The following is a 144,179-nucleotide window of genomic DNA, read 5'->3' on the forward strand; positions in this document are numbered from 1 at the left end:
CTGATTGTGCTTTACTTTCTTCAGCCAAGAACAAAAAAATAGAGTTCATTTCCCTTTCATTGCCAAAGGTTTAAAATAAAAATGAATGTTAATTGCCCTGCACGTTTGCAGCGGAAAAATAATATACTACCTCTGTTCCAATTTGTTTGTTCGGTTCAAAAAGTCAAACTTTTTAAGAGAATGTCATTTATTGTCTTGTTTGCCTTATAAAAATGTATAAGTTTTCAAAAATACCTTTAAATAAATTTATCAAAAAATAGTTTTGAAAATAAAATAGTGGTATATAGGAACATTAGTAAATTAATGATTTTTATTTTTAGAAACAGGACAATATTTTGGAACATCTCAAAATGGAATGAGGACAAATAAACTGGGATGGAGGGAGTATATATTTATGAAGCAGCTATACTCTCTCATATGAATTTCATAAGATCTCAGTGCCAAAATAATGGTGTTTGGTAGGGGTGTTTAAATAATAGTTTTCAGTATTTAATATTTTCACAACACTTTTTAACTCACACGTATTTTCACAATACTTAAAACAACGATACTAAAAATCTCTAATATTTGTACATCATCTATTTACTTTCTCAGGATTCTAAATTTCATGTTATTTGAACATGCTTAATTTTTAATTTCAAAGCAATAGATAATCCAAACCCTTGTTGTCTTTGGTGATATAGTAACATACTTGATACATTATTTTTATTAAGTTTTATTCATGCAAGATAAACATTAAAAAGTGCCCAACCATATAATAAGAAATAGTTGACATAGTATCTGATTTTATTTCGATTGACTCAATTAAAATCATTAAGGTAATTTTTTTTTTTTTTTTTTGAGGTGGATTATTTAATCTAAACTATAACTTTGTTTCTCTCATTGTTTAATATAAATGTCATGGACCAATCCCATATATGCTTTTTCTTAGGGTTCATTTCGATTAAGGGAGAATGGAGAGGAGTAAAGTAGAATTGACAAGAAATTAACTTAGTTTTTAGTCAATTCTACTCTACTTCCTTCCATTTTCTCTCCCTACTCCCTTAATTCAAACAGGTCCTTAGGGAAGATATGAGAATTGTGATTTGGAAGGATAAAAGGGCATTTATGTTACCTTACTCGGGCTGAATGAGTAACCTTGCATATATGATTGGAATGCTTGCAAGCCCATGAGATTTACGTAGTGCACAAGTTGAGTTGAGATACATGGAAAATCTTACTAACATGTTGAATAAAATGGTATTTTCTCATATATCTCATGTCCTTAGAAAATCTTTGAAATGGACTTGGAGAACTTCAAAAGACCATGAATAACTCACTATATAGTAGCCATAACAAAACCAAAAAAATTACTTGTAGTTTTTGGGCATAAGACTGCTTTCACTCCCTAAAAGATATCAACCTGATTTGAACTATTGCTTACTTTCGTGATCTCTCAAATTTAGCAAGTCCAAAAGACATCATTCCTTTTGGAGAAACAAACCAAATCAAGTTAGTTCAACCAAACTACCTTTTTTTGGTGCAAGAATAGATTTGATGAATCTTTCAAAAAACCACTGCCACTTGCAAATTTTACTACACAAAGTCCAACCCAGTTGTCACCTGCGAAAGAACCTTAAATCAGTGGGAACTTGACTCTAACAAGTTGAAAAGATTTTTAGACCCAATTGTATTATGCAATTTTTTTTATAAATTAGGTCTAATCATGCCAAAAGTTTGATTGGGGAAGTTTTTCCCCTTTCCCCTTAGTGGTTTTTCTCTTAAATAGATTTTCTTGAGTTTTTCACTTCATCATCGTATCACGTCTCTTTTTTACTTTACCAAGTAGATGGACTTGCTATAGAAATCTTTTACAACTTCTTAACCTCTGATTTCTTCAATGATCTGGATGCTTAACAGATGACACGCTCTTGCTTCATGACCAGAACATTTGACCGACGCCAAGAACCTCTTGAAGATTGAAACTCCACAAAAATGCTAGGATGGTGGTTATATAGGCTTCAACCTTTTGATCTCACCAAAGAGAAATTAAGTGAAAAATATTCTTTTGAACTCACAATCCACAGGATGGAGGCTAAAATTTTTTCTCTAAATACTTCACGGTTTCTGCCTCTACTAGCTATTTTAAAGTCATGCATATAAGAGTCTTTAATTATATAGTAGACTTCGTAGGGATTCTGAACTCACGACATTGACTTAATTAAAACACATAAGATTTCTAATTTCCTACTTCTCGATCAATTGAGAGTTGTGTCAAACTTGTCTCGATTGATCACAAAGGGTGTTATGTTTACAAAACTATTCATTCCTAGAGCTGAACTTAAGTTTTCACCTTAAACTTGAATAAGCACACTACATATCAACAAGACTCATAATTTGTCATGGTTTTGCCAATACTAACCTAACACAAGTTAACCCATCATCATAAGTTATCTCCTTTGACTTCAGGACATAAAAGAGGATGGGGGTTAAAGGACAGAGTGCAAAGAAAACATGTTCTACTAGGAGAATATGCTCAACACAAAACATTATGTATCAATAGCAAAAAACCAAAGCTGGTGAACTAAAAAAACTCAACATCCACTTCACTTAGAGAAATCCAAACACAAGTTTTCTCTAATTCAGTAGATTAGTAACTCAAAAATGATTCTCCTTCATTTAGTAGCACTCTCCAAGTGCCCTTTCTCTCCCAATCTCACCAATTTCCTATTATCTCTCTTATTTACTTAATATATCACAGGAGCAGCTTGGTGTTTATTATTTTCATTTCCTATTATCTCTCTTATTTACTTAATATATCACAAGGAGCAGCTTGGTGTTTATTATTTTCATTGTATTTTTCCTTTAGTACATCACTAATGTGACATAAGGCCAACATCCATGTGTAGCTGCTGCCAATTTACACTTGCAAGCATGAATCCTTGGGGCTTGACTTATTGCACGTCTCATGATTGTTTCGGCCAAAAGAAAAATATGGGTTGCTTGCAACTAAAATAAGTTTTTATATATCTACTCTATTTATATATTCCTACACATTTTCATATATTGTTGCTTAGTTCATTTATTGGCATGAGTTTAATGTTGAATCCTAAATATATTAACTTGGAAATTGATGAATATATATTCATTTAATCTCGCTAAATATATTTGTTTAGTTTTGCTAAACATATTTCTTTACCTCAATTTCTTATACTTCATAGCCTTTGTGAGAGATCGCGCCTCTGGCCTGTTTTAAAATTGATTGGTTTGGGCCATACCCACGTGAATGGGTGGAGGCATGTTATTGCCTCTCAAAATGGAGATTCGATTGATTACATTTTTCCTTTAAATTAAGGGTTTTACAATGGAGTCGTCACTTATTTAATTATTAAAATAAACAAGAAAACCATAATTGAAAAATTCATCATTTTATTGATTTGAGAATAAATGCACATTGATTATAGGAAATTATATGGTTTTGGTCCTAGATACAATCTAAGATAAAATACATGGCTTTGTTTCCTAGTTACAATCTAGAGATTAAAAATTACATGGATAGCATTTGATCTCCTAATCCTTAATCTAAACTCGGAGGCTATGTTATAAGATAGGAAGGTGTTAAGTATCCACCTTGCTCAGTGAAACCAGTTTTCTAGACTATAATGACCAACATTTATGTCATATCATCCAACATATTATCAATCAATTGCATGCTTATTACTTTGCTTGAATTTAATGTGTATGCATGTGATAAACCATAATTCCATTTCATCATTACATTTGAATTGAAAAATAAATTCTAGTGAATGGTGATATCCTAAATTCAAAGATTTGAGAGAATTATGAAATCAACACGTTTTTCATATTTTGGATATAGATTTAAGATCAAAGCTAGTATCATGTATGAACATGTGATAAATAACCAGTAAGGGTCATCAAATAGCCCACGGCCCACAGCCTGACCCAGAAACCCGATGGCCCACCGAGCTAATGGGCGGCTCGGCCCGTTGTTATTGAGGCCCATTGGTAGCCCACTAGCCCAATGGGTCAGGCCGTGAGCTAGTTTTTACGCCCATGGGTACCCGATGGGCTAGCCCAGTAGCCTAACCCATTGCCCAGCCAATTGGCCTAACCCGTTGGCCTAGCCCAATAACTCATAATTCATAACAAAAATATATAGGAAGTGTATGAAGGATTGATCCTAAGATATTATAATGGAATTTCTTAAAATAACTCCCTCAACCACTAAGATACTCAAAGTAATTGTGCTAAACTTAGTTTACTAAATATATATTTTTCTAGTAGTCTAGCAAATTTGAATTAACCATTTGACATTTTTTTTATTAAAGATAAAAATAAAAAACTATTTAAAGCCTTAATAAAAAATTAAATAGGTTTCCATCAACAAAACAAAAAATTAAATAGATTTAACTGTAAAAAAATTTGTAATTAAGTATTAAATTCTTTAATTCTTTCCTTTTAAAAAATAGATTGATTATTCCCTTTTAAAAATTGATTCTTTCCTTATAAAAATAATATGCTAAGACAAGCCCATGGGTAGCCCATTAGGCTTAACCCGATAGCCCACCTTTCTAAAGACCAAATGGGCATTGCCTATGGGTAGGGTCATGGGCTGAGATTTTCTCTTTCAGCCCAGCTCGACCTAGTCCGTTAACTAGTTAATAGCCCATTATACCTAGCCCATTGTGCCCATGGGCCAAGTAAAAATGGGCCGGACTGGCCCGACCCGGCTCATTGACGACCCTTAATAACCAGGAACATGCGAAGAACACATATGAACAACATTCAACAATATTAAGAACATTTAAGCATATTCAAGGAATTTAAATAATCAACTAGCATGATTTAACCTTAAATTAACAATATAGGAAAATGAAAAACAATTTAGGAAAAGCGATTATACTTGCATACAAGATCCACACGATGGAGGAGGAGGCTTTTGGTGGAAGTCCTAAGGGTGGAGTAGAGAAGAAGAACTAGGAGATGGAGAGTGAATCTCACTTAATATCTTGAGTCTCAGAAAGACCAAGATATTGATAAGACCAACTCTACTTCACTAGAACTCAAGAGAGGAGAGGAGATGATGTTTCTGTGTCCTTTGGAATGAAGGAGAGAAGGGTTTATATAGTAGTGATGGAGAAAATATGAATGGAAAAACATTCAATAAGGGTTATCAAAGGATCAAAGAAAATCATGAACGTAGACCCAATTTTAGTGTTTAGGGTAGGCTGGTGCATTAAATTTAGAGGTTGGCAAGAGTGATGAGCAAGCAAAATGACTAAAACTTCGGTTTTTCTCGTAGCTTCTATAACAGTTCTCAAAGCAAACTTCAAAAAATCATAGCTTTCTCAATTCTGATCGGAATTGTCTCATTTTTGTGCTTAAATTGAAGCCCCAGATGTCTAGTTTCTAGCAAATTAACCTTACTCACAAATTCAAAAATATTCCGAGAGATATAAATGAAATGGTGAGCAGAGGTCATTTGTTAGAAAATAATTTCAGCATAATTAACATTAATAGGCATCAAATTAGTTTCCGATTAACATTAATAGGCCCCAATTACTTCCATTTCATAACTAATCAACCCTAAATCATGACCAAATTATACCAATTAAAAAAATAATTACATCAATTGCCCATTGAATAATTAATATTTGACCATCTAATTAATCAAGTGTGCGCAACATTCCCATAAATTGTATTTCTAACCAATTGAATTATGACAAGTCATAATTTAAAATTGATTATAATTATAACCAATCAGAATTAATTATTCATAATCACATATAGTCGGACTTAATTTGTGAGAGTGCATCTCGACCATTAAAATTTGATTTGATGATAACTTTCAATCTGATAGTTCGATTAAGGTTTATGACTAGTCAATTTGATCATTATAATATCAAGATTACTTTGATGAAATGAAATTAAGGATCTAATAGCCACAATTAAGATGTTTATCTCCAAGGTGAAACTAATTTTTTACCCTCCATGTGAGGTTAAATGTAGGTTGCAAAATGGGGTGTCAATAGCCTCAATTAGGGCTGTCCAAAGGTCGGTTAGGGCCCCCAAGATTTGGACTTGCCGTTGACCTGTAAGAGAAGTTTGTTCGGGTGATTGGACCACCTCGAGTAGCAATCGGAGTTAGGCTAGCTGAAACTCGCCAAATCTAGGCGAAACTTCGAAAGATCTTGCTGAAATTCATCGAATCTCGACAGATCTGACAAAAAAGGCTAGAGAACCACTCATATTAGCGAAGAACGTTGACATTTTGGTGTATAGACGGTTGGGTTGGTTGAAAATCAAGTGTCCATGGGCAGTCCTGCGAACCAACCTGTCGATCTTGGTTTTTGGGGACGGAGACCTGTTGCCAACCGTCACTAATGTCGAGTCGGCCCAGACAGGTTGGGTGGGTGGGTCAAGTTGTAGGTCTAGTTGGACACCCCTAGCCTCAATTTCTCTAATATGAGAATTTTTTTTTTCCTTTAATTTGTTATTCCAATCACTCATTATACTATTTTTTTGGTCTAGGAGAAAACAAACGGTAGAGGCCAACAGGAAACCCATTGGCATGAATACCGAGCTTGACTACCCCAAAAGGTAAGTGAATTTGCATGTCTAACAAAAATGCATTACCAAATTTAGATGCATAGCCAAGATACAATTTTTAATGTGTCTTTATTATTTTTTAAACTTCAATTAAGAAGGATAATTTTAAAATATAAGTTGCAAAAGATTTTTATAAGAAGTTGAAACTAGTCTATCAAAAGCCTTGTAACTTAACTCATTTTTTTGGTTTTTCTAACAAAGAGTTTTATGATTCAAATCCCCCCTCCACAATTATACCTATCAAATTATTATATATATTGGAACTTTCTTGCACTAGTTTTGGATTCACAACTAGTTATTTTTCATAAAGAACATATTTTAGGTGGATTTAGAATCTTGCTTAAATTCATTAAGAGTTTAATAGCTTAGCTATTATCTTTTGGTGTTTCTAAATGAGACATCTAGAGTTCAAATCTCTTCTCCCAATTATTTATTTGCGCAATTAATATATTTGAAATTATAGTCACAAATTGACTTTAGTCACAATGTATTAAGAGAGTGTGTTATGTAGTATAATTTATCTTATGTTCTCTTAAAAGTATACTATTTGCCTGTCAGTATCTTATCTTACCCCCTCACGTGTGTATGTTTGTTTCAACCCAAAAAAAAAAAAAAGTACCATGCAAAAAAAAAAAAATTTAATGTAGAAAAAAACAGAAAGAGTAGAAACAAACAAGCTGTGCGTTACAAAAAGGGACCCGCGAAGTGATAGCGACTGTAACTTACACTCTTATTAGTTTCTTCTTCTTAATGCAAAAAGACAAACTCACTCATGAGATACAAACCCTTTTTAACAACGTACGTGTCTTCTTTCGAGAGACCTTTTTTCACGTGGCGTTTTCAAAGCTCATATCAACCTTATTAATTCAATGCCTTAGCTAGCTACCTTCCTAGCTCTCTACATATATTTCAATCTCCTTCCACCATTTCCTCCCCCTCAAACACAATTTCCTCTGCTAATTCTTCAATTTCTCAATCTTCTTTTAGTTTCAGGTACGTACATATAATGTTTCACTCTCAAACACCAATTATTCTCTCTTTTCTTTGAAATTATGTCAGCTTCTTATAGTGCTTTCTTCTTTGTTTTTTTTTTCTATGGATGATTTTTGCTTGAATATTTCTTGTTAAAACCTTTATATGTATAGCTTAAAAGAGAGAACAAACATAAAAATGAAAAGGGTTTGAAACAATAACGTTAGGGTGCAAAGGCTGTTGATTTATTTATTTCTTTCCTATTAACATATGTATGACATTAATGGCTGAAACTAAAGTGCTTGAAACGTTGTGCATGTAATTAAAATGCCTCTAGAAAACATGGAAGATCTCAAAGGAAAGAAGATTGTCACTTGGGGAAAATCAAACAAAGATGATCGTTGTGAGGTTTCTCCTCCACCGGGTTTCCCTCCATGTACAAAGCCTCGTTCATGCGATCGCGAAGTTTCTCCTCCGCCGGGTTTCCCTCGTTGTGCAAAGACCGATCAGAAGACTGATAAAGGGAAAGAGAAAGAGGTGAAGAAAGCTCCGGAAAGTAAAGCTATACCTCAATCCGCTACAAGAGAGAAAAGCAGCGAGTGTAAGGACTACTACTGTCATTACCTGCATGCATGCCTTAAATTTATTTCCTTACTATGTTAGTGTGTGCAAGCTATATTTTGTTTGCTTTGATCTTATTGCCATATTTTCATATAATGACAAACTTTTGGTTTAGTTCAATCTCCAATTTGCCCTTCCTAGGATACTTGTATTTTCCCTCAATGTTTATCTCTCTCATTAATAAATTTTTTTTTTTTTTTTTAGGTTTAAGGCTAAAGCCACAACAAGTTATACCAATTTGTAGCTCTTTAGTTGTGTGTTTAGTTGTCAATTCCAATTATCTTAACTCGTAAAAATTTTTGTCGTTAAATAAGAGATTTAAAGTTCGATCTCTGTCTGTACCAAAAAACCAATTAATATTTTAGTCTGATAATAAAAACAATTATCAAGAGCGGATATCATAAGAAAAAATTTGTGTTTTTAGACCCTAATTATTAATTTTAAGCTAATTACACTATTAAGCTAATTAGCCAATTGATTAATTGCATAGATAAACACAGCGACGTGTTTAAAAGTGAAAAACCCACAACAAATAAATTAAAAAACACTCTGGGACTTATAACACCAAATCAATCCACAAGTAAAGATAGTTGTGATATATTAAATTTACAAACCCTCCAAGTTCTAATTAAGAGTAGATGTATTTGAGCTTCGTGCTCCTGTTAGCAACCAATTGCACCAATTATTTCTTCTTACTAGCTTTCAATTCCGCAAGTTGAGATGCCAACTGCAAGTCCAAGTGCTTGGACACTTTAAGGCCATTTGAAGATTTGTAGGGATTGCTCCTGTGATTCCCAGCATTAAGCTTCAATCCAAGATCACTGAAGGTATCAAGGCATAAGGCTTAGGTCTCCTCTCATATAACAATTTGGAGAGGGAGAATGTATGGGGGCTACTATGAGTTTTTGCTCTAAGGTAATGTGTAGCTCTCTCACTCTTCACTTTGATAATTAGGGTGTAATTTCATGAGTATTGTGAGATATATAAGACGGGTAATTGGATAAGAATTGTAGGGAATGAAAGTAACAACTTTCTCTCAAGTTACAAATTTTGCCTGACTAAAATTCTCACGAGTTTTCTAGAAACTCTCTGTCCAACTGATTTTAAAAATTGTCCTTTTCCCTTGAAATTTTGCTTAACATAGAGTTTTTGCCCTACCAAAATTCTCATGAGTTTCTTGCGAAACTCTACGTCTAACTAATTTTTGAAAGCTGTCCTTTTCTCTTGAAATTTTGCCTAACATGGAGTTTTTGCTCGACCAAAATGCAGCTCAAATTTTCAGCATATGATCCTCTAATTTGGCATGAAATATGTCAACACTAGCAATTATTAACCCACTAAGTTAATTAAAAGACTTTGTTAGTGGACAAGATTCACAAACAAAATATATGAAATTAGGCATTTTCAAATGCACAAACTTTCCTACTATGTTTGTTTTAACAAAAAAATATGTTTTAGGAAACAAACATTTTCTGGTGTTTGGTAGAATGAAAAACATAAGTAATAAAAAACAATTCCCTAGTCACCAAAAAATAAACCCGATGGAGTAGAAAATGTTTTTTACTTTTGAAAAGCGGAAAACATTTTCTAATATGACACATATTCAACAAACCATTAGAGTATTTCCATTTGAAAATGTTATCTTATCCTATTTTATCACCCAAAAAATTACTTTATGAATTATACAATACCATTTTACAATATACCAGCATCCTAACTTTTATTTTCACCTACAATATATTAAAATAATATAAATTACAAAATAAAATAATATAAAAATTCTCTCTCTCTCTTCTCTCTTCATCACTGTTCTCCGTCTCTCTATTTTTCTCTCTTTCTCATCCACCCACCACCAACCCAAACCCAGAACAACCACCCAACAATACATGCCAGACCCATGAATCATGCCAGAAAAATTTTGCCACCATCACAATAAAATCTCATCAATAAACCCTAAACAAAAAACTAGCAATAAAATCTTAGCAATAAACCCCCCCCCCCCCCCCAAAAAAAAACCAGCAACCATAAAAATTCAAAGATAAAAAAAACCCAACCACCACAAATTCAGCCACCCATATATGGCCTTTGCATGCCCAAAACAAACCCAAACATTCTGTGGATCTCGAAGATCTGGCCATGGAGGCCGCAAAGCTCGAAGTTTTGGCCATGGAGCTTCGCCTCAATGAGTTGGGCGAGACCAGAAGAGAGAGGAGAGAGTTGGGTTTGGGTTCAGAGGGAGGGATCACCGTGATGAAGTTGAGAAAATTGACCCAGCTGACCCATGGGGTGAGAAAGAGTGCTTGGCAGAGGTATGGGAGACCCACAACGCCGAACCTAGAAACCCACCACTGCCAATCTCGCCGATCTAGAAACCCACCACGCCGATCTCCATCGGTGGAATTGGAGAACAAATCTGGGTTCTATGTGGCAAAGACGGTGGCGCTAATCTTTGCAATTCTTGTGGGTATTAGCGACTGTTGAGACTAGGTTGATGATCACGGTGGAGCTCCGTTGATTGTAGAGTGAATCTGGAGTTTGGACTATGGCAGTGGTATGAGGGAGAAACAAAGAGATGATAGAGAAGAGGGAGAAAGAGAGGAAAGTGAGTGAGAGACGGAGAGAGATGAGAGAGAAAAGCCTAATATTTAGGATGTTTTAGCCTTCCGGATGTTGAGACAAATTGGGCCTTAATGCTTACAAGTCAATTTTATACACGAATGTTTTCTAACTCATTTTCAAGATCATAACTAAACATAAAAAAAATAAATCCATTTTCCAAAAAATGCTTTTTAAAGAACATTTTCTATCGAAACAAATGGAGAGCTAGTGCTTCTATACTCTGACATTTTGAGATAATCAATCCTAAATCGACCAGAACAAACTAACAAAAAAAGTGATTATATTGGGAATTTATGAAAGCCAAAAAATAAATCTAGATTTGACAATTTCGGCATAAGAAAATAAATAATCACTTTTAGGCCTCTATGAAATGCGGATCCAACAGAAAATCGACAAAAGTGTTTATTAAGGTATTGGTTACTTCAATTTTGCATTCACGACTCCAAGTACTTACCTGAAGATTTGGTTCCAACAATTTGTGAAATCTGGATGTAGCAACTTTAGGATCACCAAGTCTTCAGTTCGCTCAATCTTTATTTCTGGATGATGCTTTCAAAGAGCTTGGTAAACACAACTCTAAATGCAAATGCAAGGCTCTCCAAAAGTCTTTAAGACCATGTCCTCTTAAGTTTTTTTTTTTATGGACAAAACTTAGGTACAGTACCTTAAGGGCCGTTTGGATCATTAATTCTCATCACTCAATTCTCAGTTTCCATAACTCAATTCTCAAAAATGGTGGGACCCATCTCAATTCTAAAAAAAAAAGTTTGTTTGGCAAGCCATAACTCAGTTTTCAATTTTTTGTTTCCATCACTCAATTCTCTGATTTTTGAGTTATGAGTTATGGAAACTGAAAACAGTGTTTTCAATTTTCATAACTCATAACTCAATGATATTTTTGTAATTAAACACACATGAGGGACTCACTTAACGCACCTTTTGACCAACTGACTTTTTTTTTTTTTTCTTCTTCTTTCTCATTGGTTCGGTCTTCACTGGGTTTTTTTTTTTTCTTCTTCTTCTTTCACTGGTTCAGTCTTTACTGGGTTTTTTTTTTTCCTTTCTTCTTCACTGGGTTCGGTCTTCTTCACTGGATTTTTTTTTTTCTTTTCTTCTTCACTGGGTTCGGTCTTCTTCACTGGGTTTCTTTTTTTTTCTTTTTTCTTTTTTTTCACTGGGTTCGGTTTCTGGGTACTTAAAAAAAAAAAAAAAAAAAAAAAAAAAAAAAAAAAAAAGCTGCACCGTGACAGGAGTGGGCCCCCCAAATAGTGAGTGATGAAGGCAAACGGATGTGAAAAATTGAGTGATGAGTGATAGAAATTGAGTGTCAGAAATTGAGTGATCAAATTTTGTTGGCCAAATAGGCTCTTAGGTACTGTTACTTAAGTTTCCTCTCTTAAAATTCCACCATATATTTACTTAACTAAAATATATACTTCCATTCTATGAAAAAAAAAATCCACATGGCAATCTTAAAAGGGAAATTTAAGGAACAACGCCTAAGTACTGTACTAAGTCTTGTTCTTCTTTTATAATATTCTTTTGATGGCACAAAACTCTAGTAACTTGTTGGTTGAATGGGCTTGAAAACACTAAAATATTTCTTAATCGATCGAACTTAATTAAGTCTCGAAGGTGTCGAGATTACAGAAACTTTAGTATTTCTAGAGCAGTCTTAGGCATCAGTCTTAACCTCGAAATTGACTTGAAACACACTTACAAGACTAACATTTTACTGCGTTTGTTTACGGTTTGCCAGCCTCTAACTACAGGCAAAACACTTCCCCTGCCTGAATCGGATCTAACAGCAAATCGACAAAAAGTTTATTAAGGTTTTGGTTTACCTTTCACATACGCATTAGAAAAGAACTTCCCTTGTCTGAATCGAATCCAACAAAAATCGACAAAAAGTTTATTAAGCTTTCGGTTACTTCAATTGCTCTACCTATTTTTCTCATTCTGTTTTGTTGTCTAGTTTTAAAACCAACATATATATATATATATATATATATATATATATATGTGTGTGCGCGCGCCATTTACCTTTTTATTATTGCCAAATATGTCTTGTTCCATTGATTTTATACAATTATCCAGCATTTCTTATAGTCATTTTCATTAGTTACCTTTCTTTATTATATTCTCTTATTTTGAATTCCATTAATTAAAGAAAAGTTCTATAATAGCTGATGGCTGTCAACTAGCCCAACATATTGTCTTGAATGTTGCTGGAAATTGTTTGTTTAAATTACACTCTCATGTATATTTTTGTATGTCAGAGACATGTTACAACAATAGATCAACTCTAAGTTATTCTCAACCTTATTTTGGATCTCATTAATTTCTCATCCAAGAAAGCTGAAGAATTTTAAACTTGCTAAGCTAATGTAGTCAGTACTCATTAGTGTTGCTAGTACCCTAAATCACCTAATGACTCCATGGAATGGGTTTAGTTAAGAACTGAATTGAGATTATTCATTTAAATTCTGAGCGAAGCTCAAATCTGCTTTGGATCTTGTTAATTTTCAAATTATAACAGCCTAGACTTGACTCAACCTTGATCAATAGGCTTGCCAATAGCTCCAACTAATGGTAACATTGATATGTGATAGTTGCTCACTGCTTTTGTCCATCTTCCACTATTTCCTTATAACTTTCACAATAATTTCTTCCTTTTATGGGGAGAAAAACATAGGTTAATTTCTAGATAGAATGAGAGCCAATATCTGCATCTCTAATAACTGTAGTTAATTATGATTTGTAGCTTATAAAAATCCATGTGTCACTATCTCCTTTTTTCATACCAAAAAAGATATATGATTATATGAAGATCAGTAATAACAGGGAGAATTGTTATTATTTCTTGCTAGGAATATTATTCCTTTTTTAATTTGGGATAATTTGATTAAATTTCCTTTGTTCTCTTAATTCTAAAACTGAAAATTACGTGCACCGTTTGGCTCAACTTGCAGATATATTTACTGTGCTTTTCTTCTTCTTTTTTTCATTTACTATATATGCTCTTTGTCATCTATGTTAGTGATAAATTCGGATGTGGGTATTTCATTCTTTTCAATACTATGCTCTAGGTTATATTTTATGTTAGTTCTAAATTTCTACTTGGGTATATTTCATTCTTTTCATCATTCATTTTTTATCTAAATTTTGCTAATATATGATACCATTGCATGCCTTAAATTTTAAACTCTACCTTCACAACAGGTCCACTCCCTTTAGCACCAAAGCCTGGTGTTAAGACTACAGCAAAAACACAAATACTTACAAACAATAAAAAAGAAGGAGCTCCAAATATGATCCTTTCAAAAGGAAAAGAAAAGTTAGCCCCACTCCAAGCCATTAAACATCTTACTCAGACGTATGCAAAACAAACAGTTGATCTTGATCTAAACATACCTATTCCTCTTTATACCGTATCCGACAAGGTGATTGCTAATGCAACTTCAGGCCCTTCAGCTGAATCTAACGTGGTGGAATTCGATAAAATTGTGAATTCCATAGCAAAAGTTTATCATGAGCCAAAGGCAACTTCAATTGCACTGCATGCACTATTACTTTCCAGCGAGTTTTGTTCTTCCAATCCAAGCCTTGATATGATAATCGTACGTCAAAAGCTTTCATCACTCCTACCCTTGAATTTCCATGTGCTGGTTGATCCTTCCAAGTTAAACCAACTTGTAACACTTTCTAAAATGTTACAAAATGACACTACCTTGAGTGCTAATCAACTTGCCATGCTGAAGTTGATCGGGGACATTCCTTCGCTAAGTAAGGACATCATTGAAATAAAGGAGTTAGCTGAGCAAGTGCAAAAGTTCTTCGTTGATATAAGATCTAAATGCTTAAAGGCCAGATCTTTGTTGGAAGAACACAAAAAATCCATGGACAAACTCAAAACTCTCCAAGCTGAGGTGAATGAAAATGCTTTTTCTCTACAAGGACTTGGTGAAAAAATCATAAACCATAATGCCCGCCACTCTATCTTGCTTTGCTCATTGGAGATGAAGAAAACTATCATAGTGGAGCTGGAGTCCTCTCTCCAAGAAATCGGAAACCAAATTCGTAAGGTTTTGGATGATATAAAACTTACCAGCACAAGGAAAAGAGACTGGGAGGTGAAGAAAAAATTACTGACCGAACGTTGCAACAAAGTTCTAGCCAAGTTTACTCCCCTGAAGGGTTTCACAATTTAAGTCGTAACAGTTTTAGACTGTGATGTTGCTCTTTTCATACAGAACTTCTAGTTCTTTTATCGTTCAGTTTAGACTGTATCTTTCTGTAGACTTTGTCTGAGCAAGGTGTTGGAGTTTTCTAATTCTCGTAATAATGTATAAGATAATACTTCTTATTATCATTATTGTTACTTTTTTAGGGTATGTTTGGAATGGAAAGAGAGGAGGGTAGAAGAAAAAGTAGCTAGAAATTACTTTCTTCAGTTTTGTGACTGAAAATAAGCCTCAATTTATGGTAGAACACAATTTGAACTGGCTGAGAATACTTGGCTAATTTATGGCTAGACATAAGGTAGGAACTAGAAAGAACATCCTGTACAATTGCATGTCTAAGAAAAAGTTGCGGTTATCTAAGTAGAATGTGTATCTCATATATAGACAATGGTGTTTTTTTTTTCACCCCTCATAGTGCAAAGCCACAAATTAAATGAATTCTGGTGCTAGCTAGTCAGATTTCATCTTGGGGTATTGAATTTAATTAGGGTGGAGCTTGATTTGGAAATAAGAAACTTGAAATTTGAGAGTGGCTTTTGGGTGGAAAAGATAATATGTGTTCTTGTTACTGTGAGGGTTTAGAAGACGTTGATTTTGAAGGATGAGCAATCAGCAGCTGCCATTTGATACTCAGTTATGAGTTTCAACATATGATCACCATTATGGAATATTGGAATTCACACTTTTGGATTTCATATGGGTGGCAGTATTACTATTAGCAGCTAGTTCTATGGGAAAGTTAATGTGCAATAAAATGAAGAAATTTGAGAATAATATTTAACTACTACTATTAGCAATTAAAAGAAGCTCGCACTGCAAAAAAATCCAGCTTTTTTACGTTTTTAAAACACGGTCGAAAACCGTAAAAACATCGCTATATAGACACAAATGATTAGGGGTATGTAGCCAACCCACCAAAACCGATCCAACCCAACCCGTCGGATTGGGTTGGTTTTTAGGGGTACGTGGGTTGGGTTGGGTTATATAATTTTTTTTAATAATGGGTTGGATTGGGTTGGGTTTGGATCATAATAATCACAACCCACCTAACCGGACCTAATTCACCTATATATTTAAATTTTAAATTAATAAATTTAATATATATTTAAAACTATATTATATAATAATAATTTTTTATTTAATTTTTTCCCCTTATTCAACTCTTTCTATATAAAACTCAATTACCTCGTAAACCCAAATAATCTTATTTCTCTCTCTGCCGTCTCTCACTCCCACTTTCTCACTCCACTCTTATTTGTTTATAACTAAGTTGAGATATTAATTCATGTATATTTTGTTTATCAATTAAAGTAACAAGTGAGATGTATTGTTTTGCTTAATTTAATAATAATAATAAAAATTGCCCAACCCATGGGTTCAACTCGACTGAACCCAATCCATGTGAGAAGTTTCTTTCGCTTTCATCCGCAGTGAGACAACATCCTGGCCCTTCTCTATCGGAAAGAGTTAGTTTCCTCCAAGATTGTGCAAGGTCGTCCATCTCTACTTACTGTTTTCCAAAACCCCTGAACAAAAACCCCACTAGCCAAGGAATACACTTGATATTCCAAGGAAACTTACAACTCCTTCAAAACGAAGGGACAACCAATTCTACAGTGCAAGAGAAGTTAGAGCCTGAGCACTAGCTTTCTAGCAGCAGAGAAACTAGTACCGAACTGTTATTGATAAGTAAAAAAGTTATTCAATATTTTTTTTATTGATCATGAGTGATTTTTTTTTTTTTTTATTGATCAATATAATATGAAAGTCAAATTTTGTCTTTAAAATATATATATATATATATTAATATTAATTATATTGAAAGTCAAATTTTGTCCTTAAAAAAAACAAATATTAAAGAAAGTCAAATTTAAGATAATGGTTGAAACTTGAAAGTAGTTTGACTTGACATAATGGTTATAACGGTTTGAATTAAAAATAAATAAATAACCATCAGGTCACCTGGTAGACTTTAGTTGGAAAATCTGCCAAGTCATGGTAGCTAATAAAAAGTTTTATGTTAAATTGTTAATTGGCAATCAGTTGCACTTACCAGAAAAAAAAAAGTGCAAATATTTAAGAATTTAGATTTATTATTGTTATTTTGAGACCTCAGTATTAATTATTTAATTTTTTGGTTTTAACTACAAAGATATTTTAGAATATGTAAAGTGTGGATACAAAAAGAAAATGTAATTTAATGATAAATTTGTTCAAATTCACATTTAATAAAAAGATATTAAATGGAGTTGTAACCAACTAGTCATATAGTTACAACAAGTTTATAGCCAAACTTTATCATAAATAATATAGATGCCACAATAAATATATATATATATATATATATATATATATATATATGTAGCCTTTGTAGAATGTTAAGGTAATCCTTTGGCAAAAAAAAAAAAAAATCTTCCTTAAGACACATTTATTTCTATTGTAGATAGTGATGCTATGTATTAATAATAATAAAGTGCGTATATCAGTGATGAATGACGATGGTTGCTTTCTAACAATCCCCATTTGGTGACAAGCTTGTGTTACCAAACATAGCCTAAGTTACATAGTATGACTAGCTTTCTTCATCTTAAATTCTTTTTGATGTTTAGGTTAAACCCTGAACCACATGTAATATGCCTTTTAGACTTTAGTGCTTACAGTAATTCCTTTTGAAAAGAGCAATATTAGAGAAGAAAATTAATAGAATGGTAGATTTATTTAGTTTTATCATTTTTTACATATTACCCTAAACCTCAAAATCTCCTTGTCAAACAAGTTTTTCAATGACAAAACACACAACATGGATGCGTAAAATTCAAAAACTTTCAATGTTCAAAAGAAGCATGTATAAGAAGTCCAAATGTACGTGCCTCGTGGTTCCCCGTTGAAGGCGCAGTGATCATATCTTCTATCTTAATGGTCTTAAAAAATCTCCTTCAATTAGTTTGGAGTCACTTGGTCATGTCAAATCTACCTCAAATCATAATCAAATCCAACTATCTAATTTATGAACCAATCATATATGAAAAACCTGAAATGGGTCCAACCCCAATATGCTTTAGTTGGAAATTTTGTCAAAGAGAGAGAGAGAGAATTAAAGAGTAACCACTAATTAATAATGCTAATTATTGTTGCACACGCTGAGTTACACACTACCATACACATTTTAGTTAAAATCATACGTTCAAAACATCATTTCTATTATAATTATAAAATGGTCAAAACAAGATTTCAGTTATGTATCTCATATATACAATATGTAACTATCACTACTCATCCATTAATAAATATTAAACCCTAATCAAGTTGATTCTCAGTGCACCTTTTAACTCACAAAAACAAAGAATTCAAAGATTAAAAGTTTGTGGACTTGGTCCACTTGGATTTTGGATTGACAACTTGCCAACTCTCAGTAGTACTATTATAATAGTTCTGCTTAGCCAGTAGGCAGAGACGATGTTGTTCTTTTGCTAAGCAACATCTAATTGCAATTAGTTTATTTCTACTTGTCATATGGTAGACAATATATACCTTAATATTAAATCATTGTTTCCACGTTTTGAAAGCAATCACTCTTTGGATTGAATATCTCCACTAACCCATATTTTTACTTTCATAAACATGAGGATTCCTATTTTTAGGATTGAAGATCGCGTATGGTTTACACGCTCTTATGAGGCAATCATTTAGACCTTAAGCCCCTTAATTTTTTTTTTTTTTTTTTAAATGGTATATACAATCATATGACTCTTGAAAAATTCTTTTAACTCACTACATGACAATCGATAAAATTATCAAGATGTACTTCTTGTTATATAATCTATTTAATACTTCATATGACTTTGTTAAATAACATACATGAATAATTTTATGAATCAGTCATCATATAATAAGTTAGAGGAAATTCCTCTAAGCCGATTTGAAAGAAGACTTTCCCTTTTTTTTCCTTTGACAAAACTTATTTCTACTACTCATTAAGAGACAAATACTTTTTATCACCTAATATTTTAATATACCCTTCATCAATAATGTATTTTCTAAATAAATGACGTAAAATTTTTTTTTTAATAATTTATATAAACATATTAGCACATATACCTCCTCACTTTTCAAAACACTTCATTTCCCTACTTTCTTCATAATCCTAAATTGTTTCTCTTCATCTTTATTGACCACTCAATACTGCAAAAGTCTAATACATGTCGGGCACAAAAAAGACTTACATTTCAGGCTCATGAAATACCGTCTCTTCAATACCATATTGAACCTCAAAGATGCTTTAATCTTTGATAATTATTGCCGACTTGTCATGCCACCCATTACGAAAATGACACAAAAAAGAGAGGGCCACAAGGATAAGGATATAAGTCATAGGCATAATATATAAATGGTCTTTCAATTTGCTTGATTAATATCCAGACCAATACTGATTTGGTCAGCTTAACCCTTTTTTTTTTAATAACAAATATACAAGTGGGTGTTTTATGGGTTGGGCCAAACTCCCTCGCAATTGCAAAAGTGAAATTTTGTGGATAAGCCTTTACCAAATTCCAAGGCAAGCCTGGTCAATGAGCCAATGTTAAGTATGAGAGTTCAGAATTTTTGTTTTCTTTTTTGTTTTCTATTGCTTTGGCTATATATATATATATATATATATATATATATATATATATATATATAAAGAGCACTACGTTCAAGAGCTTTTGGGCTCAACTCCTCTATAAAACAAATCTTCAAATGAGAAAGTGTTTTTTTTTTTTAACTGATAATTCAATAGTTGGAGAGTGGTGATTTGAACTTTAGATATTTTTATTAAAAATACTTGAAGTGCTAACTAATTGAGTTATAAAACTTTTGACCAGAAGTTTGTTTTGATTATTAACAATTGAATATAAACAAATTATCAAAAGTTTTATAATTCAATTGACACTTACTAATGTTTCCAATGATATGAAAATCAGCTAAAATCCCCTCTAACCTATTGTATCTATCAAATTAAGAAGGAAAAAACTTTTTATGAACTACACCTAAGTTTGGAAATTTTAATTCATTTACAGCCTTACTGACATGCATGGGACATCATAATTGCAATTTTACTCTCACTTATAAAGTTCGGTGAAATGTCAATAGTCTACAAAATATAGATTTCATCATTTTAATATGTCAACTTTGATAACATTGTCATTTCATTTTTTTTTTTTTTTTCAATTTAGCCATTTTGTCCTTTTTCATTTTAAACTTAATGAAGTTTACAGAGCAATTCATGAAACTTAAAAATTTTAAACAAGCTCCAGTTAGCTCAACTAATAAAATTTGGGATAAATTACAATTTACCTCTATATGATTTGACCGAAATTTAAGTTGTCTACTTGTAGTTTAAAATTTAACACTTTACCCACTTAAGGTTAGCTCAATTAAAATTCTGTAACCCATTTCTATTAAAAACAATGCTAAATAAGTAATTTTCCTTTACTTTTATGTCTCTTTCCTCCAAAAACACAAAGAACATAAAAATATAATATCAAATAAGATTAAAAAAATAACTAAACTGAACACTTGTATCATGGGATTTCAAATTATAAGTAGGCAACTTAAATTTTAGTTAAACCCCATGTGGGTAAAGTATCAAATTTCAAACTACAAATATATAACTTAAATTTCAGTCAAACGTCATATATGTAAATTGTAATTTGCCTTCTTCTTTTTTTTAAAGAGATTTTCAACCTATAATATTCGATCCTAATAACGCTTTTTATCATCAGACTAAGGCACCAATATTTTTTAATTAACCTTAAAATTTGTTGTCATAGTATAAAATATCTAGAATTGGAGCCCACCGATATCACTAAGCAATAGGTGTCACTGTGTCTTACATAATAATGATAAAAAATTAAAATTAAATTGAAATTCTAACTATTTAAAAAAAAAAAAAAAATTTAAAGGAGAGAGGTGGTCCACACAGACTAGTAAGAGCGCGTGGGAATATGAGTATACAACAACATAATAACTGCTAACCGTACTAAAGGAGTGATGTGTATATATATATTTTGTGAAAGAACAGGCGTGCGAGTGGGAAGTGGGAAGGGACACATTTGATTGATGTGAGGAAATGTCAGCTCAGCTGGGTTTATCACCGACACGTAGCTTTTACAACTTGCCAAATGGGCTAACGTTTGGACCCCCCAACCCACAAAATCAATAGAGGATCCGCCACGTGCTCTTCTATTGACTGTTTTTTACACGTGTCAACCGTTTCTTAAATTTCATTTTCTTTTCTTTTTTTGGTCTTTTGGGGTTTCGTTTCGGTGCGAATATGATACGTTTTTTTTTTTTTTTTTTTTATACACGTAGCTTTCACTGTCTCTCTCTCTCTCACAACTGGGTCCCACACTCTTGGCCTCACACGTCACATCAAATCAAAGAGGCTGACTGGCTGACTGACAGACTGCCACGTGGCGATTTTTTGGGTAAACTCTCGCCGCACTTTTGAAACTTCTAGGTGCATGTTGGCCACTTGGGGATGTTACGTTCTGTCAATGTAACAATAATAATAATACATTTTTGGAAGCTTTCTACTTTCTAGTGTGCTCAGTCGTCAATATGGATCCAACTAATAACCAAATGTTCAAAGCCTACAAATTTTTCATTCAAACTTTGATTCATAGTTGGATCTAATATTGAATTTCAAACTTCTCGAATATTTCTTTCTTTTCTTTTTTGTGAATTTTAAAAATCTAATTATTGAATTTTCTGTTTTTTATGTTCTTATAATACATATCAAATTCCATTCAAATTAGATATTATTTATTATTCGATCAATAAACTTATTTTTTATATATAATTTTAGATTATAAAAATTTGAAATTTTAATATTTGTTTGATAAAATAACAATTGATCTTTGATCCTATTGAAATTTTACATGCATAATCCTATTGAAATTTTACATGCATAAAGAATATAATAAAAACATGCAATTTAACGATTAGATTTTCAAAATTTACACTCAATATAGAGATATACAAGGAGTTTGTAGAGTTTTTTCCCAAATTAGTTTGAAGAAAAACTTTGTTCGTTCAAAGTCTACTATAACCTATTGCTTCCCCAAAGAGTTGAAAGTTTAATGAAATTGATTTATATATATATAAATATATATATTAAGTGTGGGGCCCGAAGTCTAAGGTCCCAGCCCACTTTGTATTAAGGGCCCAAAGCCCAGGCCGAGGAGCTCTACTGCCGAGAACGCGCGATGAAAGCTCCTTGAAGGCCGAAGGATGTGGCTGAGGACAATCTCACGCTCAACACCTCATAAAAACGCCTGAAGAAAAGGATAAACTCAGTACAAGAGCAGTACAAGCTAGAAAGCTGCCAACACCATAACGTGGAGCCCAGCACCTGACAAGCCCATATCCCATACCATGCTATCCAGTTTTTCCCAACCATTCTGACGTGAAAATTGATAGGACGAGTAACTGCCCCAAACAAGGAGAAACTGACACGTAGATGAAGAAGGGAAATCGAATATTAGTATAAAAGGGAAAAAATGAGGAAAAAGGAGGGGGGGGAGAGGCCCCGGAAAAAGAAGAAAGAAGGAGGAGGAATGGTGAGAATGTGATGCTCCTCGAACTAATTCCGAGGAGTCAAACCTTCTAAACTACATTGATGCAAGGTTCAGCTATGCAGTCCAAACTCATTTTTGTATGATCGCTCATGAAACCGGGACCAGACCGAAACTCAACGCCCAAAGGCAGGCCTTTCCAAACCCACTCTCTACAAATCATATTGTTCGGACCCTTTACACACGAGTCCAACGTTAACCTTGGGTCGTTAAAAATCGTGTCCCTACAATTGGCGCCGTCTGTGGCAAGGCTTGTGCGTCGGCGCAAATGGCGTTTGAGTCAACTCTCTAGCAAGCAGAGGTTCGCGGGGTTTCCTCCATCTCCGGCGACATGCAGTTGTTGCTCCGACATAAACTTCTGCTAGGGGTTACGCCCTGCAGTGCCAACGGTGCGGGCAGCTCTAGGGGCTTCCGGCCTCAAGCCAACTCTCCCCGCCATGGTCTAGGGGTTGACCTTCGAAAAAAAAATAAATACAAAGAAAAATCATAAGTTTTGGATAGAACCAAGGTCTTGCATGGTCCTCGGACTCAAGCCTGTGGGGAAACCAAGTACTCAAAAGAAAAATCACAAGTTTTGGACAGAACCAAGGCCTTGCATGGTCCTCGGACTCAAGCCTATGGGGAAACCAAGTACTCAAAAGAAAAATCATAAGGTTTGGACAGAACCAAGGTCTTGCATGGTCCTCGGACTCAAGCCTATGGGGAAACCAAGTACTCAAAAGAAAAATCATAAGGTTTGGACAGAACCAAGGTCTTGCATGGTCCTCGGACTCAAGCCTATGGGGAAACCAAGTACTCAAAAGAAAAATCATAAGGTTTGGACGGAACCAAGGCCTTGCATGGTCCTCGGACTCAAGCCTATGGGGAAACCAAGTACTCAAAAGAGAAATCATAAGTTTTGGACAGAACCAAGGCCTTGCATGGTCCTCGGACTCAAGCCTATGGGGAAACCAAGTACTCAAAAGAAAAATCATAGGTTTTGGACAGAACCAAGGCCTTGCATGGTCCTCGGACTCAAGCCTATGGGGAAACTCTATCCAAGAGAACTATCCGAAGAGTACTCTCCATTAACGATTGGGTAATCCCTAAACTGCAGGGATTCCCAAGTCTGCTCTCGGATCCTCTGTACTAAAGGGATTGATGCAATATAGAGCAATATGTTACCAAAAACACAATCGGAGTCCCTTACTGTTCGGTTACCCCCTCGGATGAATTATTCAGAGTTTATTGTTCTCGGACGGTCTCCTTGCACGTATTACGGAACATTCAGCTGTTATCTCGGTTAGTTTCCTAAGTTTAATTTACTGTGAATTATCGTTATTATGCCTGGTAATGTCGGTAAATTAGAGTTAGTCGGATTATGTTTCAAGGTTTCCTGCTCTAAGTATCATTGAAGAAAAACACACATGGAGCACACACATTCACAAAGTAGTTGTTGCAAAAAAGAAAAATATTCAAAACAAGTAAATAAATTCCTCTTTTATTAAGACAAATAAATAGTACAGCGTACAATGAAAAGCTGGAATAAGTTTATATTAAAGCTAATTACATAAGCGAAAAGAAAGATACAAGAGAATAAAGATAAAGCCGAGGAAGTAGTACAGAGGAGAGGTTGGCTGCTGTTTCAAGACGTTGTTCAAGGAAAACCATTTCTCAACACTTTTACATGCCTATAACTCAGGCAGTCAAAGAACCCAACGTGGGGCCTGCACCATTGAAGAAGAGGTGCAGAGAGCCCGTCTTCGGGCTAGAGCAGCTGAAGAAAAGGTGTAGAGAACCCAACTTGAGGCCCGCACCGTTGAAGAAAAGGTGCCGGGAACCGGAAGTTGAGAAGCCTACACAAAAATTTGCCTGCGACAAGGCAGACGGCGCTGATGGCGGAAATTCTTTCTTCTGACGCATCAAAAATCTGGTGTGACCAGAACCTGCTTCGGATTTTAACTGAAAGAGGGGAGGGTACCGTTCCCCCCATATCCAAGCGGGAGGACACCTTAAACCTGTGCCTCCCCTGCCCAGACCACATCACCTTAAGTCTTGGAAGGGTCCGGTGCCTCTGCAGCGGGTGAAGTTCCTCCACCTCCACCCCAGCCTCAGACATGTTGCACTGAGGGGAGACGACACTGGAGATGAGAACTAGCTATGGATAAAGGGTTTGTGACTCTGAAGAAAGCCAAAGGGTTTGTATGCAAGGAGAATAACCTCCTATCCTACTTATATAAAGGATAGGGAGGTGGCATTTAATTCGTGCAGCTTTCCTAAGAGCGCTACGGACAAGGCAGGTCTGGGCTCAATTTCCCACGCCATCTGCAACCGTAGGATCTAAAGATCCTCGGGAAGGTGCGCTTCGATTGTTGAAACGTCAGAGGACTCCACGTGAGTGGAAAAATGAAGGAAAGACTCCTGACTGGGCACGTCTCCCATGTAAATGTAAAAATATAAGTATTAGTGGAGTACATAAATTTGAACGAGCCATGATGTGGGCCCAACGTCACCAAAACCCTACTCCCCAACTAAAAAGTCGGGCAGCAGGATTTTGAGGGGCTATTGTGGGGCCCGAAGTCTGAGGTCCCAGCCCACTTTGTATTAAGGGCCCAAAGCCTAGGCCGAGGAGCTCTACTGCCGAGGACGCGCGATGAAAGCTCCTTGAAGGCCGAAGGATGTGGCTGAGGACAATCTCACGCTCAACACCTCATAAAAACGCCTGAAGAAAAGGACAAACTCAGTACAAGAGCAGTACAAGCTAGAAAGCTGCCAACACCATAACGTGGAGCCCAGCACCTGACAAGCCCATACCCCATACCATGCTATTCAGCTTTTCCCAACCATTCTGACGTGAAAATTGATAGGACGAGTAACTGCCCCAAACAAGGAGAAACTGACACGTAGATGAAGAAGGGAAATCGAATATTAGTATAAAAGGGAAAAAAGGAGGAAAAAGGAGGGGGGGAGAGGCCCCGGAAAAAGAAGAAAGAAGGAGGAGGAATGGTGAGAATGTGATGCTCCTCGGACTAATTCCGAGGAGTCAAACCTTCCAAACTACATTGATGCAAGGTTCAGCTATGCAGTCCAAACTCATCTTTGTATGATCGCTCATGAAACCAAGACCAGACCGAAACCCAGTGCCCAAAGGCAGGCCTTTCCAAACCCACTCTCTACAAATCATATTGTTCGGGCCCTTTACACACGAGCCCAACGTCAACCTTGGGTCGTTAAAAATCGTGTCCCTACATTAAGCATTAGTTTAGTAAATAGTTTTAGAAATATTTTTATGGAAAAATGATAAAATAATTAATTTTTTGACAGTTTTTATTATATATTTTTTTATAAAATTAATGTCAAAATATTCCTAATATAATTTATTAACAATTTCCTAAAGCACCCGTTAGCATGATCCTTTAATATAGTGCCACCAATCGAGTCCAAATCTTCTATCTCACTCTTTCTGCTCCACTATATACTCCACAAATAAAAACATGCCAAATGTCCATCTAATTTATTAAATGCTAAATTTATGCCTTCAATTATTTCAATTACCTAAATATGATGAGTTATTTATTTATTTATTTATTTTAGGAAATTGAAATAATAGAAGGCATAAATTTAGCATTTAATAAATTAGATGGACATGTGGCATGTTTTTATTTGTGGAGTATATAGTGGAGTAGAAGGAGTGGGATAGAAGATGTGGGATAGAAGATTTGGACTCCCACCAATCTTTATGAGAAGTCATCCTATCATAAAAATTTCCCCCTGTTCTCAAAATCTAACATATCTCCCCCTTCATCTCTCATTATCTTTAGGAACTTATCTTGCATTTACACGCACAATCTTGCAAATACCTTAATTGAAGTAAGATTAAATGTTAAAAATTTCAAATGATAATACAATAATAATGACATCTTTTCTGATAGTTAATACATGTGGTTCAAACATGATCTTCTCTTTTACTACTATATATTTTTTCTATATATCTTTGAAAAAAGAAAAACCAAAATGTTAGAGATATATTGACCAATTAACGTAGGCTTAAACCTAATTCTATTTTGTGTACAAAATAAGTCTCCTAATTGTACTAAAGTTTTATTAGTCTAAGGTTTAGTCTACTATCTATACTTATCTTATGGTTCATTGTAACATAGGTTTTATATTACACTTTTATATAATAAAAATATAGTCTTTAAGAATTTTCCCGTGAACATAGGTTGTAAGACTGAACCACATAATCATATAACTTTCATATTCTTATGTTCTTATTTTATACTTATCTCTCCTGCATCTATTCGATCAAGCATATTTAACATGAAATATATTGTAACTAATATTTAACACAAAAAATAAAAATAAAAATGCTATGAGATAATGAACATTGGAATTCCAACAAGCCTACCAAAATTTGAGGTAATGAAATTAGAAGTCTCTCTTCGAAGGCTTTTTTTTTTTTTTTTTTTCCCTCGGTTTTAGGGCTGTCATGCATGGCACATACGAACGTAATAAAACTAAAAAACCGTCGCACCGTAGTGAAGCAAAAAACACACACGTCTTAGGGAGTTGACGTTACTAGACTATCATGCAATGGACACGTGTCCCCCCGCAAATCCAAACATACCCAACACACAAAATCTGAATCTCACACACTTCTCCAAACGTAGTAACCAACCACTGTTTTCGGCGACGCCGCTTCTGTCACTCTCCAAAAGCACTTTTGTTTTGTTCTTTTTCAACTTGCAATTTTAAAACGCCCAAACTTTATATCACCACCAAACCCTTCCACTCCCTACTTAGTTTATGTTTTTTGGGCAAGTTGTACTACCATTTTCTTTTACCAAATTGCCCTCAATAAATTTGTGAAAAATTTCATACTTGAAAACATATTGAATTTCACAACATATTGATGTGGTTGATCATGATGAACATTTTCTGTTCTCTCTTACTTACATAAATTTGCCACCTTTTATCTACTACTTAGTCAACCATTTTATCAAATTGGAAAAAAATTAATCTATAGACATGTACGACATATTGAAGTGGTCAATTATGAGTGATTAACATTTTTTGTTCACTACTACTTACATGAACCCGCCACCTTTTGTCTACTACTTAGCCAACCATTTTATCAAATTTGAAAGGAATAAATCTAGGGACATGTACATATAATCACACATTTAATTTCGCAATTTACTGATTTGTGTGATTGTAATTGTGCATATTAAGTACTTTTTCGTCAACCACTCACAACTGCACAAATTAATAAATTATGTAATTGAGTGTGAAATTAGTTGTGTTTTGATAGTTTTATTGTATTGGGTGTGAAATTGATCGTGTATTTAGATTCATTAAAGGAGATTGCAACTTCCACAACAAATTCACACAAAAATCATAAGGTGACAATCTCTTACTCGTTCTCATTTAAGTCACTACTGATATTATTTTTTACTTATTATATATGGATAGTTTGCTACATAAAATATGTTGCGGAATTGTTGTATAAATATTGTATTTCTACTATTACTCTTTATTAAATTTGAAACAATGAATGAGAGAGCCAGAGTGAGAGGAGACACAGACTAGTTGTTACATTACAGGTGGTGGGTGTGGTTCTTTGCAGCCTGCAACTTGCAAAGGACACTGAGTTAGAGCTGGAGGTGTAATCGTAATTCGTACAGGGTGTGACTGAAATGTTAATATCTCTGACTGAAATGTTAATATGTCTCTCTTTATCTTTATCTCTCTCTCTCTCTCTCTCTCTCTCTCTCTCTCTAGTATCTTTTCCACTGTTCATCACGTGGACTATATGCAAGTGCGTTTTCAATTTGCCATCTGTGAAACCAAGAGCAGAAGAAAGAAACTGTTTTTGTTTTCCTCTATTTATTATTTCCATTCAACTCATTCCCCCCCTTTTTTTTTCTCACTTTCCCTCTCTGCCAAACGAAAATGACAACTTTGGGTTACTAGTTCAAGTTCTGGACCCTTTTGCTTCCCACAATCAACCTCAAAACCATGTAAGCTCTTCTGGGTTTAGCACTCTTTCATCAACTTTTTTTTCTTCTTCTTTGACTTTGTCAAGCTGATTATTTTGTTACACTGAGTTTTAGCTTATCTGGGTTTGCATGATGTTCTTAATTTCTCTCATTAATTTAATTTCTTTGCCAAAAAAAGGAAACTTTATCATTTGGGCATGGTGTTATAGTGCTTGATTTGAGTGTTCTATGTCAAATTTATGCTTGTAACCTTTTCTGATTTTATTTTTTGGGATAACAGAAGGACAAGGAAGAATTTAGCTATTCTTCACTCCCTTTTTTGTGTGTCCAAATGGGTGAGGCAAACCATGGAATGAGCTTCCAAACAAAACTTTCCAAGCAGCAAAACAATGAAAACCCAAGAAACCTTTTACTGAGATTCTCATCTGAGCAAGAGTCTAACCAAACCCAATTATCCAATTGTGAACCACAACTAGACCTTAGTCTTAGACTCTCTCTGGGTGGAGTTTACACTGAAAACTTCAAAGAAAAGCCTATAACCCGGTCAGCCTCTTCTGTCACTGGAGTGATAGCCAAGAAAATTAGTGCTGGTGAATCCAACTCGTCGTTACCAGGGATCTTTCTTTCCTTGACAAGATCTTGCTCATTGCCAGTGGACAATGAGCAAGGGCAGGTTAAGTTCAATGAGTATCAGGCAAAGAAGAGAATGGAGGCCCAGAAGAGGTTGCTGGAGAAGCAGAGGAGAAGCAGGGTAAGCCCTGAGGAAGAGAAGACTCCAGCTGTGGCGCCCGTGCCACAGTCACCGGCGACTGAAATGACGTCTTGGGCGGTGGCTTCTGCTGCAAAAAGCCCCGCACTTTGTCGTGCCATTGTCAAGATCAAAACGGAGGGATATGTATCCGGGAAGCGAAAACTTGAGGGTATACTTCTTTCAATTTTTTCTCTCTTGTGCTAATTTTGAAGTTGAAATGAATTTTGATTGCTTTAATTATATAACTTACGTTTAGTCGCTTTGTTAGCAGAATTAGTTGACATTCCTGTGATATTTGTCGGCAGAATTATTTTTCATGATGCATTAGATTGAATATGTTTGCACTGTTTGGATTCTACTCTTGAAATTCTATGATTCTCTGGATTTTAATTGACTTTATCTATACTAGTAGATTTTTTTAGGGGTATTTTTTTGGTACTGTTTGGATTGAAAATTGAAATAGTGTCATAGGAAAACACATCCAAAGAGAATTAGAATAGAGAACAGTTATCTTACTGATGATATATGGCAGGAAAATGCAACTGATGCCAGAAGGGCATTTTTTTAACTTTTAGAATTGGTCGGTCTACTTTGAAATGAAAGGGAAATGAAGAACACATAATTTAGAATGGAATTTGCATTCAAATTGTTAGTTTGATAAGATTTCTTCCACAGAAAGAATTGGAAACAAGTAGAGAAGAAATGGATGGTGGAAACGACAATAACGTGGCATCCATGCACAAACAAGTCCAAAATGATAATAATTGGTAATTAATTGCCTGCGAATGCTAAATCTGAAACCAACAAATCGACAATGTATATAGAATATAGGAAGAATATCCAGCAATGTATCAATAAACAGAAAACGACAATACGTAAGCCTAGAGTAGATTTGAGGAGATTTGAACCTGACAACTTATCGACAAAAATAAGTCTCTTATCCTCGTAGTCAATCTATAAAAAAATATTGATCTTGACCATGCACCAACAAACTTAAGTAGTTTATTTTTGTAGGCCAAGGACAGCCCTCAATACTGAACTTTCCCCAGAATAGGAAATTGCACAATTTTTATGTGTTATTCCCATAATTTGGTGTCTAATTTTCATTCCAACAATGAGTCATATAAATATTACACAGAAATTGAGACAAAGATGTATTGGAGTAATTATCATTTCAATGCAACTGTTTTTGCTCTAAATTAGATGTCATAAATCTCTTCAAGCTTTAAAATGATGATGATGATGATGATGATAATAAATAAAAAAAGAGTGTGTGTGTGTGTGTGTAATACTCTATCAAGTTTTAAAAAGGGTCATTATCCAGTGTTGTTCCCACTTAAGTGAAGTCCGTGTGACCGCTCTCAAGATTCAAATCCATGCACATGTGCTTAACAACCTAAGACTTTATCATTGCAGTAGACACTGGTAAACAAAACAACCAACTAACAACACATAAGAATCCAAAGAAAGCAATACGTAAGCTTAGGCAAAGTATATATAATATGGGAAAGAATCTATGTCTGATGATGTAGCAATGAACAAAGAAAACGATAACACATAAGTCTAGAATAGATTTGAACCTGCCCCATGTATCGACAAAAACAAGTGTCTTTTATTCTCGTAATCCAGTCCAGAATAGCATATCCGATAATTTGTCGACAAACAAAGAAAGCGCCAATTACAAAAATTAATTCTGACTGCATATCAACAAAATAAGTAGTTTATCTTTGTTGTTTGATGGGAGCCCCCGATACTGCACTTTCTCCCAAATAGGACACAGTTTTTATGTATCCACATAATGTGGCATGAATATAAATATTGAACCCCTCCATTGGGCCCTCATGGACACTCTTGAGACTAGAACTCGCACAATTGCAGTTAAGCACCTGAAACTTTACTATTGCACTAGAAAATAGCCCCTATACTCTACCAAGTACAATGAAAATCATTTTGATATCCATATCTTTGTTTTGGCATGATTTCTGATACTCAAACAATGTTCTGTGTTAGATATAGATTTCCTATAATACACAAAAATGATAAATTCTTTACTAATATGACTGATTTAAGCTAACATAAGAAATAGTTCTTGTAAATTGAGAAGCTTGATCACTTCTCCTGCTTCCTTCTTGCATCAAGCATGCATTCTTCACCTCCAACACCTGCTTCTTTGCAAATGAAACCCTTGTGAATTTGATTTTCAATGTAAATTCTCCTTTAGTAGAGTTTCTTTTCTCATAATGATCCCTTCCCTATATCTTCTTCTTCCTTTAAATATATATATATATATATATATATATATTAACTATGTTGTATTGTTGTCATATCCTATCTTAGATTTCTAAGAAAATGGAATCATGAGGTTATTACTATATTTTGTAAGAAAATGAATGTATCATTTAAAAATCAAATGAATATCCACAGAGAAAGGTTACCTTTCTCTTTAGCTAAGATGTTAATATCTTTCCTTTAGAGTTCATTGGTGTAAGTATTTGGGGTTCAAAAGTGTAATATATTAAGTATTAGTAACAAAATAAGGCACAGAGAGAAGCAAGAACATAGGGAAATCATTTTATGTTCCTTGCACTAAAAGGGAAAGCTTTCACTAGGGTGGCATTAAAGTATATAGTTATACTCCTCAAGTCCAATATAATCTCATTTTGTAAAGAGGAAGAAATGAAAACCAATGTTCTTAGCCTGACATACAAAGCCTGCAACAGTCTTGTGTTTATAACATTCATTCAGGTGCCTAGTATTGTTGGTACTCTTTGTTAGTTTTAACTCTTATTATTATTAAAATCCTTTTGCCTTACTTTCTGATTGTTTATATTTAGAAAATGTTTCTTTCTCCTTTTGAATTTTTTTATTTTTAAAATTTAATGATACATTCCATTAAGTTGAAATGATTAATATCATTAAAAGGAAATCATTTTTTTAACACAGTGAGTCATAGGCAACTCGTTCTTTTTTTTTTTTAATTATATTTATAAGATGCTTTCCATTCTTGATGGGCAGAGGTTATGTGTGAAAGCATGAGGAATATAATGATTTCTATAGAAAGACTCAAGAGAATCATATCTCACTAACATTTTTGATATCTGGATGACTATCTTACTAGGGAAAAGATAGTAATAGTATATCTTTTTTCTTTTTCTTCTGTAAGTGTGACTGCAGGATCAAAGCAGGTACCCCCAACCAGTTATATTAAGACTAAAAAGAAGCAATTAAAAATACAGTAAATTATTTGGCACCCTTGAAGGCAAAATAATGTTGAAACAAATTATTGGGCTTATAGCAAAGGAGAGCTTTTGTCAAACCATTTCTTAATAACTTCCCAAAAAATGACTTCAAGTATTGGTACATTAAATATAATAAGGTACTCATATTTTGCTATGAGTAACACACAAGTAAAGTAGAGTAAGTACCAAATTCTAAAGTCTTAGTACACAAAGGTTTTAGTACTAAGATGAAGTTTAACCATAAGCAGTTCATGATATATCTCATGGTTAACTTCTACAATACTACTTTTGCCTGTCTATTACTCTATTGTGTGTAAAACGCCAACTTTTATAACTTTATGAAACAACTAGCTTACTTTAGAATGAGTAATTGCAGCAAGTACTACTTCCTTCCAATTTTGCTATGGGAAAAAAGTGGAAAATTTTGAGGCTGTTTGCTATTTTTTGTGGTAAACACTTTAAGCAAGAAATTTCAGCATAAAATTATCTTAAGATCCCTGCAATGGAAGCCTTGATGAAATTTTTGTTAGCACTGACTTGTATCTTTTTCTTTCAATTTCTCTTTTTGCTGATTTATTCCTCAAATATTTTTTATTTGAATGGCATTAGCCCATGAAGGACTGGAAGGTGCAGCTGCAGAGAAGGGTGCTACCAGTTCTCAGTCATTGCCTAATCCAAAGGACAATGAGCCTGCGGACATCCCTGGAGCAATAACAGACGGAAAATCAATCAGACTTGGTGAGACTAAGCTGGAGAATCAGCCCAAGAAGGTTAAAGTTTCTAATGGCCGCTTTCAAGACAATGGGATGGATGTGATGAAACAAATGCCTAGTGTGACTACTACCGGCGATGGCCCCAATGGGAAGAGAATTGAAGGGTTTTTATACAGGTACACAAAAGGTCAAGTGAGTATAGTATGTGTTTGCCATGGCAGCTTTCTTTCTCCGGCGGAATTTGTCAAGCATGCTGGTGGGAAGGATGTTGAAAATCCAATGAAGCACATTAATGTGTGCACTACCTTTTAGTCCTTGAGGAAAATGGTGGTGGCTAATGTCACCCATTTTGAAATGTTAGGAAATGAACAACCTGAATCAGGGTAAGAAACCTGAAATGAGTAAACTTTTTGAAGTTACCATAATAGAAATCCTTTTCCTTTCTTTTGATAACCCCTTTATTATGGGTATAGGATAAAAAGGAAAAAATAGCTTATCTCTATGTTTTACTGTTTTAGTCAAGCTGAGATGAATTGCTCTTTTAGCTTTTGTATTAATTTGTGAACAACTCTGATAAAGCTATCTTGACCAAAAAATGAAAATGAAAGATTTCTTTTTCGCTCATAAAAAGGAAAATGAAAGATGTGCATAAGGTGATGTGAACATTTACTGGTCCAGGACCTCTTGGTCCCGAAAAGATTGGTCTAATCAATCTTTGTTGTCCTTGCCAGCTTAGATTCTCTCATGCCTAATTATAAAGTTAGTTTCTTTTGCTGCATATTAACCACCCAAAAAAAAAAAAAAGATAAATTTTACAACTTTCTTAATAATTTATTGAGATGGTAAATTATGATTTCTCATCAGTTTGTATGGAATCAATTATAAATTACTAATTTATTGTGTACTTAGACTTGTTCTAAGTTCTAACATCAGTGTTTTGGAATTAGAACTTAGTGTGGCTGGACCAAAGGCCCCATTGAGCTCATAGACATGTCTCAGGATAAGATCAGGTTGGAAGAGGTCAAAAAAGTGGAGGAGGTTTGTTGTGCTTGTGGGCTTGGTGATTAATGATAGACCAATCCATGTTTAAAAACTTCTCCTTATTGCTTATGAACATCAAATTAGTAGCACCCTAAACAGAATAAAATAAATAAATAAATATGTCTCAAAAGCCTAATCTCTTTTTCTTTTTTTTGATGGTTCAAAAGCAAAAGCCTAATCCCTACCATGACTGTTAGGTCCATGTTATGTAGGTTGACAAAACGTGAACATAAAGTTTTAAATTATATATTAAAGTGGCCTGGTTCGGGTGGCTTTGGTCAGGGGGAGTCTTGGATATTTTCAGTAGCTCGACACCTAGCAAATGATTGAAACAAGGTTCACACTTATCTTGAGTCTTGACACTAATCAATTAATCGAGAATTGTGTATCTTGATTCTCAATCATACCCATTAAAGTTGTTCAAACTTTAGAATTTTGAGCTTTACTTGCAAGAGTATAAAAAGGACTAATTAGGGACGACTAAAAGAAGTTTTGAAAACTACGTTTTTGTATGCCTATGGTTTTGTGACCGAGTCCTCATTCACCATCAAACTAAAGAAGATCTGAAACCGGTTATCAAGCTGAAGTTGTTGTATTTACCATAGATGTGCTGCTAAGAGAAGCTTCAAGGCAGTCCTTGAAGTCATGTACGAGTTGTTCGTGTGAATGAAATTCATAATAGAAGAGTCCAACAAAGATGGAGCTGCATGTGGTCACGTTAAATATCTACTAAAAGTAGCATTAGAATCAGGATTAATAATTTAAAAAATAAATAAATTCTACTAGTGGGTTTGTTACCTTGAGAGTAGGCGGTAAACTCTCAAAAGTGTTTTTTCAGTTAGGATTTTCACTTCATAACCATATTGTTTATTTTTATTTTTTATTTTTTTAACACTTATTAACCAAAACTAAATGTGAATATCATAATTGGTTAATTAATCAGCATGACAAAAAATTGGTTAAAAACTAACAATTGGGGTCTAAAACAATGATTTTATAGCTTTGGTTGGCTGATTGGAAATGAGGAATTTTTTCAAGGGAGGGTGTATTAGACAAACCAACATGACCAGTATTTTAGTGTTCCTGTACTTGGATTGGTACAAAAATGTGGTTGTTTCGTGCCGCTCCAAATACTAGAGTACTAGCAAATTTCGGCTATTTTGGTGGGTTTTGAATGTTTCAAGTCGAAAAAAAAAAAAAAAAATCCATTCATTTTAGGAAAGTTTTTATTGAAAATTGAAAAAACTGTTAAAGCAGTTAATTATTTTTTCGTTTTTCCATTTTAGGACATACATTAGTAAAACTCAAAAAAAAAAAAAAAAAAAAATTGTTTCTTACCACTTTTTCAAGCTAAATCATGGACTCAATGATCTTTAGTAGGATCTCAACTTGCAGATAGACACCAAAGCAACTAGAGATTTGAGTTATTGTGCAAAAAAGGTGGCAAATTGACCAAGGGTTGTTACTAACAACTTATTACGCTGGTCGTCTCACTTCCAAATTGACACAGTATAAAGTATTATAAACGTTAGAGAAAAAAAAAATTGTTATTTTATAATTTTACCCAAGTTTCTATTATGTCTATTGAATTATTATTATCAACATATTAAAAGGGATATAAGATTGTTAGATCATAGGCATAATTGTATAAAACTTTTTTTTTTATCTTTTTTTATTCCCATTATTTTTCTTAGAAGATTAAAATGGTAGATCCACATAGAAAATAATAACTGTGTACACCAAAGACAAGGTTACTGGGCCAACCCCCACTTGGGCTCACAACTTATTTATATGGTAGGTTTGGGTATCCTACTTTGGGTTGTTCTAGGTTTAGAGACTCAATGAAATCACTTTTCTTTATTTCTTTGTATTTTTTCCTCTCAAGCTTCTCTTTTTCTTTCTCTTTTCTCTCCACAAAATTGCATCCCCCATTCATTCTTTAGTTTCTCCTATTTATAGCCAATTATTAGTGGATGGATTATCATTACCTTTAAACTAGTGCAATGAGAGGTCCAGTGTCATTAATTTTAAGTGAATGTTTAGGTGGAAGTGGCTTTAGAAATGGTTCCTACTACAGCAAGTGTGCTTGGCGACGAAGTTTCCTAAGGCACTACCGAACACTCACAGGATGATGTAACCGAACATTTGCATATTGTCCAGGGATGTCTTGCCAAGCAATATGTGAGCTGGAATCCGCTGTCCGGTTATTAGGCATTTGAACAACACCCAACTTAGGCTCGTAGTTATTGTGAGCTCGGGCCGAGATCTCGAGCGGAACGGAAGTTGGACCCCTGGGCCATACTATTGATCCATGGCCCAAGGCCCAAATGGACTTGGATGTTAGGGGCCATACAATAACCTTTACAAAAATTTATAAAAATATTTCTTAAATCAATGCTCTTAAGTCTTAAGGCATTTCTTTCTCAAAAATAAAAGTCTTAAGGCATTTATTAACTCTTCTCTTTATTTAATTAGAGTATAAACTTAGATGAATTTGTGGATATAATAATATAAGAATTATTATTTTTTTTTTTGGAGAAAGAATAATATAAGAATTTATGGCAAATATTAAAACACTTCCAACTTCCAAGTCAACCAAAGGAACCCTTTTAGTCTTCACCTTCGCCAGCTCACATTTGATTAATTATTTGATCCTATCACCATCACCAATCAATTTATTTTATTTAGTTTAGTTTCCTTTTCCCAGTCTCCACGCCTCTTTTTTGTTATCCAATCACCACTCTACGTGTCACCAATTACCAATCGTCAACGGTCTTTTTCGTCTGCAATATAAAACGCGTTTTAATTAAAGAATAGAAATTTTCAAAGTCCAAGCTAATTTAGGCCCCCTTAGTACGTATGCTTAAATATATATTTTTTAATTTTTAAACAATATTATATATATTTTCACACTTTTTTATTCATACATATTTAAAAAAAAAAAAACTGAAAATTGTTATTTAAGTATATGTGCTAAACGGGCCTGTAAGGACTCAATTTATATCGACCCAAAATGATATTGGGTTCGCACGTAAAAAAGCCCAAACAATATCATTTGTAGAGCGTGGGTTTAAAAAGCTAGACCTTGGTCACCAGACGGTGGTTAGTCGTGGTGTTCATACAGAATTAAATCGTGTTCGCTCGAAGAGTCTTTCTCCTTGAGGCAGTCTGGAAGGCTCTGGTTCTTGGCCATTTTTTTTTCCAACTCTCTTCTCGGATTGCTTGCTTCCCCTTTTATATTAGCTTGTATCCCTTATCTAACGTCTATGTGTAGGTTCGACTTTCCAGGACTGATACTTGTTTCATCAGCCCATACCCCAAAGTGGTTGGGGGTAGTTGTAAAAGCTGAAGAGCATGGTTCTGTCAGGTGCAGAGTATTCAATGGCAGTAATGGCAGCTTTCCTTTTGTCATTGGTCGTCATACTGTCCAGCGGTCCTTTCTCTATCAACATAGATATTTTAGGTTTTTCCCAAAACTGTTTCTATACCGCTCTTGCCCTTTCTTTCAGGAGTACCTTGAGAATGCCGAGGACAGAATCATCCTTGACTATATCTCAAGATTACTTGGACTTTTATTATACGTCCTCGGCTATATCCTTCCTCGGCTCGGGCCTTGGGCCCCAATATAAAAATAGGCCAGGGCCACAAATTATTGGGCCCCACAGGGCCCTTAATGATTTTTTATTTTTTTTTAGTTTCTCAACAACAAAAAAATTATTGTGTTTTTATGTCTTTTTAAAAAAAAAAAAAAATCAAATCAAATTATACACAAATATTAAAATAAAAGATGCTCTTTTTATACTAAAATTTTTATTAAATAACCAGTCTCACTAATCACAAAAAATAAATCCATCAATCATCATCATATTATTCATTGTTAATGACATTATCAATTTGTAAAAATTTATCTAATATAAAATTTATAATATCTTTAATATTTACTTAAAAATGAAATTCACATAAATTTAATAAATTTAAAATAATTTTTTTTCTAAAATAATTTAGAGAACCCTCATAAAATCATCGACTTATATTATTTAAATAAATATATATATATATATATATATATATATATTATTATATTATTATTATTATTAGATAAATAATGTGACTAAAACTACACCTTAATGATTTTATTGATGAGTTGGAGAAAATTTTCCCCAATGAAAAAATATATATTTGAAATGTATTATTAATTTGTTATTGATAATTGAATAATCTATATATATATAAAACCGAAACTTTTGAAACTCCCACAATTTTCCACATCATCATTTTAATTTATAAAAAAAATTTAATTTTTTAAACTAAATAGTGGGGGTGTCCTGACAAGAGTCTTTCTTTTTTTTTTTTCCCTTAATCTTAAAGTTAAAAAAAAAATTTTAACTGATTTAAAAATATAAAGTTTCATCCAACTGAAACTGTCTGGCCACAAAACCTAGCTACTCCTCTCACGCTTTTATATGCTTTTATTGAGAATTACAGTTGGAAACATAAAACCCAACAAAAACTTGGTACTCTCTCTTCTCTGTTTTCCATCTCTACTACTTTTTGTTTTTATTTTTTATTCTTAACTTTTGCATTGCAACAAGTGTTGTAGAGGATCCAAAAGAAGTATATGTGAAGCCCTAGAAAGCCATTACGATGTGATTCAAATCTTAGTGCTAAAGACCAGCAACGAAGCCTATTGATTGTCTGTGCATGGTTTGTATCAGTTTTATATAATTATTATTTGCAGTTGTGATATAGGAATTTGAGTTAGAGAACATGCAACCCTTTAATTTGAAGTTAGGAACTTGCTTTTGATAATCAAGTGTGCTATTCATAAATCACCGTTGAATTTCCAATAAATCTCTACAAATTCTGAAGCACAATTATTTCTTATGATATTCCCCCTTTGGTTCTTAAATCTTTTGGTATGTGGCTATAAATTTTCCACAAATTAAATTCATATACAACCTAAGGCACATTTATTTCTTATGATAATCCCCTTTTGGTTCTTAAAATTTTTGGTATGTGGTTATATATCTTGACAAGTTCTAAAATTACCTTGAGCTTCTTCAGTTTATGAATCTTTGTTTTCATGGTTGATTGATTTTTTTTCCCCTTCACATGAAGGATTTTGCCTTGAATGTTGTTGGTTTAATACTAGATGAACTACTTTGAATTTCTTCTTCAATAGGTATGATTTTATGTTTTACGGTTACAATGACGATAGACATGGGATGAGTACCAGTAGTAAAGATGAGATTACTTTAGATTTATCTCAAGATAACAATTGAGTTAAAGCAAAATTTTACATAGAAGTTAAAAGTAGTAACTAATATGCAAAAGAGAATGAAGATCAAAATTGACATGATATCTTTCTGGTAAATTACATATAGGATCTTAGTAATAACCAAATTCCACCTTGATGAGTTGTTGGACATGAAATTTTTCTTTATATCATTTTGATGGTAATTTTATTCTCAAATAACATTTTGCGATGAATATTGTATATTTTATGTTTATCTTGATAAGTTATGATGTTTTTTCATTTTAAATTTTATTTGAAGTAAAGTGAAATATATTCCGTGCATCGCACGGGTTAGCGACTAGTATATATATATATATATAAAAGAGACGGTATCTTATATATCAATTATATGATCATTGTATTGAACACTTGCCTTAATCAACTTACGGGTAAAGTAGATTGTGATTGAGTTTCAAATTCACACAGCCGAAACAAATCAAGATATTTCAATGGCCAAATTGGTCTTAATCAACTTGCTTGCAGGTAGTAAAGATTGTGATGAAAATTACTAAAGCCATATTAGCAGTTTGTAAAAATATTGTAAAATAATTTGTGTCTGTAGTATTGCTCTTGCTTCATTAGCTATTGATTTGTCGCTGCCTCTTTTACAGAGATTCGAGTCCCCACATTTATCTAGTCCCGACTTTACTAAAACATTCACATTTCTTTCATGTAGCTTGACAATAACAGGTGGTGAATGGCGATCGATCAACAAGAACAATGGAATAGCATGAAGACAATTTCTTCAAAAATCAAAGCAAGATTTTATAAATAAAGAGAGTGGCTGTCAATATTTTAAACCACAAGCCTTATCCATACAAGAAACGGAGACCATACAAAAGTTTTGAATTATCATCTTACAACAATAGAATGAAACCTGTTCTTATCTCAAAATTATAATAATATGGCTTGGTTTGTTATTATGTGCGGCTATCTCCATCATAGAAAGAATAACAAAAAAAATATGTTAAAAATCTTATAAGTCAACTTATATCTAAGCTAGACATTTAGGATATAAATTTTTGTACCCCAATTATCAAATTATAAAAAGCAAAAAAAAAAAAAAAAAAAAAAAAAAAAAAAATTCACTTCCGTAATAGTTGAGAACTTGAAAATAATTTTAAATAATGTGACTAAAACTACACCTTAATGATTTTATTGATGAGTTGGAGAAAATTTTCCCCAATGAAAAAATATATATTTGAAATGTATTATTAATTTGTTATTGATAATTGAATAATTATTATTATAGTGGTCTAGACTAATTAACAAGAAAAAGGCAAATATATTTAAAGAATATTATTCATTATTATGTTGTCAAATTGTAGAAAGTTATCTAATATATAATGTATTTAATATTTACTTAAAACGAATTACACATAAATATAATAAATTTAAAATAAATGTTTTTCTAAACCAATTTAGAGAAAACTCATTGAAGACCTTCCACTTATTTTATTACTTGCCTCATTACATGTGCTTGCTTGTTTGGTGAAGCTCTTTTTTATTTCATTCTAAAATAAAAAAAACAAATAAAAAAACTCTTTTTTATTTATTTTGGGTTTAGTGTCATAATGTTTAAAAATGAGATTGAGATAGTATACTAATTCTCAAATCTTTTTTTATGTGATTTTTTTCTTTCTAATTAGTTATTTGTAAATGAAAAAGAAAAAAAGTCTAAAACTTAGAAATGTTTAAAAAAATAGTAAATTACTATTTCAACTGGTTTGTGTTTTTAAATTTAAAATTATTTAACTAAAGATATAAATATTTTAGAGAGTTTAAGAATTTGTGTGAGAATATTTTAGTACATAAAATGATCAAACCCAAACAGGGGATCAATGCATGATGAGTTGGGGAAAGTTTTCTCCATCGAAAAAATAAATAAACAAAATTTAAAATGCATTATTAATTTATTATTGATAATGAAATATCTATTATTATAGTGGTTTAGACTAATTAACGGGAAAATTGGCGAATATATTTAAAGAATATTCTTGGATTATATATAGTAGTAGGTCCATTCTAATTCTCCCAGACAAAGAACCTAAGATAAGATCATATCATCATAATATAAAGCCTCTCTGCCACACGTGAAGCTTATTGCAACGTTGTTTTTTTTTTTTTTTTTTGGTTGAACACCCACCTTCTTTGACATAGGCATTGGCACAAGCCCATAACTATTTTTCAAAGTCCATATGAACTGAGAAACACAACAACAACAACAACAACAAAAAAGTTTTAGTCAAGCAACACAGCACAGAGAGAGATAAGAGAGAAGCAGGGACAGTGCCATGGCTCTCTCACCCTGTAAGTTTCATATATATGAACATTTTTGTGTATGATTAATTGCTGGGTTTTACAGATTTTTATCTTCTTTTATGTGATTTTGATGTTTTTGGGTGGTTGGATATGGTTCTAATATTGGTTTTCTTGTTCTTGTTTAATGGTTGCATTTTTTTTCTTCTTCTTGTTTGGTTTTAATAACTTCTTTGGTATAGACGTTTGACTTTCTGTTTGAACTATTTTTGGACAAATGTTATTGTATATGATTGGATTTTTTTTTTTTTTTTTTTTTTTTGCGCCAATGAAAGTGTGCAAATTCATTGTGCTTGGTAGATATTGGTTCTGGGTTTCTCTGGAATGATATTTATGGACTCCCAGAGTTTAGTATAACATGGCATACTATGATTGTTATATGATCACAAAAGATGATTGCAGAGAATGTGTGCCTTTTTCTTCTTTAGGAGATGAGGTCTGAGTTGGAAGACTTCTGCAGTTCTTTTTCTATATAGGCAAATGATGACTGATCCAAATGAAAAAAATAAAAATAAAAATTTGATGACCAGGGTCTAATTTTAGATGCCTATTTTAAAGCTAGTTTGAACGGGACAACTGGTTTTCTGATGCTCATGTATGGGAAATAATTCAACACATTGTTTTGGCATAGATATGCATTTGTGTTGCTATAAGTAGTCCTCCATGCTTAAATGTTCTGTTTGTTACAGCTATCAAGTAATTTGGGTCCTTGATGATGTCCTTTACTAAGACTAGATTAGGCCCAAGTTAGAGCAGATTGGGAGAAAAGCTTCATATGCCCAACCGATTCACCTTTCTTTTTGTTTTCGACTTTCGTTCAAAAATCTTGGTTAAGGTTAAGAATTATACCTTTAGACTCACCTCTATTATCAAGCCCCTTTTTTTATTATTCTAGGATATCTTTTCAAGACTGAATTCTGATGTAAAAGAATACCAAAGAATTTTTATAGATTACATACAGGCACACACGCACACAACTAAGAGTACCCAAGGATTTGGAGTTAAGACACGCCTGAGTTTAGCATTTTTTTTTCTTTTTTTTCAAATCAATATTATTTGTCTAAATGTCATAGATCTCAGTAGGAATGATGATTTATCCCTACCTTAAAGATTATTGCTGTAAATGAACAATCATTTTATTAATTTCTAGTATGTGTATGTGTTTTAGCCTTTTAGGCTGTAAATTGCCATCAAGATATGCTATTTATGCGGTAATAGTGCTGCCTCATTTATTTCATTGATGAAATTTTGAGGCATGGCCCATTTCAAATCCTGGCTGACAATAGAAAGCTGACCATATGCAGACTATGTGTGGCTCAATGCTTATTTCTAGAATTTATTAACTATTTTGAAATAATGTATTGCTATTTGATGGTGACTTTATCAGATCAATTTTTTTTTATACAATATAGATATTTAAATCTGATAATTGTTTATGTTCTTTATTTTTTTCTAATGTGTGGAAATATGAAACAGTTAGTGCCAGCTGCTTCATAGTTTCTATCTGATTCTGAGGTAACATATTTGATACTTAAATTTTGCTATTCTCCACCTGGCAGGCTTTTCCCCTTTGGTATTTCTCTTTCTCATTGTTGGGTGTGTTGCACGGCCTTTCTATCCACTCCCTAGTAAAGTAGCTGAGGGCACTAGAAAGCCCCTACAAACTTCTCGTCCATATAACATAGCACATCGAGGTTCAAATGGAGAGATTCCTGAAGAAACTGCTCCTGCATACCAGGTAAGTGGCCATGCCCATCAAAGAAATTTGTATATTCTTTCAACCATTTTATTCATATGTCTCATCTTGAGATTGTGTAGTTCATGATGAATGGCAGATTAAAATCACTGAGCTCAAAAATTCCAATTTCACATTTCTTTTAATGATCTTATTCATATTGGTTGGTTGCACAGTATTTCAATCCACACCAATTAGAGTTGAGCATATATCTAAAAATGTGAGATTTTTGGGGGGCATGGCTGATAATAGAGGTTTTGGCTCCATGTCTGTGTTTGTCATTTCTGTGTGTGTGTGTGTGTGTAAATATCATGTATATTTTTACCCAAATAAAAATGTATACTTTGCTGAATTGGTGTAGTAAACATGCTCAATTTCAATGTTTTCTCCAAATATGTAAATTTAATATGAGGTGCCACCGCTGGATGTGAAAGTATGGCCATTGGAAGTATTTTCCTCAATTAACTTGATGAGCCTATTCCCTGCTCTCAAATTACATGTACACCATAAAAATTACTGTTTATTGCAGAGAGCTATTGAAGAGGGTGCAGACTTCATTGAAACCGATATCCTTTCTTCCAAAGATGGCGTTCTTATATCCTTCCATGATGTAACACTTGATGTTACCACTGATATTCTTCAACACAAGGAGTTTGCCAATCGTAAAAGGACCTATGAAGTCCAAGGAAACTATACCACTGGATTTTTTACTGGTATGGAAGTCATTCAGCTTTTAACTTTGTTTTGTCATAGTTTCCAAATATTGATCATATAGTAATGATGGGGACAAGGTTCAAGCTTAATGCATGAGTATCCAACCAACTTGAAGCTTGCATTCTGTGTTAGTGCTTATAAGTATCATTAATGTCTTTATTGCATTTTTCTCCTCCTGTTATTTTGTCCTGTTACAAGATTTGATCAAGTGTGAAAATACTGAAAATTATTTGAATTATGTGCAGTTGATTTCACCATAAAAGAACTAAAGTCATTGCGGGTGAAGCAGAGGTACCCATTTCGAGATCAACAATATAATGGTTAGTTCCTGTTTGTTGTAAATATTTTGAATCAATTCAAATTCCCATTTTTTACTTCACTTGATTATGTGAAGATTATTTACTGCTCTATGTCATTTTTGTTCATGATTTGCTAAATATCATGCAAATTTTGGAAGAGGTTAACAATTGCTACAACCAGTAATTACTATGTTTTCGGTCTGTAGTTATAATTGGATTATGTGCCTGGTAAGAGTCATACTGTAAATCCATAATTTATTGGCTTTTGCTCAGCTATGGTTAGCAGGATTAGAGTAGATTTCTTAGAGTAACTCAATCATGCATTCCTAAAATCATATCCATCCATTTTAAAATGAGTGGATTGGACTTTGTGACATCATTGATAATTTAAATAAAATACTAGAATGGTGATAGCACTTGTTTAAATGTTGATGGAGTGGTAAAATATCATCCACCTATTTTAAAATAATTAATAGGATTTTTGGAACTCTACGGTGGAGTTACCCTAAGAACTCTAGAGGATCCTAATACTTGGTTGCCTTTGCCTTGGTCAAGCTGAAATGACAGCTAATTCTAGAGCTTAGTAAGCTGAAAAGGCAAGTTGGAGATGTGAATTGCCCAAATGAATTAATATCCCATATTATGCTCTCACCCCACTATGCTAATCTCCGTGAAAAAGTAGATATGGTTTCATTTTTTTTAATTGATTAGGTTTGAACATAGATTTTTTGGATTTTTTCTTTTTTCCTGAACAACTACTCGTTGATGCACATTGTTTACTTTGCACAAAGTACTATTAACTAACCATTTTACATCTAAATTCTTTGCATTACTTATTTTAACTGTGTATTCATAGCAACATTTGTTATAAATTTTATTTGATTTAATTTCCTATTTCTTTCCTCGCCAAAACCAAATGTTGCACTACTAGGAGTATATGATTTGTGTTGGCAGTATACGAGAAAAGGAGGCCAAAGTTGTGTGTCTCAAGGAAGTGGGAAAGACATGTTAATCATTATTTAAAAGGAAAAAAGAAAAAGAAAAAAGGAATTTCCCTAAAAGGATGTACAGAAAAGGGGCACCCCGATTTACTGTGATTATGTTTTTGTGTTCAGTATATTAATGCATTGAAAGTTTCCCATTTGGGTTGCTTCTTTAGCAATAAAAAATTAATCTGCACTAGTAAATAATTCAGTTATCTGGGAGTTTGGCGTATTAACTATCACAAATGTATTGAAGCAGATGAATTCCCCATCAAAACATAGTTTTGAGTCATTTAGTGTTAAATTGAGTCCACTTGCTCATTCAATGAAACTTGATTTATTGCACTCACTATTGATCACTTGTCCCTTCTCTTATTTTCAATTTTTTTGTTTTTCTCTGCCTGCCATGGTGAAACTAAAATCTTTGTGTTCATGGCCTCCACAAAGACAAATTCGTTGTTTAAGATTTAAGTGAATATCTAGTACCTTGGCCATACTGGTCTAGATCATTATATAGAACTTGTATACAATATGCTATACATGTTAGGAATTTCTAGTTTTTAATTTCTGTACTTATTTTTTGTTGTAAAGGAAAAATTTTATCTTTTGGTCTGGTTAGATATTAATATACTTAACTATATTCTCTTTGTGGTGTATTCATCAGGAAAGTTTACTATTATTACCTTTGAGGAGTACATTTTAATTGCATTGGATGCACCCAGAGTTGTTGGAATATACCCAGAGATTAAAAATCCAGTCTTTATCAATGAGCATGTGAGTGATTTCTCACTAAAATCTGCAACAAAGAATGTTTGTGCAGGAAATTATTGGTTGCTTTAGAACTTACTGACATTAGATCCATGACTCAGACCAACACCCCCCCCCCCCCCACCCCCCACAAAAAAAAAAAAAAAAAAAAAAAAAAAAGACTGAAAGAAAATGGTTAAGCCTGAATAGAGTGACTTTGTTTTTCTTTCTTTCTTAAAATATTGGTCCAAGATTACAGGCCACCCTTTAGGTTTCATACTGAATGCTGATACACCTTGGGGGCAGTTGCGTGGTTGCACTAGAATAACTTAGGATAAACACAAAAACATTCCCCACTGATTTAGACAATGCGTATGACTTTAACTTAAGAGAGCAGCAACTGTAAAATTGTTGGAAACTTTAAACGATGAGGCTAGTATTATCTGCTAATGGAAAACAAGCACAACACTTAGGGGCTGTTTGGTTTTTTTTTTTTTTTTTGTTATCACTTCTCACTCAATTTTTGTCACTCATCACTTAAAATACCCCAATTTCCCCAACCCTACCCATTTGGCACTCATCACTCAGTGACTTTGTTTCCAAAAAAAAAAAAAAACTAAAAAGTCAAGATATGCGGCTGGTTGCGTTGTTTCAAAAAAAAAAAACCTAAAAAGTCAAACATTGCGGCTGAAATTTCAAAAGTTGTGGGTTTAATTACGAAAATGCCATTGAAAACTGAGTTTTGGAAACTGAAAACACCTAAAATGTGTTTTCAGTTTCCATAACTCATCACTCAAAAATCAAAAAATTGACTGATGGAAACAATGCCATACAGACTTCTCAGCCGTGGGACCCACATATTTTGAGTTATGGGTGATGAAAACACAAAAACCAAACAACCCCTTATTATTTCTATGTTTTCCGTAAGAAAGACATGAGGTGTGGTTTGCGAGAGCATCTTGATAACAGATGATCATGGTTAAGAAATTGGTTTTTTATTGCTAATTCATTATTTTAGACAGCAATTCTATTTCCCCTAACATATCAGTTGATACCTTCAACAGGTGAAGTGGCCGGGTGGTAAGAGATTTGAGGATAAGTTTGTGGAGACACTTAAGAAGTATGGATACAAGGGTTCATATTTGTCAAAAGAGTGGTTGGCACAACCTGCCTTTATCCAGTCGTTTGCTCCGACCTCACTAATATATGTTTCAAATCAGACAGACTTGCCCAAGATCTTCTTAATTGATGAGGTTACCATGGCAACTCAAGACACTAATCAGGTTTGTGTTCTCCAATTCCCTTCAATTTTTATTTAGATGCAAAACATGTGGCATTTAAAAATCAAATAAATGTCACATGTCTCACATCTAGCTAATAATGTTTTAGACTGCATAAATGTGAAGATCATGACAATGTTAGAAACAGGCAACAACATGCAACCTCAGTGCAGTTGTGATGCTTTGAGGCTTCATATCACATATACAAAAGGAGCAGATAATGTTTTCCAAATCACCAAAGAAACTGCTTGTTTTGAACGGAATCCACCAACCCCCTGATTTCTGAAACCTCCAACTGTTCCTAATTAATTAAACTTTTTTTCCCCTTAAAAAGACTGTTTATTAAAACCATTTTCTTATTAGTTTAAAAATTCAATAACAAATTGCAAAAAGGGGTACAATCCTAGTACACAGGAAGTATACAAAGGAAAAGCCCAAACAAAAACTAGCAGAAAATATAAAAACAAATACAAAGATGACTAACAAAAGTTTAAGGGATCCAAGAACTCTAGAAAGTCCATAGTAGAAAAGGGTGGAGGTCGATGTCCCGTCATAAAGGGTCTTCAAAAATAAGAACTTCAATTTAATCAAGTTTTGTTCTTTCCCTCCAAAGACTCCACATTAAGCACAAAGGTGCCGCTTTCCAAATTACCTCTCTTACCAAAGTGCCCTTTCCAACATGATAGAAGCTCCATCATCGAGTAAAGCATTACCCAAGAAACAATATATCTCCTATAGCATAACTTAATTATTTACTTGGTTGAAAATTGACCATTAACTCCCTAAAATAGATAATTTTGTAATGAGCCAATAGTTGAAAGACATTTGACTGTTTGCATAACTCATTGTTTGGTCATAAACTATGGTCTTCTAGTACCAAAATTTACATGGTGTTTCTTGTTCACGTTTACCCTCACCAGTTACTGGTTTATGCAGTATGGTTTTTATTGCCTTTTTGAATGTTCAATGCCTAGATTTCTAATGGATTAAGATGACTTTGATGACATGCAGTCGTATTGGGAAATTACTTCGGATAGTTACTTTCAGTACATTAAGCAATATGTGGAGGGCATTGGACCTTGGAAGGATACAGTGGTTCCTGTAAAAGATAATTATGTGCTAACACCTACTGATCTTGTTGCCAGAGCACACGCCCATAACCTACAGGTACACACTTCTTCTGTCCAAAGTTTATCTGGGTGACGGTGGTAATATAGTTATAAATGATTCAGGGTTGTCATTGTTACCTTTTTCTTCTATGTCACATTGTCATTTTGTACATGTCTATTCAACTTTGTTTTTTGTTTAAAAGTTTCCTCATCTTTGATGAGAGCAAATGGTGTAGCACAAAAGACAAAGCCCGTATTTTAACTTACTGCCCAAATGTTGAATAAAGTTTTTATGGGGGTGAATAGAATATGCCTTTTCTTTGCACTGATCTGTGGCACTCAGTGGTCACTGCGATAGTTTCATGCTAATCACTGTGCTAAGGGCTCTACCGCCTTGTAGCACCACAGTGCAAGTATCATACTGGGAGAGAAGAATGAGTCTAGGGATCCAATTTTTGTCATGGGCGCAATCAAAGGGAATAACAAAATTGAGAGAGTTGTATGAGTTGGGCTAAGGAATGGCTATATGGGTTGTACATATAAATCCTTTTTAAGGAAATAAATCTTGCAATAATTATGCGTCATCAAACTATTTATAAAGAAGTTCTTACATAACTTTAGGAATGGACATAAAACTACTATTAACTTTATTTCTCAAATGACAAGTTGAGAAGATAAATGGTATCCTTTGTGATGCTCTATGTTTGTGGTTTGAATCTCACCTCTCCCTTCCTCCTCTATTTACCTATCTCCAAAAAAAAAGAAAAGAAATTGAGACGGTAAATAAGGTTGACGATTATAATTTGCACTGTTTGGATTCATAAATTGGCTGGATAGCTTAATTTATAATTTTTTCCAAAAAGCCAGTGATATTTTGTGACATTAGCAAATTAACAAGAAGCATTTCATATCAAATTCTCTTAATTATTTTCTTCAGAAACACGGCATACTCATATTGCATAGCTTTACTTGTATGGATCAGATCACTGTCCAAATGTGTTAATTGATTTCATTTTCTTCTTTCAGATTTGTTTGGCTGGAAATTCTTGACTTTCTTTAATTGCATAATTAATAATTTATTACGGATGTCTTGAGCTGAATGGCAATTTGTCATGTTGATTTAAATGCAGGTTCACCCATACACTTTCCGTAATGAGAATAAGTTCTTATACTTCAACTTTCATCAAGATCCATATCAGGAATATGCTTACTGGATTCACGAGATAGGAGTTGATGGAATCTTTACAGACTTCACAGGAAGCCTCAATAATTATCAGGAATGGACTTCTCAATCTTCAAATGATAGTGATAGCAGTGCATCTAAACTTTTGCATAAAATTGCATTGTTGGTCAATTCCTATGAAAGGGTATGAGGGAACAAATTGTATGTATAATGTATCACTATATTTTTATCATAATTTTTCATAGCAATTACTTTGTACGATAACATTATTGAATCTGTTCAATAAAGGAAATTTATGAGTGGTGATTTTCCTTGCTAAGAAAAATTAGTGTTAGCTGCTGGGGTAATCAATGCACAGTTTTGTAATATGCTAGTGCTCTAGTGTTTTTCCAGTTAGGATTTTCACTTCATAACCATATTGTTTATGTTTTTTTATTTTTATTTTTACACTTATTAACCAAAGAGAAGTGCTATATCTACAACATTTTTACAATATTTTCACAACAAATCAAAGGTGGTTAGTTGTTATTGGTTCAAAATTGAATTTAGTATTGAGATTACTTTTTTAACCCAATAATAACAACCAGTAACAACCTACCATTTAAGATTTGTTGTAAAAATGTTATAAAAATGTTGTGGACATATCATTTCTCTTAACGAAAACTAAATGTGAATATCATAATTGTAAAACAACGATTTTATAGCTTTGGTTGGCTGATTGGAAATGAGGAATTTTTTCAGGGGAGGGTACTCAGGGGCGGAGGCAGGGTGGGTCAAAGGGGGGCAGTTGCCCCCTTTGGCCTCCCAAAAATAAATCCTATATAGTATTGCAATTTACAGTACTTGCCATTTTGACCTCAAACATTCCATACTCAGAGAACAAATAACACTATTTTGTCTTTTTCCATATATAGGTTCCATAAGAAATAACACAAATGATGATGCCAAAAATTTTCAATGAGCCACACGGTCCTCACATGCTCTAGACAAAACCTGCGAAACAGAAACAACAAAGACCTTGCAGAGAGTACCAGTGTGGTACCGGCCAAATACCCTCCGAAGGTTAAGTTAGAGAATTTTCACAACTCTAGAATGTCAGAGCTGAGATAAATCATGCGTACCTTGATTTGTGAGGGTTTTGGAGTTTTTATAGTAGCGTAGAGTTGACATCCATTCCTTGGCGGAGAGGGTTTTTCCTTGTAGGGAAGATCCTCATTAATACACGTATTTTGTGGAAACCTTTCCTTGTAAGAATCCTCTTGATTAGGGTTACCCGTGGGGTGCAAGATGTTTCCTTATATACACATTCGTGAAGGCCAAGTAAGGCTATGCTGGACTCGTCACACATTTCTCTCTCCCCGTCAGCTTCCTTTTGTCAGCTTCCTATCCTACATAGGTGTTCTGGTCGTCTCACATAGATGTCGTCAGGTGTAGAGGTGGAGTTTGTCTTTCTCGAATTCATTGAATGCGTAAGGAAAGACTGACGGGTTTATTGGGACCATCAACTTCATCGTATGTGAACGAGTTTAAATTGACTTAGAATTACCCTTATCAGCTTCCCCTTACCCCATGGCTCCGTTGGCTTTAACTGACGGGTTATGGAGTTTAATCTATAGCTTTTCTGTTATTTTTATTTATTCAGGAAAAGGGGTGCTCATTAATGATTTCTTGAGCTACTATCATTAAATGCTAGGACACATGGCACAAGCTAGTTGGCCTCATTTCTGAACAAGAGCGTCGCTTCGTTTCCCGTGTATTTTTGTCCTATAAATAGTTCACCTCTTCTTTTCATTTTTTTTTTCCTTATTTCATCTTTTGCAAACCTTGAGAGAGAGAACTGTCATCTCGTCATTTTTTCTGCCATCTACTTACTGATCCCCTCACCTTTACAGACTCGTCTATTAACCTTGTAAGTCCTCTTCTCTTTCTCATTCCTTTTCTGTTTCCTTTTTTTGGTTGGTCGTTACTTCTATAAAGAGACCTGTCAACTTAGGTTCTTAGAATACCTCCATCATTTGTAGGTGAATAGATGTCAGGAGATAGTGAAGCGACGAGTGAGCAGTCATCAGCCCATGAGGGAGCAGGCTACGAAGAAGTCTTCCTGTCAGGTCATGGGCCCGAGAAGGCTTGTCCTAGTCGTTAGAAAAGGAACCGTCTGCTCATTCTCTTGTCGACGAGGAATAAAACTATGACGGAGAGGAAGTAAAGGAAAGAGAGGGAGATGAGGATGAGTACAATGAGGGTGAAGGAGAGAACGAGGGGGAGTTAGAGGGAGAAGATGACAAGGATGAGAATGAAAGCGACAAGGGGGCTTCTGTGGAAGGAAGTTCAGGAAGCCCACGGGATGGTCATACCCGTCCCTTCATTCTTCCCGTGATATGGACTGTTAATAATTTTAAGCCGACGATGACGATCAAAATTTTTAAAAACTTAAGGGACCGTTTCCAAATCCCTAATAACATCCCAATCCGTCTGCCTAGAAAGTATGAAAAGTGTTATTCTGGGAATACCACGAACGTCGGCATGTATAATGCCATGTTCGCAGCAGGATTGAGATTGCCTCTGACAGCGCTACACCATCAATTGGCCATTTTCCTTGGTCTGTCTATCAACCAAATCGCCCCAAATGCTTAAAGTATATTCATAGGGGCTGAAATCCTTTGGGGTCGTCTTAGTGGGGGGGAATCGTTAGCTTACACTAGACGAGTTCTTTTGGTGCTACAGACCCCAACATATCTCCTCATCTAAGGGGATATATCATTTTGCAGCGAGGAAGAAGACACTTAAGTTGGTGTCTAACATGCTTGACTCCAATAGAAATTGGAATGATAGATACTTTTTTGTTCAAGGGACGGACTAAGTATGCCGTCGGGAAGAGTGGGTGATGATGCCCCGTGGTTTTGACAATACTTGGGGTATTGTCAAGGATTCAAGTCTAGTACCGTCTACATTTTCACTTTTTCTTTATTTATTTGTTCAAGTGTTTAATGTCGTCTGTTTTTTTCTTCTTCAGCTAGCATTCGTTCGTGCATAATCGACGAGCAGGAGGCTTTCATCCATCAGATGCTTAAGATCCCTTTCGACAAGTGGAAGTGCAGGGACCTGATCACCCTTGACACGCTGCACGCCTACTGCGGTGGTCTTGTGTTAACGCGTGCAACTTGCAAATTAAACACTTATTCCCGATGGCTTAAGCTCTTATTTTTATTTTTATTTTTATTATTTTTTTCTTCCATCTGCTTCTTTTCGTCTGCTTATTTAACGTCCGTCTCTTAAACTTTGAAGAGATGGAGGTAGCAAGCCCTGATAAGGGCGTCAGCTGCAGCTTGCAAGCAGAAAGAAAAAGAGGGGACCTCCTTGTCAGCTCCCAAGGGCATCACCAAAGGGTCTTCCAAATGAAAGAGCGAGGGGAAGGACAACTGTCCACTCAAAAAAGGACCGGCCCTCCCTACAAGTGACAAACCAATGAAGTCGTCGCCTCCCAAGCCTAACCACGGAGCAAGCAAGAGTTTAATGACGATGACTAGTCCCGTCACTCAGGGAACCATCCGTCGACTTCTCACGCATAAGGAACACGCTGTTGAGATGGTTAAGTCAATCATCAAGGACACAAACTTGGATCCTTGTGCCGAGCAGACAACAGAAGAGTTGGGAGCATCGGATCTTTTTGACCTTTCTAGGGTACGTTTTTTTTTTTTTTAACTTCCTTTTACTTTTTTTCATTCATTTGTTGACGGTTGTCTTGTTTTTAGGCGTTGGTGCGTGTGAAGGCGCTTCAAGATAGGAGCGTCGCTCAGGAAAGGGTGATCAGCCTTTTACCCAAGCGTAATAAGAACCTGACCAATGAGTAAGAGCAATACAAGGGGGCCCTCCATACACTTAACAAGGAGGTGACGGCTTTAAATGAGAAGCTAAAGGAGGAAGCCCATCTCTGAGAGAAGGCGCAAGAGGAAAAAACAAATCTAGAGGTGGAGTTGATGGCCATTTGTGGGCAGGTAGAGATGGCTAGGGCAGACGCGATAGTAGAGTTCAAGGCTTCCCAGCCTTTTATCGATGCCTGTGTCGTCTATTATGGTGACGGGTTTGAGGACTGTCTGAAGCAGGTTAGGTCTGTCTACCCAAACCTAGATCTATCCAAAGTCACCATGGATGACCCACTGTCGACGACCCCTGCACGGGGCGACACTGTCAGTGAGGAGACCGACGACTCCACTAAGTCAGAGTGGTATCCGAAAGATGACGGTGTGGTTATTGGTCAGCCTGCTGTTGAATGGCCCGACGTTCCTTTGGCTCCATCTGCTAATGATCCTCATGCTCATAATGCCCCAAACTTCGCTGCCTAGGACGTCCCGAACTCCTCTGCTCAAGACGCCCAGAACCCAACTGCCTAGGATGCCCCGAACGTTTAGCTTTAATCCTTAGTTTTTTTTTTTTTTTTTTTTTAAATGTATCCACTCTTATTTCCAAACAGTAGTAAATGCCATTGTTTTTGGGCTTTTTTTGTAATTACCTTTTATTTATGGCGTCTATTTAACATTTTACATCCGTCACTTTTATTATTTTTTGCTATGTGTTGATCTTTACTTTGATATATGCGTATGTCCGTCCATCTTTGTGCATATATGTTAGGATGTAATTGTCCCCTAAAAGACTTGGTAAATAACTAGGATGAACCCGTCTACTTTGGTGTACTTGTCCCCCTATAGACTTAATAATGAACTCGTCCATTTGGACTAAATAATGAACTCGTTCATTTGTGGACTTGATAATTTCAAGGCATCCCCATGGGATGATCTCATCCACTTATAGACTTGGTAATTTCAAGGCATCCCTGTAGGATGAACTTGTCCACTTGTGGTCCTAATAATGAACTTGTCCACTTGTGAACTTGGTGATTTCAAAGCATCCCCATGGGATGAACTCGTCTACTTATGGACCTAATAATGAACCCGTCCACTTGTGGACTTGGTAATTTCAAGGCATCTCCATGGGATGAACTCATCCACTTGTGGGCTTAATAATGAACCCGTCCACTTATGGACTTGGTAATTTCAAGGCATGCCCATGGGATGAACTCGCCCACTTGTGGACCTAATAATGAACCTGTCCACTTGTGGACTGGACAATTTTAATGCATCCCCATGGGATGAACTCGTCCACTTGTGGACTTGGTTACAAATGTAGTTTTGTAGAGACACATATATACACAGGTCATATCTAAATAACTCCTCTTATTATGATAAATGTGTGCTTAAGTAAAAAAAAAAATTGTCTTTGAAAGAATAAAAAGCTGCCTTTATGGCTTAAAAAGTACTGTAGATAGAAAAAATTAACTAAAAGGAAGTAAACTAGAAATGAGGAGTTGTTCTTCGTGCCATTGTCTACTAGTAGTGTTTCTTCAAGTGCTTCGTGTTCCACGGGTGGTGCAACTTTTGTTCGTCTAGTGTCTCCAAGTGGTAGGTGTCTTACCTCTGCCATGAAGCGATTAGGGTCCTTCCCAATTAGGTCTAGGCTTTTCCTGGGAGGGATCTCCTGTAGTGCCCATCACTTTTCTCAATATGAGATCTCCAACCTGGAAGTCTCTGTGCCTGACTCTTGAGTTGTAGTGCTTAGCCATGAGGTTCTGGTACCGCACTAATCTTTGTTCAGCCGTTGCTCTAATTTCATCCACCAAGTCAAGCTGCAGGCGCATAACTTCATCGTTCCTGCTCTCATCATGGTTTCCCACTCTATAGCTTGTGAGTCCAACCTCAGCTGAGATAACTACCTCGCTTCCGTATGCCAGTCGAAACAGCATCTCTCCTATAGGCGTTCTGGCTGTTGTTCTGTTTGCCCATAGTACGCTTGGCAATTATTCTGGCCACATACCCTTTACCCCCTCGAGCCGAGCCTTTATGATTTTGAGTAAAGATTAGTTCGTGACCTCAACTTGTCCGTTGGTCTAAGGGTGGGCGGCCGAGGAGTAGTGGTTCCTAATTCTCAGTTGGGAGCAAAAATCTCTGAACGAGTTATTGTTGAACTGTTTCCCGTTGTCTAAGACCAAGACTCTAGGGATCTCGTATCTGCAGATGATATTCCTCTAGATGAAGTTTCATACATTCTTCTCTGTGATAGTGGTCAGGGCTTCAGCTTCTACCCATTTTGTGAAGTAATCTATGCCGACTACTAGGAATTTTAGTTGTCTTATAGCTATTGGGAATGGGCCTATGATGTCCAACCCCCATTGAGCAAAAGGCCATGGGGCCATCATTGGAGTGAGCTCTTCTGTTGGCTGTCTGAAGACGTGGCCAAACCTCTGACATTTGTCGTAGGCTTTGACATAATCTTGGGCATCCTTCTGCATGATGGGCCAATAGTATCCAGCCCGAATTAGTTTGTGTACCAACGACCGCGACCCTGAGTGGTTCTCGTAGATCCATTCATAGACTTCTCTCATAACATAGTCCACTTCTTTGGGGCTTAAGCACCTTAGGTACGAGCAAGAGAAACCTTTCTTGTACAAGACGTCCTTTATCAAAACGAACCATGCGGCTTTGACCTTCAGCTTTCTTGTGGCTTCCTTACCGTCAGATAGTGTACCGTTTTTCAAATAAGAAACTATCGATGTAATCCAATTAAGTCTATGTCCTGCACGCCGACATCATCTGTCAAAGGTGAGAGCTGAACAAAAGAAAGTACCTTACTGGGGATAAGCATGTGTTCTGTTGAGGCGGCTTTAGCAAGGCAATCAACCTGCTCGTTTTCTTCTCTAGGGACTTGGATGAACTTGGCCTGCAGCTCGTCTAATCGTCTCCTCACCTGCTCCAGATACTTTTTCATCTTTTCCCCTTTGCATTCGATATCACCATTCACCTAACTGATGACCACCTGGGAATCGCAATACACAATCACCCTTGTTGCCCCCGCGGCTTTAGCGAGATCTAGTTCTGCTACTAAAACTTCGTACTCTACTTCATTGTTTGTTGTAGGGAAGTCGAGACGAACCATGCATTCGATCTCGTCCCCTTCTAGGGAATAGAGCACTACACCGGCTCCACTAGCTTGCCTGTTAAACGACCCGTCCGTATGGATGATCTACTGAGGATGCTCTTCTGCACCCTGGCCTTCCATATTGGTGACCTCTGCAATAAAGTAGGCGACCGCTTGTCCCTTTATAGCAGTACAAGGACGATATTGTACGTCAAACTCACTCAATTCTATCGCCCATAGTGTCATTTGTCCAGTGGCTTCGGGATTACTCATTGCTCGCCGTAGACGCTTGTTAGTCAAGACGACTATAGTGTGGGCTTGGAAGTAGGGCTTAAGCTTACGGGCTATGGTAACTAAAGAGAAGGTGAGCTTTTCCATTGGTGGGTACCTTTCCTCTGCGCCTCGAAGTGCTCGGCTAGTGTAGTATACCGGCTTTTGCACCTTGTCTTCTTCCCTGACTGGGGCAGTGCTGTCGGCAGCAAGGGATATAGCCAAGTAGAGGAATAATTCTTCTCCCAGTTTGGAGTGACTTAGTAATGGTGGGGAAGAGAGTTAGGCCTTCAGATCCTCAAATGCTTGTTAACACTCAACTATCCACTCAAAAGACTTCTTCAGTGTGCGGAAAAAATGTAGACACTTGTCCGTTGCCCTTGATACGAACCTATTCAGCGCGGCTACTACCTTGCTGTTGAGGCTTTGTACTTCTTTCACGTTCCTTGGTGGTGTCATCTCTATTATGGCCCTGATCTTGTCTGGGTTGACTTCGATACCTCTCTGAGACACCATGAAGAGGCCTTAGCTGGTGACCAACGAAGTCTTCTCCTGATCAATTTCGTCCAATTTTATCTAGTTGTAGCCAGAAAAAGCATTCATGAAACTCAGCAAATGGTGTTGGGTTGTAGAGTCTACTAGGACGTCAACCCACGGGAAAGGATAGCTATCCTTAGGGCACGCCTTGTTCAAGTCCGTAAAGTCTACACACATCCTCCACTTCCCGTTGGCTTTCTTGACCATCACCATGTTGGCCAGCCAATCGGGGTAGTAAACTTCTCTAATGAAGTCTACATCTTGCAACTTATGGAATTCTTCCACTATGACTCGGTCTCGTTCTTAGGCAAACACTTGCTTCTTCTAACGGATAGGGGAAAAAGTGGGCGACACATCCAATTTGTGCACCATGATTGAAGGGTCAATCCCAGGCATGTCTTCATAACTCCAAGCAAAGACATCCTGGTTTTCTTTTAGAAAGGTGGTAAGTGCCTGACGGATTGGTGGACTAGCGAGAGTGCCGATTCTAGTCATTCGCTTAGGCCTTGAGTTATCGAGGAGTATCTTTTACAACCCCTCGACGAGTTCTACAACCGTCCGCTGTTCTTCTATGCTCATAGTCTGTAAATGGTCGTCCATTTCTAACATCGCTATGTAGCAATCGCATGCTGCCACTTGGTCCCTACATACCTCTCCTACTCCGTACTCGGTGGGGAATTTAATCATCAAATGGTAGGCCGAAGTCATGGCCTTCCACGAGTTGAGAGCAGGTCGACCCAAGATGGCATTGTAGGTAGATGAGCAGTCGACAACAAGGAATGTAACATCTTTAGTGATCTGCTGAGGGTAATCACCAACCGTTACAGGCAATGTGATTGTGTCGAGGGGGTATACTCTAGCTCCTCCAAACCCAACGAGCAAGGCATTGGTCGGAACCAGCCATTCTCTCTTAATTCTCATCTGCTGGAACGCTGGATAGTAGAGGATGTCAGTAGAGCTCCTGTTGTCAACTAAGACTCGATAAATGTTGTAGTCCCTTACTCGTATGCTAACAACAAGCACATCATCATGTGGGTGGTGGAGACGTCGAGCATCTTCTTCCGAGAATCCAATTATGGGGTTATTAACTCGAGCCATCTTTGGGACAAAACCCGTCAGCTAGACGTTCTGAACCATCCTGAGGTAAGTTTTATGGGCTTTTTAAGATGAGCCAAAAGCTGCAATGCCTCCTACAATCATTTTTATGTCTCCCAAAGGTGTCCTAGGACGCTCGTTCTCCCTTTTGGTGGCTTGTTCTTGTGGTGCGTTTGTCATTTCCTTGCTGACAAACCTCTACAATTTTCCTTGTCTAATAAGAGCTTTTATTTGCTGCTTTATGTCGTAGCGATCAAACGTATTATGACTGTGATCACTGTGAAAACGGTAGTACTTGTCTCTTAACTTCTTACTAAGGTCTCCTTTCAGCTTGCTAGGAAATGTCAAGGCTCCTTCGTCCTTGATTTGCATCAAGACTTGATCTATTGGGGCATTCAGCACAGTGAAACTTGCGAACCTCCCAGTGGGGGGTTTGGAGCGCCTGTCTTCCCGTCGGTCTCCTGTCCTTGTTGTCTTCCGTCCCCTGTCCTGCCGTGCTTCCTCTTGTCTTTCCCTCATCTTATGCTTTTCTTCTCAGGCCTGCAGCGCATCCTCCGCATTCATGTACTTAGTAGCCCTGTAGACATAGTCTTCAACTTATTTTTGTATAGAAAAAACAAAAACTTGCCCTTCCGTAACCCATTGGTAAATGCAGCCATAAGTATCTTGTCGTTAGCTTCATCAATCGAGAGGGCCTCCTTGTTAAAGCGAGTTATGTAAGACCTCAGTGTCTTATCCTCCCATTTTTTGATGTTCATCAGGCATACAGTAGACTTCTTATACCTGTGCCCCCCGATAAAGTGCGAGGCAAATTATGCACTCAACTCCTTGAAGGTGCTAATAGAGCTTGGCGTCAACCTACTGAACCATACCCTTGTGGGACCCTTCAACGTAGTTGGAAAGGCCCAGCACATGATCTCATCCGCCACTCCTTGCAAGTGCATCAAGGTTTTGAAAGACTCCAAGTGATCTAAAGGATCCTTAGATCCATCGTAGGCCTCTGCTTGTGGCATGCGAAACTTCGGCGAAAGGGGACATGAAATGACAAATGCAGTGAAGGGTGAATCCGTTCGATGGACCAATTTGTCAAGGTCACTAGAAACCCGTCCTCTGAGGGTGTTCATCATAAAATCCATTTGTTTCTTCATCATCTACATCTCCACGAACGTGTATGGTGGAGCTGTATCTATGGCGGATGGACAGCTTGTATCCTGTCGCTCTTATTTGCTTGGGGCATTGCTACCTTTTGGCCCTTCTTGGTCCCTTCTCTCAGCGCTAGTACGTTCTTGATCCTCCTCCTCAATGTTAAGCCCTGTGTTCTTTTGGCGTAGTTGCTCTTTTAAGTCATGGTTTTGCTTGGTGAGGCGTTCTACGGCCGTGGCGAGCGTCTGAACTTGTCTCTCGAGGGCGGTGGTACGTGGTTCGTCTCCTTAATTATTGTTGGTGGTCACCATCGAGCGTGAAAGTACCATGCAACTCTTTGTTTGAGAAGCAGTAGTATGGCTTACAAGATTTCCACAGACGGCGCCAACTGATGATCCCAAAAATTGTCAGTGAGCCGCATAGTCCTCACGTGCTCTAGACAAAACCTTCGAAACAGAAACAACAAAGACCTTGCAGAGAGTACCGGTGTGGTACCGGCCAAATACCCTCCGAATGTTAAGTTAGAGAATTTTCACAACTCTAGAGTATCAGAGCTGGGATAAATTATGCGTACCTTGATTTGTGAGGGTTTTAGGGTTTTTATAGTAGCATAGAGTTGACATCCGTTCCTTGTCGGAAAGGGCCTTTCCTTGTAAGGAAGATCCTCATTAATACGTGTATTTTGCGGGATCCTTTCCTTGTAAAAATCCTCTTGATTAAAGTTATCCGTGGGGTGTAAGATGTTTCCTTATATACACATTCGTGGAGGCCAAGTAAGGCCATGCTAGACTCGTCACAAGTTTCTCTCTCCCCATCAACTTCCTATCCTGCATAGGTGTTCTGGTCATCTCACACAGATGTCATCGGGTGTAGAGTGGAGTTCGTCTTTCTTGTCTTCATTGAATGTGTAAGGAAAGACTGATGGGTTTATTGGGACCGTCGGCTTTATCATATGTGAACAAGTTTAAACTGACTCAGAATTACCCTTATCAACAAACGTTCCATAGGTTTATTTGTCTTTATAAACAAAACAATGTTTTGGGTCCCACTTAAAAACCATATTCCTTTTTTTTCCTGCCGCATGTTCTTAAGCAACTGCAAAATTTTTTTCCCCTGGTGCCTTTGTCACACAATTATTTCCTTTGAATTAGGGTATCCACATCATCATAATAATAAAAAATAATATTTAAGACCTTTTATATCAAACTAAAACCCTAGCCTCCTAATTGTTTTCTCTTCTATCTTAACTTTTTCACAGTTTCAAACACTTTATTTTTGCCATACACTAAAATTTTAACTTCTTAGTTCTTGCCACTTAAAAGAATAGAGAACAAATGTTGAATTTTACATAGCTTTTTAAGAGTATTCAAGGCCAAGAAAGTACAACTTCACAGGTATATTTATATATTCTTAACACTTTTACATTGATTTATTTTAAGGAATCAAATCACATGTTTAACTTCTATGTCTTTAAATTAATCTCTTAATTCGATTGTTATTAACTATGAAGTGATTTTATTTATTTTAATTATATAAAATGTGTACTTGTAAGCAATTGAGATTATGACGAAGCCTAATCACAATAATGATTTTCAAATCAAATTCTAAATGAACTTGTATCAAGGTATATTTTGCAAATCTTCCAATTGAGTAAATTAAATTAGGTATGCAAATATAAATTAAAGTTTATATTATATTTGATCTTGTATGACAATTACATTAGTATATAATTGTTTATCTATTTTGTTATTTATATTGATTAGTAACATTTAGATTAATTTTACTTTCAATCTAGCCTTTCAATTTTGCCCCCCCAAACTAAAATTCTGGCTCTGCCACTAGGTGTACTATACAGACCAACATGACCAGTATTTACTATTCCTGTACTTGGATTGGTACAAAAATGTGGTTGTTTCGTGCCGCTCCAAATACTAGAGTACTAGCAGATTTCGGCTATTTTGCTAGGTTTTGAATATTTCGAGTGGGGAAAAAAATGTCTATTTATTTCGGGAAAGTTTTTATTGGGAATTGAAAAAACTGTCAAAACAGTTAATTACTTTTTCGTTTTTTTATAAAAAGTTTTTTAAAATGGTTTACTAATGTATGCTCTAAGGGCACATGTTAGAAAAACCCCAAAAAAAAAAAAAATTGTTTCTTACCACTTTTTCAAGCCAAATCATGGACTCAATGATCTTTAGTAGGATCTCAACTTGCAGAAAGACACCAAAGCAACTAGAGATTGAGTTATGGTGCAAAAAAGGTGGCAAATTGACCAAGGGTTGTTACTAACAACTCACGCTGGTCGTGTCACTTCCAAATTGACACAATATAAAGGGAATTTATTATGTCTATTGAATTATTATTATCAACAAATTAAAGGGATATAAGATTGTTAGATCATAGGCATAATGGTATAAAACTTTTTTTTTTCCTCTTTTTTTATTCCCAATATTTTTTTTAGAAGATTAAAAATGGTAGATCCACTTAGAAAATAATAATCTTTATCCATCTATTCTACTCAACAAAATAAAATACATTTTCGTCCTACCAAACACAAATCTAATTGACATTGTACCAAGATGTGTGTATATATATATATATTAGTTTTACATGAATATTGTTAGGGAATTTCAAATTCTTTTCACTAGATTTAATGTTAATTTTTTTTTTTCCTACAAAAGTTTATAAAAATATTTCTTAAATCAATATATATATATATTTTTTACAAGATAGAAATTCTACTCCAACCTAATCTAAGTATATATGTGTGTATGAAAGCTCCCTCTTAGAGACTTAAACTGCGGCCCTTGCCCCTCACACCCCACAAGTACTTATACTTGTGAAATGACCATCGCACCAAGGGTGTGTGGTGGTTTAAATCAATACTCTTAAGTCTTAAGGCATTTATTAACTTTTCTCTTTATTTAATTAGAGTATAAATTTAGATGAATTTGTAGATATAATAATATAAGATTTTTTTTTTTTTTTTAGAAAGAATAATATAAGAATTTGCAAATATTAAAACACTTCCAACTTCGAAGTCAACCAAAGGAACCCCTTTTAGTCTTCACCTCAACTAGCTCACATTTGATTAATTATTTGATCCTATCACCATCACCAAATCAATTTATTTTATTTAGTTTAGTTTCCCTTTCCCCACTCTCCACGCCTCTTTCTTGTTATCCAATCACCACTCTACGTGTGTATTTGGTATTTTTGTCAACTTATTTTACTATTTAACTTATTTTTGTTATTCGGTACGGAGCGCATACAGATTGTTCGTGGAGCTCAGTAAACAACACTTGCCAAGCCCATCGTCATTGGAGTTGGGTAAAGGGCTGTGGAAGGGCATTTGGAAACTCCGGGTGCCTCAGAAAGTTTGACATTTTTTGTGAAAAGCAGTCCGCGAGGCGCTGCCTACCAAGTTCAATTTGTGCAAGCGGCAAGTGGTGGCTAATGGTCTGTGCGAGCAGTGTCGTGATTCAGCTAAAGACAGTATCCATGTGTTGTGGTTTTGTGATTCAGTTAAGCCCATTTGGATGTCGGATCAACGCTTCTCCTTTTTGCGTTCTAAAAGGTTTTCCGAGTTTGAAGATTTGTTTTGCTTTTTGTACGGGGAAATTTCATCCAAGCTGGTGGAGTTTTTTGCCATGGTCGCATGGAGTATTTGGGAGTGTTGGAATCGGGTTCAGGAAAGACAAAAGGTGTGGGGTATTGATGAGGTGTGTACCCGGGCCTCTAAGTTGCTAAAGGAGTTCCATGATGTGCATAGAAAGATTCCCCGGTTAGCTATTTGAAGTGGGGATATTCGGTAGAAACTTCCTGCATCTGGCTTGTTCAAAGTTAATTTTGATGGAGCATTCTTTGAAGAGCAGGCATGTGCAGGTCTTGGGGTGGTCATCAAGGATTCGGCAGGATTAATTATTGGTGCGTTGAGCCAGAGAATTAGGCTTCCAGGGTCTGTGGACATGGTGGAAGCTTTGGCTGCCCGAAGAGCTGTTGTATTTGCCTAAGAGCTGTGTCTTCAAGCTGTGGAAGTGGAGGGTAATTTTTTGAAGATTATCCAAGCTCTTGTTGCTGCCCAGCCTTCAAGGACTTTGTTTGGAAATGTCATTGCTGATATTCATTGTTTAGTATCTAATTTAAATTGTAGTTTTTGTCATGTCAAGAGGGAGGGCAATAAGTTTGCTCATATCCTTGCCTGCCCGTAGAGCAGTTGCATTTGTAGATTTTGATGTGTGGTTAGAAAATCTACCACGTGACTTGGAGGATGTTTTTCTATTTGATTTACCTTAACTAAATTTCTTAACTGATTCTCAAAGAAAAAAAAAAAAAAAAAAAAACTTATTTTTGTTACTATTCATGGATCTCACTACACTTTTTGATACTATTCATGGATCCCACTATACTATTCAACTAACTTTTACCTTTATCTATAGTACTTTTAGCAAAAAATTTCAATTTGAATAAAATAAGCGAATTCCAAACAGACCCTACGCATCACTCATTACCAAAATGTCAACAATCATTTTCGTCTGTCAACATAAAATGTGTTTTAATTAAAGAATAGAATTTGTCAAAGTTCAGGCTCATTTAATGATTATATTTTTATGTCTTTTTAAAAAAAAATCAAATCAAATTATACACAAAATTAAAAGAAAAGATGCTCTTTTTATGCTAAAATTTTTATTAAATAGCCAGTCTCATTAATCACAAAAAATAAATCCATCAATTATCATCATATTATTCATTGTTACATTGTCAATTTGTAAAAAGTTATCTAATAAAAAATTTACAACATCTTTAATATTTACTTAAAAATGAAATACACATAAATTTAATAAATTTAAAATAAGTGTTTTTCTAAACTAATTTAGAGAAATCTTATAAAACCATCAACTTATATTATTACTAGTCTAATCACATGTGTTTGCATGTATGATGAAGCTCTTTTTTTATCTCCTTCTAAAAAAAGCTCTTATTTATTTATTTATTTATTTTGGGTTTAGTGTCATAATATTTAAAAATGAGATTGAGTCAGAGACAGTGTCCTAATTCTTAGATCTTTCTTTATGTGATTTTTTTTCTTCTAATTAGTTATTTGTACATGAAAAAGGAAAAAGTCTAAAACTTAGAAATTTTTAAAAAAATAGTAAATTACCATTTCAACCGGTTTGTGTTTTTAAATTTAAAATTGTTTAACTTAAAAATATGAGCATTTTAGAGAGTTTAAGGGTTCGTTTGATTGGAGAGGTAGAAAAGTGGGATGATAGAAAATGGTAGGAGGATGTAAAATATTTTATTTTCTCTTATTTTTGTTTGGTTAAGAGTGGAAAAGTGGAAGGATGGAAAAAATAAGTTTGAATAAATTTACTCATATACCTTTGTTAAAGAATAATGCTTAATTAAAATAAAAAAGTGATAAATAACCACAAAAAAAGAGCAATCATCAAAATTTATTAAAAAATAAAAATAATATCCTAAAAAAAAATGGCAATGTTACTACCAGGAGAAAAAAAAAAGAAATAGGTACAACAGGCCCTTAAAAAAAAAAAAAAAAAAAAAAAAAAAAAAAAAAAGGCAACAGCCCAAAAAAAACCGGTGCTGCCCGGTGAAAAAAAAGAAAAGGGCAACGTACTGCCCGGGGAAAGAAAAAAAAAAGCAACTTGAAGAATGTGGTCACGGACATTTTTGTTAATTAAGAAAAAATTCTTTTCTCACTTAGTTTGGTGAATTCGAAAAGAAAACACTTGAGTCCTACAATTTATTTTCCTTATTTTTCTTTCTCCCCATCCAACGAGAAATTATACCGTCCTTTAGTAGACAATGTAACTTCACTTGTCCACCATTCTACTAAAAGACTCTCATTTATTTAAAATTACTGAGTCAATAATCAGTTTCTGTTTTAAAAAAATTTCTAACTCAGCAATTTTAAACAAGTAAAATTGTAGACTACGTCACTTGTCTACCGTGAAGACCTTATAATTTCTCCCACCCAACTAAACACAATCAAGAAAGTTTTCCTTTCTGTTTTCTCTTCAAAGTTTTTCATCCACCCTATTTCACTTTCAAACAAACACACCTTAAAATTTGTGTGAGAATATTTTAGTACGCAAAATGATCAAACCCAAACAGAGAATCAATGCATGATGAGTTGGAGAAATTTTTCTCCATAGAAAAAATAAATAAATATATTTAAAATGCATTATTAATTTATTATTGATAATGAAATATCTATTATTATAGTGGTTTAGACTAATTAACGGGAAAAAGGCGAATCTATTTAAAGAATATTCTTGGATTATATATAGTAGTAGGTCCATTCTAATTCTCCAAGACAAAAAACCTAAGATAAGATCATAATATAAAGCCTCTCTGCTACACGTGAAGCTTATTGCAACGTTATTTTTTTTTTTTTTTTTTTTTTTTGGTTGAACACCCACCTTCTTTGACATAGGCATTGGCACAAGCCCATAACTATTTTTCGAAGTCCATATGAACTGAGAAACACAACAACAACAACAAAAAGTTTTAGTCAAGCAACACAGCACAGAGAGAGATAAGAGAGAAGCAGGGACAGTGCCATGGCTCTCTCACCCTGTAAGTTTCATATATATGAACATTTTTGTGTATGATTAATTGCTGGGTTTTGCAGATTTTTATCTTCTTTTATGTGATTTTGATGTTTTTGGGTGGTTGGATATGGTTCTAATATTGGTTTTCTTGTTCTTGTTTAATGGTTGCATTTTTTTTCTTCTCCTTGTTTTGGTTTTAATAACTTCTTTGGTATAGACGTTTGACTTTCTGTTTGAACTATTTTTGGACAAATGTTATTGTATATGATTGGATTTTTTTTTTTTTTTTTTTTTTTTTTGCGCCAATGAAAGTGTGCCAATTCACTGTGCTTGGTAGATATTGGTTCTGGGTTTCTCTGGAATGATATTTATGGACTCCCAGAGTTTAGTATAACATGGCATACTATGATTGTTATATGATCACAAAAGGGGGGATGATTGCAGAGAATGTGTGCCTTTTTCTTCTTTAGGAGATGAGGTCTGAGTTGGAAGACTACTGCAGTTCTTTTTCTATATAGGCAAATGATGACTGATCCAAATGAAAAAAATAAAAATAAAAATTTGATGACCAGGGTCTAATTTTAGATGCCTATTTTAAAGCTAGTTTGAATGGGACAGCTGGTTTTCTGATACTTATGTATGGAAAATAATTCAACACATTGTTTTGGCATAGATATGCATTTGTGTTGCCATAATTAGTCCTCCATGCTTAAATGTTCTGTTGTTACAGCTATCAAGTAATTTGGGTCCTTGATGATGTCCTTTACTAAGACTAGATTAGGCCCAAGATAGAGCAGATTGGGAGAAAAGCCTCATATGCCCAACCGATTCACCTTTCTTTTTGTTTTCGACTTTCATTCAAAAATCTTGGTTAAGGTTAAGAATTATACCTTTAGACTCGCCTCTATCATCAAGCCCCCTTTTTTATTATTCTAGGATATCTTTTCAAGACTGAATTCTGGTGTAAAAGAATACCAAAGAATTTTTATAGATTACATACAGGTGCACGCACACACAAGTGACACAACTAAGAGTACCCAAGGATTAGTAGTTAAGACACACCTGAGTTGTGTATTGTTTTCTCTTTTTTCCAAATCAATATTATTTGCCTAAATGTCATAGATCTCAGTAGAAATGATGATTTATCCCTACCTTAAAGATTATTGCTTTAAATGAACAATCATTTTATCAAATCCTAGTATGTGTATGTGTTTTAGCCTTTAGGCTGTAAATTGACATCAAGACATGCTATTTATGTGGTTATAGTGCTATGTCCCAATCAGCCAATTAGCTCTCGCTCAAATGGTACCTCCTCCCCCTTGTAAAAGTAAGGTAGAGGATGAGATCATGGATTTAAGACCTGTTGAGTGTGTTTGTAATTTACCAATAAAAAAATGGTTCTCTCTCATTAATTTTATTGATATAAATTTCCACCAAGATATGTTATTTGTGCGGTTATAGTGCTATGTCTCATTTAGCCAATTAGCTCCCACTCAAATGGTACCTCCTCCCTCTTGTAAAAGTAAGGTTGAGGGTGAGACCATGGTTTCAAGACTCATTGGGTGCATATGTAACTTAACGATAAAAATAGGTGCAGTTTCATTAATTTTGTTGATGTAATTTTCCATCAAGATATGCTATTTATGCAGTTATAGTACTATGTCTCATTTAGCCAATTAGCTCTCACTCAAATGGTTCCTCCTCCTCTTGTAAAAGGAAAGTAGAGGGTGAGATCGAGGATTCAAGACTCATTGGGTTTATATGTAACTTGCCAATAAATAAAAAAATGGTACTATGTATCTTTTATTTCATTGATGAACTTTTGAGGCATGGCCCATTTCAAATCCTGGCTGACAACAGAAAGCTGACCATATGCAGACTATGCGTGGCTCAATGCTCATATCTATAATTTATATAACTATTTTGAAATAATGTATTGCTATTTGATGGTGACTGTATTAGATCAATTTTTTTATACAATATAGATATTTAAATCTGATATTGTTTACATTTTTTTTTTTCTAATGTGTGGAAATATGAAACGTTTTTTGCCAGTTGTATCATAGTTTCTATCTGATTCTTAAGTAGCATATTTGATACTTAAATTTTGGTATTCTCCACCTGGCAGGCTTTTCGCCTTTGGTATTTCTCTTTCTCATTGTTGGGTGTGTTGCACGGCCTCTCTATCCACTCCCTAGTAAAGTAGCTGAGGGCACTAGAAAGCCTCTACAAACTTCTCGTCCATATAACATAGCACATCGAGGTTCAAATGGAGAGATTCCTGAAGAAACTGCTCCTGCATACCAGGTAAGTGGCCATGCCTAACAAAGAAATTTGTATATTCTTTCAACCATTCTATTCATATGTCTCATCTTGAGATTGCTTAGTTCATGATGAATGGCATTATGGCAGATTAAAATCACAGAGCTAAAAAATTCCAATTTCACATTTCTTTTAATGATCTTATTCATATTGGTTGGTTACATAGTAATTCAATCCACACCAATTAAAGTTGAGCATATATCTAAAAAATGTGAGATTTTTTTTTTGGGGGGGGGGGGGGGGGGGGGGGCATGGCTGATATAGAGATTATGGCTCCATGTCTGTGTTTGTCATGTGAGTGTGTGTACATATCATGTATATTTTTACCCAAATAAAAATGTATACTTTGCTCACAATTGAATTGGTGTAGCAAACATGCCCAATTTCATTGTTTTCTCCAAATATGTAAATTTAATATGAGGTGCCACGGCTGGATATGAAATTATGGCCATTGGAAGTATTTTTCTCAATTAACTTGATGAGCCTCTTCTCTGTTCTCAAATTACATGTACACTATAAAAATTACTGTTTCTTGCAGAGAGCTATTGAAGAGGGTGCAGACTTCATTGAAACTGATATCCTATCTTCCAAAGATGGCGTTCTTATATCCTTCCATGATGTAACACTTGATGATACCACTGATATTCTTCAACACAAGGAGTTTGCCAATCGTAAAAGGACCTATGAAGTCCAAGGGACCAATACCACTGGATTTTTTACTGGTATGGAATTCATTCAGCTTTCAACTTCCTTTTCTCATAGTTTCCAAATATTGATCATATGGTATTGATGGGGACAAGGTTCCAGCTTAATGCATGAGTATCCAACAAACTTGAAGCCTTCATTCTGTGTTTGTGCTCAGAAGTATCATTAATGTCTTTATTGCACTTTTCACCTCCTATTAGTTTGTCCTGTTACAAGATTTGATCAAGTGTGAAAATTCTGAAAAATATTTGAATTATGTGCAGTTGATTTCACATTAAAAGAACTAAAGTCCTTGCGGGTGAAGCAGAGGTACATATTTCGGGATCAACAATATAATGGTTAGTTCTTGTTTGTGGATAAATATTTTGAACTAATTCAAATTCCCCTTTTTTGCTTCACTAGATAATGTGAAGATTATTTACTGCTCTACGTCATTTTTGTTCATGATTTTCTAAATATAATTCAAAATTTTGGAAGAGGTTAACAATGGCAACAACCAGTGATTACTATGTTTTCGGTCTGTAGTTATAATTGGATTATGTGCCTGGTAAGAATCATACTGTTAACTCCATAATTTATTGGCTTTTACTCAGCTATGGTTGGCAGGATTAGAGTCCTAGATTTCTTAGAGTAATTCAATCATGGGTTCCTAAAATCATATCCATCCATTTTAAAATGAGTGGATTGGATTTTGCGACATCATCAATAATTTAAATAAAATACTAGAATGTTGATAGTTAGCGCTTGTTTAAATGTTGATGGAGTGGTATAATCTCATCCACTAAAATGATTAACTGGATTTTTGGAACCCTATGGTGGAGTTACCCTAAGAACTCTAGAAGATCCTAATACGTGGCTGCCTTTGCCTTGGTCAAGCTGAAATGACTGCTAATTCTAGAGCTTAGTAAGCTGAAAAGGGAAGTTGGAGATGTGAATTTCCCAAATGAATCCAAATCCCATATTCATGCTCTCAACCCACTGAACCCACTGTGCTAATCTCCTTGAAAAAGTAGATACAGTTTCATTTGTCTAATTGATTAGATTTGAACAGACTTTTTGATTTTTTTTTCTTGAACAACTACCCATTGATGCACAATGTTTACTTTGCACAAAGTACTATTAACTATCCATTTTACATCTAAATTATTTGCATAACTTATTTTAACTGTGTATTCATAGCAATATTTGTCATAAATTTTATTTGATTTAATTTCCTATTTCTTTCCTTGCCAAAACCAAATGTTGTACTATTTAGGAGTATTTGATTTGAGTTGGCAGTATACAAGGCCAAAGTATGTGTCTCAAGGAAGTGGGAAAGGCATGTTAATCATTATTTAAAAAAAAAAAAATTATCTCCCTCAAAGGCTGTACAGAAAAGGGGCATCCTGATTTACTGTGATCAAGTTTGTGTTTAGTATACTCATGCATTGAAGGTTGCCCATTTGGGTTGCTTCTTTAGCAATAAAAAATTAATCTGCACTAGTAAATAATTCAGTTATCTGGGAGTTTGGCGTGTTAACTATCACAAATGTATTGAAGCAGATGAATTTCCCATCAAAACATAGTTCTGAGTCATTTAGTGTCAAATTGAATCCACTGGCTCATTCAATGAAACTTGATTTATTGCACTCACAATTAATCACTTGTCCCATCTCTTATTTTCAATCTTTTTGTTTTTCTTTGCCTACCATGAAACTAAAATTGTGCTCATGCCCTCCACAAAGACAAATCCATTGTTCAAAATTAAAGTGAATATCTAGTACCTTGGCCATACTGGTCTAGATCATTATATAGAACTCGTATACAATACGTTATACATGTTATGAATTTCTAGTTTTTTAATTTCTGTACTTTTTTAGTGTAAAGGAAAACTTTTATCTTTTGGTCCGGTTAGATATTAATATACTTAACTATATTCCCTTTGTGATGTATTCATCAGGAAAGTTTACTATTATTACCTTTGAAGAGTACATTGCGATTGCACTGGATGCACCCAGAGTTGTTGGAATATACCCGGAGATTAAAAATCCAGTCTTTATCAATGAGCATGTGAGTGATTTCTCTCTAAAATCTGCGAGAAAGAATGATTGTGCGGGAAATTATTGGTTGCTTACAGGCAACCCTTTAGGTTTTGTACTGAATGCTGATAAACCTTGGGAGTGGTTGCACTAGAATATGACTTTAATTTAAGAGAGCAGCAACTGTAACATTTTTGGAAACTTTAAACGATGAGGCTAGTATTATTTGCTAATGGAGAACAAACACTTCTTATTTCTACGTTTTCCGTAGGAAAGACATGAGGCGTGGTTTACCAGCCCATCTTGATAACAGATGATCATGGTTAAGAAATTGGTTTTTTTGTTCTTAATTCATTCTCTTAGACAGCTATTCTATTTCCCCTAACATATCAATTGATACCTTCAACAGGTGAAGTGGCCGGGTGGTAAGAAGTTTGAGGATAAGTTTGTTGAGACACTTAAGAAGTATGGATACAAGGGTTCATATTTGTCAAAAGAGTGGTTGGCCCAACCTGCCTTTATCCAGTCGTTTGCTCCAACCTCACTAATATATGTTTCAAATCAGACAGACTTGCCCAAGATCTTCTTAATTGATGATGTTACTGTTCCAACTCAAGACACTAATCAGGTTTGTGTTCTCCCTGATGTAACCTCCCTAGGAATAGTTACTCAAAATAAAGCCCCCTCCTATGGTGACCTACTTGATTTATTTATTTACTTTTATGCTATTGTGCACTACAAGTTTTTGGATTATATTGTACTAGGTGAGGCTACGGTCTAGGAACATGATAGAAGCTCCATCATGGAGTAAAGCATTACCCAAGAAACAATATATCTCCTATAGCATAACTAAATAATCTACTTGGTTGACAATTGACCCTTAACTCCCTAAAATAGAAAATTTTGTGATGAGCCAATAGTTGGAAGACATTTGATTGTTTGCGTAACTTATTATTTGGACATAAACCATGGTCTTCTAGTACCAAAATTTACATGGTGTTTCTTGTTCACGTTTATCCTCACCAGTTACTGGTTTATGCAGTCTGATTTTCATTTCCTTTTTGAATGTTCAATGCTTAGATTTCTAATGGAATAAGATGACTTTGATGACATGCAGTCATATTGGGAAATTACTTCGGATAGTTACTTTCAGTACATTAAGCAATATGTGGAGGGCATTGGACCTTGGAAGGATACAGTGGTTCCTGTTAAAGATAATTATTTGCTAACACCTACTGATCTTGTTGCCAGAGCACACGCCCATAACCTACAGGTACACACTTCTTCTGTCCAAAGCTTATCTGGGTGACGGTGGTAATATAGTTATAAATGATTCAGGGTTGTCATAGTTACCTTTTTCTTCTAAGTCACATTGTTATTTTGTACGTCTGTTCAACTTTATTTTTTGTTTAAAAGTTTCCTCATCCTTGATCAGAGCAAATGGTGTGGCACAAAAAATAAAGCCCATGTTTTACCTTACCTCCCAAATGTTGAATAAAGCTTGTATGGGGTTGAATAGAATATGCCTTTTCTTTGCACTGATCTGTGGCACTCAGTGGTCACTGCAATAGTTTTCATTTTAATCACTGTGCTATGGGCTCTAGCGCCTTGTAGCACCACAGTGCAAGTATCATACTGGGAGAGAAGAATGGGTCCAGGGATCCAATTTTTGTCATGGGCACAATCAAAGGGAATAACAAAATTGAGAGAGTTGCACTTGTATAAGTTTGTTTAAGGAACGGCTATATGGGTCGTACATATAAATCCTTTTTAAGGAAATAAATCTTGCAATAATTATGCCTCATCAAACTATTTATAAAGAAGTTCTTACATAACTTTAGGAATGGAGATAAAACTTCTTTTAACTTTATTTGAGAAGATAAATGGTATCCTTTGTGATGCCCTGTGTTTGTGGTTTGAATCTCACCTGTCCCTTCCTCCTCTATCTACATATCTCCAAAAAAAAAAAAAATTGAGATGTAAATAAGGTTGACGATTATAATTTGCACTGTTTGGATTCATAAATTTGCTGGATAGCTTAATTTATAATTTTTTTTCCAAAAAGCCAGTGAGATTTTGTGACAGTGGCAAATTAACAAGAAGCATTTCATATCAAATTCTCTTAATTATTTTCTTCAGAAACATGGCATACTCATATTGCATGGCTTTACTTGTATGGATCAGATCACCGTCCAAATGTGTTAATTGATTTAATTTTCTTCTTTCAGATTTGTTTGGCTGGAAATTCTTGACTTTCTTTAATTGCATAATTAATAATTTATTACGGATGTCTTGAGCTGAATGGCAATTTGTCATGTTGATTTAAATGCAGGTTCACCCATACACTTTCCGTGATGAGAATCAGTTCTTACACTTCAACTTTCATCAAGATCCATATCAGGAATATGCTTACTGGATTCACAAGATAGGAGTTGATGGAATCTTTACAGACTTCACAGGAAGCCTCAATAATTATCAGGAATGGACTTCTCATTCTTCAAATGATAGTGATAGCAGTGCATCTAAACTATTGCATAAAATTGCATTGTTGGTCAATTCCTATGAAAAGGTATGAGAACAAATTGTATGTATAATGTATCACTATATTTTTATCATAATTTTTCATAGCAATTACTTTGTACGATAACATATTATTGAATCTGTTCAATGAAGGAAATTTATGAGTGGTGGTTTCCTTGCTAAGAAAAATTAGTGTTAGCTGCTGGGGTAATCAATACACAGTTTTGTATTTGGCCAGTGCTCCAGTTGCACATTGGTTGAGAAAAAACGGTTTGTTTATCAATCTAATAAAATGAAGGTTTTTCTTTATATAATCTTTGATTTTTTGGGGGTTGTTCAGACTTATTCTCGAAGCCTTGACAATGGAATTGTGAAGCTTGAGATTCTATGGTGCCCCATGTTTCCATGATTGCTTTCTATAGAATACTCTTTCTGAGATGGACTTGGGACTTGAGCAAATGGGCCTCATAATTCAATTTTTGTCACCCATAAAAAATAAAAAATAAAAAGAAGGGTTCGCTTTCTAAAAAATAGCATATCCCTTGTAGTTTCAATCAGGAGTGGCAATGTAAAACCACCACTTCTTTGATCCATTATTTTTTTGAGAAAAAACAGTGCATTGCATTAAGAGAGGCCATTAAAATCAGCCTGTAATATAGAGACAACATCTAGTGATACATCTTCCATCTAAATTTGATCATGAGAAATAGATATTACTTGCCTCGCTAAGGAGTGAGCTATAGTATTACATTGTCTACGTAAATGGGAATAATGTATTTCTAATAACTAAGAAACAAGATACTGTATGTCTTTTACTTTGTGGCCAAAGTGGGATAAGGAGTGAGTTGTTTTGGAGTGCATTGATGAGCACTAGTGAGTCACCTTCCAGAATAACGCGATCAAAACCTGTCTCCAAAGCTAAAGCCCGCCTAGCTGCCATTGCTTCCACCTCAATAGCTGTGAAAGGGAGCAGAGCTCTTTCGCTGAGAGAAACCACCACCTGTACTACTTCATTTCTAATAACCACACCTCAGCCAGCACATTGTTCTAAGTCAAGCACCATCAAAGTTCACCTTGTTTAGGGGGTTGTCTAAAGGTCGGCAACTTGTAGGTGGGGCATCCCATTGGTGCAATGGTCGGATGTATTGTAGAGTGGGAGGAGAGGAAATGATAAGAGAAAGAAGTAAAGGAAATGAGAGGAGTTGAAGAAGAGTAGAGTAAATGTGGTGATAAGGCATGTCATTGATTTATTAACAAAACCCCTAAAGCAATAACAGCCACTTGCCTCAACGATATGGCATAATTTGGACTTTTTATTATAAATGAAAGGTCAAGATTAAGAGAACTTTTATGTGTTAGAAAACTCTAGAGGATCTTGATCTAATTTTGAAATCATTATCAATTTATGAGTGAAGTTTGGTCACTATAATTTCAAAGTAATAAATAAATAATGGGATTTTCATAAGGGGAATAACATTATATTTAGGGGTTTAACATGGGCTAAAGATTTAATTTGTAAAAACAAAAGCATAATATTACATTTGTAAAGCAACCATATGATGCGGTTACAAGTCCAATAACTGGGTTTCAATCCCATCAATTCATGACTGAGACATCGCTAACTTTGTAACTAGCAACCCAGTACTCACAATTTCTCAAAACCAAGTATGCCACCATTTAAGAGCAACGAAAGCAAATCATGACCAGCACCTGCTCTTTGGTAAAACTTGATTTTCACAATTCTCCCCTAGAAAACAAGATGACTACGGCTCTTCAGTGCTTAATATCAGACTCGTTGTATAGGTGAGCACTATGCATTGTCCAGATTGATATATCAGCAGCATCCAACCATTATATGAGGAATTAGTAATAGAAACATTTCAAGTACATCCTAAGTATCTAACAAAAGCACCTATATTAATCATCTTAAGAAACATATATTACATGGAATGGTTTGAAGGAAAACTCATCTTAAGATTCAAGGTGATCTTGAGGAATATTGCCTAGACAGCATCATAATAATATCAAATAGACTAAACTACCCTATTTAGAAACTCTCATCTTTGAGATCTCTTCAAGCAAAAATCTTGATTCAGCAGCAAAATCAACGGGAGCAACAGCCCTGACTGTGATCCTTTGCTTCTTCTCATTATTGTACTCATTCTGAGAAACACTAACCCGGAAAAGATGAGAATTCCAGGTGGCTTGCTTCAATTTTAGTTGGTATGGATTCTCCTCCCCCTCCTAAAAAATCAAAACGGTGAAAAGAATTAGAAAGTAGTTCCCAATATATATATATTTCCTACATACTAAATTTAAGGAGTCAATTATTTTATCAGTCGTATACCTCTGATTTCAACTTATCAAGCTCGTCAGCAGAGCACCCAACAATTTTCTCCGCTTCCTCATTAAAGATAGATAAAAAAGCTTCACCACTTGCATCAGAAATTTTGACTACCATTATGTATCTAAAAGAAAAAAGAAAGAACAAAATTAAAGTTAGAAGGCTAGAAGCCCTAAGCAAATTGAACTTTATATTGATTCTAGTTGTCAAATTTCCCAACTCTCACCTTAAATTGCACTCTTCATCATTTTTCTGGCATGATTCACACCAATACCCAGACCCCAAAGCCTCTGTCACTTTCCTGTTGCAAGTTTTGCAAGCCCGGTACCACATTGCCTGGTCAGGCTTGATGAAGCTTATGTATCCTCTAATGCTGAAAAATACAGGCTAGCCAATGCAAACACAGTTCAGATCACTAAAACTGAATGTCCAATGTCAAGACAAAATCAACCTTAAATTGTTTAATTTTTACAACTGCAACAATATGTGAACCTTTAAAAACATTACAAAATTTCCATAGATGAAGACATTCCCTTTTAAAAACCATTATCATCACCACTCTAATCAAATAAAACAATTAAAAAAAAAAATACTATTTCAACGGGGACTAATATACACTCATTTTTTAATGAAACCATCACATATCAAATTCTTTAAGGAAATTTCTTTACAGTGAAGAGCTCCTGATATAATACCTTTTCCTCACCCAAGGATGGGTTCTTCTGTATGTGAGAAAGAGAGACCCGATCAGAGTACATTGACCTTAAACCACTCTTTGATGATGGGCTCATACCAGAACCGACAGATGCCAATGAACTTTCTTTACCCTCAGAATCATACCTGTTCATAAAAAAATTATAGTTAAAAATCAAAGCTAAAAGGCAAGACAAGAGGGCAATAGCCTTCTGGCAATTACATACCAGGATCTCAACTTCTTTGCTTCAGGTAAATCTGGATTTACAAGCGCAACACTTCTGCTCAGTGTTGACAAAGATACACCTAAAAACATGTAGAGCATACATCATGAGTTGAACCCCATTTTCCTTTCTTTCTAGAGAATACCAATAGCTGCAACTGAATTAAGCTTAAAACTAGGTTTACCTTGAAATTCCCCAACTTTAAGGGATTTAATTGCAACTATAGGTGATTTATCTGCAATATCCAGCAATTCCTGCCCCACACTTGTTGCAAGGTCATTCCACAAGGAGACCACAACTGTCTTTTTCCTGCAATTCAGGTATTCATGGTTTTAATATAACACACAGGACAAGAACATAAAAAATAGCAGTCAGCACCAAGCATAAACTCACGTCTCATCAGCAATAGTAATATCACGCTTTGGGATAGTATCATTGTTGCTCTTCCTCCGAATGCTCATTGTAGGGGAGACATTTTGAACAACACCAATGACATCTGAAATTGTAGTCATAAACATTCATTATGCATGAAAATGAAAATACAAAACCATTTAACACAAATGATAAGAGTGTGATCTTACCCACAAGCTCCATCCCATTGACATAAGGACCTAAACTATCAATTGGGACAAAATTGAATGTTGTTTCAGGAACAAAAGTTTCTTCATTGCTAGCCTCTTCTACTTCAGAATTCTCATTCAAGGTCATTTCATAATCATTTTTCACTGTCTTAAACTGCTTATTAGCAAGTCTTAGAGTCCCCCTTGAAATGAAATAAACCTTCCCCAATTGAAACCTGTCATAGAATTTCTTTGCAGCTTCATTGAACATTGTTGCTTGTATTTGTGTGCCCTGAAACAAAGGAACCAAACCATCACGTTTACCATACAGCCAAAATTCCAATAACAATGTATAACCAATATGATTTATTAAAATAGAAAATATAACATTTTAAACAAAGATTTTTTTGTTTTAGGCTTACATCTTCATCTGTTAACTCTACATTGAAAACACAGCCTTCTCCTCTCGCGTTCTTATAGGTACGCATATTTCCTTTGCTAGTGACACGAACCTTTATGGTCCAACTACCTTGGTAAGGGTTCAAGGACACCAGAGGGAAAACTCTTCGTGTCATTGACATCCGTGCAGCTGGGGCCATACTGAATTTCCAAAAGAGAGAAATTATTAGTGCACATACTTCACAAAACTAGAAGAATCAAATAGCACATGCTATTAGATATCACAAACAAGATCACATACTTTTGGCGCTGTTCATGTACTATCTGAGCAGCTGATTTAGCAACAATTTCCTGCTTTGGCTTTAAAAAAATCCCAGGCACTTCACTTTTTACCTCACTCTTAATCTCATTTTCTTGCTTTGGCTTCAATACAATACCAGTTTCCTCACTCTTGACCTCGGATTTGACCTCCATTTCAAGCGGTGGAGAAACCACCTCACATTTTGTGACAATCAGATACCTGAAACAGCAAAACGATTTCAAAATCCACACATTAAATTAATAATTAGGCTTGCAGAGACCAATAACTTAAACAAGGCAATTTTTTTGTCAGAATCTATGCTTACTTCTCAGGCTTATTCGGAATGTCATTGAGAGTATAATCAAGAATGCGAATCAGACCCAGGTTCTGAATATTTCCAGACATGACCTCAGAACCCATGTTTGTTGGGAGAATTCCCCTTAGCTTCATCTTTCCATCGTTAGCTGTAAACCTACATGCAAAAAATGAAAATTCCTTAAGCTCCAAGTAAATTACAATTCATATATACATTCAATAGTAAATCTTTTGCTACCACCTTCCAATTGAACCATGACTTGGCTTGACCCAAATCCAATCAATTCACATTATTGTTCAATTTATTGACCCCCAAAAAAAAAAACCCAAATGTTCAAACCTAAGTTTGATGCTCAATTTGCTTAGTATTCATAGTAAATCTTTTGCTACCACCTATCAATTAAACCATGACTTGGCTTGACCCAAATCCAATCATTCTAAATCATCACAATATTGTTTAACTTATTGACCCAAAAAAAACCCAGATGTTCAAACCTAAATCTGAAGCTCGATTTGCTTTGTAAGGCAAGCTTGTTGAGTAAAACAAACTGATTATCCAAAACCAAACACTGAGAGAATCTTTTTCAGATTCAGATTATTTGGCCCAATATAATGCACAGTAAGAAAACCATACAAGAACATTTGTTGTCAACTAATGTATATACCCAAATTTTTAGGCACAAAGCAACAATAATCATATGTGTAAACCTCAACATGCAAGAAATCTCGGAGACTATAGAAATGTCAAACTGGTAATACTAATCAATTACTTAATTAAAAACTTCAATTTTCCGAAACACCAAATAACAAAATACAAAATGGGAATAGAGAGGAAGAGTTAAAAAGAAAAACTCTTACATAAAACGGTTACCGGAAGCACCGGTGGCCTTGAGCTCGATGACCTGGACGACGATCTCAGGGACATCGGAGGAAGATTCCGGCGATGGGTTCGCCAGAATAGTCGAGATCGCATCTGGACTCACACACTTCGTCATTCTCTCTATTTTGTTTCTTTCTTTGATCTGAAGAAGAAGAAGAAGGATAGAGATGGTCAGATAGGGAGAGAGAAAGAGAGGGAGGTAATGAAGTTTTTGTAGCTGTCTTCTTTGGCGGGAAAATATATATATATTCAAATTTGTTTTACTACTTTTTATTTTCTATTCTCTTCTCTCTTCTCTTGTCCCGCCGCTGTATTTTCACTTTTCATTTTTCTACTTTTTTACGCGCCAAAGGTTTTTTTCGGATTTGGGGGGGTTTTTTTTAAGTTTTAAAGCTGGCGCCAATTGTATTTTTTCGCTGGCCGTGTGTTTTACTGTTTTTCTTTGTTGGGTTTGTGTTTTTGTGGGCCGTCACGTCAGCATATGGGATATTTAAACTGGTTTTTTTTTTTTTTTTTTCTTTTCAATTTACATCTTTGAGATGGCGTTTGGATACTGCTGAAACTCAAGTCTGCGTTTTGCGTTTTACTTTTTTTTTTTTTTTTTCTGCACCGTTTCTGATTTTGGGTTAAGTAATGTGTTTGAGTTTGGTGAGAGGGTGTAATTAAGTATGTGTTTAACAATTAGTTTATTTCTCAAAAAAAAAAAAAAAAAACTAATAAGTGGAAAATTTTAATAAAGTATGTACTACCTTCATTCCAAATTGTTGGTCCTGTTTAGAACCCAAAATTTTAAGAGAACATTATTTTATTGTCTTGTCTCTTAATTAAAAAGATAGAAGTTTTCAAAAGTACCTTTAAACAAGGTTCTCAAAAAAAAAAAAAAAATTATTTGGACAATATTTTGGAACGTCCCAAAATGAAATACATGACCAACAATTTGGGATGGAGGATTTTTTTTTTTTTTCTTCTTAAAAGCATGATATTGTCTTTCTTACCTTTTGTATATAAATATGAAATATAATATCATGATAGTAATTAATGGAAGTTCATTAAAACTGTGTTTGTATATAATAAATATGGAATTTGATTATTATGATAGATATTAATGATATTTATTATGATTGTATTCTATATGGAACTATTAAATATATAATTATGGTTATTGTGAATAGGTATTTATTATGGTTGTGTTTATATATGAAATTTATTCTATTTATTTAAATATAATATAATAACCTGGTGCGTGTGAGACGAGGTTATTACATACACCAGAGGAAATAGTCAAATACTCAAAAAGGTCTAGACACTCTCGTTTGAAAAAAAAAAAAAAGGTGTTTAAATATATAATATAATTTAAACTCAATTGAAAATATATATTAGAATATTAATGTGTAAAATTGTGAGATCTTAAAAGCTTATATGACAAATTATCACGAGGTTAACCAAAAGTTAAACGTTTTCAGTTTTATAGATTATAGATAATAGACCAAATAACAAAACTCAAAAATATAATTTATTTTTTTAGAAGAATAAAAATATATAATTTAAATAATATATAAATTCTTAAATTTACACAATCCATAATTCACTAATGATATCATCACTGTTAATGAATGAAATATATATATATATATATATATTGAATGTCGTGGAACATAATTTTAATTAGATACAGTATATCGTCACTATAATCTCTAAATATCATGAACTAATCCTAAAAGTTGATTAAGCAACAACTAAGAGATAGCATACCATTAAGAGAGATAAAAATACCATTTATAAATCTCTTTCCACCAAGAGAAAATATCCAACTTTGCATATCACCTTCAAATAAAAAAATTATTTAAAAAAAAAACCAACAATTTTTTTTTATAAATGTTTTCTTTAAAATAAATCAGGTCAGGTATGGGTTGACTTGCCATTTCAATTAGTCAAGTACATATTGACCTAGATTTTCTCCATGTCAGGTCAAGTTTAGGGGTGTCAATGTTCGACCCAACCCACAAACATGACACGAACCCAACACCGGTTTTTGCGAGTTAGGGTTGGGCCTTAATGGGTTTGGGTCATAAACGGGTCGACTCAAAAGCGACACGATAAAAAACGTGTCATAAGCGGGTCAACCAATGTAATCCACAATAGAAACGTTTGACATGCCAATTTATTTGTGTTAACTCGAAATTACCCACTTAACACAACCCATTTAACTCATATAACAAATAAATATTCATTTTATTTTAGATTTGTCAAATACCTTTTATATCCAAAATATATTTTAAATTTAAAAAGAAAAGTGAGTAATTACAAAAACTTACAAGGGATATAATAGGAAATTGAAACTTTTCAAACCCTAGATCTCTAAGCCCTACATACCCTAAATCTCTAAACCTTCTTATAAATATCTTTTTTTATTTTTTTATTTCAGTCGTACTACTCACTCTACCATCTTATAGTCTTATGCCTAATTCTCAAACTCAAAGTCTCAAACCGGTTATTGCTCTCTCTATCTCTCTGTCTCTCTCTCTCTCTCGATCTCTCTCTCTCTCATGTGCTTAGTAAGTTTTAGAATTAAAGAAAACCGTTTTCTTGATGTTTCAAAATTCTACAATAATTTTTTCTACTTAATGTTTTTGTTCTATAAACTTTAGTCTACTCTTTGCTCCAATTCTTTCAATATTGATACTTAGCATTTTGCGAGTTCCAAGGATATTATATTTTTGTTGAACTATGTTATTTTATTTTTGTTAAAGTATGTTATTTTGAATTTGGGTTGAAGTGTATGCACTTCGTTTGGAGTGTAAAGAACTTATCTCTAGATGAATATTATATTTTTGTTGAACTATATTATTTTGAATATGGGTTGAAGACTTGAAATGTATGCATTACTCTTGGGATATAAAAAAAAATTATTTTTAGATGGATGTTATATTTAATATTATGCAGGTTGAAATGGATTGTGTTACATTCGTGTCAACCCAATTCGACTCGTTTATTAAGTGTGTCAAATGGGTTGGGTCAGGTCAACTCGCCTTATTAACAGGTAGGGTTAGGGTTGAAGGATCATGACACGATTATTAAATGAATCGGGTTAGGGTTGAACCATTTAGTCGAATACCCCTACCTTGACACGACACGAATCCGACACGCTAACCCAAATTGACACCCTTAGTCAGGTTAATGATTCTAGTCCAATTTTGCTAGGTTACGAATCAAAAACAAGAATATTTATGGTGAATTTTACTATAGATTGTTGTGAAAATATAATGCACAAATACTTGCCGAAACCTTTTTATTTTATTTTATAGGTAAGTCGATTTAAACATATAGCATTCGATTCATGGTGATTATATCTTTATCATCAAGCAAAGACATTAATTGATTTTTTGTGTAAATATAATGTATAAATTTGATTTTCATCTTACTTATTCCAAATGCCAATATGGGCATGGCTTGCCATATCAATATATCATTGCATAAAAGGAAAATTTCATCATACCCCCAATATTAACACAACTCTTTCACAAATTCCAATTTCAAATTTGCTAAACTATTCATTTGAGTGTTGGGTTTAACCTATCTAAAAAACTAACAATTTTCATTTCAAGTAGTAATCAGTTATTATGGCCAAGGGATATTATCCAGTTTATAATGTGTCGACCGAAGAGTGACCATTAGCTTGGAAATCAAACTAAGTCATTATTTGTTCTTGCTTCTGGGATTTTGTCACACCACACCACTGAGAGCAAACTACACATTGTGCGTGTCATCCATTTATGTCAAATAAAAATTATGGGATCTTTAAACTTCAATACAAACACGTAAATGCAAATGTGATTTTTCATATATGGTTGCTGAGTGATAATTGATTAAAAGTACAATATTATCTTAGTTTTGATAAGCATTGTCACATCTATTCTGTGTTTATTCCCACACTAATACGTAAATATGAGGGTTTGCAAATTTTCTTTACAATATATTCATTACATGAATTTTTCTCTCGTAGGAGATTAAAACTAATCAATTGAGCATGCAAACATGAATCCAAGAGAATCTAAGAGTCAATATTGAGAAGTAGCTTTTGAAAAATTTAGCAAGTCAAAGATGTGGGGAAATATAAAAAGAAAGAGAGAAATTCATTCAAGCAAAAGTTGGAAAATATTATGACATAGAAATATTCTTACCAGTTTCAGTATTTTCATCATATCACTTTCTTGCGGCCACAAAAAGAGGACTTCAAGATCTAAAACTTTGTAATTCACAATTTCCAATTTTAAATTTGCTAAACTATGTATTTGAGTGTTTGGTTTGACATACTAAAAAAACTAATTGATAAGGGTAATTCTGAAAGTTGGATAAACTCGAGGCAAAGCTGACGGACCTAATGAACCCGATGACCGTGCTTGTGCATCCGTAAACAACAACACCATGGAGTCGACAGTTCCACCTCAAGGCCGACGAGTGCGCCTAGAATAAGACGACTAGAATGCATAGACGGAATAAGAAGCTAACGAAAGGAAGCTGAAGGGGATAAGTAAACTTTTGACGGATTTGACGTGGCCTTGCTTGGCCTCCACGCATTAATATATAAGGAAACATCTTGTGCTCCACGACTAGCTAATCGAGGGGATTCCTACAAGGAAAGGATCCAGCTTGATGCGCGCATTAATGAAGATATTCCCCACAAGGAAAAGCCATCTATGTCAAGGAACGAATGTCAACCCTACCTACTATAAAAACCCTAAAACCCTCGCAAACCAAGGTATACATAATTTCTCCCAACTCTGGCACTCTAAAGTTGTGAAAGTTCTCTAACTTCACCTTCAGAGGATATTTGGCTGGTATCACACCAATACTCTCTTAAGGTCTTCTTTTTCTGTGTTATGCAGGTGTTGTTTCGAGCACATGAGGACTGTGTGACTTACTGATGATTTTCAACATCATCACTAACCATTTCCATTTCAAGTAGTAATCAATTATAGCTAACTAGCTTAGGGATATTTTCCGATTTATAATGTGTCAACTCAAGTGACCATTAGCTTGGAAATCAAACTAAATCATCCTTTACACATTGATTACTACACCACACCATCGAGAGCAAATTACACATTGTGCGTGTCATCCTTTTATGTCAAATAAAAATTATGGGATCTTTGAACGTTGATACAAACAAGTAAATGCAAATGTGATTTTTCATATATTGTTGCTGATTGATAATTGCTTATAAGTACAATATTATTTTAGTTTTGGTAAACATTATCACGTCTATTTTGTGTTTATTCCCGCACTTACACATAAATATGAGAGTTTGTAAGTTTTTTTTTTACAATATTTTAATTACATGATTTTTTTCTCTCGTAGGAGATTAAAACTAATCAATTAAACACGTGGACAGTCTCCAAGAGAATCTAAGGGTCAATATCAATTGAGAAGTGACATTTGGTGAATTCAACAAGTCAAAGATGTGTGGAAATATAATTTAAACTCAAATATATATATGTGTGTGTGTGCATGAATTTTGACTTGTAAAATTACGAGGCCTTAAAGTTTATATGACAACATATCACAAGGTTAACAAATAGTCAAACGTTTTTAGTTTCATATATTTTATAGATTATAGATAAGATACCAAATAACAAAATACTCAAAAATATAATTTATTTTTTAGAAGAATTAAAATATAAATTTAATAATACATAAATTCCTAAATTTACACAATCCATAGTTCACTAATGATATTATCACTATATACAAATGAATATATATATAATGTCATGGAACATAACTTTATTTAGATACAGTGTATCACCACTATAATCACTAAGGGTATGTTTAGTAGATTGTAACGGTAATTACATAAGAATAAAAATAGGTATTACAAGGAATAAAAGATGTTGTAATGTAATACTTATTACTATTCATTTGTTTGGGGAAAATATAATAATAGAACCTTGAAAACAATGGAATGAAAGCATTTGTTTTTCAAAATTAAAATATATTTTAGGAAATATTTTACTCATATAATTATATTTCCTAAAAAATTATTATTATTATTATTATTTTAAATTTGAATGAGAGATTAGTTATTTTTTATGATTTTTTATTTTCATAATTGTTATGTGCATATGGAAAGTTTATTTATTTGGAAATATATTAATTTTAGAAATTAATACACTTACTAAGGAATAATTATTACAACTCTCGTAGAGATGAATAATTATTCCTCATTTTAAAGAATAACTATTCATAAGGAATGACTATTCCATGTAATAAAAATATAATCAGACTATTGAATAGTTAAACCATAGGAATAACTATTACATTATAGTGTCTATTACAGTCTACCAAATATACCATAAATATATCTTTATCATTAAGCAAAGACATTAATTGATTTTTTTTTTTTGTGTAAATATGATGCATAAATTTGATTTTATTTTTACTTATTTCAAATGCCAGCATGGCTTGCCATATTATTTCTTAGAAGGAAAATTTCATCATACCCCCAATAATAACCCAACTCTTTCACAAATTCCAATTTTAAATTTGCTAAACTATTTATTTGAGGAACAATGCTAGAGATACAAACTATTTTACAAAAAATTTTACAAACTACTGATGTGACGAGTGATTATTGGTAAATGAAAAAGTGATATTAATGGTAGGTCTAAATGAAAACCAATAAAAGGTTGGCCACATCAACATTTTGTAAAAATGTTGTAAAATAGTTTGTAACTATAGTATTACTCTTATTTGAGTCTTTGGTTTGACATATCTAAAAAAACTAATAGTTTCCATTTCAAATAGTAATCAGTTAGGTTTAAATCAACCTACCTATAAACTAACAATTTTCATTTCAAGATGTGTGAAAATATAAAAGGAAAGAGGTAAATTCGTTCAAACCAAAGTTGGAAAAAATCCTGATATGGAAATATTCTGACTAATTTTGGTCATAACACTCTGCTATAATGTTAGATTGATCCAATTCTTGCGGCCACATAAAGAGGATTTGAACCGACTTGGAAGTTGACCAACTATTAAAAAATGGGAATTGGCATTTTTATTTTCCTTTTTTGGAAGCATGTGTTTTAGGGTTTTGGAGGTTATAAATATTAAATTGATACAAGGCAGCCACTTTTTTTGCTGTTGGTAAACCTTATTTTTGTCCATTCTTGAGAGTTTCTATTTTATATGGAAGTCTAAAAACTTAAGATAGGGCTAGGCATGAATCTTTAATGTTGTAAGTTGTCCACTTACCAATAGAAACATGTTTTCCGCGTTTTGATTATCAAAGTCAATTGATCCATTTTCATAATCGTGTTGTTAGATTAATATTTAATTGCTAATTATTTCATAAGTCTATTCTTGAATGAATTTTCTTATTGTTAGAATAGGGTTCTTGAGTTTTTTCTAGCAGAGTTATTATTTTCTATACTAAAATCATTGTAACAATTGATGAATATAATCGTCTAAAGAGAGTTTTATTAATCAAGCTTATTTCTAAATCTTCCAATTGGATAGTTTATGTGTTTACTTACCTGATTGCATACTAAAATTGGATTGGTAGTGGATACTTAACAATATTTGTGAACAAACCCTAATCTATATATATCTAAAAGTTGAAGCGTAGCATTTGTTGTTGCTACACTTTAGTTGAGTCACGTCAGGGTCCACCTCATTATCATTTTCTTTCTAATTTTCCTATAATTGTTTTTAACATTTACTTTTTATTTTATTTTAATATTTACGATTTTTCCAATCTTTCTCCACCCTTACCTTTTCATCTCCTTACTACCCTCTACATAAATATTTTTCTTTTTCTTTTCATCTCCCCACTACCCTCTACATAAATATTATTATTCTTCTTTCTCTTCATCTTCCTTTATTTTGTCTCTTCTTATTCACACTCTCTTACTATAAATTTGTAACTATCTATTCCATTCTATGCATGATTTTCTCTCACAAAAAAAGGCTCTATCTCTCTCTCTCTCTCAATTTTTTGATGAATTTTTTATACATTCTTCTATTTATGCCAAATTACTAATCTTTGGGAATCCTTTCTTTTCTATTCTTTTTTTCTTTTCTTTCTTTTTCTACACTAGAATCATTATGCTCATTTCTCACTTAATTTAATCGGGTAGTTTGCCGGAATTCAAAAAAAGGTTCTCTCTCTCAATTTTTTGATGAATTTTTTTATACATTCTTATATTTATGCCAAATTACTAATCTTTGGGAATTCTCTCTCTCTCTCTCTCTCTCTCTCTCTCTCTCTCTCTCTCTCTCTCTCTCTCTCTCTCTCTCTCTCTCTTTTTGTTGTTGTCTACGCTAGAATCATTATGCTCATTTTCTCACTTAATTTAACCGGGTAGTTTGTCGGAATTCAACTAAAACCAGACAGTAAGGAATTTTACGGCATTGGAGAACGCCTGAATATATACTAGCCAAAAGTTGAAAGTTAGCAAATCAGTGGAGCTATGATTAAGCTTTAAACGAGATTGATGGTATTGCCAATGTTCTTTAATTAGCATCCTTATTTCTATTTCTCTATATATGTTTCCTAGAATTAGTATTAGTCTCATTTTTATTTTCTCTATTATATTCTAGGTAAACCAAGAGTTCTTTAAAACTCCACATTGGTTAATGCCGTTTAGATTTGTTTTTAAAATTTTTTTTTTCTCTTTAATTATTAAATGTTATCCTATTTTTGTTCTTTCTTATAACTCTAATTAATGTTGATGGTTTTTTTTTTTGGTTAGTTAAGGTTGATGATTCTTTTTTATAGAGAAAAAAAATTGAAAACAATTGAATTCCTTATAACCTGTACCTAAAGGGACAGGAGCCTTTGTTTATTTGATTAGAGACAATATATTAAAGGGGCATATCATTTGGCCATTGCATTGCATTTCTTAGAGGTTAAAAGATAAAGCCTGTCATTATAGGAAAACATTTTGGGTGGGGATGAGGGCATCATTTTGTTTGCTCTAAGAGTAACAAAAGATCCTATTATAAAGGAAGCCCACAATCATATCACATGCTTATTACACTAACCATGAGCACAACCCATTATTCTCTCTCACCATGTTTCTACTACATTTGCATTTAGCAACCTAAGATTAGAATTTATTCCCAATAGAAGACTTGTAGAATCATTTAGTTTTTATAGGAAACTAGCCGCAGGCTTGCGCGATGCATGGAAATATAAATATTATGCAATGAAGTGTAACATATAAAAAGTAACAATTATTTCAAGCATTGTCTTTTTTTCAAAAAAAAAAAGATTTTTACACTTATTTTTTTTAATCTTTTTATCTCTACAAATATATCATTTTAATATTTTTTTTTTGTGCATTTCATTAATATGTTTTAAGGTGAACCCTATTCTTCTAACTTTGTTGTAGTGTGTTACATTTGCTTAGTATACAACTCATCTCTTAAGGAATAAGGAAATTATCATAATAATAAAAAATCATCACAAAATTACAATGTTAACTTAACCAAAATTAAAATAAAACTAAAGAAATAAAATAAATAAATTTTATAATAATTTATTAGTCAAATAATTGGTAGGCATATTCAAATCTCTATTTCCAAAAACAACTAAGTATTAATCCAAACCAAAATTCAATCAAAATTATAAAAGGGAAAGAAAAGACTTTCTGATGGGAAATTAAAAAAACACAATACATTAAAAAAAAAAAAAAAAAAAAACCATCAATCTTAATTAGAGTTTTAAGAAAGAACAAAAATCTTTTATGTGCAATTGTTCTCTTTATTGGTATTTACTGTTATATATTTTATTTTTACTTTTTTTTCTTCTTCTCATCTTATGTTATTCAACATTTAAATTTAGTCATATCTTCCACATCATTAAATTATTTATATTTTATATCTTTATATTTTATATCTTTTTATTTTTAATAATTAAAAATGGAATATTTTATTTAAATTCAAATCAATAAAATTATCCTTAAAAAATTGTACTCTTTTTTTTTTTTTTTTTGGTCCAAGCTTTTTCCTTACCTTTATCTTTTCATCTCCCCACTACCTTCTACCTTAATATCACTATTCATCTCTCCACATCTTCTATATCATTAAATTATTTATATTTTTCTCTTCTTTTTATTTTAAAAAAATTAAAATTTTAAAATTTTACTTAAATTCAATAAATAAAAGTGTCCTCATAAAGTGGAGTAATACTAGGGACATACTCATTCTCAAACCCAATACATCAAAGAAAAAATATAATACTTGTGGGGTCAGAGAATTTATGACCCCGGCCCATTTTACATTAAGGCCCAAGACCTGGGCCGAGGAAAGATAATGCCGAGGACGCATAATGGGAGTCTAGAACGGCCTAAGGATATGGTCGAGGACGATCTTGTGTTCGGCATCCCATAGTGCCCCTAAAAGAAAGGGCGAGCACAGTGCAGGAGCAGCCCAAGTAAAAGGCTGTCAGTACTACAATAAAGCACTCTGCACCTGACAGAACCATACTCTTCAGCTTTTACAACCACCCCCAACCACTTTGGGTATGGGCTGATGGGACAAGTATCTGTCCTGGAAAGTCGAACCCACATGTGGACGTTGGATGAGGGGTACAGGCTAATATAAAAGGAAAAGTAAGCAATCCAAAGGAGGGGGCTGGGAAAAAAGGCCAAGAACCAGAGCCTCCCAGACCGTATCGAGGAGAAAGGCTCCTCCAGCGAACATGGTTTAATTTTGTATGAACACCATGACCAACCACCGTTCGGTGACCAAGGCCTAGCCTTTCAAACCCACGCTCTACAAATTATATTGTTTGGGCCCTTAACGTACGAACCCAATATCATTTTGGGATCGTTACGAATCGAGTCCTTACAATACTAAACAAATGCCAATTGGGAAACAAACACTAAATTAAAAAAGATAATAATAATAATAATGAGGAAATCAAACCAAATATAATACAAAGAAACTAATAGTTATGAATATACTAACTTAAGGGTAGCAAAATTAAATGAAAAAAAAAAAAAAAACTACAATACATATTTAATGCAATAAAATTTTCATCAAATTTTGGAAAACAGTAGGTTGCCTATGGAGGGAGAGAGAGAGAGAGAGAGAGAGAGAGAGAGAGAGAGAGAGAGAGAGAGAGAGAGAGAGAGAGAGAGAGAGAGAGAGAGAGAGAGAGATGTTAATTAGTAACTATTAATTGGAAAACAAAGAGGTTGTAAGGAGAAGTAAAAAATAAAAAATAAATATGACCAATATGGAGAACATTAAAAACTTTATGGTGCAATAAAATCAAATGTTACATTCACTTAAAAAATTGAATCAATAATCAATAATTAAACACAATCATAGCAATATATTTAAACTTCTCGTGTAATAATAGAAATTACATAAGAAATAAAGTTAAAAAATTTAAAATCCCTTTTTTGACATTTCATTTAACTTTATATATGTGTGTGTGTGTGTATAATCTTCATACACAATTACATTTAAAAATCTAGTATACGATGCTACATCTCATTTAATACCTCTGTTATGAAAATCATTAGCCAGTAAATATATGGTAATAGTAAAAAACGTTATAAATGAAATTATGAAAAAAAGTGATAAAACTAATTAGCTACTATCATTATGGGGTAGTAGTCTATGATTTTACACATATAAAGAAGTGGAATATATAGAGTTTACTTGAGGTATATGTAAAGATTCACATTAAAAAAAAGATACGTAAAGAGTAAAAAAATGTATATTCTATAAATAAATAAAAATGTATATGTAAGATTTTTATTAACTTAAAAGAAAATGAAAAATCAATTATTAACAACAACAACAACAAGAATATAGGGGTAATTACATTCCCCTTCCTTGATGTTTGAAGAAATGATACTCTACTCCAAACTTGAAAGGAAAAAATATTTTCACCCTTTACATTTGTTTGACCAAACTTTGTTAAATTAATATTAAAATATTGTGTACTAACCTGCATGTACTTAAGGTAGGTTAAAAAATTATCCTTAATTTTAAAATTAAATTCTCTTATTTTAAAATTTTAAATTAAAGTGTATTTCAAAATAGGCGAAAAACACATTTTGGTCCCTACATTTTCAGTCGATTTCCGTTTTAGTCCCTAAGTTTTTTTTTTACCGCTTTTAGTCCCTCTCCTGAAAAAAGCTTCCATTTTAGTCCCTGCCGTTACATCAGAAACGGATATTGCAGACGTGACAAACGGCAAAATTAAATAATAATAAACTAATATCCACGTGGCCTAAATTAATAATAAAAAATATTTTTTAATGCCACATCAGCATCTAAATTAAAAAAATTAATTTATTAATTTTAACTAAATAAAAAAAATTAAAAACAGAATTAAAAACTAAAAATCTTATGAATTGAGATCTAAGTGTGCCTTGAACAAGAACAACAAGAACATAAACCTAGATCTAAGAACACAAACCCATAAATTATTTAAAAAAAAAAAACTAACCAAAGCCAAAAATTCCGATATCAAACCAACCCACAACCACCAAAATAAAACCCACAACAACCTAGGCCAAGAAAATCAACCCACAACCACAAACCCACTAATCACTATTTGGCTCAACTTTCTCTTCGAGAACCCTCGGTCGTGCGGCTGTGGCAACAGCGATGCGGAAGAAGTGGTTTCGGGGAAGGGGAAGAGGGACAGTGGTAGTGGAGTTGGGATTGGCGTTGACACGGCTGCCACGTGGCAGAGGCCGGAGAGGCAGAGGGACTTGCTGTGGCGGAAGGAGGTGGATGACGCGATGGAGTTTCCGAGCTCGATGTTCGCGAGTCTTCGGTCGTCTCTGAAAGATGTGTGCAGTTTTGACGATTTGAAGGGAAACTCATACGGGTTTTACGGAGAGCGATATCGAAGACCCTGATTTCACGAATCGGTGGTGGGAAACAGAACTCGATTGTAGCTCTGATCAAGGCAATGTACTGAAAGACCCAGATTGGAATTATAATGAAAAGCAACAGCACAATGAGAATTTAACGGTGAATAGCGTGAATTTCTTGAGCAGCGATGGTAGTTTGGAAGACGATGAGTCATCGGAGAGTCAGAATCTACAATGGGCTCAAGGGAAAGCAGGGGAGGATTGAGCACACGTCATTGTTTCGGAGGAGCATGGGTGGGTTTTCATTGGGATTTATGATGGGTTCAACAGTCCAGATGCTCTGGATTATTTGTTGTGGGATGATGGGTTTGAATCAGCTACAACAACAACGATCGGTAATACTACTGCTGGTTTACTTTTTGGGTTATGAGATTTTGGTTTACTATAGTTGGGTTTGGAAATAGTGATTAGTGGGTTTGTGGCTGTGGGTTGATTTTCTTGGCCTGGGTTGTTGTGGGTTTTATTTTGGTGGTTGTGGGTTGGCTTTGAGATCGGAATTTCTGGTTTTGGTTATTTTATTATTATTTTTTTAAAATAATTTTTGGGTTTGTGTTTTTGGATCTGGGTTTGTGTTCTTGTTGTTCTTGTTCAAGACACAGTTAGATCTCAATTCATAAGATTTTTAGTTTTTAATTCTGTTTTTAATTTTTTTTATTTAGTTAAAATTAATAAATTAATTTTTTTAATTTAGATGCTGATGTGACATTAAAAAATATTTTTTTATTATTAATTTAGGCCACGTGGACATTAGTTTATTATTATTTAACTTTGCCGTTTGCCACGTCTGCAATATTCGTTTTTGATGTAACGGCAGGGACTAAAATGGAAGCATTTTTTAGGAGAGGGACTAAAAGCGGTAAAAAAAAAACTTAGAGACTAAAACGGAAATCGGCTGAAAATGTAGGGACCAAAATGTGTTTTTCGCCTTCAAAATATTTAGTAATTTTTTTGCTTTTTTCCCTCCTTTTCTTTTCCCAATGAGTTATGGAGAGATTTGTCATTTCAAATGTTTTGGTATTTTGTAAATTTGTATTTTAATTCTAAAGTTATGAGTAATGTCTTTACTAATCATGGTTAAACATTTATAAATAGATTCTTAAATAAATTTAAAATATTTTGTTATTAATATAAACAAAATGGGAGAGTGTTATCACTTATTACCCCAAATATATTTAATAAGATCACCCTAAACAAATATTATCTCGCGTAATGCGCAGGTCTGCGACTAGTATATCTAAAAGTTGAAAAGTAATATTTATTATTACTGTGCTCCAGTTAAGCCACATCAATACCCAAGTTCTTTCTTCCATTAGGGGAAAAAAATTCTCATTTCTAGGTAAAAAAGTATAAGGAATATACTTTCTCAACGTTTTATGCATTTTAGTTTAATAGTTACATTAACATTATAAATTGTTTATTACACAAAATTGCATAATTATAATAGACAAAACAATTGTCAACAACATAACAATTTTGGGTAATGAGGTTTGTCGACCTTATGCTATGTTTGCTACGATAGAAAATGTATCTTGCGTTATAGTATTATAGTACTCAAACAAGTTGAAAGTTCAATTAGTGTATAAAACACTATGAACGTTTAGACCCTTAATTTACAAATTACCAATTCAAGCTTAATGTCAAACAATTAATGTGCGGAATATGAATATAAGCTTAAAACAGAATTGATAAACAATCTAAATCAAATAAAATCACATCCACAGTAGAAATTAAATGGAAAAGATTAAGGGAAGAGGAAACCGAAACCCTCGGCGTAAAACCTCTCCGCCGCCCTCCAAGTGGTAAACAATCCATTAAAGAATGTAGTTGGGATACATGAACAACAGAAGACCCTCCAAGCCTAATCTATCCAATGTACCTAAGCCCTCCAAGCTCCTACTCCAACGAGGTTACGTCGAACCTATTTCTTCTTTAACTTACTGGATTCCGCTACTTGACCATAGTATCTACCAATATGAAATTGGTCCCTTCTTAATTGCTTCCCAAACACCAAATGGTCTTCTCACAGATATGGGTATGGTGAGAAAAGGTTTTGGTAATGTACTTCTCAATGATTTGACAATGGAGAGGAAGAGAGTAGAGGAATTTGTAGAGGAATTTGAAGAGTTTCTATGTGAAAATTGTGGATGAATTCAATCTTGTTTTTCTCTAGGGTTTCTCTCTCAAAATTCTCTCTGAAAGCTATCTAAATATTGTGGGTATAAGGGTATATATATAGTAGGGTGAGAAGGTATGTGAAAAGTCAGTTTTTCCCAAATGGGGTGGTCTGGCGACTTGACCTCGCAACTGGGCTGAGTCGCGAATTCAAACCACAAGCTAACGGCCTGGCCAGCCTGGGACTTTTGTCTTGTAGTGCAACAGCTGACATGACTTTTCAGCTCCCCTACATGTTCCACATGTGTGCCAACTTTGGCGGCTTACCAGTCGTGAGTCACCTGCAAGTCTAGCCGCGAGTCTCTGCATCTTTGCACAATCTTGAGCATTTCTTCACACTCTCTCACTCACTACCCTTACATGATTCGCACCTAAATACAGGGTTACTAATTGCTAAAATACAAGCAAATTTGGCACGGAATAAAACCAACAAGATGGTTGATAAAATTCAACCTTACACAAGTTATTGTTGATCTATAAAGTACTTAGTGTTTTGGGTTTTGAGGTTTGTTGGCCTTATGCTCAGGGGCGGAGCCACATAGTGGCTTGGGGGGGCCGAGGCCCCTGCAAAAAAAAAAATTTTCCCATTAGCCTATGAAGAAAAAATAATTAGGCCCCCCCAACCTTAGGCAGCCGGCCCCCCCTCCCAATTTCTCACCCATTCTCCCAGGCCTCAATCAAAAATTAGTAACATCCTCAGATTAAATAAAAAAAAAAAAATTATCTGTTCTACTTTCAAGCAAAAAAAAAAAAAAAAAAAAAAACCCAAAAAAATTGAACTAAAATCTGAAAAAAAAAATTCACAGAGAAGCCCACGGTGAGCCCAGTAGCTCGCTCACGGCAAGCCCACGCATTCTCAACCGAGAAAAAAAAAATTACAGAAAATCCAACCATCACGTCGCTGGCAGAGAAATCAAATCGGTGGCAGATACCACAATGCCCGATACTGCCTATACAGAGCAAATCAAGCTCAACAGCAAACCAAACTCAACACTCAACAGCAAACCAAACACAGAGAGAAACACAACGAACACAGAGAGACAGAGGTTTTTATCTAAAAAAAAAAAAAATTCCCAAATACACAAATAAAAACCAAACCCCAGCAAACCCACGGTCACGTCGCCGCGACGCCGCAGCTCGCTCGTCGTCGCCGTCGTCACTCGTCCCTCATCGCAGATCGGAGATCGGCCTCTGCTCCGGTGCTCCCTCCGGCCCTCCCTCAAGGGTATTTCTCTCTTTTTCTCTCTTTTTCTCTCTCACTGTCACTAAAATGAAAAATGGAACGAAATCTTTGTAGATCGTCGACGCCAGACGGTAGATCGGTCATCACTCATCGCCGTCGGAGATCTGCCGTTGACTAGTTGCTTCCTCCGCTCCGGCTCCGGCTCCAGCAGTCCGGCCCTCCCTCAAGGTTTTTCTCTCTGACTCTCTCTCTCTCTCTCAGTCTCTCTCTATCTCACCGAATGGTTTAGACTGTTTATGAATCCTGTTCTGCCTGAGCCCTTTTATTCTTTTAGCTTTAATATCATCTCACATTCTCACTCATTCTTTTTATTTTTTTGGCTGAATACATCTCAATCATTCATTGGTTGATTTTTTTTTTTTCCTGTTTGTCTTTATCTTATCCGGTTATTCCTCATTGTTGGTCAATGGTCAATGTGTTAGTTTTTAGTGTAAACCAACATTATTAAATAATAATTAATATTTATTCAAAAGTTAGTAATTAAATTATTAGCTATTATTTATTGCAAATTTTTAAAAATTGTTTAATTATTTATTGCTATATTTTAGGAATTGTAACAAAGGATATGTTATGCTAAAATTAATGACAAATAAATTAAAACTATATTGCATAATTACCAACTAGGATTAAAGCATTATAATTAATGACAAATAAATTAAAACAATATAGTTTATTGTTATGCTAAACAACAATAATTAAAGTTATATAATTAAATTAACCAATACATTATAAAAGATAAATTAATTAAATTATTTGAGGGGTTATTATTAATTAAAGTTGTATTAAAAATGGGTTGACTGTTTAAATTATAGTAAAAATTTTGTTTTTTCCTTGAGTATGAATAATATTCATATAACTAAGCAAAAATTTCTAATTAAAATTTTATTTTTTAAAATTCTTTTCAGGTTAATTGAGTCATATTCTTAAAGTTAAAAGAATTATGAGCAAACGAAAAATAATTGATGCATTCTTTAAGAAAAAAGATGTTAGCAATTCAGAAATTAGGACACCTGTGGCTGTAGAAACAAATATTAATACTTCGATGCTTGATGAACACACCTCCAAATGTCCAAAACTTCAATCTGAAGAGATAGATCGTGATCCAGGAACACGTAAACAAATATGTGAATTTCCTATCAACAAACAAGATGAAATTCGACGAGCTTATCTCATAAAAGGTCCATACCAACCTGAAAATATAGTCTGTCCATACAATGATGATACTCATCGTCGTCGATTTCAACCTTCATGGTTTGTTTCACATAAGGATTGGTTGGAATACTCACCTACAACGGATGCATTATATTGTTTTCCTTGCTACCTTTTTAGTAAGAAACCAATAGGTCGTCCCGGATCAGATGTGTTCATTTCAACAGGTTTTAATAATTGGAAAAAGGTGAAAGATGGAATGAATTGTCCTTTAATTCGTCATGAAGGGAAAGAACCAAACTCTCCACATAAAAATGCTGTGAAATGTTGCGAGGATTTACAGAATTATTCACGACATATTGACAAGCTAATTGAGAAACAAACGTCAAAAGAATTAGAGAATAATCGGTTGCGACTCAAAACCTCAATAGAGTGTGCTCGATGGCTAGCATTCCAAGCTTGTGCTTTTAGAGGTCATGATGAAAGCCTTGATTCAAAAAATAGAGGCAATTTTATTGAATTGATAAAATTGACATCAACTTTTAATGACAAAGTAGCTAGTGTTGTCTTGGAAAATGCTCCTGGAAATGCCAAATATACATCACCCACAATTCAAAAGGAAATTTTGCATATTCTTGCTAATAATGTGCGAAATGCTATTCGTGAAGAAATTGGAGATGCAAAATTCTGCATTCTTGTTGATGAAGCTTGGGATGAGTCGAAGAGAGAGCAAATGGCCATCATTTTGAGATTTGTTGATAAAGAAGGTTTTATTAAAGAACGTTTTTTTTTTATGTTGTGTATATTAGAGACACTACTGCATTGACTTTAAAGAATGAGATATGTGCTGTCCTTTCTCGTTATAACCTCCACATTGAAAATATTCGAGGTCAAGGATATGATGGGGCTAGTAACATGCGTGGTGAATGGAATGGATTACAAGCTCTTTTTCTTAAAGATTGTCCATATGCTTATTATGTACATTGTATGGCTCATAGGTTGCAATTAGCTCTAGTTACAGCATCTAGAGAAGTAAAAGATGTTCATCAATTCTTTGATCATTTGGTCAATATTATCAATATTGTTGTTGGTTCTAGTAAGCGTAGTGATGAATTGCAACATGCTCAAGCAGAATAAGTTGAGAATATGATTGCTTCTAATGAAATTGAGACTGGAAGAGGTGCAAACCAGATTGGTACTTTGCAACGAGCTGGAGATACTAGGTGGGGATCTCATTTTCAATCTATTTGTAGTTTGATTAAAATGTTTGATGCTACTTGCAAAGTTATCAACACTATTTTTGAGGAAGGAGCTAATTATAAACAACGCGGTGATGCCGAGGGAGCTTATCAGGTATTAACATCATTTGAATTTATTTTAATCTTGCATTTGATGAAAGAGATAATGGGAATTACTAATGTTCTTTGTCAAGCTTTGCAACAACAATCTCAAGACCTTTTAAATGCCATGCATTTAGTTTCAACTACAAAATCACTTATTCAAAAGTTGAGAGATGATGGATGGGAGCCTTTACTTGCTAGTGTTATATCATTTTGTGAGCAACATGAAATTGATATTCCTGATATGAATGCTCGTTACACTAAAGGTCGAGGTAGATATCGTCGTCAAGATGACGATTTAACAATGGAACATCATTTTAGAATTGGCATATTTACAGTTGCAATAGACTTTCAATTGCAAGAATTGAAAAGTAGATTTTGTGAGCTAACAACGGAACTTGTCATTCTTAGTTCAGCTTTAAATCCCAAGGATGCTTTTAGATTATTCAAGATTGTTGATATATGCAATTTTGTTAAGAAATATTATCCTCAAGATTTCACTGAACATGAACAAGAACTTTTGAAGTCTCAATTGCGACATTATGAGCTTGATGTGATAAAACATCCAGATTTTCAGAATATGAGTACAATTTCCGAGCTATGTAGGGGATTAAAAATTTCAGGAAAGTCTCAAATATATTTTTTGATTGATAGACTTATTCGTCTTGTGTTGACCCTTCCAGTTTCTACAGCAACTACAGAACGAGCTTTCTCAGCTATGAAGTTGTTAAAAACAAGACTTCGCAATAGAATGGAGGATGAGCTTTTGGCAGATAATATGATAATTTATATAGAGAAGGAAATTGCAGGGAATTTCACTATAGAGATGATAATGGATGAATTTTATTCCATGAAAAATCGTCGTCAGGCATGATTTGATTCGATTGATGACCCGACCTGACCCGAATAATGGGAGATTTACTGAGGCTTAGTCCATGGAGCGGAGGCTTGGGCCGACAAAATTTTTTTGGCCCGTTTTGTAACCCATTGTGAATCCTGTGCGCAGGATATAAAAACTGTTTTTTTTTGTGATTGGGGTTTTGTCTTGTTGTTGTTTTTGAGAAAGAAAAACACTGTAGCCGCACATTGTAATTTTCTTTGATAATAGTGAAATCCCTGCAACTCTGTGGACGTAGGCAAATTGCCGAACCACGTAAATACTGTCTTGTGCGTGTGATTGTTTTACTTTTGGCGTTTTGTTTTTTCTATTTTTTTGTTTCTCACAGGTTTGAAATTTCGGTTGAATTCCCAACATGTTCAAGTATATAATAATATATAAAAGTTGATAATTTTGTATCCAATAGACTTAAAAATTATATTTGGTATATCTCTGTTACAACCCGGCCCCCCCAAGCATGCATTCCTGGCTACTCCCCTGCTTATGCTGTGTTTGCTACGATAGAAAATGTATCTTGCATTTTCCTATGTTTGGAACGACAAAAAATGCAAGTCGACCGAAAATGTCACATACTCAACAAATTACCTCAAATAAAATTCACAACACAAATGTGTTTTTAGCTCATTTTCAAGGTTATAACAAAATACATGAAAATGAATGATTTTTTGGAAATATATTTCCATAAAATGAGTCATTTTTCAAATTACATGTTACGATGAGCCAAATAGAGTGTTAGTGCTATTTTTTTCTCCCTTTATCTTATTTCTTTCTGTGATGCTGTTCTCAATGCTACTCGTGCACTGATCACAAATTTTTATGAATATTCATTTTTTTTTTCCTTCTCTTTCAACGGCCAAATAAAATATTTTCTGTTTTTGACCATAATCCTTCAACTAAAAAGTTTTAAACCCAAAATTCACAAATCTTCCTAATGTTACCTCGCCACAAGCATATGTAGACAAGTGCTCTAATTTGTCAAATGTTAGATGGAGTGTCCACATTGTCTTACAAAGTCCTTTTTCACAAACAATAATAAAGCCCGTTGTTTTCTTTTAAAAGTGTGGCATATATTGTTATCAACAAAATACACACACTCTTTAGTTGTACACTCACTATTAATTAATTGCAATTCTCAAATTGCATCACTGGGATAATGTTTCCCCAGCACAAAACCGTGGTAAAATGCCATGGACTTTTTTAATTTCTTTTTAAGCCTCACTGCCCCAAATTTAGCTAGTGATTTTAATTATTGAATATTACCAAACTTTATTTGTGCTAGTTTCAATCGTATTTTTCTATATATTATTGGTGCTTTTGACGTGTTTTTGTATTCTTTTTTCAGTGGAACGACAACCTTAACTACGTACACTATAATTTTTGTTTCAAAATTCGACGACATCATTGAGATTTAGAAACAACAATTCAGGATGGACAATGGTTATGGGAACATGAATAACTCATTTTAAGCCATGGTCGTGGTTGTCATTGTTGTCATCATTATGAGTGGATGGCAAAGCACCTTAATTGTCTCAACTGACAAAGAAGGCTATGCGGCTTTGCTATTTTACATCTAGCCACAACTCCCCCCTAGAAGTCATTATTGGATGGTAAATCCTTAACATCCTTGAATAGAAAGCTATCAAAGCCAAATTCAGACAGAAGCACACAAATGGAAACTAGGAAGAAAATAATCCACGACTATCAAATTATATAATTCTAATTACAAATTTAATCAAACGAGAACATGATTATAATTTATATGATGAATGATCTCAATATTCAACAAGGTTTCAGAATGCATGAATCTTCTAATCATCCTTGCCCCATCAATGTAACTGATAAGGAGAAGAGAAAACAGAAGACATAAATGAACCATGAACACTAATTTCACTATCATCTAACGATCTGAAGAACATGGAAAAGAAAGTACAACAAACAACAACAACAGAAGCTGTATTCAGAAATCCAAATCCACCATTAGACAAATATTTGGCTGGAGATTCCTTGACCATAGCTTCAATTGATTCCTCCTGGTTCACCTAGTAGCTAGACAACCTGACCTCACGTATGACACAATAAGTGACTGTATCTGAATCCCCATATAGGAGTTATAGATTCTGCCATGTAAACTAATCAATAAGAAGAAAGGAATTGTAAAGCTACACCCCCTCCAAAAAAAAAAAAAAAAAAAAATACTGCATTTTTTAACACAACTTATAGTGTTTGAAACTATGCAACTATACTGAACAGATATACAAGCCTGTGACAGAGTTAAATAACTCAGTGTCCTTAGGATCAGATTGAGCAACAAGAGAAGCATGAGAACCATCTGTTTTGAGCATTTGGGGGAGCTTTAGATGTCTCAGCTGCACTCGATGTTTCTTTGGGAGTTTGTGGCTGTGATCCTGACTCTTGGCATTTCCCAGGTGGGCCTACCGTAGAACAACCTTTATCCACATCCCCTGACAATCTTCATATAAGAAGAAGAATTCAGCTATTAATTCAAGAAGCAAGATGGATTCACAATCTTAAAGACCCAAAAAAGCTTATAAATTTACCAAAAGTGACATGTCAGGTAGTTTTAACATAAGCAAAGCACCCATGTAATTATTTATGCATAAAACTGTTAGATTTGTGTGTGTGTGTGTGGCTAATTTAGGCTGAGAATTGAGAGCGAGGAAGCTTACATTGGAAAAGCAAAAGATTTTGTACCCTGATCTGAACGATGAGAGAGTCTAGGTGAATGAGATGCGTCCTCAACAAGAGACCGAATATCTTTACTAGAATGTGCCTCATTTTCCATTATAATCTCCCTCATTGTTTTTGAAGCTTTTGTTTCAGTAACTCCTGAAACCTCATCCAAAGTAGCCCTTTTTGGGCTGTTTTCAGTTGATTTATTGGTTGGAGAATGGTTATTTGAGATGTCCATTAACGGACCAGTCATGACTAATTCACCAGATTTAACAAGCCAGTTGAATTGTTCTTTCGTGAAACTCATGTTCCCCGTGTGAATGCTGAACAAAGATTCATTGGAAGTGGTACTCCATTCCATTGGAACTGTAGATTTAGTTCTAGCAAACACATAAGATGGAATCCTGTATTGAGAGGGAGCAGGCTCACTAGGTCGCTCCATTACCTGCACTGGAAGAAATTGTGTTGTTGGCTTATTGGTGAAGCCCACTTCAGTGCTTCGGCCAGACACTACTTGTGCAGTTGGCTGCCCTGCCGATCCATGACTAGATTGTTCGTGATTAGGCATAGAGCTAGCTGGAATATCCTTGTTGCTATGATTTGAAGCTAATTGAGTGTCCTTGGAAAGGCTCGGGGGACCTACAGTGCCTGCAGGGGACTTACTAGTTGCTTTTGCACTAATTTCGAAGGGATCTTCAGTTGATGATTCTGAGGATGAGGATGACATTGATAATGATAATGATAATAAGGGCTCTAGCTGTTTGGTCGGGGTAGAGAGATCAGCTTCACCAATGGCGGTACCAGGATGCATCCCCAGATCACTGTTTGTACTACTCCCATTTTCTGGTTCCATAACCAATATTGCCTGATTTGATTCAGTCTCCAAAGGCCTGATCTCATTGTCCTCATCAAATTTTGGGAGGCTAGTAGCACCTTCAGGGGACTTTCTGGTTACATCTATTCCCAATTGGAGGGAATCTAGAGAGGGAGATTCAGAGGCAGATGATGATGATGATGATGATGAGCGACTTGAGCTTTTTCTAGGAAAGGAATCTGCTTCACCAAGGGAGCTAGCTGAACTTGGCATCAAATCACTGTCAACTCTGCTCCAATGCCCAGGTTCCACAGCTAATAATGTTTGGTTTAAGTCTAGCTCCAAAGGTCCTATGCCATTGTTCTGAATGAGTTCTACAGGTAACATACTGACTGCATTTACATCTAGTTCCAAGAGGTCATCCAAGGAAGTTTCAGAAGAAAAAGATGATGATGATGAGTAGACTAACGCTTTGCCAGGGATAGAATGATCACCTTCATGGAAAATGGAGGTAGGTTGCATCCCCGAATCTCTAATAGTTCCACCTTCATGTCCAGATTTCATGATATAAAATGTCTGATTAATTGATTCAGGCTTCAAAGGTCCTCAATCATCCAAAATCACTGGAACTAGTGCTGTTAAAACAATAGGAAATAGAGGTGATGAAAAAGTTGCACATTTACAATTCAAATTTATACTGATTAATAAAGTAAACCACTAAATTGGTAAAATTTTTGATAAGTAATAAAAAAAGGATTGCCTGAAATTTTTTGCAATCAACAAAGACCCAACAAGAAGCATGCAGATAAAATTACTCTCCTACATGGCACATAGATAACAAACATACATCCATACATATTCATAAATGCATGATGCACATATTCCTATCTGACTTGCATTCACATAGATATGTGCAGATAAAATGGTGGGATTCTTCTCATTTTCCCCACAAATTGTTTCATGTTTCGCATTACCTTGACGTTTCATGTTGTCAACAGAATTTTGTTTTGGGTGTGGAACCATGAAACAGTTACTGTGTTATCCTAAATTGATCATAATGGATTACAGGTTCTCTCTGTCCACATTAAAGCCTCAGCCTAATGTCTCTCACTTTGCATACAATTGAAAAATTGCGGGGTCTCGGAATAAATTTATTACATATTTTTGGAAGTAAACACAAGTCTCTGACCTCATAAAAGTGAAAGAATTCACATGTTTATTTGATTTATTAAAACTGACGTATGAATAAACTTCAAGCTATTGCTTATATATACAGATTTCACAATATGACTATTCCAAGAATATTAGAAGTCTCAAGTAAATCTAATGAAACCAAACATTAAAAAAAAACAATCAACATGATGCTTCATTGACATGTAAGGTATCATAGAAAGAAAGAATGAATAGAAATAGAGAGTTACACACATGTTTTAGTGGAAGAACTTAGCAAGAAGCCTCAAAGTTCCAAAGAGACTGCTGGTTCCAGCCAAGTAGCCCAGATGGCTTGGTAATCAGCAGCCCCGTTGTTAATCTTCTGGCTAATCTTTGAAGGGTAAGAGATGAAACTTAAGAAAATGAAAATTGCAGAGAGAGAGAGAGTGAGAAAGTTTGGGAAGATGGAGGGAGATGAAACAAAGAGATTGGAATGAATGGCGTTGCATGGATATAGGTGTTTGTTTGTCTATGTAGTTTCCTTAAAATAACGGTTTGTCTGTTTGCGGCGCCTATCCACTTAACTAACTTTCGCAAGAAATCTTAGGTGTAGCCGTTATTAGCGGGTAAAAAAGTAATGTCAATAATAGTCAATATTAAAACTAGTAAAACTTGTCATCCAATACCTCTTGTGAAAATATTATACACGTTTTCAACAGCATGATTTATGCAGTGACAGGTTGTACTATAGTTGTAAGTGAGGGCTAAGAGCAAATTTGGTAAAGAAAATGTAACACCAACAAACTATTTTACAAAAATAAGAAGTAAAAAAGTGACGCCAGTAGTGGGCCTAAATAATTTATGCGGTGACAAATTGTGCTATAGTTGTAAGTGAGGGTTAAGAGCAAATTCGTTAAAGAAAATACTACAGTAACAAACTATTTTACAAAATAAGAAAGTGAAAAAGTAACGTCAGTAGTGGGCCCATACGAAAACCAATAAGAATTTGTCATAATAACAATTTGTAAAAATGTTGTAAAATAGTTTATTCGCGTAACGTTATTCATTGGGTAGAGTACTACTCATTTGAGATCCCAATATTGGATTTGGTTGGGGAATGAAGGCAAAACTATTGTGTGAGTCATGAGTGAAATCCAAATTACCAAATAATTTGTGCAATCATTTTTCATTTTATAGAGCACAAATAATTTGTGGTGCCCTTTTACTCTTTATTTTTTAATAATTTTTTTTATAACAGAAATGAAAAGCCCAATATTGCAAGCCCAAATAATATCGGGCCTATTTTGTTCATGTACAGGTTAAAAGTTTAAAACTCAGCTTTTGGAGAAATACTGAACTAATAAATAGTAAAGGTTAAAAAACCCACAATTTGTACGGTAATAAATTGAGGGTGTGAGAGAGAGGGAACAACAGTTCATAAATGGGGTTTTTCTTTGATTTTGAATTGGTGGGGTATAGCTCTCTGCTTTCTTTAAGGTTAGCCTCCCACCTCTTCAATTAGTTGTGTTTTTGTTTTTTAAGAATCCAGTTACTCTGATTATTACTATGATTAAACCTGTTGATCGTTCAATAAAATATTTCTCTACTTATCATTAAAAAAAAAAAAAAAAAAACTAACAGTTCCATTGCTAGTCTTGAAAATTGGAATGAATTCCAGAACTTTGAAATTGAGAGTTGTAATTAACTTTGAATATAAGTGCATGCTCTATTTTCTGCAATGAAGGACAAGAGGTAGATGTTAATCTAGTATCTCACTTGTTTTTAAATTTCTTTTAGTGTTAATCTTTAGGCTTTGTCTATTATAAATGTACTTTCAAACTGTTTGGGATTTCATATCTGGGTCAGCAAAGCCTAGGATCCAACCCTGGTAGTTTGTCTATATATATATATGATAATTTGATACTTACAACAATGGGTAAGGGAGATTTGAAACCTGACCATCTCCATTGGAAACACCATGAGGTGTGTGTTGAGGTGCACGCACGCACACATTCGGTGTGCCTTGAACCCACCCTCCAGTGTGTTCTTACAGAGGATGGAGGTGCCATTTGAGCTAGAGATCATTATTGTCTATAGAAAGTTTATGTCATCCTTTTGCGTCTATAGGTGTAAATGAAAAGAGGTGTGGTGCTTAGTCTCATCCCATTGCGTACGGCAATGAAGGCGTGATTCTAACACATAACCCGGATATTAGGCCTTAAAGCATATTAAATATAATTTTTATATCATGAAGGATGAAGGTCTTCCTTGTTGTCCTTATCATAATGATTAGCTTTTAGAAGAAGAACTCATGTTCCATCATTATTCAAGCTTTAGATTCTCCGTTTTCTTTTTGTCTTGTTGGGTGCTTAGGCATTTCTAATTGATACACATTTAATCCTTCTAATTTGCTTCCTGGGAATAATACTGATTTCAGAATTTAATCTTCATCTAGACTTATCAGTAGATGACAGTACCATGTGCATGTTATGTCATTCTATCCACCCATAATAGCTGTTTCCAAAAATGTTCGATGATGTGATATCTCTTTTTGTGGGTCAACATCATAATTGAGTCTTGACAGCCTTTACATCTTCTGTATCGTGCCTTTTTGAAGGTCTACCTTAATTATGAACTCTACTCTGTGTCTTTGGTTAACTTTATGGTCATGCTGGAAGTGCTATGGCTATGGAGTCTATACTTTTTGGATGGTGAGGATAAACACCTATTGCATGGTCTCAGTTTCTATTGGGTTGCAATAACAAGGTCCACATTTGAGTACTTAAAAATTCAACCAAAATTTTGAGTATTGAACTCTGTTTGTAAATTGTAAGTTACATCTTCTCTATTTTTGGAAGATAGATAAGTAGATGATAGGATTTGTAGAGGTTCATCATATCCCAGTCCACGCCCCTCCCTCCCCCCCAACCCCCCCCCCCCCCTCCCCCCTCTCTGCTAGTGTGTACTCGTGCTCTCTTCCGAACTGAAAATGGGAGAAGAACATCATTTATGATCCAACATAATGAAGACCCAACTTAGGATTTCTCTTCTTTGTGCATGCTTTTCAACATTTTGTTGTAGGGGCTTGCAGAATGGATTCTGAGTTTCATGTTTAAGGAAGATAGCTCTCTTACATGTTAGTTTTTTGCCAAGGATGTTTTTCTTATCCTAAGAGTAATCCTAATAGATTTCTCTAGCACAAAGCATGGACCTGTTCCGATCTTGTTGAAACTTATATCTTATCTTTGTGGAGTAAATAGTTATTGATTTATTTGTACTCATGTAAATCCAATAGCTTTTCGGGTAAGGGGTGGTTGTAAAATTGTGCCAAGTATCTTCATCAACAGGTGCTTAAGAATGAAGCATATGCAACTGGAGATATTGGGATATTTTTGTTCAGAATGCTTTTTTTCAGGTTAAATAATTTAATTTCTAGAGTTCTAAGTTCCTTTTCATCATTCCCCAGTGATTGTCATGGCCACATATATAAGAATATCTTTTTATTTTTTTTCCTCATTCTTTTCTGTTTTTATGGCGTTGCTTTTATCTCTTTTGGGTTATTTCTCAAGTCAGGTTTCAAAATTTTGTACAAATAGTTTTGCATTTACTCTCTCTGTTGAAAAAGAGCCCTTAGTCTAATCTTTACTCTGTTTACTTGCTAAGGAAAGCAGGATAAGAAAAAAAGGAGAAATAAAAATCAAAACTTTAATTATGAGTATATTTTGGGTTGGTGGGTCTCAGTTTTTGTAAAGTTTAAAGAATTGGATGTGGGCTGGGTTGCTTTTTTGAAAGCCTATTTATTTAAAAAAATAACTAAGAAAGAAGTTTATAGTTAAATATCTTTTCCTATTGTTATGGAAGTTTAAGCTTTCCTCTTGTTTGAAGACGATAACTTTGCTCATACAGCAATAATTTATACTGATTTTCTTTTGTCAATTGTAGATTTCTGAAGATTGTGTCATTGTCTAGTCATAGAAAATTTTAATTTAAATTTAACGGGTTTGATATTCCTTCATCAGAATAATCAACAAAGAAAAAAAAAAAAAAGACATAAAAACACTCTTTGAAAACACTTTTATAAATAAAATAAAATAAAATTTCTGGGATGTTCTAATTCTTACAATTGGAACCTCTTCACTTACTTCGCTTTTTTTTTTCTTATACAATTTACTACGAATTTGATCCTGATGTTATTGTCATTCTTTTTCATGGTGTTGTTGGATGTTTTTCATATGATGGATTGGTGTTATTTTGTTGTAATATCTTGGTATGAACCTAGCGTTAGGGTTTCAAATTTTAGTCTAAATGAATATTCTCAGCGTCAAGTACTAATTAGCAACGGTATGTTCAGTGGTTACTGTGTAGAACCGTTGGCTGATGCCCATAGTTGTCTCATCTTTGCAAATCTTTTAAAGAGAAAGAGAATCAAGTGTCTGGAATGCAACTTAGGAGATATCTAGAGGTGATATTATGCTTTTAGGCACCCCCATACTAGTTTGTTTAGTTTACAATTAGTTTTGGGGTTTTATGATTGATCTTAACCATCAAATATTTTAGTATGTTTTGGATATGATTTTATTGGAGTGAATTTGGATTTTAAACTAATCTATTGATATCCTTATGCTAGATAAAAAATAAAAAATAGCAATGTTTGCTTTGATGATATGTGTTTGAGGATGCTTGAGTTATTTGTGGGTATAGTGGAGGTTTTGGATCATTAATCTGGTGTGAAAGGCCTCATAGATCTATACACTATATATATAGTGTCTGTTTGGGAACTGTTTATTTAGCTTTTTGTTGAAAGTGTGTTAAAATATACTTGTACCTTGAAAAAATTTGAAAAAGTGAGAAAAGGTGGGGAAGAAGTGAGGTTTTAAAAAACTGTACATAAAAACTAAAAGTTAAAAGCTAAAAGCCGAAGCTGATGGCAAACAGGCTCATAGACACACAAATTGTCGGTAGCAATAGAGCAACAGCCAACATAAAGGGAAACTGAAGTAAACTGTGTTGCAAAACCTGTTTTGTTTTCTTGAGTTAAACTTAGATTTGTTGCACAAATAGTTTTAAATCACTAGGAAATGCACATTTCAAAACGTCCAAACAATTTGATATAGACTTGTCTTAGTTTACTTTCTTCTGAGCTTTGATTACTTCTTTTTCCTTTTTGTTTCATTTTCTATTTCATAATCACTGTTAGGAGAATCACTGATGAAAAGAAGAGAAATAGGATGATGTGTGACTTCTATCTTTTATTTTTTTGGTAAGTTTATAATATGAGACTTGTTTCTTGGTATGCTTGCAAGTTTGGAGATTAAGCATTATGAAATTATGTCTTCAGTTAAGTTTAAATTATAAGGTGTATGTTTTGCGGTGCTGTCACTTTTCTCCTTTTCTCATTCTACTTTGCTCTTAGACAGGAAAGTTAAATCAGTGATAATGAATCAAGTTGAACACTATTTTTTTTTAGGATAAAGAGGTTCCCCTAGAGAGAAATCTCTACCATCAATTATCAAGGCTTTTAATGGGGAGTTGCAGCACAAAGAAGTAAAAGCATGCATGTTTTAACTTGACTTTGCTTTTGTTCTCGGTCTGCTTCACAAACTTGTTAGGTGACTTAATTGCATATGGTTTAGAGAGAAATAATATGTTAGCAAACTTGAGAGCGTATTTTTTAACAGTGTTAGCCTCCCACCTCTAGAAAAATAAGGCTTCTTCCAGCCAAACAATTGACACTCAGTCTTCTCTAAAATAGGATTCCACGCAGATTCTACCTTCTAGGAGGTGCCAAAATGTATCCCCAAATAGATCATCAGCAAACTCCCAATTTTACAACATAGAATGTCTGCTAGCTCTGCCATGATAATTACATTGTCTACTGGGACCACTTCACTCTTACCTAGACTTTCTTTCAACCTTGTAACAACTTAAAATTAAGTCAACACTATTCTGTGACATATATATTTGATAATGCAGGAAACCATTCTAAAGAAGAGCCCTTTGGACTCGCCCCTAGTCAGCAAATATAAAGCCCCTTTGTTGTAGCATGCCTACCCCCAAAACTAGTAATATAACACAGCCAGCAAACCCCAACTCCCCCCCCCCCCCCCCCCCCACGCTGATAATTGGTCACTTTGTTGTAGCCCAAGGAACTATTAAAAAATCCCGAAGGGGAATTGTTTACCATAATTGAGAAGCGAACAATAGATATGCAGGCTCAAATCCTACTCCTCCATCTCTCTCTAAACCCCATCCTTCCCAATGGGTAGAGTAAGACATCCTAGTTAATATGATCATTAGCTTTTTAGATATCTAGTCTGCAAATCACCCTTGGAATATGGCTCTTAATCTCACCGTCCAGACATTCATCAGCACAGCCATGACATCTGCTTCCACAACCTTCCAACATTGTTGAAAGAATGCCATAGTAAAACCATTGGACTCAAGACTTTGTCTCCCTTCAATTTATTCAACACCTGAATAATCTTTTCCCTTTCAAACTTTTGAGCAATTTATTATCATTCTCATCTATAACATTTAAATCTAATCCATCAACAAATGGTCTCCAGTCCTTTGATTCTTGGTATAAGGACTTGTAGAATTGCACCACCTGATCTCCTCAACATAGTACTTTCCATCCACCTCCGTACCTCCAACATGGTTATTCTGTGTGAGTGAGCCAATCTAAGAAAGATTCTAGTGTTATCATCACCTTTCTTCAACCTTAAGGGCGATGTGAGAAAACAACAAGAATGTTCTAGCCATTCAAACTTTGTCAATGCCTCTTACTCACAGCTATTGTTGTGTAAAAATACCATGACTGGTCATCCCACTTTACATTGTGAAAAAGTTTAATTCTTGGAAGTTGCATCCCTTGACTTACAATTGGATCATTGCTTTTGACACAAGGTTGAGTTGCACGATATAATAGGACTAATGTTAGAGACTACTAAGTTATGAAGCAAAGATTTTTAATCTTGAAATCAATTGCTTGTTGAATACCATTGGAAAAGATAATTTTTTTTATGAGTAAAACAACTCTAAACTGCTTCCCCCTCCCATTGGGCTAAAACTTTATTATATTTAGAAAGCTCTAAAACCTATAGTTTTCATTGTATTTAACAAGATATAAAATGCTTACATTGTTACTCCAATGGTGGTAGGGTGGCATCAAGAACATGGAAAGTATTGCCAAGCTTTCTTTTGATGAGAAGCTTCTTAGCTATCTAAGAGCATCCAGATTTGATATCTGTGGAGAATCATGACATAGATTCAATCTCTTTCCATTACCTACCAAAACAAAGGATATTCAGGAATTGAATATGTAGTTTCAAGTTGAGTAGAATGGAAGGCGTTTATTTTTTGAAACTAAATGAGGTACATCAAGGAAGACAAACAAATATATTTACTAGATTAATTTTATATATCCTTTGTTTTTGTCTTCCCTAAAATCTGGCCTCTTTTGTTCTGGGTGGACTTTTTTGATACCCCATAACATATCCACTAAATTCTTTAAACTTATTTTTCTAGGCATTGTGTATATTTTGGAATTTTTTATAATGTTGATTTGGGATATATCATATGTCTTATTATAATTTGTATATTATTTCATAAATAGAAAAATTAGTAACTCTTTGATTAATGGTGAAATTTATAGGTTTTATTCAGCGTAGCGTTTTCACAAAAATAAATGATTTGAATCTTTATTTTGTATTACAAGTGGGTTCCATATGTGATGTTGAGAATTTCAATATTGAATATCACATTTTAGGTATTCAGAAAAAAATTAATTAATTATATCACACTAGCTAATAAATATTGCATGTTAAATTATATTACTATCCAATATTAATATCACATATTAATAATGTTACATACATAAAAAATTTCACTATTTTTTTCCACAACATTTGAGATAATGGTTGTGATTAGTATAATATCGTTTTTACATGAAACCACCACCGATATCATTTTTATTGTATATCAATCAAAACTTGCCATTTCAGTAGTTGTAAAAAAAATTCGATTTTGGGGGTGGGGTTGTGTATCCACTATTTACTTTCCAAAGGTGGGTTCAAAGGGCCTTGTCTTAGTGAGGTTTAAATAAAATTATAGGTTAGAGTAGATTCACACAATAAATGTGAGATCAACAATTGGGATCCAATGGATGGTTTGGATGTGTTTCTTTCAAAATAAATCTAAGAAAAAAGAAATTTATTTAAAATTTAGGAAATTAATAATAACTCACTTTAAAACTTAGTATTTCAAGCTATTGGGGTTATTTAAATATTGTGCATCTATTAATATCTTGCACAAGCCATAAGTCTTTCTTTGAACAAACAATAATCTTTCTAAGAAAATTATTATATCTTGCAAGGCTGGTGCATTCCATATGTGATTGTAACCGGTAGCACAAGATTCATATTTTACCGTTTGTGAACAGATGATTTAAATTGCTTCTGCAACCAAAAATCCAAAAAAGAATAAGAACATTGTAGGGTCCGATTTTTCCAGTCCGGCCCAAGATGCGTGAGACTTTAGACTAGCGAGCCCGGTACAATGAATTTGTAGAGAGTGGGCCAAAGAACTAGGTTTTGGTGTATGGACAACAGTTATCATGGTGTTTTACTCGATAGGATGAGATGGACTGAGTTCATCTGGGAGAATTGGTCCTCGATATAGCTCCGGGAGCCCTTTCTGGTCCCTCTTGTGTGTTGGGGCGTTTTCGCTCCGCCTCCTCCTTTTTCTTTACTCCCCTTTTATAGCAGTTTTTTTCCTCCTGAATGGGGTCCTTAGGGTAGGTACTTGTCCCATCAGCCTTTCCTTCCAGTTGTTGGAAGTGGTTGTAAGAACAGAGAAGTATGGCCGTGTCAGGCACAAGGCATTGAATGCAATTATGGCAGCCTTTCCTTTAAACACTTTCGTTATCCTTTTCTGCTTTAGTACTTTTCTCGCTCCGTGGGATGATAGGGAGTATCACTATCGGTGGCAGGTTACCTCCTCCATCCTCGGCTACACTGTGCTGAGGGCTCTCCTCGTGGCCGAGGAAGGGCTTTTCCTCCCCGCGACCGAGGAGGGATTTTTCCCTTGGGCTGGGCCTTTGGCCAAATATAGACATCAACGTGGGCCTACTGGTCTTTTACCCCCCACAATAGTCTCTCAAAATCCTGCTGTCTGGCTCCTCGGGTGGAGAGTAGGGTTTTGGTGATATCGGGCCTCTGTCTCGGCTTGCCACGTCAGGCCCTCCACTAAAGGCCAGAGCCTCTTCGTTTGTCTAAGGCACGTTTCCGGCTGTGAGACATTCTTTTAATCTATCCAAGTTGCGTCCCTGTCGCTTCGGTATACGGGGCGTGCTTTAATGAGGGTTCCTTCACGAGGTGACATAAATTCAACGGTTGAAAATCACTTTGGAAGTTGAGCGAGATTTATTTCGCCCGTAATTCCTTTTTGGAGATTTTGGTGAATTGATTGCCACTAGGTTTGCCTCCTATATAAGAAGCACGATGGGAGGTCATTCCTTTTATTTGCAGACCCTTTGAGCTTTTCAGATTCCTAACTCTCCAATTGTTTCCAAAGTCCTCATTTTCAGTGTGACTGAGCTTTAGGAGGTGAAATGGTCAAGGCTAGGGTGAGGGTGAAGGAACCACACCCTCTTCAGAAGCCTTGGGTATCTTCGAGATTCAGAATGACCCGGTTAGGGCAAGGGAGACAAAGGCTCAAGATATTTCTTTCTCCTTGATAAGGCAAGAAAGGAGCCTCTTCTTCCTTTAGCCAAAATCCGAAATAGGTGGAGGTCGCATCAGATTTTTGGTGCGACAGCACTGGGACTTCCATCCGGTGCCGTGTGTCATGCACGTGAGGGCTTGGACTTCCTATCGCCGGTACCATCCATGCTTGCTCGATTGCTGCTAGCATGATACTTGCTCGATTGTTGCTAGAGCAGGTATGGGGATTTGGCATCCCTGCTTCTTCCTCTCTTCCATCACTGGTGCCATCCAGACTTGCCTAGTCGCTGCTAGAGCAAAGCTGTGGACCAAGTGCCTCTGCTTCTTCTTCTCTTCCATCACTAGTGCCATCTAGACTTGCCTAGTTGCTGCTAGAGCAAGGTTGTGGATCAGGTGCCTCTGCTTCTTCTTCTCTTTCATCACTGGTGCCATCCAGGCTTGCTTAGTCGCTGCTAGAGCAAAATTGAAGGATCTATCGTTCCAGTGTATTCCCTTTTTTTTAAATTTTTTTTAATTTTTTTATTTATATATAGTTAGCTTATGACATAGGCTTGTCTAAACCCTTTTATGTATATTGTACTATCTCTTTATCTAATAAAAGATGATTTTATCGCATTTTATGTATCCTTTCTTTTCTGCAATAATTATTTTGTGAATGAATGTGCTGGTGTCTTTTCTTTTGAACCGTACTTAGAACCGATGCTCTTGTCAGTAAAGAGTTATTACTTTGAACTTATCAAAACCCACGGGCACAACAATGCCGACTTCAAATAGGTTAACTATATAAGACTAACCGGGATAACAGCCGCACGTTCTGTATTGCGAACAAGGTGACTGCCCGAGGACGTGTAATCTAAAATAGGCTGTCTGAGGGGGTCGCTGGCTACTAGGGTTCTTTTCCGCGTTTCCGATGATATTCGTAGCTTTAACTTGTTTTAGGTTTCTTGTCTGAGGACCGAGGCATGACTATACCTGGTCTAAACATTCAGAAAGGCACCATTGTGTGTTAATTCCCATAAGGCCGGGGGGCCGAGGACCATACAAGACCTCCATTCCGCTTAAGACTTAGGCCTTTCTTGAAGTTGCTAGTTTCTCGTAGGTTTGAGTTCAAGGACCATGCATGACCTTGGTTCTGCCTAGCACTTGGCCGTTAGAGTGTCTAGTTTCCCCATAGGTTTGAGTCCGAGAACTATGCAAGACCTTGGTTCTGTCTAACACTTGGCCTCTTGGAGTGTCTAGTTTCTCCATAGGTTTGAGTCCGAGGACCATACAAGACCTTGGTTCTGTCTAGCATTTGGTCGCTAGAGTGTCTAGTTTCTCCATAGGTTTGAGTCCGAGGACCATGCAAGACCTTGGTTCTGTCTAGCACTTGGCTGCTAGAGTGTCTAGTTTCCCCATAAGTTTGAGTCCGAGGACCATGCAAGACCTTGATTCTGTCTAGCACTTGATTGTTAGAGTGTCTAGTTTCCCTGTAGGTTTGGGTCCGAGGACAATGTAAGACCTTGGTTCTGTCTAGCACTTGGCCGCTAGAGTGTCTAGTTTCCCCATAAGTTTGAGTCCGAGGACCATGCAAGACCTTAGTTCTGTCTAGCACTTGGCCGTTAGAGTGTCTATTTTCCCCATAGGTTTGAGTCTGAGAACCATGCAAGACCTTGGTTCTATCTAGCACTTGGGCTCTTGGAGTGTCTAGTTTCCCCATAGGTTTAAGTCCGAGAACCATGCAAGACCTTAGTTCTGTTTAGCACTTAGCCGCTAGAGTGTCTAGTTTCCCCATAGGTTTGAGTCCGAGGACCATGCAAGACCTTGGTTCTGTCTAGCATTTGGCCACTAGAGTGTCTAGTTTCCCCATAAGTTTGAGTCCAAGGACCATGCAAGACCTTGGTTCTGTCTAGCACTTGGTCGTTAGAGTGTCTAGTTTCCCCATAGGTTTGAGTCCGAGGACCATGCAAGACCTTGGTTCTGTCTAGCACTTGGCCACTAGAGTGTCTAGTTTCCCCATAGGTTTGAGTTTGAGGACCATGCAAGACCTTGGTTCTATCTAGCACTTGGGCTCTTGGAGTGTCTAGTTTCCCCATAGGTTTGAGTCCGAGAACCATGCAAGACCTTGGTTCTGTCTAGCACTTGGCCGCTAGAGCGTCTAGTTTTCCCATAGGTTTGAGTCTGATGACCATGCAAGATCTTGGTTCTGTCTAGCACTTGGCCGTTAGAGTGTCTAGTTTCCCCGTAGGTTTGGGTCCAAGGACCATGCAAGACCTTGATTCTGTTTAGCACTTGGCCATTAGAATGTCTAGTTTCCCCATAGGTTTGAGTCGGAGGACCATGCAAGACCTTGGTTCTGTCTAGCACTTGGGCTCTTAGAGTGTCTAGTTTCCCCATAGGTTTGAGTCCGAGGATCATGCAAGACCTTGTTCTGTCTAGCACTTGGCTGTTAGAGTGTCTAGTTTCCCCATAGGTTTGAGTCTGAGGACCATGCAAGACCTTGGTTTTGTCTAGCACTTCAAAAGATTTCGGTTTAGCCCTCGGCTTCCCTGTTCGTAGGGGGTTCAGTGAATCGGAGTATTAGGGGTCTCAAGAGTTAGCCCCTTGACAAGTGCATGGGGGTGCGTATCTGACGTTCGAAGCCCCTTGAATTGCGCTGTCTAGCGATCCTCCCCTCGTAATGAACACTTCGAAGCGTGACCCAAAACGGAGGCTGAGCTATGATAATGGCGGTGTGTTCCTAGAAATGATGGGGGGCTTGCGTGCAGCTCGCACCACTGCCAAAATGGTCCTCTCGAGGGATTCTTGTTGATAGGAGCTTGACCGTGACTAACCGTCATATTCACCAACGCACAAGCTCTTCCTACAGACGGCGCCAATTGTAGGGTCCGATTTTTCTGGTCTGGCCCAGGATGCGTGGGACTTTAGACTAGCAAGTCCGGTACAATGAATTTGTAGAGAGTGGGCCAAAGAGCTAGGCTTTGGTGTATGGACAACAGTTATCATGGTGTTTTACTCGATAGGATGAGATGGACTGAGTTCATTTGGGAGAATTGGTCCTCGATACAGCTCCGGGAGCCCTTTCTGGTCCCTTTTGTGTGTTGGGGGGTCTTCACCCCGCCTCCTCCTTTTTCTTTACTCCCCTTTTATAGCAGTTTTCTTCCTCCTAGATGGGGTCTCTAGGGTAGGTACTTGTCCCATCAGCCCTTCCCTTCAGTTGTTGGGAGTGGTTGTAAGGACAGAGAAGTATGGCCATGTCAGGCACAAGGCACTGAATGCAATTATGGCAGCCTTTCCTTTAAACACTTTTGTTGTTCTTTTCTGCTTTAGTACTTTTCCCGTTCTATGGAATGATAGGGAGTGTCACTACTGGTGGCAGGTTACCTCCTCCATCCTCGGCTACACTGTGCCAAGGAGGGCTCTCCCCGTGGCCGAAGAAGGGCTTTTCCTCCCCGCGACTGAGGAGGGATTTTTCCCTTAGGCTGGGCCTTTGGCCTAGTATAGACATCGACTTGGGCTTACTGGTCTTTTACCCCCCACAAACATAATTACTAATATTGATTACTGATCATTACATAATTTTTTTTTTGATAAGTATAATCATTACTTACCATTTATTTAAAAAGTTAATACTAATTTTCACTGATGTTTAAATTAAGGAGAATAGTTTTGGAAGTTTGTATATATTTAATGATCAAAATATTTCAATTTCAAATAAAATATTTCTTCCTCAAAATATATAAAATGCTCTAGCTAGAAACATCATGTGGTGAGTGGTGCCGTGGTGGCTTCCACTCTCTATCTCTCATTGACATCATGACATGCAAGGAGACTGTGAATCACTCTGACTTAATACCAATGTCATATCAGACAGTGGATTCTACAATACATTCACTTAAACGAAACAAAAAACAGTGTTCTATTTATATTCCACAGTCATAGGATGTAAGCCACCTGTGAATTGTGATTCCGCAATTTGCTATACTTAGTTACTTCTCCTTGAGTTCGTTAAGTATCTTCTGTTCTATTATAGATGTTTCACTTTAAATTCTACAAACAACTAAATGATGGTGAAATCTTGTTACACACTCCTATTGCACACTCCACACACACTCTTTATGAAATTGTATATGATGAGTGTATACTAACAAATGTGGGATAAATTATTACTTTGAATGGTATTTGCTAAAGATTTTTTACTGGTTGCTTTTTTAGATTAGAGAATAAAAATTGACGTGTGGCAAGCAATGTGTGACTTGGCCACTCCAATAGTGTGACACATGGGTGGGGTCCCCCCACCTTTTTATCAAGTGAAACTGTAAAAGTGCTCTGTCTGATTCTAACAAAATAAAAACAACATTGGTTATATATATATTATTTTATTTTTTTCATTTTTTTGGCTGAGTAAAAACAGCATTGGTTAGCACGTGCTAAAGCTAGATTACTAGACTAGAGGAAGCTTCATGAAAGCAGAGAAAAAAAAAACAGGGCCAGCTTGGAATCCTTAAAAACAAGGTGAAAGGAAATGGAACAAAGGGAGGAAGGAATGACACATCCCCACTTGTCCACCATACACGTATAGTGCTATTTCTTCTTTAATCATAAATTAATGTATTAATTTAACACTTTAATTAACCCTACACTTGTATTTAAGTACTCATTAAAGATACTGAGTTAGCTGTTAGAAAGATTTTTTGCTTAGAAGTGTGGAGAATAATGATAACTTTATATATGTGTTGGTGTATGTTTGTTGGTGTGGAGTGTGGACTTTTTATTTTTTATCTTTTTGGCCATGGGAAGAAGAATATGAATATGTTGGTGAGGGTTTCAGCTTTAATGAAAGTGACTGCTAAAGATTAAGAGTCTCCACAATCCTCTAATCCTTTTTGGATTAGAGCCCCTATTGGTTGATTTCTTTTTAAGTATTTGACTACCATATTTTTCACCAATGAGTAATATGTGGGGTAGGTAGGTTAAAAAAAAAAAACACTCTTTTATACCTTCTAAATAATATGTGGGGCTAGCGTACCCTTTTTTTTTTTAAGGGCTAGCATACCCTAAAACCTTGAATTTAGAGGTACATATATAGGTCAATTTGGTCACGATTCATCTTTGCTAATGGCCCGAATTATGGCGTAATTCAAGGGGTGTGGAAATCTAAGTACAAAAAGAAATTCAAAAGCTTTTGAGTTGATTTCTTGTATACGTCACACATGACAACCATGGTTGAGTTATAAAATTATGGTTTAAGAGAGAGAGAGAAGGATTTAAGAATTGGAGAAATGAAACATGGAGAAATAGTTGAATATTATGTGTTTGTGTGTGCCATTAACAACACAAACAAACTTGACTTCAAAAAGAAGAGACCTCCAGCCAAAAAAAAAAAAAAGCGCAGAGACCTTCTTGACATTGATTACACACATCCCTATCCATGCAGCTTTATGGTTAGTAAGACTTGATGGTCCTTATGAGTGACCTATTTAGTTATACTTCTTGTTTCTTTGGCTGTCTCTGTCCTATTCGTGCTTCGATTATTAGTGAGTGAAATGTAAAATAAAACGAAGAATAAACACACACACACACTAGAGGGGGCCTAGCAACATGGGGGTTCATCATAGTCTTATAGTGCACAGGGTCCTAGTAGACTGCATCATGGTAAATTGATTGGTGGGTAGTCCCTTAATAAATTTTTGTCAAAGACTCAAAATCATTAATCCTTGTGCAATTAGTTGTCGGAAACATATACAATTTTGATAGTTTACAATTTTTGTTGTCTTTATCATACCACAATGCTTTACATTTACTTTTGGAGAATGGCAATCAATGAATAAAATAATGGTAAGCTTCTTTAGTGGAGTTAAATAATTATATGGATCTTGGGGCTCTGAAAAAGAATTGTCAATTGCAAGTTGAGTGGAGTGGTATAGGTGATATATTAGGTAACGATTGTATGCATGTTTCTAAGAACATTTGCATCAGTAGATGCAAAGTTTTGCAAAATACAAAAAACATTTCATTTTACATATTTTGACAACAAAAAAACTCACATCGGTAGGTGTAAAATTGTGCATAAATGCACAATGCATAATTGCTATAGTAACCATGCATATATACATAGTTACTGTAGCTCTTGCATTTGATATATATATTTTTTCTCTCTCCACCTCACTCTCTCTTTTTCTCTCTGGTCTGACTCTTACCTCACGCTCTCTTTTCCTCCACTGATTTCCGCTGCTCTCTAAGTCTCGCCATAGTCGTGCCATTGCCGATCACCTTACTCACTGCTGCTCACGCTGATCGTCGCTGTCTCACCGAACGCTGCTACTTTTGCTGATCGCCGTTGCTATCTTTTTTCTCGGTTTGATGGTTTTGGGATTTTGATTAGTGGATTTTGATGGTTCGCTGCTCTCTTGAGTCTTGCCACAGCCGATCACCTCACTTGCCGCTGCTCACGCCGATCGCCACTACCTCGCTGATCGTCGTTGCTCTCGTCGATTGCCGTTGCTATCTTTTTTCTTTGTTTGATGGTTTTGGGATTTTGATCAGTGGATTTTGATGGTTTTGGTCCGTGGTTTTGATGATTTTGATTAGTGGGTTTTGATGGTTTTGATCAGCGGTTTTGAGATTTTGATGGGTGCGTTGATAAGGGAGGCTGGGTTGATGATTGTTGCTACTCTCTTTTTTCTTTGTTTAATCGTTGATGGTGGCTGGGTATTGAGTCAAGAATGAATATTTTATTGAATAAATGTGTAGAGTAGACAAATTGATGTGGGTGTTTTGTAAAAGTGGGTGTGTAAAATAGAAAAAAACATGTTTTTTTTGCAAAATAGACAAAAATTATGGATCTACTAATGCGAATGCTCTAACATGGGTGCCCCGTCTACGTGAGAGGAATGTCATATTCATTTGTTATATAAAGTAATAAGTCTATCGGAACAAAGTTTTAGATGCTATGGATATTATGTATAAACCTGTTCCAAAAAACCAAAAAATATAAAAAAATAGTTGGTGGTAATTTATATAAATAGAACACTAAAGTGTTTATAAATGAAAAAAGAACACTAAAAAAAAAAAAAAAAATTAAGAGTTGGGTGGCTTTATATTCATTATCTTAAAGGAATGAAAATGAAAGTCTTTGTTTTTTTTTTTGAAATCTGAATGGAACTGAAAATCTATGTAGATGCTTTTGACGCTTGACACATGTTAAGGAAGTTAGATGGTTTTGAATGTGATTAGATGCTTAAGGATTTTATTATTATTTTTTTTAATTTTCCATCAATCAAAGGCACAGCTTTGATTAGCTAAACATAATGTGAAATCTGAATCTCCAATAGCTGTTAAGCATCTAAAGCAGATCTCGTTGGATGATGGGAAACAAAGAGTGGAAGTGTCGGGATAAAGATGACACCCATTAATTAAAGCTTTTGATGTTAATTTATGTAATTTATCAAAATAAAAAATAAAAATAAAACAAAACAACTCAAAAGCATAAGAGAGAATCCCTTCCATGCCATGCGCATCTTCTTCAGCTAACCTTTAGTTTACTTTTTCTTCATTAGAATAATCTCACAGATTATGACAGGATTAACTTTAGCTGCCAGCTTAGTACCTTAGGAGAATCTCTCTCTCTCTTTGAGTTTCATCCTTATCCTTCCTTGATGCTATTGTCTTTACTTTAATCCAAGTTTACCTTAGGGAGCTTAAAGAATGTCACATGCTTAGCTTTTTTATTTTTTACTTAAAATAACACTAACTTGAATTAGAATTTACTTACCCTTGAAGAGAACCTATATTCAATATTCACATTAGGAAATTAAGAAAGCCCAAAGTTGTTACTTCTCCATTGGAAAATTTTCATACGGAAGGTACACTGAGTGTTTGGATTCAGATTATTGCAACGTGTTTTGCGTCTGCATTTCTTTCTTTTTTTTCTTTTTTATCATAAGCACGTGAACACAGACCTGTCAGTGGATCTCGTGCACTGTGCACGAGACCCACTACCACTTTCAACATCCATACATTTCACTGAAATGGCACTGTCAGTGGATCCGTGCACTGTTCATGGGACGCATAAACATTTTTTTCACCAAAACTTTAATTAAAAATGAGTCCCACGTCACTATTCACACATTTAAAAATTATTTTGTTACAGTATTTTCAGTTTTCCAAATGGATCCTAAGAGTCCGAATTTTACAACATTCAATAAGAGGGTGTCACATTAGCTTCTTATATAAAGTTCAATACATCCTACCACATATAATAATATTTCAATAAACTCACAATTAAATTGAATTTTTGAATGATTATTAAAATTGATTTAATGTGATTATACCTATTCTATAATATGTAATACGATAATGTAGCATATTAAGATGAGAAAAATACAACTTAAATTTTACACTACATTTTTATAAAATTTAATCTAAATTAGTAAAACTAACTAAAGGAAAAAGATCAATCAATTCCATAGTCTCTACACAAATACCAATGGTCCTCTTGAGTCTTGACTACTCTGACAACCTCATCTCCTCCAATTTCTGATGACAACTCCCTGGCCCTTTTGCCTGTCGGGTCCATATCTGACTAGCTAAAACCTTTTCAATGTGCCAATAGACGACACCTATTTGGCCCAAGAGTTGCATTTCTCTTTCAGTCCTACCAGTTTTAATGAGCTTGAAATGCTGTAGGGTGTGGCAGATAGTGAAAATGAGAGTACTCCTATAAAGGACTCATAATGCATGTCAGATCCAGATACATTCACTGAATGTGGTCTAAAAGAAAACCACCTACAACTAAGCAAATAATTCTACGTACAACATATTGGGACCATATTCCCCCAACAAGAACAAAATTAGGTTCTACATAGCTTCTTTTGAGATAAAGTTGTACATTTTTGCTAAACGTGATAAAGTTGTACATATAAAGAAAAATAAGATCATTACCCTATAGCAAAGTCAAGGAGTTTTGTGACTTTTGTCATTTCTTTTTTCAGCTTAACTATTTATGTGACACAAACTTGTACCATAATAAGTTTTAGTGACAGAGTCTTAAGTTACCTTAGACCAGGGAGGGCTAAAAAAAGATGAGATGCGGTTTTGTGGGGGTGGGGGTCCATGCATGTGGTCACTATCTTTGTCAGCTTAAATCCCACTCTTTGTATGGTGTGGGACCATCCAAGTAATAATAGGACTCGATACTACTCGAATTCACAACTCACATACTCACAAGTGTAATGAATCATGAAAGTGCACTATCTCTTATCCACTTAAACCTTAATCTTGTACGGTGTGGAACTATTCGAGCAATAATAAAATTTATCACTACTCAAATCCATGATTCATAAACTCACAAGTGTAACGACTAACGAGTCACGATCACTAAGCCACGCCTTGAGTGAGTGGATAAAGTAGGGTTAGAAATGCATGGCAATTGTAGACAAAACCAGTATATTTGTTACTAGCGAAGACGATGAAGCCCTAGAGTTGTTATTGGTGGGCAGGCGTGCAAGGCAGTGTTACACGTGGATGGATAGAATATGTGGTCCCTTTGATGTTATGAGGGGTGATGACACGCGTCCAATGGTTTTGGTTGCACCCCATGTGCGTTGCCTTTCCATGGTAACTGTCTTTGTCACACTTTCTATAAAAACTTTTATTGTCCACTCCATTGGACTTGTCTCCAAGTTTGAGCCATCAATTTAGCACCTTTCCCTTTCCCTTCATTGATGAAATTTGTTTTACTTTTTATCTTTTGCAAGATCATTCATTTTTATGAGGCCTATGAGTTCTATCCTATGTGTTTTGGGAAATTAATTCATTTATTACACTCTTATCCTATGTATAAAAAAGTATGTGATATAAATGAAATCATCCAATAATCCTTCTAACTTTACTTAATTTTCTAATTTTTGTTCAATTTTGTTGTGGGTTGGGGAGGCTGGAAATTTGTGATTATATAATTGCAGATAACAACCATGTTTCGAATATATGTTTATATCTAATGCATAACTATACTTATAAAAGTTACCGATAATGTTATATAAATAGAATACTTTTACGTAAAGAATCATTCAACTTTCAATTAATCCTTTATAAGAAGATAAATAACAATAAAAAAATGAGAATATTTCATACTTATTCTTTTGAGATTTCTTCTCATGCTTATTCTTAGTTCTTTAATAATTGATATATATATATATATATATATATATATATATAAAATACTTTTACGAAAAGAATTGTTCCACTTCCAATAAATCCTTTAAAGAAAATAATTAACAATTAGAAAATGAGGGCTTCTCTCACTTATTCCAAGTCCTTGATCTTTTTATAATATTTTATATTTTTAACCTTTATACCAATATATATATATATTTTAATGGTATGTCTAGCTAACGGTAAAATGTTTATGCCCCATTGATAACTTTTGTACAATGTGGTGGCAGGCTGTGTTTTTGAGATGAATTAATTGAACCATAAGCTATCATAAAAAACCTGGTCCCTACCTTGACAGGCTGACCCTGGCCGGGCCCGAGTCGAAAGAAACATCTCAGAAGTGATTGGAAGACAAGAAATCATGAAGGAAAAAATTAGTAATAATTTTCTATTTTTTTTCCTGGTTGATGTCAATGATTTTTACATCCTTTAAGCTCCCATTGGTTCATTTCCACATATAGAACCTTTTTCAGAGCAAAAGAAGTGCGTATGCCTTTGTTGTCCACTTACTTGAATATTCCGGGAAAGTTGGGCAAGCTATGTTGTCACCTACTTTGTGTATAGATTAGAAAGCGACTCATGTTGTTTTCATGTTTTATCATGAGCAGAAAAATAAGGAAAGTTCTCTGCACTATATAGACTCTATATTGCACTTGTAATTAATCCCATTAATAACTTAATAATTATATTAGAGAATAGTTAGATTTCGTATCTCCCTACAAATTAAATTTTTGGTAGGGATAAAAATTACATGGAACAATTTATATTATAAATTGTACAAGATGGTATACGAATTAGTCATTTTTTTGCATCATTCTGCAATTGATGATATCAAAGAATTGAGTAATTGACCCCTTGTGCTCTATAGCTGCTTATCAATTCTTATTAAAAAAAAAAAAAAAAAAATTGTCTTACCATTTTCAAGCTCCAAATTCTACTTGTATAGGGGTGACATTTATGTGGATGCATGAATCAATGTACATTTATCTTGAATCCACCTTTATTCCATATATCAAACTTTATATCACATAAATTCAATCACACACGTCAGTTGATAAGATTGTGTACTTAAGACAAGCACAATCATATCAAAGATCATCACAACATAATTATCATACATAGCAAAATTGGAAAATTAGAATATATCACATAAGGTTAGGGTATCAATTACTGCACTTTTTTTTTTACTAAAGAAGCTATAGCTTTGAAATGGTAAACAAAAAACGTCAACAATGACGACAATCGCACTTGCTTCAATATTTTGTAAAAAAGAAAAAAAGCAAAGCTTGTGTTTCTGCTTGTTATTAAGTAATAATATTTCAAGGTAAAAGTTTTCCCCTTTCACCCATCTCGAGCCACGCATGAGGGTATTGTAAAAAAGGGCATAATAACTAAGCTAAATGAGTATGGAGCTTGGGTAATAAACATAGAAAGATGAGAAATACCACCTAATTGGACAACAAAAGTGACCTACGTGTCCAAATCCACAGGCTAACTACCATTTTGTTTACTAACTTCAAGGTGGTCAGGTTTGGGATCCACACCCCATCCAAAAAATTTGCAAGTTAATTTGTGCGTGATTTGCTTGTAGTTCTAGATCACTTTTGATTACCACCACAATGACCCTCTTTTTCTTTGTTAATTACTTGATTAGGAAAGCCTAACCCAATCTTTTTTTGGTGTGGGTTACAACTTACAAAGTCTTAGACCCCTAGCTAGCCAGCTTAGGCCAATCCTCCAAGAACCAACGTAAAGCAAACAAGAGTCATGATTTGATTTAATATGAGTAATGATAGGAATATTACCAATTTTATTATATAATAAGAGATTTGGTTTAAATTAATTTAATTGATAAATTTTTTTGGTCTAATGATAAGAGCAATTATTATAGAGTGAATGCCATATATTGATATTTTATCGTATCTGTGGGTTCCAATTAGCTTAACTGATAAAATTTCTGATAGTTGTATAAGAGATTTGGGTTTAATATTCGCTTACATAAAAAATTTATTGGTATCTTGGTCTAATGATAAAGAGTTATTATTAGGAGCGGACGTCATAAATTGAAACTCTCTAAATATATATATATATATATATATATATTCTATCTAGAATTCTAGATGTTAATTTATAGGTGATTGAAGTTTATCAATCACATTTATTACCACATTAATTTATATGCTTAATTTATGTTAATAAATATGCAATAGCTTTAATATTTTTTTAATAAGCATGGCCATTAAAATTTTCACTGTTATCTCATCACCCTCCATAAGAGAAGCCATGGGTACAAATTTCAAGCCTAGTTCACCCCTCCATAGGAGAAGCAATGGGTGAAAAAAAAACTTCATGTCCCCTCCTTCCACAACAAATGAGTTAGCATGGAAATACTAAAGAATCAAAACAAAAGGATAACACAGTGTGGACATTATTAAATTATGCTATTTTTTCTTTCTTTCTTTAGTTTACATTTTATTAACTAGGACACTATTCACGCTATGACATGATTCGTATGTCATGCCATATTAGCTTAGTCTCTTGCCTATGTATAATAAGACAATACTATATGTTCCCATCAAAATAAAAAACAAAAGACAACACGATGTGTCACTATTTCCTCAAAATTTAATATATTTTAACACTATATTAATTATTAAATACTAAAGCACAATGGCAATTTGGTAGTACTGCAGAAAAAAGAATGACACTTTGGTAAAATAACTTATCCAAACATAAAAGTGGGAAGATACACACCTTTCCTTATAAATTAGGCATGTTATCTGTCCTAAGGGATTCATCATTCAACTGAGAACAGTATTGGACTATTGGAGTCTGAGTGATAGAGAGAGAGAGCCAAAGAGAGAAGAGTGAGATAGTGAGCTAGAGATTGAGCAAGCAAGAAGGAAAGAAAAATCAAAAGGAATCTTTTCATCATGAATCGTCAAGATCAAATGGTCCAATTCTCTCAATTGTACCCTGATGCATACACCCAAATAGTTACCCAACAAGGTTTGTATCCCAAAAGTACAAAATATTTCATTCTCTATACTATATATCTTAAGATGGTTGAAAAATATAAGGTGTTTGAATTACCTTTTTTTGGATGTATTTTTTGGATGAGAATAAAGGCTTTCAAAAGAAGACCTATAATCAAAACCTTTCAAAATCTTTTTTTTTTTCAATTGCACTCTTTTATTGCTAATTTGCATGCCACTTTTTATTTCTCTTTATTTCCAACCAAAAAAAAAACTCTTTTTTTTTTTTTTTTTTCTCTTACTCAACTGAGATGTTCGGGTTCAAATTTTCCCAACTATTGAATTATGAAAAAAATACGAAACTTCTAACATAGAGCATGAGATTGCACCTTTCATGACTTTTGTAATTGACATGGACTTTTATTGTGGTCATGTATATATAGGTGAGTCAAAGCCAAGAAGGCGTCGAAAGAAGAACAAAGGAGGAGAAGCAAGTGATCTAGCCAAGAAGAGGAAGCTTAGCAATGAGCAAGTGAATCTTCTTGAGTATTACTTCTGTAATGAACATAAGCTGGAGTCCCAAAGAAAAGACAGACTTGCTTCTGAACTGGGTCTTGAACCACGCCAAGTTGCTGTGTGGTTCCAAAACCGAAGGGCTCGTTGGAAGAACCAGAAATTGGAGGAACAGTACTCAGGCTTGAAGAGAGAACACGAAACTGTTCTTATCGAGAAATGCCAGCTTGAATCTGAGGTAGTGTACATGTGCATATCCTTTTTTTGCTTATTAGTATTAAACAACTTGGTAACATGTTTGGTTTCTGTGAAAAGAAGGGCAAAGATTGAATTCAAAGTCATTTATTTTCAGTTTTCGAGTTAGTTTAGTATGGAAAAACTTGTCCCTCTTGGTCAAATCATTTACAAGACTAGTTTGGATTTCTCACTCTATATCAATCTCCTAGGTTCAAAACAAGTTTGAACCATGGAGTTTGAACTTTGAAAACTTTGAAATCCAATATTTTTTACCCATTTTTTCCCTTTGGCTTTGCTCTATCCAAACAAAGGCTAAGAAAAGAGATCGAGATGTATCACCAATTTTGGACAAGGTTTTTGAAAAAACTTTTTTGTACTACTTTTTATTGTTTAAGCAAGTTAATATTTATGAATGACTTTGAAGTACATAGTTTAATATTTTAATTCTTTACTAATGGAAGCAAATGAAAAATAAAAAATAAGAATCAAACTCACTAACTCAATTGCCATTTTGACACTTCAACAAAAGGACAAGTGAACCACGGTATAAGAACGTGCATGAGCTCTGGGCTCGAAGAAAGCCAGGCCACCATGGTTGGCTAGGGCTGAAGAAAATTAATAAAAATAAAAATAGTAAAAAATAAAAAATAAAAATAAAAGGATAAAGGAACAGTAAACTGCCACCTCCTGAGTCTGCAAAGTACTAAAAATGTCCCACTTCTTAACCATCCGTACGCTGTTGTTTAAGGTGGCTGCATTAGGCCTTCTCAAGGCCCACTTGGCTGTGACAATAGTTTTTACATTGCCAATAGTTATAATAGCACATGTTATATTTGGTGTACAAAATACTCACCTTTTACTAAAAATAGTTTTTTTATTCTTAATAAATTTTGATTTCAATGTGCAGGTATTGAAGCTTAAGGAGCAACTCTCAGAGGCTGAGAAAGAAATTCAAAGGCTCTCCCAGAATGTTGAAACGGTTCCAACTAATAGTACAAGTTCATCACCCTCTGTGGAAACCATGGCTGAACCATTTCTTGGGGAATTTGAGATGGAAGGATACAATGAAGATTTCTACACTCCAGCATTCAGCTATGCTGCCATGGATTGGTTCAGTCATTATATATAAGCTGATGCAATTAATTTAGTAGTATTTTGTAGATAATGACAATCTCTCTAATATGTGAATAGGGGTTTTATTTTTTCAACTTTTCTAGTGTTTCAGTGTATTATCTGACTAGAGTTTGGAAATGTTATTAACTTAATTATTAAATAGCTTGCTTGTTTGACTAGAAAACTAGTTGAGTTTGTCGCATCCATAGTGCTTTCTTTAATGTCATGTGAATAGAGAATGAAAGAAATGTGTGCATTGCATGCCCCATGAGTCAGCAAATCTGTGAAATGATCCCTAACACGCCTAGAGAGAGTTTGATGATACTAAATTTTCAATGAGTAGTGGTTGAAGACTAATCAACTTTGTGAGGATATGTTAGACTGTTGAGTACATATGCTGCCTACTAAAATGACGGTAAGTATGGCATAAAAAAGTTAATAAATGGAAACTGAGTCAGTCAAGAAAATCTACAAGATACATTATAGCCAACCTTTAAGCTAAGGATTTGTCTGAAAAAGCTGCTTAATTTTGTTAAAAGGGACCCTACTTAAGGACCTAAGGGCACTGTTGACAAGGACATCACTTAACCTAGTTATGCATGCAATGCACTTGGACTGCTTGATCTTGATGGTGACCAAGAGCAGAATGATGATATTGAAGAAGCATCATATATCGTGGGCCACTAGTGGATGTCAGTGACTCAGTTACTTAGAATTTCTTGAAACAATGCCTAGTTCTTTATGATGCATCCAATCCAGTGGAGTTATGGGAATCGAATTGGCAAGTGCAGTGAGAATATACTAAAGAAAAAGGTGCATTTTGCACTTTGAAGAGCTGAGATTTTTCTGATTTGCAGCAAAAAACCACATGAAATAGTACAGTGGCTAACATATCATGAACAACCATAGAAAAGTCTATGGTCCAAATTTCACGTAATTGGCCTAATTATTAGATTAAATGATTAAATTTAATGTTTTCCAACATCTTAATTTTTTGAAAAAATCAATAATTTATTAAGAATTAGTAATTTATTATAGTATCAATGAATTTGATTCATCATTAACAACAAGTCACAACACATTACATCAATTAAAATGACTAACTAAACTCCAACTCAACCGCAATTAACGGAAGCATGTGTTGACAAACTTCTCATTCACCTCTCTTTCTCTCACTTACAAGCTGGGTCAAGGTCAAGGTCAAAATTCATCATGAACTGGTTTCAAATTCAGATGCTATCTCAATCATTATCACTTTGCCTAGAATTCATATATGAATCCCAACACAAAGAGTTTGAAAACCATCGCATATCACAGTGAAGATGATCCCTAATTTTTTGTTCTGAATATGTGCCATGTTTCACAAATTAAAACTATAACCATTTTTTTTACTTTATTTTAATTTTCAAATTGTTTACCAATTATAGGCCATTAATTAGAACAACCACAGACTCAATGTAATAAATTACATGGGTTTTATAGCAAACTACAAAAGTAGTTCAATTTTGACACAATTTGAAAGTAGTTTGGAATGTAAAATTTTAATACCAAACGAGATTTTTTTTTTTTTTGGTAAAATTTGAAATTGCACCATTAAAGTTTGAGTTCATTTTTATTTCACAACCCCTCAAATTTAAAATTTTGAATTGAACCATTTTGTTGGTGAAATGTCCATTGAGTGCAGCACGTGTTTTGTTCAAGGTGAGCTTCTTGAAAAGATGATATTTAGAAGAGAGAGGCATGTCCTAATGAGATGACATGAAGGAGAGCTTCTTGAGAAGATGATATCTCAAACTATTATAATGAGATGGCATTGTCTCTCAAAATCTAAAATTATACATAGTGGAAAATCGAAAAAATGACGCTATTGATGTCGTTACACACACTACATTTAGCATCAATATTCTAAGCAATTCCCCTCTACTTCCACAATCATCTTGAGAAAAATCATATATAACAAATTAAAATAGACGCATAATGAGAATCAAAATTAGTTTCTAACTGTAGCCTTAATTTCAAGTGTCCATTTTAATTTTCTTAATTTTGTTGTTAAGAGTCTTAAAAGCACCTCATCATCACCTTTATAATTTTAATATAATATTTATTACTCAAACTATTCTCGAAAAGCCCAATAAATATTTGCGTAAAAAAATTCAATCACTTTCATATCCCCTCCCTGCTTAAAACACACACAATTTCTCTCTTTATAATAGATATTCCCATCTCTCTCTCTCTCTCTCTCTCTCTCTCTCTCTCTCTCTCGTTTATGAGAAGCCTTTGTAAAAAAAAAAATATTAATAAGAATAACACATTAATACTCTATATAATATAACCTCCTCCTTCCTTTATTCAAAATAAAGTGAGTTCAAATTGATACTATTCTTTTTTGATTGATTTGGGTACATTAGTTCTATTCCTAAGGTCAAGAACAAGAATGTTTTCCTCCATGCTTCTGATACCATGCTTTTATTTTTAGTTATATTTTTCAGCAAAATTTTTTAAAAATGATTAATGTTTAGGTTGTGTTTGGTTTCTGAGAAAGGTTTGGAAGAAGCAAACAAACTTAGGTTTTTTAAGTTTTCTTTTTTCCATGCTGTGGTTGATTAGCAAAGAAAATGAATTAAAGTTTTGACTATTTTGAATGTTAGGTTTTTTGCATCGGGGCTATTAACTTATTTGACTTAAATTTTTTGTTTTTATTTTTTGATTGTTACACTATTTTCTCCACGACCAAATAAGGATATGCTTTGTTTTCTAAATGTTACTCTGCTCTCTACTTATTATTATTTTTTTGTTTAATATATTAAAGTTTTAAGTGCTGATTCAGCCAAAAAAAAAGTGTTTTCGTTGTTTACCATTTGTTTTAATCTCTCTACGTCCTCAATTTTATATGTCTAATTTTTTTTTTCTCAATATCTATTAGATATGTTGTGGATAAGCAAGGGTCTATTTATTTATATTATATGTTCTTGAGATGGTACAGTTTGAAATGTTAGTGCAAAAATTCATATAAATAATAAATTAAATATTTAGTAGATAGTGATTTATAATTAAAAATATGTGCCCTACCTACCACAGTGCTCATTCATTGCATTGGTTACACAAATAACAACAATCATAATTCAATTTTTTTTTTTTTTTTTTTTAAGAAACAAATACACACACAAGGAGAGAAAAATGAGTTCTAACACAAATATCTTATTTGACGATAAGAAATGTTATCAATTAAATTAATTGGAACCCATAAGAATGACATTGACTTGATTTTGAAAGTTAAATAATTAAAATTGACATAATTAATAGTTAAAGAACCAAATTAAACTTTGCTCAATAATTAGAGGACCAAATTATTAATTTAATCTATGTAAAAAAAAAAAAAAGGTATGAGCATGCAAATTCAAACCTTCTTCATGCAAGTCCTTCTAATGTCTACTTGTCTCTATTTTGCTTGTATAGCATGTAGTTACTTTTTTTTTTCTTTGAATTTGGCAGTTTAGCTACCATTTTGACACGACTTATGCAACTCCTGTTAAGTCCCGTTCACTGCCTTTAAAATGTTTCTTTTGTTGCTGATCTAGCACATCGACTGCGACATTAATTAATATCCACTTTCTGAGTTTCTGTACTTCAGCTGTTCACGAACAATAGTGTTACAGTCCATTGACATAACATTTCATCCATACTGTTAACAAACCTTAAGTTTCACAAAAAAAAAAAAAAAGAAAAAAAAAAGAAAAAAAAAGGGATTGGTATGTCGTTTCATTCATATATAATTTGGGTAAGAATCTTTTTTCAAAATAGAATATTATGTTTAATTTAATCACAGTTTAAAAGACCATAAACTTAACAGTTGTATTTATACAAATATTAAGGTGGAGTGTCATAACATTCTTCCAACAGTGTTGGAAGGTTGTGGAAGCAATGTATGATTGATTATTGCCATATGTAACACCCCATAACATTCTTATGATTGGTTATTGCTATATGTAACACCCCATAACATTCTTTCAACAATGGCAACGCCACATGTAACACCCCCATAAACATTTTTTCAACAATGGCAACAACCCATAACATTCTTTGTGTTGGAAGGTTGTGGAAGCAATGTATGATTGGTTATTGTCATATGTAACGCCTCAATCCTCATGTCAACAATATTGTCTGCGTTAGACCTCATACCCCTCATGACTTTGTTCTTTCAAGGCACAAATTAGGAAAAAATACATTGTTAACATTTTGGATATTCAATCCATATATAAAGCCTTCTCCTTTACCACATCCAAGTGATGTGAGATTTCATGAATTGCAGACTCCTCTTTTGGGTCACTGTAATTACAATTGGTTATTGAGTATTCTTTATTATTTTTATTATGTGACATTTGACAAATGTTCATTGGTATTTAAATATTAACCACAAGACTTGCTACGAAGCATGTGACATTTCATAATTGGTTGTTTTGAATATACTACGTAAACCTAGTGGTATGAAGCAATCTGTGATTGGTTGAAATTTTTTCTCTATGTTTTATAAAAGCTACTAATGCAACATGAGGTCAATTATAGATTATTTCGGGAGTACAATAATTGTATAAAATAATTTTTTTGTAATTGGTTGTTTTGAGTATACATCATAAACTTGGTTGAAAATTTTTCTCTTTGAATAAAATCTACTCATGCAACCAAATGGCCGTTATAAAATATTTCAGAAGTTAAATAAATGTATACTATTTCTTCTCACAGAATATTGAGATCCACTAATTATATATATGATGAAACGTTTCATATAATATTGTTAACCTTCTATTCATTTAAGAGAAATTCCTGAAATGCTAAATTTTATAATTTTCCTGAAATGCTAGTGAATAGAAATTCCTGCCCAATTACCAATACTTGATTCTCTCTTCTATTAACCAATTAAGATGTTGCTAGACGAATCTGGCTATCTAAAGAAGCCTAAGGAAATAGCACCAACAATTCTGCATAATGGTTAAAATTTTCCTAAGAAAAGAACATACAGCTTGGAACACAAGTAAATAACATATGATTCATAGTGATTCAATCACAAGCCTAAAATGAATACCTGATAAACGGGTTGAGTTAGTATTTTAAGGTTTTTAACTTTTTTTCAGATAGTGAATAACATAGTATAATTTAAGTAATTTATTTTAAAATGAAAAGTCAAGATTAAAATAATTACGTAATAAAGTTTTTAAGAATTCTAGAGGATTTATTGCCGTGCTTTCTTGGTGCGGTGGTCATTCTACAAGTATAAGTGCTTGTGAGGTGTGGGAGGTAAGGGCCGGGTTCAAATCTCCAAAAGAAACATAGGCCAAAATACCAATCGATTTTTGGTGTAGAGCATGGACTTCAATCCTCATTGTTGTTGAGATTTGAGAAGCCGCAAAGCTATAACTTTGCCAAGGAGTAACTCTAATGACAACAGGCCAGCATGTACATCGAACAAACCCAAAAAAAAGTAACAAACAACAACAGGCCAACACAAGTTATTGTGATTGGGCCATTTATTTGTCATGGCCTATCCAAGATTTGCTCAGATACTCTTGGGCTAGAGCCTTGGGCCCAAAGTATTCATTCATCTCTGTTCAGATGTCTGAGTACTATATAATATAGTCCTCATACATCTCAAACCCTGAATAATATTTTTATAAAAAAAAAAAAAAAAAAACCCTGAATAATATTGGCTGAATATAAAAAAAAAAAAAAAAAGTAATAACAATATTGTTTTTCTTTTTAAATATAGGATATATCAACTACTGAGCATATGAATTATTTAGCCAATCAATATCTATGCTTCTTTTCATAAACAAAAGCATTTAGTTGAGATTGACAGGAAAACTTAGGGGGTGTTTGGTACACCATTTCAAACAACAATTTTCAGTTTTTAAACAATATTACACGTATTTCCGCATATTTTTCATCCACATGTTTTCAAACAACAAAACACATATTTTTAAGTGCATATACGTACCAAACACCCCTTTCAAATCTGGCTTTTAATGATTTGTGTAATCCAAAGTCAAAATCATTATATTAAGTCTTTTGAGAATTTGGAAGTAATCAATTTATAGTTTTTTTTTTTGGGTTGGTAATGATGGTACAATGATCTTCTTAATCAAAAAAGACAGCACAGGGATCTTGTCTGGGGGCGTCTCTTTCACTTGAACCCCTTGACTAAACTTATGACTCTTCTCTTCGAGGTGCTGAAATAGTCATATAGAAGATAGAACCAATGTAGATGAATGACATCGTGATTTTTTTTTTTTTTTTTTTTTTTGATATTTTAAAATTAGTTTTGATGAATTTGAAAAATTAAAATACAATTTTGGTACGATAAGGTTTTGTAATAATTAATTGAAAAAATGGGGGATTAAATAGTTGATGAAAACCTAATTTTTTATAAGGCGTGATGTCAAAGCGAAAGATCTAATTCAACAAAAATCCCTCTTATTGAGTGTAGCTGGCATTGTGTATAACAAGTACATCCAGGTTTGCTGTGGGAACGATCATCCCAAAAGGCCAGCCTTGGGCTGCGGTCAGCATAAAATGAAGGGGAGATATTTCAGTCCAAACCATGTGAGTTGGGTTTGGTTGGTTTTTACACATGTGATTAGTTGGATTGAGATGAGAATTTATTAACTCGACAGAGTTGGTTTGGGTTAAAAAACCACTCCCAATCTGACCCAAGCACACTCTTGGGTTGGGGCTTTTGAAAAAAAGACAATTCTATAGAAGTAGGTAATCTCTAAATAATATTACTCCAAAAAACTGTTGGAATCCGTCAATAAACTTAAAATCAAGTAGAAGTCGGTATAGAATTGAATAAAATTAGGGGTGATCAAGGGTGGTTGGGCTTAGATTTAGAGTCAACATGCTAATCAATCCAATCACTTAAGCTTGAAGAATTTCAAACCGCTATTGACTATGAAAATCCAAGTTGTTGTCCAATGCAGTAAGTTTAAATCGAGGAATAGATTGGTCGAACATGCAAGTAGTCTCGAGATGTTGGAAATCTAGGTAGAATCATGACCAAATTGTCAATATGAATGGTGTCATCGTGAGAAGACGGAGATCTCAAGATCTCTACTGGATTTGGTGGAAATCTAGAAATCTTCACATCTAATAGCATGCTAAGTACGTCTTGTTTTTGCATCGTCTAGATAGCCGATGATAGCAAAATGGAAAAGCTTATGAATACCCCAAGTTTTTACTCTCAAAATTAATAAGAAATGTCATAAAGTTTGAATAGACAAACTTAAGAATGGGGGTTGGGGGTCGGAAAGAGTAAAGACATGTAATCTTAGGGTGTGGCTTACCTCCAGTACTTTTTTAATTGAAATCTCCTTTTATTTTAACGAGAGACTGCCATGTCCAGTGGTGGAGTAAGAAATTTATATTTTAGGGGGGCCTTATATAATTTTTTTTTATGTGTGTATGAAATATAAAATAGTAATGTACAATACTTCATAATCAATCATGTTTAAACAAAAGTATATTTAATTAAAATTAAAAAATCATTCAAATGTCAATGCATAAAAAATAAAAAAAAACAACAACTAAATACATGTGTATATATTATTTATAATATATTGATTATTATAATAATAAATAATATATTATAAGGAATTTAAAAAAGAAAGCAATGAAAGAAAAATAAAAAAAATTAAAACATTGAAAATACATATACCTGGAAAGGGTTAAAAACTTATGAGTTAGCTGGTCTTAGGGGCATAGAAAGAGCACTGCACATTGCATAAGCACAAGCATGGAAGCTTCACAAATTGAGGGTCTCACGGTAATGAGTCACTGATAATGACAATGACAAAGGGACAAAATTGAGTTGCCCTTTCTTGTCTAAATTGAACCCATATTACACTACACTATTGCAAAACTTTTACCTTTAACCAAAGGGACAAGACATTTACTTTTAAAACTTTTACTTTTAACCAAAGGGACAAAACATTTACTTTTAAACAAACGTATCAAAAGCAAAGAACTAAAATCTGAAAAGATAAAAAAAAAAAAAAAAAAAAGAAAGAAGAAGAAGAAGGCAAAGAGAAAGAATTAAAAGTCTAAAAGAAGAAAAAGAAGAATAATGCAAAGGCCAAGTCCTCAACGGAGACAGAGAGAGGATGAGAGAGAGAGTCACTTGTGTAAGAAAGATTATTTTTGCAAGATTGCAACTGTGTGGCTATGTGGGAGAGACAAAGTTTCAGACTTTTCAATTTTTCTATTGTGTACAAGTAAGCCCTAGATGTATTGGAATAAAAATTAGAATTTTTTTTCTTTTTATTTGTTGAGGTAATTGTTAAAATATCTATGTGTTCATTTTAAAGATGATAAATGTGTAATTATTGTAATTTGTTGACATGTATTTGTGGATTGTATTTTATTTAAATGAAAATTGTGTTTATTTTTAGATTTTCTTAAAAATATATGTATATTATCAGGTATGGGGGGCCAAAATGATAAGGATATTTAACAATTTTCAAATTATTTAGGATATTTCCACACAAAAATTTTAGGGGGGCCTCAATCCCCAAGTGGCTTCGCCATTGGTTACGTCACCCGCTAACTAAATAAAAGGTAGAGATTAAAACCCACCTCCACTTACCATTGTATATTTAAAATAAAAAGACATGTCTAGTTAAAAAAGTACTAGAGGTAAGACAAATCCAAAATTCTCTCTCTCCTTCTCAAATTATGGATAACAAAAAGAAACCTTCAGTAAAGGAGGAAAATGGATGATAGTCAAGTCACAAGTGCCTAATTGCCTAAACCTCATTAGTCATTCCCTCTATTTCTTAAATTATTCATAATTAGAGGTTAGGTGGTAGATTAAACAAATATATATATATATATATATATATTTATATATATATATATTCATAATGATTTGGACAAGGTCTTACTTATTTTATATAGTCAACAAGGATCATTAGGTAATGAGCTGCTAGCTCAACGTTCTTAAAATATATATAAATATATATTTTTTGGTTGAGAAACTCTTAAAATAGAATTAATTGAATTGTAAGTCAAAAAGGAATTTATTTTGAACAATATTTCGCTGAATTCATTTTTTTTTTACTCGTAATAAATCATGTTTTGACGAAAAGTTCATTCAATACTCAGTCAACAAATAATTACACTCCTTTTGGAATTCTTGCATGGATTGAATTCCACTTCAATTCAATAAATTAAGACAAAATAATCTTTGAATTCCAACTTCTGCATCAATCCAATTCAGGTTTTTTTAGTAAAAAACTGAAAATCCCATTCAAATTCACAGCTTAATTCTTGCTTTCTCACATAGTATTGGGTAGAAAAACAAGAATTGGCGATGAATAGCATATTCCCTAACAGCATATTCCATTTTAAAAAACAAACTGAATTTAAATTAATTCATGTAGGTGTTTGAAATTTATCAGAAAACAGAGGAAACTTCTAGAGAAAAGTTTTATATTTCATTGAATTCAACACAGAGATACAATCATGTATATATACAACAAAGGAGAGGTATAACTAACTTTCCCTCCAATAATAACAACCTAACAGACTAACAAACTTACTCACGTGCCAGACACATGCTTAACTCTAAATATATATACAGAAGCTAAACTACATGCCGTTTACTCCATCAGCTATAGAGCAGTGATGTTGTTTACTTTACAGACTTGCTCTTTGGTGATTTTCTTCTTTTCTTTGCTCTTAATTCTATCAATTCGTATATTATCTTGACACCCCCCACCCCCCCCCCCCCCCCCCCCCCCCCCTCTCAAGTGGATGAGGAGCATGTATATTGACAATATTCAACTTGGATACAAGCAAAGAAAATTGTTGTGCATTGAAAGCTTTTGTTAGGAAGTTTGCAATTTGTGAATTTGTCCTAACATGTAGCATTCTGATGTACCCTTCCAAAACTTTATCTCTCACAAGGTGACGATCAATTTCAATGTGCTTTGTTCTTTCATGAAAAACAGGATTTGCAGCAATGTGAAGGGCTGCTTGACTGCCACAGAACAAAAGGGCTGCTTGAGGATGTTTTATTTGAATGTCATAATATAGAAGCCAAATGATTTCACAAACTGCTATTGCCATGGATCTATACTCTGACTCTGCTGAAGATCGTGACATTGTCTATTGCTTCTTAGACTTCCATGAAATGAGAGATTCACCAAGAAAAACACAGAATCCAGTTATTGATCTTCTAGTGTCAAGGTAGGAAGCCCAGTTTGCATTATCAAAGGCCTTTAAATGTTGTTCTGATTCGCTTGAGAAGAACAAACCTTGGCCTGGTGTTCCCTTGAGATATTGCAAGACTTTATTAGCTGCTTGCTAATGTGGTTCTCTAAGATGTGCCATGAATTGGCTTAATCTATGCACAACAAAAGTTATGTCAGGCCTAGTTATGGTTAGGTACAAAGTCTTCCTATCAACCTTCTGTAGGAACTTGGATCTTGGAACTTTTTCCCTTCATACTTACTAAGCTTGAGATTTTGGTCCATAGGTATTCTTGTTGGTTTACACCCTGTTGAGGTCTAAAAGGATCACAGTGAGAGAGGCCCAAAAGAGTGAGCCAGGCCCAAAAGGAAAAAACAAGCCAAGTCCAAAGAAGCAGGTGCAAGGGGGCCACGAAAGAATAAAAAGGCCCAGGAGGCTTGAAGCCCAGACAAAGAAACATCGAGAAGAAAAAGAAACCCACGACAAGAGGTTAAGTAGCTAGGATCCTCAGCAACCATCAAGAGGCGCGGATCCTTCCAGGCGCACAGTCAAAAGAAGATTAGGACAGCTCAAAAGAAAAGGATAGGAAAAGAAAATAAGAAACAGAGCAAAAAACACAAGCGCCAAAAGACCCAACGACCTCTCATGGCACAAGCAGAAAGCGTCTCGGGGAACTAGAACAGAGAAATACGAAAAAGAGAATGGCAACAGGCGACTTTCAAGTTGGCAGAATAGGATTCCGCCCAGATGGGAAAAAAGGGGAAAAGTGGAACTGCCAAACGGTGAGACCGAGAAGGGCATACCTCAGCACATCTCGAAGAAGGTAACCAACCAGGGACTTTCAAAGGAATCAAAGTTGAAAGAAGGAAAGAATGAGAAAAACGGGAAATAGAACCTGCCGAGTGATAGGCACGGAACAGGCTTTGTTCACCATAAGACAAAACAGGGGAACCAATGGTTCCCTTGGGAGGCCAGAATTTCATTATAAAAAGGAAGCGGTAGGTTACGAAGACAGAGAGGAAAAAAAGAGATTTTTAGAGAAAAGAACTATCAGTAAAGTTGTGGTGAAAAGAAAGAAAACACTAAGGGAAAAGTGAATATTGCTTCTCGGTATCCTGTAAAAGCCACTATTGCATATACTCGGATTCAAAGAGAATCAAACTTTGCAAGTTTTGAAGGCTGAAATAGCCATTCAAGACTGTAATTTTTGAGCTTGATTGAACCTTGTATCACGTCCTAGTGAGCCTTCTGTAACCATAACAAAGAACATATTAATAAAATACGTCTCAGTAATTTAAGGATCCTTTTAACATTATCGTGTGCCTCTTTGTTGATCATTTTTTTTGAATTTACCTTGTTGTTTTGGCATGTCTTTCAATACGAATATCCTTACTTGTCATTTTACTTGTATTGTAGGAAGCATCCCATGTACATTACTTGACTCTTAAACAGCCTATTAGCTGCGGTGAGTCAAGGCTGGTTCACCAAACCACTTATTAGGCCCGGGATCCTTGGGCCTGAGTGTCACAAAAAAAGGCACACCCCATCATACCAGCATCACTCAATACCTCAAGTGTGTATTTCCTTTGTCATAAATTGATGCCATCTGTAGTCCTTGCAACTTCAAGACCTAAGAAAAACTTCAAATCACCTAGGTCCTTCAACTTGAATTGCTGATCCAACATAATCTTCAATTCATCCACTGCTTGCTTATTATCACTAGCAATTAAAATATCATCAACATATACCAATAGAGCAATAAAAGAGGTAAAATTCTTCTTTGTGAAAAGTGAGTAGTCAGCCTTGGATTGTGTGAACCCTAAAAGAAGCAAGACAGTGGAAAATTTTGCAAACCATTGCCTTGAAGCTTGCTTTAGTCCATATAAGGACTTAGCAAGCTTGTATACCAGCCCCCCCTTGCTGTGGAAGCCTGGTGGAAGAACCATATAAACCTCTTCCTTCAAATCACCATAAAGGAAGGCATTGTTGACATCAAGCTGACAAAGATACCAGCCTTGCATAGTAGCCACTGCAAGTAGACATTTGACAGTAACAAGCTTTGCAACAGGAGAGAATGTTTCAAGATAATCAAGGCATTCTTTCTGAGTGAAGCCTTTAGCCACTAACCTGGCTTTATATCTTTCCACAATGCCATCAAACCTATATTATACCCATTTACACCCAATGGTCCTTTTATGAGGAAATGACATTACAGAAGTGCAAGTGCTTGGGAGACAATCTATGAGAAGACAAGTATGAAGATAACGGATAAGCAATGCTTTAGGGAACCTGAGAAACTTTTTTTTTTTTTTTAGTAACAAAAAAGGGTGGCTCACATGTGTTATCACAGCCGACCACACCCCACAGATACATTGCCTGTGGGTACCACCAGTACATAATGGTGCCCGCGACTTGGACACCACCCTTGTGCCTTGTTTTTTTTTAGAAACCAAAGTCCAAACCCCACACCTGTGGGGTATGAGGACTCGAACTCGCACCTAGCACAACCATCAAGAAGGGGGCAACCACTATGCCACACTAGCTGGTGGTGGAACCTGAGACACTTGATTACACTGATATGCCTGCAAATAGGTAGGTTTGTGAGAAATCCTAGTGGATTTTCTAAGAGGAGGGTCATATGAAGGAGGAGGAATGAGTTGAGCAGATTGTATAGCAATGGAATGATCATGGTGATCAATAGGAAGAGTAGGGGACTGAACAGGGTGGACAGCAGAATCCAAAGGAATTGGTAAAGAACCAATTAAAATAGAAGAATTGGAAGGAGGTAGCTCCGCAGAAGAGGTGTCTGCACATGATGGGGAAGTAGGAACATGCTCAACAAGAAGTGTGGTGTCTGCAAGAGGAACAGGAACTGAAATTGGACAAGAAGGAGGATCAAGATCAGGTACAGATGGACTAGACAAAGGAAGAGACAAGGAAGGGGACAATAAGGATTGTGAAGAAGTTGAAAAAGGAAAAATAGGCTCATGGAAGACAACATCTCTAGAGACAGAGATTTTCCTATTATGAAGGTTTAAGGACCTTGTAACCTTTCATATTAAAAAGATAGCCTAGAAAAACACAAGGTGTAGCTCTAGAATCAAATTTCAACCAATGAGCAAGAGGAGTGGAAACAAAGCATAAACAACCAAAGACTCTAAGATGATTAAAAGAAGGTTGCTTATGAAAAAGAAGCTCAAAAAGGGATTTATGATCTAACAAAGGCATAGGCAATCTATTAATCAGGTAAGTTGCTGTCAGAATGCAATCACCCCAATATGCTGAGGGAAGATTTGATTGAAGCTTGAGAGATCTAGCAATATTCAAAAGATGTTGATGCTTTCTTTCAACCATAGAGTTTTTCTAAGATGTATAAGCACAACTCTTTTGATGTTGTTGAGGTAAAAAAAATCATGACACCCAGGCCCAAGGAAACAACACAATGGGCCAACCTCATGACAAGTAATCATAAAAGGGATGAATTCACTGCAAAGAAAAAGGACGGTAAGCCCAAAATTTTTGAAGCCCAAAAACCCACGGAAAGAAAAGACTTAGCTTCTCAGGATCAGGGAGTCGAGGAGAGTCCAGCAGAAAGAGCTGGGCCGGGATCCCCAAGGGCTACCAAAGGCTCGGGATCCTTGGGACGCACAGCACAGCTGAGGTAGGATGGAGACAACTCAGAAGGGGTGCCACGAAATACAAGAAACGAAGAACATATGTGTCCTTCTCAAGCACCCAGTGGTGCAACAAAGAACCAGAAAACTTGGAGAGTGACAATTCATGAACAAAAGAGCTGGTACCTCAAGAAACCCAGAATGAAGAACTATAAGGGGAAGTGCCTGAGAAAACCTTTAACCCAGCAGAAAAGGATTTTGATTACTTGGGAAAAATGACAAGAAAAGGGACAGCCAAAAGCTAAAAAGGTAAAAAGCCAAAAGTTGAGGTCAACTACCTAAGGGTACCTCGGAATGGAAAGTCAACAAGGGACTTTCAAGAAGACAACACCAAAAGGAGAAAATTATGAGGAATAAGGAAAATACCAGCCCTCTGAGTGACTGGCACAACACTAGCTTTGGTGCCTAGGGGAGCAAAAGAGAGAAGTCAGTGGTACTCCGGAACCTTATCAGGACATTATAAAAGGGGAAGGTAGCCAGCGTTGAAAGGGGCGATCAGGCGGTAGTGAACCATAACAGAATCACTGAGAAAACTTTGTCGAAACTTTGAGAAAGTAGTAAAAAGAGAGAAATACTCCCAGTGTCCCAATACAGCCACTATAGAACATACTCGAATTCAAAGAGATTCAAACTTTGTAAGTCTTGGAGGTTTGAATAGCCATCTAATTTGTAATTTTTGAGCTTATTTAGACCTTGTAACACGTCTTAGTGAGCGCATTGTAATTCAGATTTAAGAAAATAATCAAATAATTTCATGTTCACCTGGGGATCTCTAACAGTTATTGTGTATTTCTTTTTCTTGTTACATTGTTTTCCTTTTGTTGTTACTCTTGCTGTTGAATATATATATATATATATATATATATATATATTCTTGCTTGCCAGTGCATATTCGTAATAGGACCCTTGCCCTGTGCACCACTTGGTTTGTAAAACAGCTCATGTAGCTGCGGTGAACCAAGCCCAGTCCACCCAAACACAAGAATTTGGCCCAGGATCCTTGGGCTTGGGAGCTAAGAAAAAAGGCACCCACACAGATGTATAATGCCATGATCACTATAAAAATTGGGTAGAGAAAATTCTGGGGCATTATCTAATCTGATTGCCTTAATACCAATGTTAAATTGGGTGAAAATCATGTTATAGAAAGATATTAAAAGCTGTTTAATATCAGACTTAGCTTCCATGAGATACACCCAAGTAGACCTTG

The 144,179-nt window shown here is 34.8% G+C and overlaps 7 protein-coding genes and 1 pseudogene across 10 annotated transcripts; 6 read left to right on the forward strand and 2 right to left on the reverse strand.

Moving 5' to 3' along the window:
• Nucleotides 1–7,923: 7,923 nt before the first annotated feature.
• On the forward strand, nucleotides 7,924–15,032 carry LOC126704125 (uncharacterized). The gene is made up of 2 exons (XM_050403156.1): nucleotides 7,924–8,182; nucleotides 14,044–15,032. The coding sequence occupies exons 1-2, from the start codon at nucleotides 7,924–7,926 to the stop codon at nucleotides 15,030–15,032; spliced, it is 1,248 nt and encodes a 415-aa protein (XP_050259113.1).
• A 13,363-nt stretch (nucleotides 15,033–28,395) lies between these two features.
• LOC126702503 (ninja-family protein AFP3-like) lies at nucleotides 28,396–33,884 on the forward strand. Its single transcript, XM_050401207.1, has 3 exons — nucleotides 28,396–28,680; nucleotides 28,940–29,579; nucleotides 33,259–33,884. Exons 2-3 carry the CDS (start codon nucleotides 28,991–28,993, stop codon nucleotides 33,672–33,674), a joined length of 1,005 nt encoding a protein of 334 aa, XP_050257164.1. The 5' UTR covers nucleotides 28,396–28,680; nucleotides 28,940–28,990; the 3' UTR covers nucleotides 33,675–33,884.
• A 7,885-nt stretch (nucleotides 33,885–41,769) lies between these two features.
• On the forward strand, nucleotides 41,770–74,388 carry LOC126702397 (glycerophosphodiester phosphodiesterase GDPD6-like). Of its 4 annotated transcripts, XM_050401085.1 has the most exons (9): nucleotides 41,785–42,009; nucleotides 43,578–43,756; nucleotides 44,283–44,466; nucleotides 44,713–44,787; nucleotides 46,414–46,523; nucleotides 47,561–47,779; nucleotides 48,788–48,943; nucleotides 50,016–50,045; nucleotides 74,071–74,388. In XM_050401085.1, the coding sequence occupies exons 1-9, from the start codon at nucleotides 41,994–41,996 to the stop codon at nucleotides 74,275–74,277; spliced, it is 1,176 nt and encodes a 391-aa protein (XP_050257042.1). In that variant the 5' UTR covers nucleotides 41,785–41,993; the 3' UTR covers nucleotides 74,278–74,388. The 4 variants fall into 4 exon arrangements, with proteins under 4 accessions (XP_050257040.1, XP_050257042.1, XP_050257039.1 ...); XM_050401083.1 differs by lacking the exons at nucleotides 43,578–43,756; nucleotides 44,283–44,466; nucleotides 44,713–44,787; ... (2 more) ...; nucleotides 48,788–48,943; nucleotides 50,016–50,045 and adding exons at nucleotides 68,786–68,964; nucleotides 69,518–69,701; nucleotides 69,948–70,022; ... (1 more) ...; nucleotides 72,112–72,330; nucleotides 72,820–72,975 and having other exon boundaries at nucleotides 41,770–42,009; nucleotides 74,035–74,388; XM_050401082.1 differs by lacking the exon at nucleotides 74,071–74,388 and having other exon boundaries at nucleotides 41,788–42,009; nucleotides 50,016–50,393.
• LOC126702398 (uncharacterized) lies at nucleotides 53,383–53,931 on the forward strand. The gene is made up of 2 exons (XM_050401086.1): nucleotides 53,383–53,749; nucleotides 53,821–53,931. Exons 1-2 carry the CDS (start codon nucleotides 53,534–53,536, stop codon nucleotides 53,917–53,919), a joined length of 315 nt encoding a protein of 104 aa, XP_050257043.1. The 5' UTR covers nucleotides 53,383–53,533; the 3' UTR covers nucleotides 53,920–53,931.
• Nucleotides 74,389–76,118: 1,730 nt separating the features above from the next.
• Nucleotides 76,119–80,123, reverse strand: LOC126702396 (replication protein A 70 kDa DNA-binding subunit B). The gene is made up of 12 exons (XM_050401080.1): nucleotides 79,917–80,123; nucleotides 79,069–79,215; nucleotides 78,744–78,962; nucleotides 78,466–78,643; nucleotides 78,065–78,335; nucleotides 77,877–77,979; nucleotides 77,668–77,792; nucleotides 77,487–77,565; nucleotides 77,262–77,406; nucleotides 76,793–76,953; nucleotides 76,570–76,690; nucleotides 76,119–76,466 (listed from the first exon to the last, which is right to left on the reverse strand). Exons 1-12 carry the CDS (start codon nucleotides 80,051–80,053, stop codon nucleotides 76,266–76,268), a joined length of 1,887 nt encoding a protein of 628 aa, XP_050257037.1. The 5' UTR covers nucleotides 80,054–80,123; the 3' UTR covers nucleotides 76,119–76,265.
• A 17,258-nt stretch (nucleotides 80,124–97,381) lies between these two features.
• LOC126704126 (uncharacterized) lies at nucleotides 97,382–99,621 on the forward strand (annotated as a pseudogene).
• A 1,976-nt stretch (nucleotides 99,622–101,597) lies between these two features.
• On the reverse strand, nucleotides 101,598–104,790 carry LOC126703512 (uncharacterized). The gene is made up of 3 exons (XM_050402469.1): nucleotides 104,576–104,790; nucleotides 102,333–103,785; nucleotides 101,598–102,115 (listed from the first exon to the last, which is right to left on the reverse strand). Exons 2-3 carry the CDS (start codon nucleotides 103,712–103,714, stop codon nucleotides 101,941–101,943), a joined length of 1,557 nt encoding a protein of 518 aa, XP_050258426.1. The 5' UTR covers nucleotides 103,715–103,785; nucleotides 104,576–104,790; the 3' UTR covers nucleotides 101,598–101,940.
• A 22,195-nt stretch (nucleotides 104,791–126,985) lies between these two features.
• On the forward strand, nucleotides 126,986–129,218 carry LOC126703103 (homeobox-leucine zipper protein ATHB-40-like). The gene is made up of 3 exons (XM_050402016.1): nucleotides 126,986–127,227; nucleotides 127,637–127,944; nucleotides 128,851–129,218. The coding sequence occupies exons 1-3, from the start codon at nucleotides 127,152–127,154 to the stop codon at nucleotides 129,070–129,072; spliced, it is 606 nt and encodes a 201-aa protein (XP_050257973.1). The 5' UTR covers nucleotides 126,986–127,151; the 3' UTR covers nucleotides 129,073–129,218.
• Nucleotides 129,219–144,179: the final 14,961 nt, after the last annotated feature.

Source organism: Quercus robur, chromosome 10 (assembly GCF_932294415.1).
Source record: "Quercus robur chromosome 10, dhQueRobu3.1, whole genome shotgun sequence".
Classification (NCBI taxonomy): Eukaryota; Viridiplantae; Streptophyta; class Magnoliopsida; order Fagales; family Fagaceae; genus Quercus; species Quercus robur.

What these genes read in the sequence shown, in the direction of transcription:
- LOC126704125 (XM_050403156.1), top strand. Translation starts at nt 7,924, where the DNA reads ATGGAAGATCTCAAAGGAAAGAAGATTGTCACTTGGGGAAAATCAAAC. An exon ending in AAGAGAGAAAAGCAGCGAGT is followed by an intron (nt 8,183 to 14,043) that starts GTAAGGACTACT and finishes CCTTCACAACAG; the next exon opens with GTCCACTCCCTTTAGCACCA.
- LOC126702503 (XM_050401207.1), top strand. Translation starts at nt 28,991, where the DNA reads ATGGGTGAGGCAAACCATGGAATGAGCTTCCAAACAAAACTTTCCAAG. An exon ending in CGGGAAGCGAAAACTTGAGG is followed by an intron (nt 29,580 to 33,258) that starts GTATACTTCTTT and finishes GAATGGCATTAG; the next exon opens with CCCATGAAGGACTGGAAGGT.
- LOC126702397 (XM_050401083.1), top strand. An exon ending in AAACTGCTCCTGCATACCAG is followed by an intron (nt 68,965 to 69,517) that starts GTAAGTGGCCAT and finishes TGTTTCTTGCAG; the next exon opens with AGAGCTATTGAAGAGGGTGC. An exon ending in CAACTCAAGACACTAATCAG is followed by an intron (nt 72,331 to 72,819) that starts GTTTGTGTTCTC and finishes GATGACATGCAG; the next exon opens with TCATATTGGGAAATTACTTC.
- LOC126702398 (XM_050401086.1), top strand. Translation starts at nt 53,534, where the DNA reads ATGAAGTCGTCGCCTCCCAAGCCTAACCACGGAGCAAGCAAGAGTTTA. An exon ending in ATCTTTTTGACCTTTCTAGG is followed by an intron (nt 53,750 to 53,820) that starts GTACGTTTTTTT and finishes TCTTGTTTTTAG; the next exon opens with GCGTTGGTGCGTGTGAAGGC.
- LOC126702396 (XM_050401080.1), bottom strand. Translation starts at nt 80,053, where the DNA reads ATGACGAAGTGTGTGAGTCCAGATGCGATCTCGACTATTCTGGCGAAC. An exon ending in ATTACTATTGCTGATGAGAC is followed by an intron (nt 77,793 to 77,876) that starts GTGAGTTTATGC and finishes CCTGAATTGCAG; the next exon opens with GAAAAAGACAGTTGTGGTCT. An exon ending in GCAAAGAAGTTGAGATCCTG is followed by an intron (nt 77,407 to 77,486) that starts GTATGTAATTGC and finishes TTTTATGAACAG; the next exon opens with GTATGATTCTGAGGGTAAAG.
- LOC126703512 (XM_050402469.1), bottom strand. Translation starts at nt 103,714, where the DNA reads ATGAAATCTGGACATGAAGGTGGAACTATTAGAGATTCGGGGATGCAA. An exon ending in AAATCTTTTGCTTTTCCAAT is followed by an intron (nt 102,116 to 102,332) that starts GTAAGCTTCCTC and finishes TCTTATATGAAG; the next exon opens with ATTGTCAGGGGATGTGGATA.
- LOC126703103 (XM_050402016.1), top strand. Translation starts at nt 127,152, where the DNA reads ATGAATCGTCAAGATCAAATGGTCCAATTCTCTCAATTGTACCCTGAT. An exon ending in CCAAATAGTTACCCAACAAG is followed by an intron (nt 127,228 to 127,636) that starts GTTTGTATCCCA and finishes ATGTATATATAG; the next exon opens with GTGAGTCAAAGCCAAGAAGG. An exon ending in AATGCCAGCTTGAATCTGAG is followed by an intron (nt 127,945 to 128,850) that starts GTAGTGTACATG and finishes TTCAATGTGCAG; the next exon opens with GTATTGAAGCTTAAGGAGCA.